The following is a 144,179-nucleotide window of genomic DNA, read 5'->3' as shown; positions in this document are numbered from 1 at the left end:
TTCAATGAAATTCATTTCATTTTAATGTACCCTGTTATTTGGGGTAAAAGGGTAGAGAATATATTTGGCATTGCCGCTATGTCTACCAGGAATGGTATTTTCACACTTAAAAGTTTTTAAGTATCATTTTTGAAATAAAAGCCATGACATTATGTTGTCTACCAAATAAATACTTACTGACAAGTCCGATCATTACATCCAAATTTCTAGAGGTCAGAAGTCTTCTGAATATTTTGGCCCTATATAACAAGTAAGAATCAGCCTAAATGATGACTTTAAATTGAAATTTTCCCCCAACACAGGGTCTATATAACATTACATGATTGTGGCTGAATTAATTGGCACTGGAAAAAATTAGTTAAATTATTCAACTCACAGACATACCTGAAGAGGAAATCAAAGAAAATATTCAAGACCCTAGCTTTAACTTATTTATCCATTTATTGATTCATTTGTCAACAAAAACTTGTTCATATTTCCTGGGTACCAGGCATTATAATAGGGAAATGAAAGTACTTGATGAATAAATCTGTTCTAGAACAAATGTTAATCTGTTGCAATTTTATATGTCTAAAATTTACAAATACATACATGGATGGTTAGATGTGAATGGATAGATATGTCCTGGTATGCTAAAAAAATTATAAATTAAAAAGCTAGGCTTTTAGTTTAGTTCTATCTCATGCAGGGGGCATTTTACTCATTAGTACTTCTTTATACCTGCTCTGGGTACAGTATCAGAAGGAGGATACTCAAGATTTGAGCAGAGCTTTGGAATTAGCAGAAATATACTAACTCATGGATATGCATAAATCTTTAATGATTATAGTACTTTTCAGAAATGAGTCTACAACTTCACACCTTTAAGTTTCAACTGGCTGACAACTATGAATAGAATAATGCTCTACTTAAAATAATGTATTTCATATGTTAAATGTTCTCTGATGATTCTTTTGCTTTTATATTGGCTTTTTTCCATTGTTATTTCTTGACTTCAATGAATAATTATATTTCAGAGAAACCACATCACTATCGATTCCTAATGACAGAACCTCCTCTAAATATGTATCACCAAGAAAGCCTTTACTTATAAGGATTTGCTTATAGATTCTATTATGTAGACTTCAGTGTTTCTCTTTTTGAAGATTTTATTTATTTATTTGAGAGAGAGAGAGCATGAGGGGGGAGGGTCAGAGGGAGAAGCAGACTCCCTGCCGAGCAGGGAGCCTGATGTGGGACTCGATCCCAGGACTCCAGGATCATGACCTGAGCCGAAGGCAGTCACTTAACCAACTGAGCCACCCAGGTGCCCCAGTGCTTCTCTTTTTGAATCCAAAAACATTGAATATAAAATCTTATCTTGTCGCACTGAAGATATGTATAAAATGGAGAAGTGAAATAATAAATAAAAAGTGAAACATATTCCTGAAGGAGATACATTTTTACTAGTCTGATTAAATTAGTTTAATCTTCTTAAAGTAGAATATTAATCTTTCCTAAACAATAAAATTCATGTTTTAATTTTAAGCTCTTTAAGAGAATGGCAGCTGGTATGAATTCTAAATAAATAGGAAGCCATTGGTGGAAGAATACAATCAGACTTAGTATTGTAAAATATTACTGTAGCTATTAGTTGGAGTATACACTTTAGAAGAAAATGGTGGCAAGGAGATCAGTTACGAAACTTTTGTAGTAGTCCAGATGATAGATGATGACATCTTCAGCCAGTCTTTAAACAAAGTGGACAAGTTTAGGATTTGCTTTGGAAGTTGATCATCAACAGCTTGTTAATATATTGGTTATTGGTGAGAGAAATGGAAGAATCACGGGTGATGCCTAAATATTTCACCTGCGTAATTCAGGGGCTGATGATACTTTGTACTAAGATACAGAAATAGGCTTTTAGAGGAAGAGCTTGAAGAGAAATCAAAATTTTGGCTATGTTAAATGTGAAATGCTGTCTAGGGAACATATAATCAGGTATTTGTTTGTTTGTTTACTTGTTTATTTATTGTTACGCAAAAAGCTTTACACAACTTGATGTGTTTGGAGATACATATATACATATATACCCATGAAACCATCACCATATACCTATCACCTCCAAATGTTTCCTCCTGACCTCTTATTGATGATGATGAATCTAGCCCCTTAGCACATTTTTAAGTATGCAATACTGTATTGTAAAGTATAGGCACTATGCTCTGTGGTAGATCCCCAGGGTTTATTCATGCTGTATATCAAAAACTTTGTATCCTTTGACTAATACCTCCCTGCTCATCCCTCCCCCCAGTCCCCAGCATCCACCATTACACTCTGCTTCTATGAGTTCAACTATTTAGATTCATCATAGAAGTGACAGCACGTAGTATTTCCCTTAAGTATCTGGCTTATTTCACTCATCAAAATTCCTCCAGGTTCATACACATTGCTGTAAATGGTAGGATTTCCTTCTTTTTAAAAGCTGAATAGCATTGTGTTGTATGCAGGTACCACATTTTCTTTCTTCTATTCACCCCATCAGTGGACATTTAGGTTGCTTCAACCTATGGTATAACAACACAATGATCTAAAATAAAGATAAATTAAACTTAAATGTATAAACTGTTCAATTCTACAAATAGAACATTGAGTGTAACATGCAAGTTGCAGGAGAATACGTAGGCTTAATAGCTTTATGTTTCTTTTTAATATCTAAAATATTCTTATAAAATAAGACACATATGTATCAAAATATATTAAAAATACAAATTTATACCATCTTAAGACGTAGTTTACCTCTAGGTTGGGAGAGAAAGGAATAGGATAGGGTTATGAGGGAGTTTGGTGATATTTTTAAATATTTCATAAAAATAAAGAAATGAATCAAATATGGCCAAATGTTAACATTTTAGAACTAATACCTAAGTTTAGGACCAGTTACAAGTAAAGATTAGAGCAGGACTTTCAGACAGGGCTTAAGTGACCCCATTGGTGAGAACAGGAGTGGTTACGAGACTAAGGAGTCTGGCAGGAAATGATAGACATTAATCCTGGGACACCTTTGGCAATTTTCAAAATTCTTGCAATCTCTGGCATGTATAACTATGGTCTTCAATATTTTTTGGAACACTTACTTCAATTATATGTTCTGACCAACAAAATAGCCATCACTTTCAATGATTCCCAAATATAGAATTTAACAATAGCAAATTAGTGTTGTGTTGTGAAGATAGAATTTTAAAGTAGGAATGATTTTTACTTGATTGCTTTAAAAGGATTTTAATTATAAAGAAGTATCATAGATTGTAAAATTAATCATTTTGAATGTTTCTACATTTAAGAAAACATTTTCATGAAGTTCAGTGAGGTATATGGGACATTACTTTTTAAATTCTCCTCACCAAATACTTACTCTGTAATACCTCAAGGGAAGTATGTATAGTATCGAAGGGTGCACTGATATAGACTTTTGGGTCTCTACAGAGGCTTTGATACTTCTTAGCTATATAACATTGGACAAGAACCTCTCTCTATATCCTCATCTGTTGTGAAAAAAAGAATAGTAGTTATTTCCAAGAGTAGTTTTTGTACATTAAAATAGATAATGTGCATATAGCATTTTGTAAGTTAATCAAGTTAGCTACCATTATTATAATTTGCAGTTCCTTTACTTTTAGGAATATTTTATAATTCTGAAATTAGATTATTAGTTCTATTATGTTGTTAATAGTTACATATTGCACATAAATATAATTTACATATGATCACAGAATTGGTAAAGAGTTCTCTGATTCTTTTTCTAATGTCTCTTTCTTGCACAAGTCAAAGAAAACAATAATACTAATAGTCTTTAGCTTTCTCAATTAACAGGGAGATTTCTGTAGATAGGTATGTAAGCAAATAGGGGAGAGAAGGGGAAAGACCTGAAAAATACAGGAAGAAAAGGAGTGAAGAGAGGACAAAAGGAGAGAGAGAGAGACCACCTTTCTATCAGTGTGTATCCTGAGTACTCATAACCTCACATAGCCCATCCATAAGATCAGCATTTCTGGTGGGCGTTTGAAGGAACTGTAGTTCATTACCATTTTGTAATTTGTTCTTGGTAGGTAAATGGTCCATGTGGCTTCACTTGGGCAAAATAATCACGTAGGGTTTTTTGTTATTGTTATTGTTTTTAATTTCTCTGTATTTCTCTTTTTGAGTAATTCTGTTGAATAACTTTAACAGGGGCAGGTTGTTGATCAGTAAATTGTATTTGTGCTCCTGAGAACTCTTGTACTAATTGGAAAAATAAAATAAATGATTTGGAAAAATGCACAGACATGTATATAGCTATTTTTTAAATACTTAAGTATTTGTTCCATCATGTTGAAAAACTCCAAGAATTTCCCTGTTTTGTAAAAATGAACAGGAATTCACGTTTTTGAGCCAGAAAATTATATGTAGTCAAATAAACACTCTAAATTTTGAAAAACAGGGGAAGGATTTAATCTTTACTTAGATATGTGGAATTCCAAAATTGTTCAAATATTCAGAATATTCTGAGCATGTGCCGCAACAAGAAATTATGCAATTTTCTAATTTTCCCAATGTAAATCTAAATCTTCTACTGAGAAAAAGCTACTTCAATAGCTGCGGAGCAGGTATTGACTAGTAACCTTCATCGTGTCAATGTAAATACATCTTGAATTTTTTTGCAGTCAATAACCTCTTTAGGAAAATTCCCAAGTCCCTTTCCATGTCTTGCTTGTGTCAAGTCATATCCATCAAGTAAAGAAGCTCCGTGAAAGGAAATGTTGTGATGAGCTGGAAGGGCAAAAATAGCATCCCACCTTGTCTCACATCCCTCAGGTTACTCTGGTGCTGCTGAGACACTAGCTGGTGGGCTCCAGGGCTGAGAGTGGAGACGGGGGAATGGTGTTGAGTCTACTGAACTTTAGAGCATATTGAGTCATGCAGTAGAAGCCAATGAAATAAGGTGCAGTAGGTATCAGTGGGGATACAGAGAATGGAAAACATTTGTAAGGAGTGATGACATGGAAGTAAAATTCTTTATGCTAGTCCTGTACTAGAAAATTAAAAATATATATATTCTAAGTAACATAATCCCAAATCTTGTGTTAATAAGTCCTAGCTCACATTTATTTTTTAATTTTTTAAAAAATATTTTATTTATTTTTTTTGTTTTTTGAGATATGAAATAAAAAATCTATTTTACATGTAAAATGTAAAATCTTGATTTTTTAGAAGATACTGATGTAGAGTGAGGTATATAATTCGATCAAGGTCCCTGGCTTGGTCATTTAAAACACAGATTTGGGATCATACATGTAATTATATATAGTTACATATAATAGTTTTATATCTTGTTTTAAATTTTTTTCCTTGACATATCATTTTATTATGTTGTTAAATATTTTTTTGGTATTTGATAATGTCTTTTCCAATGGTACTATAATATTTTATACATTAGATATATTTTAATTTGCTAAAACTTACTATTTTTTAAATTTTATTATGTTATGTTAATCGCCATACATTACATCATTAGTTTTTGATGTAAAAAATATCTTATTTTTAAGTAATCTCTACACCCAACGTGGGGCTCAAACTCACAACCCCGCGATCAAGAGCTGCAGACTGAGCCAGCCAGGCAACCTCCTAGCTAACATTTAACTTCTTCCAAAAAAAAAAAAAATCATGTGACATGCCGAGGCTTTATTCTAAACTATGACTAAGCTAGCACCATAAGATTGAGAGATGTTTTAGCATCAGAATCAAAGCTATAAACTTCTCTTCGTGTAAGCATGATTTGTGAAAGTTTTCCACCACTTAACTCAAATATATTTTCCTTGCTTTATTCAGCTTTGAAAATCTGTCTTCTTGGAATTTTATTTGTCTGATTTTATACTTTGTATTATTTATTATATTTCTAATGAGAGACCAGGGAGCTTGAATTTGACTGTGCTCCTTAGCAATGGTCTATGTATGCTTACAGCCCATTGTGCCGTCTATAAAATTAATAAAGGTGAGATTTTTTTTTTCTAGCATACTGAGGGGAGGGAAGAAACTCAGTGGGAAAGGTACTCTTTCCCAATAAAAATGAAACTTTTTTTTTTGCAATATACAAGTCAAAAGAAGTCAGCCTTAAGACATGAGCAGATGCTGTAAGTTGTGCTGAGGTTTTCTGTTAGCTATTTAGCCCAACCACTTTCTTTAAGACCATAATGCAGTTTTGTAAGGAGTGATGACATAGAAGTAGAATTCTTTATGCTAGTCCTGTATTAGAAAATTAAAAAAATATATATATTCTAAGTAACATAATCCCAAATCTTGTGTTAATAAATCCTAGCTCACATTTATTTTTTTTTATTTTTTTTTAAGATTTTTATTTATTTATTTGAGACAGGGAGAATGAGAGACAGAGAGCATGAGAGGGAGGAGGGTCAGAGGGAGAAGCAGACTCCCTGCCGAGCAGGGAGCCCGATGCGGGACTCGATCCCGGGACTCCAGGATCATGACCTGAGCCGAAGGCAGTCGCTTAACCAACTGAGCCACCCAGGCGCCCCACTCACATTTATTTTTTTAAAAATATTTTATTTATTTTTTTTGTTTTTTGAGATATGAAATAAAAAATCTTTATTTTACATGTAAAATGTAAAATCTTGATTTTTTAGAAGATACTGATGTAGAGTGAGGTATATAATTCTATCAAGGTCCCTGGCTTGGTCATTTAAAACATAGATTTGGGATTATACCAGATTTTTTATACCAGATTCCTATTACATTCATACTGTCATTTTCAAAATAATAATAATAATAATAATAATAATAATAATAATAATAATAATAAATAATAATATTATTATTATTTTTCTTTTATCTTTTAGTAGTTTACTAGAAGAGAGATTACTGGAATTATTGATAGTAATAGTATAATCATGGATCCTGCCTTAACCAAGGGGTTTACAAATCAATAGACCTATGTGAATTATCATATGCAGATATATGATACACATAGTAGTTACTGATTTTTTTTAAATAAATAACTAAACAAATTAATGAATAAAACCATAGATATTACTAGAAATTTAAAACACATATCTCTCCATTGGCATTTACATAAACTATTAAATCAATTTTTTATATAAGGCTATCTCCCTTATTAGGTTAAAATGATACATTTATATATGTTAAAATAAACTCATAGGTCTCTGTTTTTGCAAGTATTTTTGAAATGTCTTTTAAAGGATAAAAGTAGAATTATACCATGTTTTGTTCTGATGACTGATTTTGTTACAACCCTTCTTAATATATATATATTAATATTTTGTAGACTATCCTTATTTGGGTCATATGTCTTTATGCTTACATATATACCACTTAAAATCTATACTTTGTCCTCTGGAGATCAGGAAAAGAAAGTGTTTCCCACCTCCACCACCATCTCAGTTAATAACAGCCTAGATTGAAAACATTTTCATATCTTTTTTTCTTCTGTTTATGGTTAGTATATACTTTAAATTTCTTCACGATGAATATCTATATAACCAAATGTCAAATTCCTAAACTTTAATGTCAAGACCCAGTCTCAAATATATTACATAGATTTAAATTTTATTTACTGTGGTTGTCAATATAGTCTTATTACTCTATTTCATTTTTGATCTTTAATGAAGTACCTGTGAGTTATGATGTGGAAAAATGTCAGGATGGGAAAATGATGATCCCCATTTTTCTCCCAGCCATGACATTTCAGTATTATGAGCTATATCTCATAAGGTCAGGACGGTGTGACCTATTTTGCTGTACTCATTATCTACTAATCCCAAAACAGAGGCCAAGGGAAAGGAAGGAGTATATTTTATAAGGATTTCTGGCTATGGTTTTGTGTGCTGTGCTGCCTAGAAGGAGGGGGGGATAAATATTACACATTGGCCTTTCTGGGTGAAAAAAGTTGTGTCATAAAAAATTAACTCATAACCCATCATAAAGAATTGGCAATCAAATTATCTTCTCACCACCTTGTTACACCTTTGTCCTTGACAGAGAGGAAAAGTGAAACCATTTTTTTATGAAATGACTTTTTTGGCCTCATGAAAAACATTTGTGAAGACAGGAGTTGAAGAAGTATAATTCCAGAAGTATTGCAAAACATCTGTTGTTGTTTTTCTCTTTTTGCAACTAGCTTATAGTGTCAATGTGAAACAGTAAAGCTGTTAACAAATTCAAAGATGATAAATTAACTATATCCACAGGAGACTACTAGGCTAAGAATCAGAATTTTGAGGGGTGCCTGGGTGGTTCAGTCGGTTGAGTGACTGACTCTTGGTTTCAGCTCACGTTGTAATCTCAGGGTCATGGGATCAGCCCCAAATTAGGCTCCACACTCAGCACAGAGTCTGCTTGAGATTCTTTCTCTTCCCTTTCCCTTGCCTTCTGTTCCCATCTCCCAAACATGAACTCTTTCTCTCTCTAAAATAAATAATATCTTACCAAAAAAACACATGGAATTAATTTAAAAAAAGAATCAGAATTTTGACAATTTCAATCTGGGAACATAGTTTTTTTTCCTGTAATCTTAGAAAAAATTGAGAATTTTCTTCATTCCTGAGATTTATCATCTAAAAACAGGCATTATCTCCACTTCTAAAGAGTATCCATAACATCTGACTCCAAAAAGAAAACTCAGACCCTAGAACAAGCACAAGTAGAACAAAATTGAACCAAACCGAAAGTCCAGATATAAATCATCATGAGGCAGAGTTGCCTACCAAGCCCATCGTAGACTAGCTTAATTGTAGTAAAACTAGATACCCAGGAATATTAAAATAACCACTTTTTAAAAAAAATAAGTCACTGAGATTTGGGGTGATTTGTTAAAAAGCATCATTTTGGCCGCAGTTGGCTAACACAAATATTAAGTGCACTGAACTTGAGTTAAGTTCTGTTTACCATGAGAAACTTATTTAACCTTTTCATGACTCACTTTTATAATTTTAAAATAGAGATACTTGCTTAGATATTCTTGGTAAAATGAGAAGTAAGGTCATCAACTAAGAATATGAATGGGGGAAAGGTGTTGAAGTGAGGAAAATGACAGTATGAATGTAATAGGAAATGAAGAAAAAAATCTGGTCAGTATTGTCTTAGTTGTTTCAAAGGATTTTTGAAGTTCAGACACCAAAAGAAGTGAACTAGAAAGATACAAGATTGTGGTCACAGAGTGGGTGTGTGAATCTGAGATTATGGAGGGGTTATAGTTACTGGTAATGACAAAGTTTGAGAAATGACCATGGTGGTGAATGTCTAGGGTGAGGGACAATAGTGTAACAATATTAATGGGGCTGAGTCATTTAATGAACTGTGAGATCAGAACATTGCAAAGATCAACAATTTGTATATTGAAATAATCAAGAATATAGTGTTGGAGAGAGTAACAGTTAACCAGGAAGTAAAATCTCTAAGAAATGAAACAGAGTAACCTACAGATCTATGGGTCATGTTAATAGTAAGACATACTGATACTTCTATTTTCATAACCTAGATGTTCGTTTTGATGGAAGAGGTACTGAAAATGGTCTTGAATGGACAATAAAGGACACACAGGATACCTATCCCACCTGTAGAGTTGGAGAAAACTGTCAGCATCTGCAATGTAAATCTCATGCTAACTCGTAGCATAGATTTCACAGGTTAAGAACACAAGACTTCCACAAGGCTCCCCTGTTCTTCAGACACCAGCCACAAGTTTGGGGTTCTCCAGGTCACCAATACTTCTGAAAAATGATGCAAATTCAGGATTTTCTCTTACCCCTTCAGGTTCAATAACTTGCTAGAACAACTCACAGAACTCAGGAAAGCCCTGGACTTAAATTGCAGTTTTATTGTAAGAATACAAATCAGGAACTAGCCAAAAAAGAGAGACACATAGGGGGAGGTTTTGGAGGTCCCAACTGCGAAGCTTTTACGTCTTCTCCCATGGAATCAGGAGGCACATTGATGTGTTCACCAACCAGGAAGCTCAATTGAGGTCTGATATCCAATTTTATTGGGGTTTTATTACATAGACATGACTGGATTAATTATTGGCTATATAACTGAAATCAGTCTCCAGCTCCCTTCCTTTCTCCTTAGGTCAGGTTGATATTATCTGGCTCAAAACTTCAACCCTCTATCACATAGTCGGTCTTTCCTGCATGGTCAACCCCCATCTGAAACAATCTAGGGATCCATCATGAGTCACTTCTTTAGAATAAACTCAGATGTAATCCCAGGGGCCCACCATGAATAAAAAAGGCACTATGACTTAGAAAAATTCCCAGGGTTTAGAAGCTTAGTCCCAGGAATGTGGGATAAAGACTAGACAAATTTTGTATTATATGACACCATGTAAGAGGCTACAGAGTAATCAGTGTCCTTAGGGGAGAAACTGGTTTCCTTTAGAGCAAGAATGTATAAAGATTTAGGAAAGGCAGGATTTTGCTGGTGAATCACCATCACAGTACAGTGAAAGGATTCAGGAATTAGGAAAGAGTGGGAAAAAAAGTGGACTTTGAGAAGTCTTAGAATTTGCATGCGGGAGCTGAAGAATGAGCAGAAAGAACTGATCTTGTGGTTATGAATTCAAGTTGCTGTAAAGAGAATAAGTATATTAATGCAGATAGTATTAAAGTGAAAAGGGATGTCAAGCCTATAAATACTGGTGGGTACATGATGTCTTTCCAGAAGCATGCAGAATTCTGAAGCTCCCTTTAATCTCATGTCAGAGGAACAGTAGAGGCTGGGAGGGGGTTGAAGATCACAGACTGTTGATATTGGTAAACCATTCACCTTAAGCTATTGAGTAGCTTAGGAAAAACAAGAAGGTGCCTCAATAACCACTATTCTGACTTCTCACACAATCAATTACTGATCAGTTATTGAATTTCATATAAAGGAATCCTAAATTATGTACTCTTTTGTCTCTGCCCTCTTTTGTACAATGGTAAATTGTTAAAAGTTTTCACCAACTAATACTTGCTTTATATAGTTACTTATAGTTTATAAAATATTTTATTATACATTATTTCCTTTGCCTCACATAAAATTAGGATGCTGTGCCCACCTATGGTGAAAGAATAAGGGTCTGGTCCACAGAACATAGCTACTAAGTGACAAAACTGACTTAAAGACACATTTCCAAGTTTGAAATTCTACCCTCTTCCCATTAGTTCTCAGCTTCTCTTTATTTGGGGAGTGAGGGAGAGCTTATCTGATATAGACTTATATTCATAACCCATATATAGTATCTTTAGTATACTAAACCAACTCAGGCATGTCTGAAATGAATAGGGAAGTAAAGTCTTGTTTAGATGAATTGTATCTTCAGGACTTCCTGATTTTTACTTTTCTTTTGATTCACAAATATCTTTGATATGTTTCTGCATCATTATGCCACAGGGAACTCTAGAGAGAGCTGAGACATCTCACTGAATGCATCTATTCTGAAGTTAATAAAACTTGTCAGGAACAATAATTCTTGTTTTCCATTATGGGTTCAGGTCTTAAATCTACAGGGTGTTGCCTTTACAAATTCATTTTATGAACAGTTATGGCGCCCCCTCCCCACAAGGTTAGCTGCTAGGGATGAATTGAAATAATTCAATAAAATATAAGTAAAGTCTTCAGTGTACAAATTTATTCAAAAGGTGGATTTTTATCACTTCACTAGCATATTATGAATACTGGGGAGGGTTTAAACAAATAAAAGCAGGCTTTGATATTGGTGCATATTTTAGTTCGGAGTTCCCTTACTTTTGAACACCAGATTTATTTTAGATGTATCTATCATGTTTTCTGTGGCTGATATTTATTCACTCATTTTGTAACCAATGTATCTGAATCATTAATGTCACAATGGATCCATAGAATACTGTATTTCAGATCTGTAATGATCAGTACCATACTAGCTCTGACAGAGTGTCCTTTTTCATTATCAGGGAGTAGCTTCTCTGCTTCTCTTTCTAATGTTTTCATCCTTGACTTTGTTTTGCTGATGCTCCTCATCTCAAAGAGGAAAGAAGAAAGGAAGAAACCACAGCAATCATTACCAACTGAGCAAGTCATTATTATAATAGAAATGAAATTGAAATGGTAAGAACTTGGCATTATTCAAATTTTTGCTCTGTTAATGATCATATCATATTTGAAACCCTTATTGGCTTATTTTGAATGGTAGATATGTCATAATACCTAAAGCATTTTAGGATACAAAATCACACCATAATCCACTGATTAAGTCTTTTAGGCCATGTCTCTAGGTGTATCGCAGCTCTGATCCTCATGACCTCTCAAAAATGTCTTTCTGAGGAGTTAATGGAGAACAGATGTTACCTAAGGCAGCAGCTGTTACAATTAGACAAAAGGGAAAAATTGGCAAATGAAGAGGGCAGAAACTCTTTAAATAAACAATCCAAATCCTTAAAAATTGATGAGAAGTTTTGAAAAGGTCAAAAAAAAAGTGTACAAGCATGTGTGTTCGTACATGTATATTCATTAAAAATACCTTCTGAAAACAACTTTCACTGAAACAAAGTTCTCAAATGTTCATTGGAAATAGTGTAGTCATTATAATCTTTCTATATTGCAAAATGTGAAGTTCAGTTTCATTAAGTTTTCAAGTTTATATCTCTTCATTTTCATCAGAGTCAACAATATTTTCCTGATGGCTAATGTGTCCCTCACTTAATGAGGAAAAATTCAGTGAAAAAATACAATGCTCTTTCTCAGTCTAGAACTTCATCTTTTTTTAGTGGAAAGAAACACGTGAACATACAATTCAGTGACCGATACTAGAATTGATAGAGAAATCAATCTCCCTGACAGGGAAGGCACATCTTAGAAAGAAAGGATATTTGACCTGGGTCCTGAAGAATAAAAAAAAAAAAAATTGTCAAGCAGAGGAAGAGAACAATTTTATGACAGGAAACCCCAAATAAATCATAGAGCCTTGAAAGTACATTGGATGTTAGAACCCAAGCAAAATGTCAGATTTGGACAGAAGAACAGAGGTTCTCAAATTGTAGTGTGCATCAGAACTATCTGGAATTCTTGTTAAAAATGCAGACAATCTGGGTCCTATCCTGGATATTCTGAAGTAGTAAATCTGGTGTGGTATCTGGGAATCTTTATCTTAGTAAGCACCCCTTATTATTCTGATGAAGTCAGGGGATAGACTGCACCTTGAGACATGTTTCTTTAAATGAGTGGTGGTCTTCATACCAGCATCACCATCATCATGACCTGGAAACTTGTTAGAAATGTCAATTCTCAGCTCCTCCCTACACTAGTAGAAACCCTAGAGGTTGGGTCTAGCTATCTGTGTTTTAACAAGCTTTTTGGCTGATTCTGATGCATGATTAAATTTGAGAATCATTGCTTTAAATTGTGCAAACACATTTGGTCTCCATTGGCTAGGAAATCTCACCTATTGACCAGTATTCATAAGAGGATCACACTTAACATTCCATACCTGACAGTAACTTGACTTGTGAAATCTTTAGATTATATAGAAGCAGAAATAAGAGGCATCTGGGTGGCTCAGTCAGTTTAGCATCTGCCTTCAGCTCGGGTCATGATCCCAGGGTCTTGGGATCGAGCCCCACATTGGGCTCCCTGCTCAGCCGGGAGCCTGCTTCTCCCTCTTCTCCCTGCCTGTGCTCTCTCTCGCTATCTCTGTCTCTCTCTTTCAAATAAATAAATTTAATAAAAAATCTTAAAAAAAAAACTTAAAAAAAAAAAGAAGCAGAAATAAACCCCATGCTGTTCAAATCATTCTCTATGGCTGGCTTCACTCTAGTAATCTAATTACAGATTTATTCCTGACTTTATGGGATATAAATATGGACCAGGATCCAGTCTGAAGTGATAAAATTGCTCCAAAATATTTGCTAAACTATAATTTTCTTATACATTCTTGTATAAGCTTATATATTCTTGCTTCGTTTTAGCAAACAAAATAGTCATATTTGGGGATTGTAGTGTAATTTGTTACAATTGAACTTTACATGAAATTATTTGGCACAGATTAGTTGATGGGTGCTCAACTAAAGTTATATAATCTCATTTTGAACACAAATAAGCTATCTCTTTAATGTGAATTCGGCAGTTGAGGTTACTTTGAGGTTCATTTTTGAGATTATTCATATGTTTCCAATGAGTGTATAGGCTCATCTATTTGTAAAGAATCTATATTTGCTGTGGTGTGTGGTAAAATTTGTTCTTTGACCTTCCCTAACCATGCAGAATAGATGCTAGTCCCGTAAGAAATGATATTTTTGGTAACATTAGAGAGTAGTTCCTTTTCATATTTTTTTTGGTCAGCAAATATAACTCTTCATCTTGAACTTCAGATGCCAAAGTCAAATGTGTGAGAAGTATTATTTCATCTATCAAAAGGATGTAGAAGGACAAATATTTCTGATTTTTGTCCTCTTCTACAATAAAGAAATATGGAAATGATTTTGTTTTTCAATGGAAAGCATGACTGAAATCCTCAAATATGAGTGGAAATAATACTTTAACGAGGGTGGGCCTTGGTCTTTGTTCTTGTTCTCTTTCCTCCTATTTCCTCTCTCTGAATCCAACCCCTCATGGTCATGTACTAGTCCTTTGTGAGGAAGGAAAAGGTCATGTTTAGCCTGTAATTCTCGAAGAGTACTTCTAAGTTGTTTTTTGAGACAGCAAGGCCAATGATTTTAGAGCAGAAATAGAATATGTTACAAAACTATGGAAAACTAGGTTCTTCATTATTCATTTATTGATTAGCAGCTATATTCCAGATACTGTATTCAGAAATAGGTGGAGGTAAAATAATAAATTAAGCAAGTTTCCTGGAATCTGCAGCTCACAATCTTCTGGAAGACACGGCAGTGTGCTGGTCGCTAAAACAAATAATTGGGCCAGAGAAGAGTATAATTATTTAAATTATACCTCTGAAATGTTAAATTTCAAACTATTTATTTGACAACCAGTGGTGTCAGCACATATATTATCATCTCTTTATGTTTACAATATAAATGCATGGTATTTATTAACCTTAATCAAATGGAATAAGTGGCTTGCTTTGCCTTTGTATAGGGTTGAAATTACATTATTTCTCCCCAAAATAAACACAGGATTGGGTTATAATGTGACTTAGAAATTATTATTGAAACTTCAGGAATTAACTTTTGGAAGCAGGGTAATTTTCTTGGAGAGAGAAGAGATCTGGATCCAAGCAAATTTATGTTAAGATCTGAGTCTTGTGACTTCAGGCAGTTATTTTAACCTTTCTGAAACTCTGTTGCTTCATCTGTGCATCTGTGTGAAGTGGTGATAAATATTACAATATATTGCTATGCAATAATTAAGTGAGATGATGTTTGTAAAGAGCCTGGCATTTGGTTGGTGCTCAATAAATTTTAGTTTTATTCGACACAGACTCTTTTTAATGCCTTCCCCTTTCACGTGGAGCCATGTGTCAGCCATTAACTGCTTGCCGCCCCATTTCACATCATATCTCTTTGAAGTCTAAGGAGTCTACCTTAAAAAACAGAAATTATTACACTAGATACTCTTTCTTATTATTTAAACAGTACATGAACTTTGGCGTGCATCTCCCGGATACCTGAAGTCTCATTGGTCTCGAGGGACAGTTGGAGCAGGTGATAGGATGCAGGATTATAGACTAGAGAATGAAAGCGATAAACTGGATTGACTGACATTTAAGGCAAGAGAGGCTAGGACAGTTAACAGAAGAACAGGAGGGGAGTTAAAAAGGTGTAAGTCAAGCACCATTTATCTTTTAGTGTTGACATTAACCAGTTCTCTGAGGGTTTCTTGATATACACAGAACTCCCTGTTTGCTATTTATATCTTTATCCTATTTTGACTTTTTCCATCATTACTAGTAAAAAATAAAATTTTGTATGTTTTTCTTTTTAGACATGAGAGTTGTGCTGAGAGAAATTGAGAATCTGCTTTACGTTGTACAGAGAGTTTGGAAAACAACCTACCAGATGTAAGTGCTTGCAGTTAGTGTCTGTTTATTGAGCTGAGAACCAGAGTAAAACGGTGTCTTTCTACTGGTTTTTATAATATTAGTAGTTCTTACATATTTATTAAATAAGGAAACAGTTCATTGCACTGTGCTAAACGCTGCCCTAGACAATAGAGATGCAGACATGAATAAGACACAATAATATCGTGAGGAGCTCAGGGTCTCTTGATGGAGGACACCTGGTTCTCAGTCCCAGAGAGCCTGATCACAGTGTAGCAAAATTGCCACTTAAATGACAACACCCTATCACTTAAAGGAAAAGTGAGTAGAGATGCAATAGCAGGATAGGGTTCAGGAGGGATACAGTTTCTTTTTTCTTTTTGGATCTATTATATAACATCATAATAAGATTTTAGCAAATCATTTAACTTATTGGAAAGTAAGAATAGTAACAGAAGCAGAACAATGTTTGTCCCTCTTCCCTCTGTACATTGTACAGGTTTATAAAGGCATGTTAGCAATAGCATCTTAAAAAGACTTGTATGATGATGTTTTGTGCATCATGTGACAAAAGAGAAAACATCTGACAAGTGCTTTGTAAAATACTAAGATTAATACAACCATTTTAATATTTCTGATAAGAAAAAAACTAATACAACATAATGTTTTTATGTTTGTTCATGTTTTTTCCATTTTTTTTAAGATTTTATTGATTTATATGAGAGAGAGAGAGTGAGAGGGAGAGAGAATCTGAAGCAGACTCTGCACTGAGTGCAGAGCCCACGCAGCGCTCGATCCCACGACCATGAGATCATGACCTGAGGTGAAACCAAGAGTCGGACAGTTAAACACCTGAGCCAGCCAGGTGCCCCTGTTTTTTTGTTTTCTTTTTACCTAAAATATGCTTCTGGGGGATTTTTGAGAAGAGAGCGTATCATGCAAAAATGAGTCATTTATTACAGTTAAACTTTTTTTTTCCCCATTAGTAGTTGAGATTGCCAATTTTGGAAAGAAATAAATGCTTCTTATTAGCTTAAAATCCGAACCATATTTCAGCAATCATTCTGGTAAGTAGTATGATTTTTATCCCTCCCTGAGAGATGTCTACATCAAATATACATGTTTTAAGAGTTGAGGCAACCATAAAAATTCACTTTGGGATTCACTCTCAGGTTAAAATTATTTTACCTGACAAAGTCTACACACACTTCAGAGAATGAAGAAATTCTAGGGATGAAAAAAGAAGAGAAGTAATCCAGAAGCAGTGCTCTTCAAGCAGCTCAGAGCCTTTTAAAGATAATCTTACTACTCTTTGGAACAAACCTCTCAGGTAAACTGCTATTCATGCTATTATTTTTATCACCATATCACAAAGGAAGTTGGGTTTCAGGGAGACTGAGTGACAATTATTGACATACTACAAGTAGACTGTAAAGCCAAAAATGAGTTTCTAAATTTAAAGCCTAATTCTGTTCTCCTTTCACTCAACAAGAGATGGCCTTGTTTTCTGCCCAGAATTTTATGTAGTGTTCAGATATTTGGATTTAAATGAGAAAGTATTTGTTTTCATAATACCTCTATAAACAATGACAATCACAACAACAAAAAAATGCAGTTTTGTTTTTTTGTTTTACCTTTAACCTAGATACCCAGCAAGGTAACAAGCACTCAGTTTCCATCACCTGCACCCTGATTATCCAGAAAGTAAGGGGATAGTGATGGCCACTGCCTCTTTAGAGACCGTGATTTGTGAGAATCCATGGGGAGTGTGCAAACAATACTTGTTGGCTGACTCAACCACTGTGACCTCTTATCGTTTGCCAGATATTTAAATACTCACTTTTACAGTTTCACTGTTGGTCTGCTTTTGGAGGATGGGATATAAGATGTCTACTAAGGCATGTCTGGGGTAGAGAGTCACAGAGCTGCTGCAGCCTTCCATTGTCCATGAGGCAACAACTATGGAAAAATAATGCTGTGGCTGGAGTAAATTGCAGGTAAAGGTTAAGCCAAAATGTAGAAAGTGCTCAGGTTCTTCTGACATCATGAAGTCATCATGCTAATTATGTGAACTAACTGAATGGATTTTCTTGAATCATTTTGACAGGGCATTCTGTTATTGCAGCCAAAAGCATGCTTTAAACTTAATTTCCTACTTCCAACATCTGTAAGATCCGCAGACTGTAGAAGCCACACAGTAATTTTCCCTTCATAGGGATCTTTGGTTGCATATTTACTCTGCTTTATTCAGCCCAATCCAGCTGCTTTCCTAGATGGCTTACCCTTTTTATTTTTTAAGATTTTATTTAGTTATTTGAGAGAGAGAAGGAGAGAGTGCACGGGAGAGAGCATGAATGGAAGGAGTGACAGGCAGAGGGAAAAGCAGGTTCCCCACTGAGCAGGGAGCCTGATGCGGGGCTGGATCCAGGACCCTGAGATCATGACCTGAGCTGAAGGCAGGCACTTAATCAACTGAGCCACCCAGATGCCCCAGCTTGCCCTTTTTTATATTATTATTTTTTGAACTTTTTCCTTTACCTTTCCTTAAAATACTTATTATATTTCCAATAAATATTCTTAGCCTCTTTACTTTGTAAAAGGAATGTTTACCCCATTTCTTTGTCTTTTTTTAAAAAAGATTTTTATTTATTTCTTTGAGAGAGAGAGATAATGACAGAGATAGAGACAAAGATAGCGAGAGAGATAGTGACAGAGATAGGAGAGAGGAGAGCAGGAAGGAGAGGGAGAAGCTGGCTCCCCACCGAGCAGGGAGCCTGATGTAGGACTCGATTCCCAGGACCCTGGGATCATGACCTGAGCCAAAGGCAGACGCTTAACCGACTGAGCCACCCAGGCGCCATTTCTTTGTCTTAACTGAAAACTAACTTTCCCCAATTAAGGTAAGGCTTTATTTTTCACATCTGCTATGATGGACTGAATTTTTACCGCCTCCCCACCAATTCGTATGTTGAAACTCTAATCGTCAATGAAATGGTATTTGAAGGTGGGCCTTTTGGGAGGTAATTATATTTAGATGAGGTCATGAGGGTGGAACCCCCAAGATGAGATTAGCATCCCTATAAGCAGAGGAAGAGATCAGAAGGTGGCTGTCTGTAAACCAGGAAAAGGTTTCTCCCCTGACACCAAATCTAATTGGCACTCTTATCTTGGACTTGCCAGCCTCCAGAACCATTAAGAAATACATATCTATTGTTTAAGAACCTAGTCTGTGGGAATTGGTTACAGCAGCCTGCACTAACTGTATATAGACAGCACTACTATGGCTTTATCATTCTTCCAAATTCCAAGAGACAGGAAGGCATTCTTCTAGTTCCCCCTAATTTCCTTATATTATCTGTTAATTCTCTTAAAATCCTGTCTTCTCTTAACTTTTTTATTTTTATTTTTTTAAGGAGGCTCCATGGGGTGGAGCCCATCATGGAACTTGAAGTCATGACCCTGAGATCAAGACCTGAACTGAGATCAAGACTTGGACATTCATCCAACAGAACCACCCAGGCACCCCAAAAGCCTGTCTTCTTTCACTGAAACTCTCTCCCCATACTCATGATTGCCAAGTGCAACTCTCTTGGCTTTCCCCCACCACACAGGAAAAAAAAAAACAACACACATTTAACTCCATCCTACTTAGAAGTTCCACAGACATCTAAAATGTCTGTGTGGAGGAAAGGGTGCCAGGCATTTAAACACTCATATCCATTAGTCATTGGATGTGGTTGTCCCCCAAGGAAGCCTGGGCTTGGGCAGGTCTATTCTCTTCAGCCCAGGCAGTCATAGAAGAGGGCAGATAGCTGAGAGTGTTTTACCAGCAGTACTCCCAGCAGCCAAGGGAATAATCCTTTATTCCTGGGGGATATTGGAGAAATAAATGACAGCATCAATTATATTCTCCCAGTATGTTATTCAGGTACTTAGACTTCATATAAGTCCTGGGACCAGCAACCTCCAGGAATGAAGGGATAAATAATCCTGCACAGGAATAAATGTGAAAACTTACTATAATTAGTATATATGTTTATTTACTGAGAGATTGCCACAATTATAAAAGATTGAGGGGTGCCTGGGTGGCTCAGTCGTTAAGCATCTGCCTTTGGCTCAGGTCATAATCCCAGGGTTCTGGGATTGAGCCCCATGTCGGGCTCCCTGCTCAGCGGGAAGCCTGCTTCTCCCTCTCCCACTCCCCCTGCTTGTGTTCCTGCTCTCGTTATCTCTCTCTGTGAAATAAATAAATAAAATAAATAAATAAATAAAATCTTTAAAAAAAATAAAAGATTGAATGTGAGTTTTTCACATCCCAGTATTTTAGGATATTATTGTTCCTTTTGCCCTACGCTTAATGACATAATTTTTTAAATCTTTTCTTCAAGTACCTTCTTTAGGAGATGAGTTTTAATAATTTAATGAATAGAGTAATTTTAATGAAATGAAATAATGAAAATAAAATACATAATAATAATTGCTCACACTTTTGAAGAGCTTAACAGTGTGCCAAGGATGATTCTAACTACTCTGTTTCCATTCCCATATTACAAATGAGAAAAATGAAGCTGAAAGAAAGGGTTAAGTTATTGGCCAAAAGCCACTCAATTATGGATTTGACCTCAACACTCTGGCACCAGTGGCTGCACTTTTAAAACACCGAGTATGCTGACTTTTTAATTCCTTACTCCTAACTCCAAGAATGGTAAAACAATTTTTCTCAATATCCTGGTGGGTGACTATTTCTAGAAACTGAATGTGAAGTTATATAATTCCCCCCCTTAGACTTCTGTCTTATACATAGTGTTCCAATGAAACATTGAAGGGGGTATTGCAAATTTGCTCTCATACTTCTTATTTTGTTTTATTTCTTGGCTTCAAGATAAATTAATTTCAACTCATATGGAAAAATGAAAGTGAGCATATTCACCCTTAAAAGACTAAAATGGGTGTCTGGCTGGCTCAGTCCTTAGAGTATGCAACTCTTGATCTCAGGGTCTGAGTTCAAGCCCCACGTTGGGGATAGAGTTCACTTTAAAAGAAAAACAAACAAATACATGATTTCACATGATGAGTGGAATTTAAGAAACAAAACAGATGAACATGAGGGAAGGAAAAAAAAAGAGAGAGAGAGATGGAAACAAACCATAAAAAACTCTTAACTACAGAGAACAAACTGAGGGTTGATGGAGGGGAGTTGGGTGGGGGATGGGCTAAATGGGTGATGGGTATTAAGGAGGGCACTTGTTAAGATAAGCACTTGGTGTTATATGTAAGTGATGAATCACTAAATTCTTTTCCTGAAAACAATGTCACACTATATGATAACTAACTAGAATTTAAGTAAAAATTTGAAGAAAAAACTACAATAATTTGAATAGACAAAGACAAGAGCAGAACAAAAATTTCTTTCTTCTTTTTCTCCTCCCTCTTCTCCTCCTCCTCCTTTATCTTCTTTTAAAGTAATTCTTGAATCTCATCCTTCTTGGGGAGAAATACAGTTATTGTACATTGGCAATGAAAATGAAATCCATTAGATGTTGCAAACCAATTTTGTTTCCTACACACTCAAAACTCAACACTACACAATTCTCCAAGTAATTGTAAATATTTTTTTCCTTGTCAATTTTCTTCTAGTTTTTAGAATTAAGTTTTTTTAAAAAAATCATGAAAGTGTGAAGTAGGGACAAATACAGGAAAACAGAGGGTGTTCAGGGAAAATAGGATAAAATGAAGTTATATGCAGTGACCCAGTGCCATTATGAGAACTCAAAAAATTTTGTGGGGGGACCAATAGCTTTGGATTCTACTTACTTAATTATCAACTGTATTTCATTTGCTGTGAAGTTCTGTTGAATGTAAAATAGTCTATACCTTATAAATGAAAATATCTTGTCTATTGCAGATCAAAATCCTTTAGCCCAAAAGGACTGTCTCATAACTTCTACTTGTTGAATCCCAAGGGACTTCTGGGACTTTTTTAGCCTTCTTTACCTCTAAAAATCAGGAAAATCTAAAAATGAAGAAAGAGGAAAAGAGGAAAAGAAAATGAAAATTATTTTTAATACCACCATCTAAGGATAACTATGGTTAGCATTTAATGTGTATCCTTCCATTATTCATCTATACTTACTTTGTACAATCCATAGCTTTAGACAGGCTACCTAGTTTTGGGAGCTCAATGCAACATGAAAATGCAGGGCTCCATCTTAGGAATTTCAAGACAACAACAGCATTAAGCCAAGTGCAAGGCCTGCCAAAGCATGGAACGATGTACATCTCACGCTGGTCGCACACCCATGATGCTGGCCCTAGTTTGCTTACTGAATGAGTGAATGTTGAGTAATGGGAGTTATTGGAGAAACCAAAGATATCTTAAAGCTACTGAGGAAAACTCAGTGACCTGAGTTTGAAAATACTGCAGGTACTTCCCATTTCTGCATATCCAGAATATGGCATAGAATGAAATTCATTTGGAATTTAAGAATCCATACTTACATATGGTTAAGAGAGAGAAAAAAGAGGCTGAAACTAATAAGAAACTAATAGCTATTCCAGAAATAGGGAGGAAAAGATTGGAGAAATAAATAAAATGTTACTTAAAATGAAAAACCCAGAGAGTAGGTCAGAGGCAATCACTACAGGATATATCAGGAAATGTTTACTTCACACTACTAAAATTAGTTATTAAAGAAGAACTGAAGCATAGGAGTACCTAGGTAAATTGGTCACTGAATATTTGCTAACACTTTCCTAAAACACACCCTTTACGTTTATCATTTTATACTGACAGTTGTCTCATTAATGCAGGAGTATTGATAAATTTTGGACTCCTTTTGCAAATTGGAAAAAAATGGCTGATTGGAGATTACTGGTAATGCAGCTTTGATCCTGCCCTTGAGAGACTAGGGATTTATATCTCCTAAGATTGCTGTCATCTACCTTGTAAGTAATCAGCAAAGCTTGAACCATAAATATAGAAATATATTTGCAAGTCATAGAAACAAAATTGTAGGCATATTTATTCCTTGCATATTCTGACAACAGTATAAATCACAACCGGAGATTACCTTATGAATTTTGGGCTAATTGATAAATAGTCAACTTCTGATTATTTGCAATAATGAAGGAAGCAATAATGTGAAGATTTCAGAGAAGCCGGTGAAATAAGCAGTAATTTCTGCAGGATTTGCATCATGACTTGTTTGGTTAAATTTATTATTAAGTAACATGGTATGATATTATTAATATTATCATTAATATTATTGCTATAATATTGGTGTATATTAGTGTAAAACATGGTATAATATTATTAATATCAATAGTTGATATTAATCATTACATAGCTTATGTAAAATATTCATAATTATTAGAGAACATAATATAATATTCACAAAATATACTTTAGCATGCATACCACCCTATGATAAAGTCAATCTTTTTATCACATTTTGTCTGAGTTTTTCTCTAGACTGTGAGCTCATTAATCCATGAGGATTATCCCTTATCTTTTCCCAAAGTTTTCCAAATCATTTGAGCCTAGTTAGCTCTCAATAAGTATTTGTTGAATGAATGAATGATCAATGAATAAGTAACTTTTGAGGAGCATATGACAGTACCAAAAGAATACTTATGCAAACAAAAACCAGAGAAACACAGGTGATATATAATGGATGCTACAGTATATTAAGACGAAATGGGTTATGTTGTGTCATGAAAGGAAGTCAGAATTGTCTGGGTACGATTTTTGGAAGAGAAAGAGTATGAATGGAGACTTGACAGGCTAAAACTGAACAGTGTATTCATGGACAAAGGCAAAGATGAAGAAGCATATTTCAAACACGGGGAGGTCATTGAATAGATAGAGGTAAGAAGGGTGAGATTTATGCAAGATATAAGAAGTTTGAAGCAAAGGGTTCTAGTGTTTTGTTTTTTATTTATTTTAAAACATTTTATTTCTATTATTTTATTAACACAAAAGTAAAAAGTTGAATTAAACATGCTCCTCAGTTCAGGATGTACAGCATTTGTTCTTCCCTTTAAAAAAACACAAAACACATTTTATTTATTTATTTGACAGAGAGAGAGCGCACAAGCAGGGGGAGTGGCAGGCAGAGGGAGAGAAAGAAGCAGGCTCCTCCCTGAGCAGGGAGCCTGATGTGGGGCTCAATTCCAGGACCCTAGGATCATAACCTGAGCTGAAGGCAGACGTTTAACTGACTGAGCTACCTAGGCACCCTTATTTGTTCTTCCCCTAATTCTAATCTGTGCTCTATTCCCTCCACCTTCATTGGTACCCACACTAATATATTTGATACATTGTTAGGCATGTATGTATTTTTTTAAAACAGTTTTTTTTTTTTTAAGATTTTATTTATTTACTTGAGAGAGTGAGTGAGAGAGAGAGCACAAGCCAGGGGGTGGGGGGAGAGGCAGAGGGAGAGGGAGAAGCAGACTCCCCACTGAGCAGGGAGCCCGATGCGGGCTCTATCTTAGGACCTTGGGATCATGACCTGAGTGAAGGCAGATGCTTAACCGACTGAGCTACCCAGGTGCCCCAACAATGTTGTTTTTATATGCTTTAAATTTAAATAACTTGTTTCTTTTCAATAAATCTCATTCTGTTCTGTACTCTTCTCATCCAACCCCATTATACAGGATAGATTAATGGGGTAGCATAGACTTTTAGTTCATTGCTTCTAATGGATGGATGACTACTATGTCATTGACATATTCTTAACTCTAGTCAGACACACTTGAGACCCAATCAAGAAGCAACTTATGCTTTATAGTGCTCAATTCTGGTCTTCTGGCTCTGCCCTCAATACAGGGAAGGGAGTATAGGACCGAAGAGGATTTCCTCATCAAGAGCTGTTTCCTCATCAAGGCCATATTTCAGGCACCAGGACCCCAGAGTTTTCTATCCAAATGTCCCCAAGCCATTTGTTTTCCAGGGCCACACTGGCTTTGTCCTCCGATATCAGATTGTACTTCTGGTGTACACAGCTCTAGACTGGATGGGTGGCCACGGGGCAGCTGTAAGTAGGAATTGTGGATGGAGTTTGGATGTGTAAGCTGAAGTGCTCATGTATCTACAGGTGAAATCCCTTGCAATGTTAGAGCAGATGGGAATGCAGGAGGAGAAGGAAGAGGAGAGGGTGACATAGAATAGAAGATGGGTGGTAGGAGTGAGCTGAGGTAATTGCCTCATTGGAGAAAGATTTATATGGAAAAATATACATAAGCACGAGTTTAATAAGCTTGCATAATTGCTAAAAAAATTCAACCCCTGAGTGTGTACATGTGTGTGTATATTTTTAATTCAGCAAAATTACAAGCTGACATGTATGAAGACATTCATCTTGGCATTATTCATGGCACCACTGAGTTGGAGGCAACGTACTATCACTGGAGTGAAATTAGGTCAGGGTTTGAGTATTTACTCTTGTTAACTGATTATCTGTTTATCTATCACCTGACTATCATATATCATCTATCTTATAATAGATTATATAACTTTTGTTTGTTTTAAAAGCTTTTTTTCTTTTAACTATTGCCCTTGACGTATGTATTCATAATGTAGTTCTAAACGGTTTGTTACTGTTTTATGTGCTCTTCTTTAATCTTGCTTTTTTAAGTAATATATTTTATTTTTAGAGCAGTTTTAGGATTATAGAAGAAATAAGTTGCAAGTACAGAGACTGCCCATATGATTTCTCTCTCTCCCCCAGCCTTCAGTTTCCCCTATTATAAATATCAAGCATTGGTATGTTACATTTGATACAAATGATGAACTGATATGGAGACATTATCAACTGAAGTCATAGTTACCTAGGGATTATTCTTTGCATTGTAAAGTGTTATGGAGTTTACCAAATGCATGATGTCTTTTATCTACTATTACAGAATCATACAAGATAGTTTCACTGGCCCAAATCGCTCTCTGCTGCACTTACTCATTCCTACTCTCTTCCTGCCCCCAAAATTTGGCAACAATTGATCTTTTTACCATCTTCATTGTTTTATCTTTTCCACAATGTTATATAGTTAAAATTATATAGTCTGTAATCCTTTCTGACTGGCTTCTTTCACCTAGAAATATGCATTTAAGTTTCCTCCATGTCTTTTTGTGACCTGATAACTTATTTCTTTTTATCGCTGAATAATATTCTGTGGTATGGATGCAATACAATTTTTAATCCATTTGTCTATTGAGGGACATCTTGGCTGCTTCCGAGTTTTGGAAATTATGAATAAAGCTGTTATAAACAATTGTGTCCAGGTTTTTGTGTAGATAGAAGTTTTCAACTCATTTCGCTAAATCCAGTACAGTTGCTGGATTGTATAATACAACTATGTTTAGCTTTGTAAGAAGCCACTAACCTGCCTTCCAGAATGACTGTACTATTCTACATTCCTACTACCAATGCAAGAGAATTCTGGTTACTCCACATCCTTGTCAGCATTTGGTGTGGCCAATTTTTAGATTTTAGCCATTCTTTTAGTTGGTAGTGGTATCTCTGTTTTTTGGGTTTTTTTGTTTGTTTGTTTTTTGTTTTTTTGCAATTCCCTAATGACATATGCCGAGCATTTTTCATATGTTGATTTGCCATCTGTATGTCTTCTTTGGTGAGGTGTCCGCTCTGATCTTTTGCTCTCTTTTTAAGTATGTTTCTTTATTGTTGTATTTTGAAATTTCCGGGATAAATTTTTAATTCAAGTCCTTTTCAGAATCTGTTTTGCACATATTTTCTTCCAGTCTGTGGCTTGTCTTCTCATTCTCTTAACAGTGTCTTTCACAGAGCAGTTTTTTATTCTAATGAAGTCCAACTGATTCTTTTTTCTTATATAGACTGTACTTTTTGTGTTATGTCTAAAAAGTCATCACCAGAGTCACGCTAACCTGGGTTTTCTCCTGTTGTCTTCCAGAAGATTTAGTTTTGTGTTTTACATTTAGGTCTATGATTTTAGTTTTGCGGGCTTTTGCCTTTTGTTAATTTCTAAATATGAGAACACTTTAATTTTTTTTTTTTTTTTTTTTTAGAGAGAGAGAGAGAGAAAATGTGGAAGTGTGCACAAGCAGGGTTGGGTGGGGGGAAAAGGGGAAGGGAGAGAGAATTCCAAGCAGACACAGAGTCTGGAGTGGGGCTCAAGCTCATGACCCTGAGATCAAGACCTGAGCTGAAACCAAGTCAGTCGCTCAACAGATTGTGCCACGCAAGCACCCTTAATCTTTTTTTTAACCACTGATATCTAATTTTAATGAATTATGATAAAAGAACATAGTCTGATGATTCATCATGTTCCACTTGTTTTTTAAAATTAGTTTTTATTCTGTATTCATTTGTTTTACATATTTTTCTCCCTCTTTCTCCCTCCCTCTCTTTCTCTCTCTCTATACATACATGTACATATATATGCATATACATCAATGCTATAATAATACATATGTATCATATTACATGTACTATTATATATAATAGTATATGTGTATATGTTTATATACTAAAAGTATTATAATATCATATTGCTCTGTGCTTATTAATTAAATCATAGGAATCTTCTACACATATGTTTATTTCCTTCTGTTTGGACCTAATAGTTTCTGAGAATGATGTTGTAAATACGAACAAGGGGGAAAAGTCATGAATTTTATGTGGTGGAGGCAGGTGGAAGCAAGCAGCTGAGATTAGAAGAGGTATGGGTGTCTGCACACTCAGAGCCAGCCCTCCCTGTGAGACTACAATCTTGATTGAAACTAAGAGGAGTGAGACAATTCTAAATTTAAAGTCAGAACTGCTCCTTGAAAGCACACAACTGGGGCAAGTTTATAAATTGAGACCTAAGTACTATAGTCCTAAATATTGAAAGAAGATAAATCAAGATAATAAACAATTAAAACAATGTATTCTATTTATTCTCCTTGCAAAAATATTTCATAAAAACTTTGAAGGCCATATTTAATTGTCTGATTAAAGACGAATTTAAATGGTATCCAGAGTATTTTTAATACAATGTTTTCTTTCCTCTAGCTTTATATGCTTGTAGATTTATCTGTTCATTAGTGGATATTACATTATAATCTGTATTATAGTCGTGCTACTGTAACCTTTTCTTGTGAAAAGCTAAAGGTTTCCAAGACTGCTGTTTTAGAATACGAGTCATTGTTATTTGTACACTCACTGAAAAGCTGCAAATGCTTTCTTGTATCCTCCTGAGCCTTACACTTCATAAGCATTGCTCTTGGAGCTATGCTGAAAAGACATTTAATGGTAGTGTAGAATGACAATAATGATTCTGGCTGTGACAATTTAGCTTAATCAAACGTATCAATCTATGAGATAGCTGGATTTTGTGGGGAGAGATCTTATTCAAATATGCAAACTTTTCTTTGCTGTCAACAGTTTTATTAACAATGCAAATTCGTGGGAACGTCTCCCTTTTGACATTTTTCTTCTAGGTCACATAATCACCATAATCGGACCACATAGTGATAATGATAGTGCTTGGCCTTTGCATTAGCCTTTTAGCTAAAAACCCTTAGGAGATATCGATTAATTAATCCTTTTCCATCTTTCTTGTTTGACAGCCTTATCCATACCAAAAAGTGGCCTTGGCAGAAAGCGTAGATAGAAGGTATTTGAATATAAGACAAATATGCAAATATTTTTCTCTCTGTTCAGAATTTACCTTCCCACCTTTCTTTCTCACAGTGCAGAGTGTATGGTTATACAAAAAAAAGAAAAAAAAAAGAAGAGAACTCAATGCCACCAGAAATCTCTTAGATGTGAGAACATTGAGGAGATTTAATTATGATGGTTGAGGCACTTCTGACCACAATCAGTTCTAGAACATCTTAAATCACACCCATCTGCTTACCACCCTTATAGTTTCCTGAGAGGTATCATCAATAAAGTGTACTCCAGACAAGTGAGTGTTTCAGGCAAGTGCATACTGCCTAGAATTTTTACTGCAAATTCCTATGTAATTTTCTCTTCTGATGGATTGCACTGAACCAATTGAGGGCTGTTAGAATGTGTTTTGTCCCTCAGAATTATGTTCCTGGCTAAGGAGAGTCAAGATAAAACAGCCTCTCTGAATCATGCCTCTGAATCCTCTATTTGTTTACTGGTTGTTTGGTTGCTTGACTTGTTTTGTTTTGTTTTGTTTTGCTCTAAAGGGATTCTGACATGTGGATGTTGTTATCACTCAAGCATAAGAAGTCCTCAGTTCATCTTTTCATAATTGCTTGCATGGAATTCTGGTAGAAAAAAATACCTATCGAAAGTAAGTGGATTATGGAAAAGAAGCTCCCAAAAAGTGAAAAGGAAACCTAATGTGAAAAGTAATTTTTAATATATTTGTCTATTTCTGATTCAAAAGTATCTGTTTAAAAGTCCTCAAATATGGATTGTCACAATAAAAAACACAAAGAACTCAGAGTAATAACATAACAACAACAACAACAACAACAAAACCTGAGACCAAAAACAACCTAATGCCAGAAGCTAAGAAGAAATTTGCTAGAAATATAAAATAGATAAATTGAATTTAAGAATTCCTGGTGGTGTAGTCAGGTGAGCAGCCAACTCTTGGTTTCAGCTCAGGTCATGATCTCAGGGTTCTGAGATCAAGCCCAGTGACAGCCTATGTGCTGAATGCAGAGTCTGCTGAAGTTTCTCTCTCCCTCTCCCTTTGCCCCTCCCTGCCTTGCTCTCTCTCTCTCTCAAATAAATAAATCTTTTATATATATTATACATATATGTATATATATAATATATATATATTAGTATTGGACTCATTCTTTGTAAAATTCATTACTAAATTTCTAGGAGCATTAACACATGCAAAGGTAACAGTGATGAGCACTCTAAATCCTGTCACACAGAATAATTAGTAATAACACTTGACAACTATCAGTACAGATACCTTCTGTGCCTGCAATAAATATGTATATACATATATAAAGAGAGAAGGACAAATTGACCAAACAATCTACAGGAATACTTTTATATTAATGGGAACATACGGCAAGTACAATATAATATATGCTAATTGTGGTTTGGGTAAAAGTATTATTTTTTTTCCAGATAACACACAGTACCAGAATGTCTTAAAAGACTGTCAAAGAACTCCCCAAACATGCTTGTTTCTCATTTAGCTCATATAATTGTGGTAAGAAAACATTCAAATTTTACCTAAAAGACACTATTCCACTATGGGCCATTAGCATTACAATAATGATTCAAATTAGCTTATTAGAAATCATTTTTATAACTACTGTAGTTTAGTAATATGTTTTTATTTTTCATAATATTACATATACATGTGCCTTTTAGATGTCTTGTAGCAAAATCAGAAATTTAAAAACCTTATCCTTAGAGATATTCTGACTTGTAATTCTCAAAGAGACACTCTTCCATATGTCTTCTGTCTTCATCTGTGAAAATATGTCATATGGGCAGTTTTCTTTACTTCAGAATCAAGAATGGTATATTTCAATTTGTTAGTTTTAGAAGAAACATACTTAAAATAGCAAAAGAGACTCTTTTAAACAGAGATCTCAGGATTCCATGGTGATTAGTCTCTAAGTGAATTTAAAAGATTTTGTACTTAAATTTTTATTGTTTAGCTGGAAAAGCCATAACAGCTTGGCAGGTGACAATTGGAAATCAATCTCCAGATAATTTCTATACCTTTATATGAAAATCACCTTACATGATTTGAAATATGATACAAGGTTGCAGCTTTAGAAAAGCTACCAGTGAATTATATTATACTGGTACTACCTGAAAATCTGATGTTGATATTAGCAGTGCTAAGCTTTGCATTGATGATGTTAGTTTTGGACCTATTGCAGCAAAATTCCTTCTCAGAACACAAAGCACTTTAAAATGGTTCCCAAAGGGCAGATATCTTCTCTACTAAAAATTTTAGTTTAAAAAATTTTTATTCTAATTCTAAGGTTGCATTATGCTTATCAAGGTGTTTCATAAATATGGAATGATTAAGATTAATACTAATTATTGCATAGTAATTAATATTAAATTTACAACTATACAGTGAAGAGCAGAAGAGAAACATTTCTTCAAACATTTGTAAAGTGAAAATATTTAAAATGAAATAGATTGCAGAATTCTTTCTTCCAATGGATTATCTACTGGGTTCTGAATATTACAAAGAGAAATGGTTTTTCAATGTTATTATAATTAATTTACATATCAAATATTAAAGGAAAGGAAAATAATTCACTGTAAGAAAGAGATGTTCTTTTTTAAAAAATATTTTATTTATTTACTTGAGGGAGAGACAGAGAGAGAACACAAGTGGGGGCAGGGAGAGAGGGACAAGCAGACTCCTCCAGAGAGCCTGATGTGGGGCTCGATCCCAGGACCCTGAAATCATGACCTGAGCCGAAGGCAGACGCTAAACTGACTGAGCCACCCAGGCGCCCCAGAAAGATATCTTCTATGTGTTTAATAAATATGATTATGTGTTTAATCAAATAGAAGGGCATATTATTATTAGATGAATTTCCTTAGAATCCAAAATCATTATTTTACCTACACACATGCATGTGTGTGTGTGTGTGTGTGTGTAATATTCACATATAAAAATTTCTGGAAAACTGGCTCAGGTGGAAAACAAGGATGTAGAATGAAGTGTTTCTAACTCTATTTCAGATTCATGTTTCATATAATATAATAAATATACTATATAATTTATTATATATGTATACACATACACATATTATTGTCAAATATAATTGTAACCATTACCCTGAATTAAGGCCTGGGGATTGGCGCTTGTTGAGGACATAGCCAGTAGGATATAAACCCCTCTTCAACTTCAGCCGGATCAATATTATATTATCAGATATAGTGTGAATAGTGTGTGCTTTCAACTATGACTTTTAATAGCATTGGTTGGTGAGAACCATTTGAATATACATACATAGCTTCAAAATTCTGCTCATAGAAATTTTATTTTAGGAGTCAAAATCTCAACAACATGGTTTCTGTGCAGGAAATGAGCTCAGAAACATAACAAGAAAGCATATTGTATTCTAATGGAGCTCAGTGGGAAAAAGGAGATTAAAGAAGACAATGATTTTGAGTAAAATTTGAGAAAGGGGACTACTTTTTATAACTGGGCCCTTAAACCAAGAGGCATCTTTTTAGTTCATACTTTATCTTTTAAATTTGTTTTCTAAAGAAGGAAAGAGCAAAAAGAATTTTGATTTTCTTTTTTAATACTCTGACCAAAACCTAACCAGGAGCTTTCAAGCTGTTTGCTTTTCTCCTATGTCATTTATTTAAATCCCTAGGATTTATTTTTCTGCATTGCAAGTACATTCACCTCGACTCCTTGCATTCCATCCTTGTCAGGCTGATACATTTTTTCCTTTGTAGTCAAAATAAAACAAAACAAAAATCTTATAAATATTTGTCGATTCTAATGACTAATTTTTAACTCAACTAGCTTCAAAAACACATTTTTCAGGGATTAGTAGAAACCCTTTGCATTAGTAATATGGAACTTCAAACATAAACAGAATATTTCATTTGGTCTTCTAATTCTCCATTACAGGCATGCTGTGTATGAGGTACTGTATGATATGCAAAGTGATGTTAGTCCTAAAGAGCAGCCTTAAAGTCATATATCCTGGAGGATATGTACATTAACATAAGACGAAAACATCTTACGTTGACGACTATGGATTAACTCTTTATTGTACTACCTGGACTTTGACTTCTTATCTTTGATGGAAATTCTACAAATACAATTGATAGCAGTTTCAAAGCTGGAACTGAGCAGTGCAAGTGTTTGAAATATAGAGAAATGACTTCAGAGAGACTTGAAAGAATATATTTAATACTTATTTTCCAAACAACTTCAAAATGGAGGAAACATATTTTTCAAATTAACATAGCTACATATCTAAATTTATGGATGGACACACTTGTTAAAAGTGAAGCTGATAATATGGATAGGTCCAGAGCATCAAAATAGCTTGAAGACCAAGTGGCTGACTCAGAAATGTTAAGGAGTGCAAGAATTTTCCTACGAGAAGGTACTAACTTGTGCAAAAGTCTAGCTGTGTAGATAGTAGTTCAACATTTAAAGACATTGATACTTTTTATTCAACCTTTATGCTGGTTGGTGTAAGTTAATACAATACCCAAATATGTAGTCATTACATGAAGGTAGTTGTTTTTTGGTTGTTTAATATGGCTTTTAGTATTAATTGTACATTAACTGTGCCCAGAGTGTTTTTTAGGTGGTAATAGGAACAGAACTACTTGACAGAGCATTCACTTTGAGGGGAGCTTAATATCTAATGAATACACAACACGTGAATACCCAAAATAGCTTTGGGGCGTTCACCAAAAAAAAAAAAAAAAGTCTAAAAAGTATGTTTACTACAAATATACCAAACTTGTTAGGAAAGGAAGAAATGTCAGGGAGTGACCCAGAACCTTTATATAGCCTAATTATTGTGATAAATATGTACATTTGATTGGGAAGGCATAAAATAAACTGTTATATTTTATTTTACTATTTAACTGATTAAGCATCAGTTTGCACTGTATTAAGAAAGTCTAAAAAAACTACATTGATGTGAATGAATTAATGCGATCATCATACAGAATAATGCTTTCAAGTTGAAGTTCTGGAATATGACTTTTATCTGAAATAAAGCCTCGAAGCAAAAAATCACTTAATTATGGGAGTATGAGGGATGATGCCTTAATATTGAAAAAATATTTAAAGAACACACAGGACTCTTGAGCTTACTTTCTCTTTTTCCCTAGTAAGTAACCAACCACTGCGCTAGTTACAGCATTAGACCAATTTCCCCAGTGGACCCTGAATGCAGCACTTTCAGTCTTGCCAGTGCCACTTAATTCATACCTCAATAATGTATAAAAATCAGTTAGCCTATGATAGATTTGGAATTAGGTTTAGAGTTAGTTACGTTTCCTCAATAATCTGTCACCTTCTTCCCCTTTGTCTCTTTAAATTATCTTTCTCCAATAAGTGCTTAACTGTTGGAGGACTTTCATGGTTAGTTCAGCCTTCACTGAACCCTGACTGTAAACTTCTATAGGTATACTATTTAGCTTTAAATCATAATACGTGTCGTTATTCACTACTGTTTCATGATGTATTTAATTCAACAGTGAATTGCTGTGTGTCTTATAGAGATAAAATGGTATCTTTGGTATTAAATACATTAGTTCTTTTTCAAACTAGATTATCTTTTCCTCTCTTCTTTGAAGAGTCATGTCTTTCCAATTTTTTGGCATTCTTAAGATGGACTAAACAGATCGATGCCAAATGGATGTTTGTTTGTTTTTTGATTAGTGCCCTTTGCAATTGACCCCCAACTGCATTAGCTGTGCTAAGTAGAAGTCATAACCTGGGTGAGAAATTCACTTATTTTTATAATTATTTTTGCAGCATATGCATTGGTTGTTTATGAATTTCAGAGCAAACAGGTAATGTGTCTGGTTTAGGTCTGCCTCACATAGAAATGGGGAGCTTCCTGGAATCCCTACTGAGTCCCTGGTGCCACCCAGCAGAAATCACCTCTTTCACTCTTGCTGCCTGAACTTTCTATGTCTCTGCTTTTGCTCTGTCTCATACGATCTCTTGAAATAGGAAAGATAATTAAGGGCTTAGGTGTCAAATATCTTTCATGAAAATGGAAACTAAAAAACGAATCTCTGAATTACTTTTCTTTTTCAGATCCGCTTGACTACTATCTGTAGAAGGAGATTGTTTTTGCTCATGAGATAAAGTGTCATTTTCCAAGCCCCCTCTAAAAAGGAATGAGGATGAGGAGCCAGAGCAAACTGGTATTCATCAGAAATGTTAATTAGAGTGCAGACTAAAATATTCATAGCAATACTATCCATGTTATCCACAACCAGAAACTACTCAAATATCCATCAACAATAAATTGGATACATTGTAGAAATTCACCCAATGCAATATAATAGGGTACAACACACATAATGTGCATGAATTGAACAGTGTTCCAACAAAAGAAGCCAGCCACAAAGCATTACATATTGCATGATGCACTTACAGAAAAACAATACTGGTTACCCCTCGGTTGTAAGGACTGGAAGAGAGCATGGAGGATATCTGGAGTACCCCTTATGTTGTTTCTTGAACTGGATCTATTACATGGATGTATAAAGTCTCAGCTTGCGGAGGTCTATTGAGTCAATTAGGATGTGTATTCTTTTCTGTGTGCATATTGTTACTCAAAAAAAAAGTTAAGAAATAAAGAGAGGAAATAAATATATCAACCTAGAAGATGAAAGTTCAACCAGATGCCCTTTCTCCCATTGCAAATGGATAGTTTTCTGTGGAAAAAAAAAATGTAAATGAAATCTACTATATGTTTCCTTTTAAAGATTTATTTATTTTTTATTTTTTTAAAGTTTATTTATTTATTTTAAAGAGAGAAAGAGAGCATGAGTGGGAGGGGCACAGGGAGAGGAAGAGAGAATTTCAAGCAGACTCCCCACTGAGTGAGGGCGGAGCCCAATACAGAGCTACATTTCAGGACCCTGAGATTACAGCCAGCGCTGAAACAGAGTTGACTTAACTGACTGGACTACCCGGGTGGCCTGCCCCTCCTTTTACAGATTTAATTTACTAATCAATTGATATCAGTTTATCAACTGTTTATTCCACATCAAAGAAAACAATAGCACAGGGTTCTTATCTTTATGAGAACAACATTAACATACAGACTTTATGTTATATGCTGTTCCTAACCTTGATAATTATCCAGAGATGATGTTGAATAATGAACAAAATGTATGCAGATGTACAGTGTTCAGATGGACCTTGAAGGATAGGTAGGAATTTTTTTTAATTAAAATTTTTAATTAAATTGAAATTTGTAATTCCTATTTTTAAATTGGAATTTTGAAAATTATCTCAATAGCTTATTGAGATAGTTGTAGATTCACATGCAGTTTTAAGAAATAATACAGAGAGACCCTGACAGTTTGACCAGTTTCCATCACGGTAAGTTTTGCAAAATCATAGAATAATATTATAGGATATTGACATTGATACAATCCACTGATTTTATTCAGATTTTCCAGTTTAACTTGCTTGCGAGGGTGTGTGTGTGTGTGTGTGAGTAAAGTTCAATGTAATTGTATCACCTACATAGGCTCGTGTATCCACTATTACAGTCCAGATACTGAATAGCTCCAATGTCACAAGTGCCCTATTTTACCATTTTTATAGCCACACCCAACTCCTCTCCTTCCCTCCTTTCCCCACCCTCCACCTTGTCTCTAATCCCTGGCAATCACTAATCTGTCTTCTATTTCTAAAATTCTGTCACATCAAAAATGTTATGTAAATGGAATTGTATATTATGTAACTTTTTGACTTTTTTTCACTCAGTTTATCTTCCTGGTGATTCATCTAAGTTGTTGCATGTATCTATTGTTGGTTCCTTTTCATTACCGAGTAATATTTCCTGGTATGTATGTGCCAGTTCATTTATCCAGTCATCTGTTGAAGGATATCTGGGCAGATTGCAGTTTTTGGCTACTACAAGTCAAGCTACTATGCACGTTTGTGTGCAAAGATCTGGCTCAAAGAGAGCAAATGTGGTATGTATTGATGGAAATAAGATTAGGTGGTTAAGGATGTTGTTTAAAAAAGACAGATTTAGGGGTGCCTGGCTGGCTCAGTCAGTAGAGCATGTGACTTTTTTTTTTTTTTAAGATTTTATTTATTTATTTGACAGAGAGAGACACAGCGAGAGAGGGAACACAAGCAGGGGGAGTGGGAGAGGGAGAAGCAGTCTTCCTGCAGAGCAGGGAGCCCGATGTGGGGCTCGATCCCGGGATCCTGGGATCATGACCTGAGCCGAAGGCAGACACTGAACGACTGAGCCACTCAGGTGCCCCAGAGCATGTGACTTTTGATCTCGGGGTAGTGAGTTCAAGCCCCACGTTGGGTGTAGAGCTTACTTTAAAAAAAAAAAGACCGATTTAAAATGCAGGTGGAAGTATTTAAACCTTGCATTTACCATAGCAGATAAAGGGCCACTGTTAGTTCCTTAGCAGGTGGAAGTATTTAAACCTTGTATTTACCATAGCAAATAAAGGGCCACTGTTAGTTCCTTAGCAGATGAGAGTCCTGTTGTGATAATTCTGTTGGCAACATTGAAGCAACTAGATGCAGTAGTTCTCAGCCATGGCTGAACATTACACTCAGGTGGGGAGGTTTTATAAACCCTAATGCCTGGGCTGTACAACAGACCAATTAAATCTCTCAGTGGATCTCAAGTATCCATAGTTTTCAAAAATTTCCCAGGCTAAACCAAGGTGTGGCACAGCTGGACTAAAGGTGGGTAATCTGATTATGAAGTGGCTCCTGTAATCCAAGGTTGAAATGAAAAAGAATTTAGTCATAGGGAATGAGACAAATTGGATGGTTTGAAGGGAGAAGTGTCAGTGTTCAATGGTGAAGAAGATATGGGGAAGAAAGCAAAGAATGGATTAAGAGGTTCCCAAAGTTCTAGACTGAACTGTGGATTTGTGGGCTATTTATGGGGAGATGTTTGGGAGGGCTTCAGTGGTCATAATTTATTTGCTTCGATGGTAATGCGTTCAGGTAGATTTTTTGTGTTTTTTTAGAGGCAGCTGGAAATTTTCACACTCAGAATTATCCATTTCCCCCATAGAAATCAAAGTTCCATTTTTACATTAAAAGCAAACTTTGATTCATCTTAGCAGACACCGATGTTTCATTAAATGCTTCTGTTTGCAGTATCCTGAGGTGACAATATTGCTTGTCTTCTGTGATGAACAAGTTTCAAACCTGGATACTCACTGCCATAAACTGAAATGAAAACACATCTTCATAATATATGAAATTAGTTATAGCTGTGCTGTGGGTCTGGCAATCAGGTATTCAAAACTTGGCAATAGCAAGGAAGAGCCTAGTGGCTTTCATAATGTATTTTTAAATGAAAGTCGTAAAGAAAACTCCATTTCATTAAGTGCTTGAAGAGAGCTTCTTGAAAATGTATTCAGTTAGAGAAGCCCAGTTCCCAAGTGAGTCCTGTCACTCCACAGTAGGTGAGTTTATTTTCCACAGTGGCTGAGTTTGGTGCTATTGAGTTGTTTTCCTTGTCACCTTAGGCAAGCTTAATGGCTAATGGGATCGCTAATAGGATATACAGTCAGTTATGGAGTTCTAAACTAGCTTGGATTAGCTATGACTAAAATCAATTATCACAGTCCACTGGTCCACAAAAATCAGGGGTTCCTCTCATTTCTGTTCCTAGTGAACAGCTGTACTCAGTCCCCACGAGGAGAAAAATATTACCAGCAAAATTGATGCTAATTAGCACCCACGTTGGCAGTCAGAATAGAGACACTAAGAAGAAAATTTGCAAAATGAGGCTGGTTAAGGGCAGTAAAAATTTGTGTCACTAAAATTAGCCAAGTATAATAAATGACTTCACAGTGATTTTCTGAAAACCCATATTCCTCACTTAATCAGCACAATAAAGGGCTATTTTGTGAGTGATATGATATAGGTTGTACATTCTGCTATTTATTCAATTATTTTTACTTCAAAATATCCAATATCGGCAAACTTTTATTCAACCACCAAATGTTACTGGCTTACTGTATATGTTTGCTATGACAAACACTCTTTCTAGTAGATTAGTGTTGGCAAGCATCAGCCAGTCAACAGAAATTGGTCTTTTGCTCAGGAAAGTAGATGATAATCCGTTGGTTGTCCCTTAAAATTCTACCTTTAGATATTCATTTCTTTAGCTTAGCACTTTGAGATTAAAAGAATTCAGTAGAAACAACATACCTTTTCAATTATTTACAACTTAGTGTGAGTGAATTTTAGATCATTACTTGAGTGTACATTGAGGGTAAAAGGTTGGAAGAATATAAGAATCATAAAAGAGCCTCAAAAAGTACAAAATATTTACAAAAGGACATTTCCATGTTTACTGCATAATTTGGATATCAGTTGAGTTTAATTAGTACTTTTACCTTGTTTCTTATGGCATCATTTCCAAGACAAAATATTACTTGTAGTAAAAAGATTGTGTTTTATTCCAACTAAATTGATACTGAGGTGGACAGCTTCATTGAAAACTGATTTTATTTTGGAAAAGCATACAATTTAGCTTCTGCAATTTATAACTGACATGCTAGGAAGGACTGATGTCTAAATTCAATCAAATATTTGTGTTATCATTTTTCTTTGAAGATGGAATTGTCAATGGAATAATACTGGATTAGGCAGCTGGTGTGACAGCAAACATTTCATGGGAATCATTGATTGTGGTGATGTCCTTTATTGACATGCCTGTGCTTTCCTATAAAACAGTGGTGTAAAGGGTAAGATGCTGGCAGGGATTAAGAAATGGTTTAAACTGGCTGATTAAACTTCCTGATAACTCTACTAGCACACATTCAAACACAATTTTTATACACAATATTTTTACTCCTGCTCTGGCCAGCAGGCTCTTAAGCAATTCTCTTCCCTCTCCATGAATGAGTTCTGTGCCCTTCATAAACATTCTTCAAACCTCTGCAGAAAGGCAAAAGCAAACACAAAATAAGAACAACAACAACAAAAATCTGCTTCTGATAATATTATATCCATTATAGAAGAACATGATAATACTTTTATGATTGTAGAGGACTTCAGAGTTTATAAGCTATTTTCATAAACATCTTGTGAAGTAACCAAAATAGATATCATTATCTGGAAACTAAATTTGCATATCTAGCCAAGTATGGGACTGAAATCAGAACACTGTATTTTCTGACTATTAATGGTGATGAAAGGCCAGTGCCTATTTCATATTTGAGTTTCATAAGTGCCTGTAGCTATACGATTGCATTTAACATAGGCACATTTATTCTAAAGACACCATGAAAAGAACTACAGACCAACATCCCTGATTAACATAGATGCAAAAATTCTCAATAAAATACTAGCAAATCAAATTTGCTAGTATTTATAAATAAATAATATTTATAAATTTATAAATAAATAATATTTATAAATTTATAAATAAATAAAAAATCACCACGGTCAAGCGGGATTGATTCCTGGGCTGCAAGGTGTGGTTCAATATTCACAAATCAATCAATGTGATACATCACATCAATAAGAGAAAGGATAAGAACCATATGAAAAAGCATTTGACAAAGTACAATATCCATTCATGATAGAAAACCTCAACAAAGTAGGTTTAGAGGGAACACACCTCAACATAATAAAGGCCATCTATGAAAAACCCACAGCTAATCTCATCCCTGATGGGAAAAAAACAGAGCTTTTCCCCTAAGGTCAGGAAGAAGACAAGAATGTCCACTCTTAGCACTTTTATTCAACATACTGCTGGAAGTCCTAGCTACATGAATCCAACAACAAAAAGAAATAAAAGGCATTCAAATCAGAAAGGAAGAAGTGAAAATCACTATTTGCCAGTGACATGATACTATGTAGAAAACCTGAAAGACTCCACCAACAAACTGCTAGAACTGATAAATAAATTCAGTAAGGTCACAGGATACAAAATCAATGTACAGAAATCTGCTGCATTTCTATACACCAATAATGTAACAGCAGAAAGAGAAGTTAAGAAAAAAATCCCATTTATAACTGCACCCAAAATAATAAAATACCTAAGAATAAACCAAAGAGGAGAAATACCTCTACTTTGAAAACTACAAAACACTGATGAAAGAAATTGAAGGTGACACAAACAAATGGAAGACATTCAATGCTCATGGATTGGAAATACAAACATTGTTAAAACGTCTATCCTACCAAAACATTCTACACATTTAATGCAATCCCTATCAAAATACCAAAAGCATTTTTTTTTTCACAGAACTAGAACAAACAATCCTAAAATTTGTATGGAACCAGAAAAGCCAAAGCAGCTTTGAAAAACAAAAGCAGAGCTGGAGGCATCACAATTCCAGACTTCAAGTTATATTACAAAGCTCTGGTAATCAAAACAATATGGTATTGGCACAAGAATAGACACATAGATCAATAGAACAGAATAGAAAATCCAGATAAACCCATGATTATATGGTCAATTAATCTTTGATAAAACAGGAAAGAATATCCAATGGGAAAAGGACAGTCTCCAACAAATGGTGTTGGGAAAACTGGACAGCAACATGCAAAACAATGAAAATGGACCACTTTCTTATACCATACACAAAAATAAATTCAAAATGGATTAAGGACATAAATGTGAGATCTGAAACCATAAAAATCCTAGAAGAGAATGCAGACAGTAACTTCTTTGACATTAATCATAGCAACTTCTTTCTAGATATGTCTCCTGAGGCAAGGGAAACAAAAGCAAAAATAAACTATTGGGATTACATCAAAACAAAAGTTTCTGCACAGCAAAGTAAACAATCAACAAAACTAGAAGTCAACCTACTGAATGGGAGAAAATATTTGCAAATGGCATATCCAATAAAGGGTTAGTATCCAAAATACCTCCAAACCAAATAATTCAGTTAAAAAATGGGCAGGAGATATGACAGACATTTCTCCATGAAACACAGATGGCCAACAGACACATGAAAAGATGCTTATCATCACTCATCATCAGGGAAATGCAAATCAAAACTTCAATGAGATATCACCTCACACCTGTCATAACGGCTAAAGTAAAAAACATAAGAAACAACAGGTGGTGGCAAGGATGTGGAAAAAAAGGCACCGTCGTGCACTGTTGGTGGGAATGCAAACTGGTGAGGCCACTGTGGAAAAGAGTATGGAGGGTCCTCAAAAAGTTAAAAATAGAACTACCTTATGATCCAGTAATCACACTACTAGGTATTTACCCAAAGAATATAAGAACAATAATTCAAAGTGATACGTACACCCTTATGTTTATAGCAGCATTATTTGCAATAGCCAAATTATGGTAATAGCCTGTGTCGATCAATAGGTGAATGGATAAAGATGAAATGATCTATTTATCTACCTACCTACCTACCTACCTACTGATCTACCACTTCATACATACATACAATGGAATATTATTCAGCCATAAAAAAGAATGAAATCTTGCCATTTGCAACAACAAAGATGGAGCTAGAGAATATAATGCTAAGGGAAATAAGTCAGAGAAAGACAAATAACATATGATTTCACTCATATGTGGAATTTAAGAAACAATACAAACTAACAAAGGGAAAATAAGAGAGAGAGAGTGAGAGATAAAAAAACAGACTCTTAATTATAGAGAACAAACTGGGATGGTTACCAGAGGGTGGGGGATTAGGGGATGCATTAGAGAGGTGATGGGGATTGAGGAGTGCACTTATTATGATGAGCACTGGGTGATGTATGGAAGTGTTGAATTACTGTGTTCCACACCTGAAACTAATATAACATGTTAACTAACTGGAATTAAAATAAAAACTTAAAGCATAGGCACATTTAATTTGGCTCTTGGTATAAACGAACAAATGAATAAATAAGAAAAAGAAAGAGCTATAACAGGTTTTACAATTTATGATATTCTGCCTGTCGTTTTATTTAATGAGCTTCTGGCCAAGTAAATCTAAGAGCATAGACATGGATCTACCCTTCCCTTGGTCAATCTCAATTTCCATGTGCTTCTCATCATATAAGAACCTCAGTGTACTGAATAAGAAAGATACCTATTTTTTATACTGTTTGACCCTCAGATTTAAGCCATTCTGGTGTTCAACTGAAGAGACAGTAACAAAGAAAAAATGCTCTGTGTGGACTTATTAGAGAATTTGTATCTATCTCTAAATGATATGGACTATAAATTTCTTGTTTATTTGGTTTTGACGCCAGTTGCTGAATTTAGATCATAAAACTCTAATGTTAGCCCAATTCCAGGGTGACTTTCTTATCTCTTGGTTTTTATTAGTTAAAATATTTCTGGTTTAGTAACCTTGAAGCATGCGATTTTATCCAGGTGGGATCACTACCTGGCATAGGACAGATGCTAAATAAATCATTGCTTAGGATAAATGTTAAATGTATACGTGTAAGTCAGGTAGTGTGTTTGCTAACACTGGAATTTAGGGTATTAGCTGGATCATTGTGATGATAACAAAGGAAGAAAAAGGGGCAGTATCAGCAGATAAAGGAATTTGAGCCATTATTTCTGAAAGTCGTAGCAGGAAATCTGCAAAGTGACATATGGGGAGACTGATCTTCATGGAAAGACCTATAACAGTGGAGGATGGAAAGGGTAAACTGAAGTTTAAGAGGTCAGCAAAAATGGATTAGGAAATGTCAGTTTATAACTGGGTCCTTAGAAAGAATAGAAGTGGAGAGAAGAAATGAGAGAGAGAGAGAGACAGGATTTTCAGTTTGGGCAGATATTTACCAAGAGGGGATATGAATAAAGTTCTCAAGATGTTTATGGAAATATGGACCTATTGTTTATTTTATTTTTTATTGAAATAAAAAATAAATATGAATATATTCTCCAAATAATTCAGTAATAATACTTGAAATTATAAATGATTAATTACAATTGAATTACATCTCCATAAAACAGGCAGGATATTTACAGGATTCAAAAGACCAAATGGTTATTTTAGAGTAAGTGTTGGGTGGCTTTAGTCTGATTAAATGAAGGAAATCAGATACTGATAGAAGCTATTGGTAAAATGAAAATATATTCTTCAAGAAGTAGTTGAGAAGGGAAAGTCTGTGTAACTGCATGTATTTGAATCTATCCAATGTCTTACAAGCTTGAGCTTTAGGTGAGTTACTGAACTCCTCTAAATGTCACTTTGCTAGTCTAAAATAGATATATTTATTTTTGCTTTGTAATTTTGTAGTGAAGGATAGATGACACAATAAATCTAAAGCCCAGCTTAACACCTGACCCACATTCAGTGCTCTAAATATGACACAGTGGCTACAATAATGATGTCACCATGGCCCCAAAATAGTTCCTGAGCATGAACTAAATTCTAATTAATTTCCATTCCTGTGCCAAGGTCTCTTCCAGTTAGGGGATTTCTGCCATATGAGACCAATACTCCCTTCCCCCCAATGTCTTTTTTGAGAACTTCTGCATACATGTGGACCATGTATGTGATACCTCTCCCTTTAATTTTACTAGCATTAATCTTGACTATGTTCTTAATTTTGCTTGGCTGTAATAATTTTTTTTTAAGATTTTTATTTATTTATTTGAGAGAGAGAGAATGAGAGAGAGCACATGAGAGGGGGGAGGGGCAGAGGGAGAAGCAGACTCCCTGCTGAGCAGGGAGCCCGATGCGGGACTCGATCCCGGGACTCCAGGATCATGACCTGAGCCGAAGGCAGTCGCTTAACCGACTGAGCCACCCAGGCGCCCACCTGGTTGTAAAATTTAACTTCTCTCATCCACCCACCCTCTGCTTTTAGCCTCCCTCTCTTCTAGAGGAATATGACTCATCTTCCCTTCTCAAACTTTAGCATTTCTCTCTCATCCTCACTCTCAGCTCTTGAACTTGCTTCTTACTTGGCTAAAGAATTTAAGGCAAATAATAATAATAATGGCAAAATACCCAAAGATTACCACATTCATATTTATTTGCCCACTCTCATCTGTTTCCATGAACTTGGCATTTTCGTCTGGTGGTAGTGAATGAGCTCTCCTTGTTCCAATCTCAAACTAATCCTTCAATCTGAGCATGACCTTCTGCCCACTTCAGTCAGCTCAAGGTCAACTTTCTAGCACTTCTCTCCTCTAGCATCATTATTTCTTTCCTCTCTTCTGGATCAATTCTATTAGCAGACAAATGTGCTATTGTTTTTCCCATATTAAAAAAGTTATCATGATTCTCTTCTGGCTATTTCTTCATGTTTAAGCTGATGCTTGTAGCAAAATTCTTTACAAGAGTTGCCTATATTTACTGTCCAAATTTTTCTTTTCCTTTCCTCTTTTAAGCGTATCAAAGTTAGTTATCTGTCATCTTTTAAAACCAGTCTTGTCAATTTGATCAGTGACCTACATGTTGATAGATATATTGGTCCTTGTCTTAACAGAAGATGCCAACCAATGACATATTGGTTGGTTACTCTCCTTTCTTTTCCTCCTCTGGATTTTAGGTTGTAAACTTGCTCATAGATTGCTCCTTCTTAGCTTCCTTTTCTGGTTTTCCTTCCCTGATCCTGTAATGTCACATTGGTCCAGGTGCATGTTAATAAATGTGTAATGTTTCCATTTGTCTTCTGATTTATATTCACTTCTTTGTTAATTTCTATTTGTCTTCTGATTTATATTCACTTCTTCGTTAATTTCATCCACTCTAATGGCTGTACCTATTGTGCACTTGTTCTCACTTATTTCCATGGTGTACCACTCTGCTGACTTGCAGACAAATATCCATCTGCCTACTTTACCATCTCCTTTTGGATGTCTAGTAGACATCTCCAACTCAACATGTCCAATACTAAACCAAATCCTTCCTCGACCACTCAAAACTCTGCTTCCCTCACAAACTTTTTAATCACTGTCAGTGAGTATTCCATCTTTCCAGAAGATCAGACCAGTAATTCTATGGCCTCTTCTTTCACACTTGGTAATAGCCCAAGTTCATAGGATTTTTAGAAAGGCTCTATTTGATCTGGCCTCTCCTATCCTACATCCTCTTCAACTGCTCTTGCTTACTGACTCTGTGCCTATCAAACTGACTTCACTGTAAACCTCTCATAGAGTCTCCACACTTCCCCCTTCCTGGAATTGCTTTTACCTTTCCACCCTTTTCACCTCCTTAAAAGTCTTGGCTCACATGTCATTTTCTCAGTGAGTCCTGCTTTGACCATATTATTTGTAACTGTGCCACCCCATCTCCAACATTCCCCATCCCTCTTATTCTGCACCATTTAATTTTATATTCTGGAACCTATCACTTTGGAATATATCCATGGAAATTTATTTATTACACTTTTTTTTTTTTAATTTCTGGATCCTTCAATTAGCACATAAGTTCTTTAGGACCTGGATATTTTTCTCTTTTGTTTTCAGACAGCTAGAAGTGTGCTTGAAACACATAGTAGTTGTTCAATAAAAAATTGTTGAGCAAACAAACTAGTGGTTCAGAAAACATTTCTTAATGTTATTAAAAAGTAAATAATGCTGGAGCAGAGAGCAGTTGTATACCGACTATGCATCTGTATGCATTGAAGACTTGAAGGTGTTTTGAGATTGTGTAGAAAGAAATCTGTACAAACTTCCATTTCTCATAGCATCTAATATTTATAAAATGTAACTTCTGGAAACATTACACATTTCTTAACATGCATTCTGCCTCAAGGTATTTTTATTTCATGATGTAAAATATACCAACACTTATTCTTTTTTTTTTTTTTAAGATTTTATTTATTTATTTGAGAGAGAGAATGAGAGAGAAAGAGCACATGAGAGTGGGGAGGGTCAGAGGGAGAAGCAGGCTCCCTGCTGAGCAGGGAGCCCGATGCGGGACTCGATCCCGGGACTCCAGGATCATGACCTGAGCCGAAGGCAGTCGCTTAACCAACTGAGCCACCCAGGCGCCCCCAACACTTATTCTTGAAGCCCTTTTTATGGAACTTAAAGAATTCCATTTGGATTAAGTTTTTAATTCCAAAGCTACTATGATTTCAACACATATTCTAATCTAATTCTACATATATACATACATACGTACATACATACATACTATCTAAGACTGAATATCAGAACATTGGAAACTCATCCTAGAAAAACTTTAAATACCATAAGCCGTAAAATGCATATCTATACCATACCTATCCATTTAAAAATTTTAAAATATTATACTATATATAATAATTTTTTAAAGTGTATGCCAGGCAGTTACTTGTTAGTCTGTTTTTAAGATGAGAGATCACTAAAGTAGAGAAATTGAGATTTAAAATCCCAGAACACTCGGACGCCTGGGTGGCTCAGTTGGTTAAGTGACTGCCTTCGGCTCAGGTCATGATCCTGGAGTCCCCAGATCAAGTCCCTCATTGGGCTCCCTGCTCAGCAGGGAGTCTGCTTCTCCCTCTGACCCTCCCCCCTCTCATGCTCTCTCTATCTCATTCTCTCTCTCAAATAAATAAATAAAATCTTAAAAAAAAATCCCACAACACTCTTTTGAGATAAAAAACTAGGAATAGTGTAACTAAAAGTGAAAGAGTACGTTCTCACATACCAGAAATAAAACACGGGCATTGTCATAGGCCGGGGCAAATGCTGGGATTCAGCTAGCAGTGTTAATTCAGTTATTAAAAAGAAAATAAGATAATTTATAGATTTTAGATTCTGAGATTCTATTTACTTATCAATCTTTTTTTTGCAACAAGAGTCATTAAATTATTTTTACTAATGATTTTAAACATACCTAGGTATTTTGATCCTTTCATTCACCATTGACCATTTCATCAAATATGCCAGATTCCAACATTTTTTATTCCTCTTCAAAATGAACAAATGGACCAAACCCTCTTCCTGTGTTTGTGAATAGTCACTTTTCAGGCTATGCATTTTCAGGCTATCTCATCTCTTCCCATCTTTGTTTATTATAACTTATCTGTTTCTTCTTCAAGGATCCTTTTTTCCCCACTTTTGATGTTTTCTGCCATGCTTAGGGATACGGATTACTGTAATACTCCTGCCCACTCTCCTTTTATTTATTTTGTCCCACAGGAGCTGGAACAATTTATATGGTTGGTATATTGGGAAAGAAAGGCCAGGGCAGGCCCAGCTCAATTTCTTTCTTCTTTCTCTTGGGAAGCAAGCGTTCTCTTCTATTCCTTCAGAGGCGGGCTTTTTCTGCCCTCATACATAATTACCTTTGACTAGGTCAATAAGTTTGCCTATTAGCAATGTGTACCAAGGTGAGGGAGGTGGGGGTAAAAGAAGGTAGGAATTCTATATTACTGACATGGTTTAAGATTGCTGATGATTGGTGATGAACAAAAAGCAGACCACAGTTTAGTCCATTGTATATTTGTTTCTAAAGTCTCTATAGACATTCCACCCCCTTATTCTGTCCACATGGGATGGGCCGTTCCCTCTGCCTTGGCAGGCTCCAATCTGCTAGTCACTGAACTATATTCCTCAGTTAGTCTTTATCAATAGTAACAATAATAACAATTTAGCTTTCACCTTAAATGCCTTACTCCTTTTCCTATATCTCATTTTGTTCAGAATCAGGCAAGAAAGACAGATGCTCTTCATTAGGCCCCTCCAAAGACTAACCCTGCTCTCATCCTACAATGAGCTTTGCTTCATATGTGAGTGTCATTCATATTTAGCAAAACCATTGCTTAAACATATATACTTCCTGCCTCAGGTGGGTGTCACACAGAAAACTTTTATCTGGACTAAAGAAGCAACACTAGGGGTGTGGAACTGAGTTTTCTTTGGAGAACATTAATCATCTCATGTTGATAACATGTCATTAACAAAGCTATTACTCATATTCTATGTACCAAGGATACAAGTCAAATGGCAAAAGGAGATTTCAATAAAAAAAAGAAAATGTTAAATAATTAAGAGTTCATCAGAATCATAATGCTTGAACATATCAGAACAATGGGTGTTTTTCTGCATGAGAGAAATCTTGGCTAGCATTTTATAGGCTGCATATAGGCTTTCATGAATTCATGGAGGCAAAAATTAATCTTCAGTCTTCTCTAAAATAAGAAGTCCTTTAAAGAATAAATGGTCCCTCTATTATTGGGTCCTTTTATATTTTTCCAGGATAAACTATTAGAATTATTGATACTGTGAAAAATTATACAGTATATAGATTTACAAATTAGTAGAATGACATAAAGATCAAAATAAATAGTTTGTTACTTTCTTTCTCAGTACAGCTTTTTTTTGATATATATGACAGCCAAAAGAGACTGTTTTATCTAGGAAATAATTTCTGAAATCTTTAACAGATGAAAATAATGTTGTTAAGAGCAACTGATTAATCTGTGCTATCCAAGTATCCCATAAGCACAAACTATTCATATAATGATATACTGAAAAACAATATTATTTTTAACCTTTATTGAACATATACCGTGTGCTAGGCACTTTGCTGAGAGCTTATACTAGAGCTTTTTAGTTTGAAAAGTCACTATCTTTACTCTTTTCTAACATTTTGTTCAGGACTCTCAAACTGCATTTTTATGTGGCCTTATACTTATGTGCTTATATGTCTTTTTCTCACCATACTCTACTGTCCTCATGTATTGGTATAATTTTTGAATCACTATTGTATCCATGTAGCTTGACACATAATAAACGATCAACCAGTACATTATATACTTCAACCAACCTATTGATTTCAAACATTCTTGATTAGAAATGAGAGGGAAGAAGTTGGATGATCTGTGTCATTTTCTAAAAAAAGACCTAGGAATCTACTTGGGGAGATGTCTAGGTATGAGAGCAATGTAGACAGCCAGCCAGATATGAATTAATGACCCTATAATTATTGCAGTTACTTCTTCTACCACATTTTTACTCTCCCTGAAACTATGAGGTAGATTTATTGTGAAATCTTGTTGTTTGGGAGCTACTACAACTTGACAGCTAGATACATTATGTGGACCAGAGTATCACCTAATATAAGGTGAATCAATAAAGTTCAAATAAAGTCATCGACAATGCTGATCCATCTAACAATTATATGGCATTGCACTACACTTTCCTGACAGGCTTATGCTTTTACACCCCATTAAAGCATGTGAAGTAACTCTAAAAGTACTTCCAAATAAACTACAAAATAGACTCTACCAGCTATATTGGGCGCAGACATCAGTTTAATAGTCCGTTTTCCACTCTTGACTGTGAGAATATGATAATATTTTATGGATGACCCCTCAAATCTGTAAAAATGTTGTTGTAGGTTTTTGAATGTCATATATTTCCTGTGGCATAACTCTTGTCTTCTTTTAGTTCTTAATTTCCCTGCCTTAAAAATCTAGGAAAAACCCCTTCAAACTTTGTATATCAAACAACTCCAAATAAAAATGCAGCTTCCAATTATGTGCTTTGGTTTTATTTGGGAACACAAAGGAGAAGATATTTTTGCTTAGCCAAGAGTATGTCCTGACACATTCCAAAAAGAGGTGAAGTGAGTAAATAAAAAAAAAAAAATGACTTCACATGTATAAAAAAGAAACATTTACTATTCATATATAATCTGGTTAATATGGTTTTTAAAATTTTTTTTGATGATTCTAGTACTTTACAAATATCTCTGAGTTATGCTAAAATAAAGAGTAGGCCAAACATTTTGATTATACCTTGCCATCAAGGTACTTGGAGAAACATCCAACCTTTCCTTTGAAGTCCTTAGTCCAATCCCTGGTGGGTTGTCAGATGTCTCAAAGCAATGGGCGGCACCACCCTGTAGCTCAAATGTGTTGTGACACCAAATCCTAAGCTTATCTAATTCTCTGTTGGTGTTATTTTTAGATGCACTGCATATCTTTTCCAGTAACACAAATCACACTCCTACAGGTGCCGGGTTTTGAGAATCTACAAACTGACAAACTAGACCTGTCATAACAATTCCTTAAATAGAGAAGCGACCTCATATTGCACTCCCCAGATATACCAGAATATCATAGTCCTGGGGTCCCAGCTGGCTGCTCGTGCATGTCTGGCTTGGTTGGCTCAGAGGTTTGGAGGAGGTGCTTGCTAGGTTGCTGCACTCCAGGTATGAAAAGAAAAAAAAAATCACCTGGTTTTTATCAAAGAGACTTTGAATATTGTTCCTCCTGAGAAGGCTGCTAGCTACTGTCCTTTCATGCTGACCCTTTATCCTGAAACACTTTCTAAAGCCTTTAAAACTCATTGATGATTTGATGAGCTGCTCAGTCACAGTATTTTCTGTAACAGGCATCCCAGCTTGAAACTAAGGTTTATTCACCCTAAGATTTATATGAAGGAACAAGGTGCCTCCTGAGAGAGAACTCGTACTAAGGATATTGTGATACAGAGTTTTGTTTCAAGGATGGTGGGTCTGCATCAGAGAAAAAGGGTCATAGCTCTGCCTTGGTTAATCCCTCAACCCAGCTGCCAGAGACATATACCTCAGTCCTTAGGCAAGTCTGTGAGAAATGAAAGATGAGTTTCAAAAAAAAAAAAAAGTCCTTTGTTCTTTCCAGTATTATCTACTCAAGAAATTGAGCACATATCTGTTGGGTATGTCATTGCCAGCAGCTTCTAAACATTGGGAAGAGAAAACATTGATTTCTGCAATAACACAAGGCAAACGTTGGTGTCCTTAATATTGGGTGTTGGTGCCCTTAATATTGGGCATTGGCACCTCTGCTATGAAAATCAGTGGAAACAACCCTTTTGCAGAAGCCTTGGTATCAGTGCTTTGGCTACTACCATAGGCAGCAAAAGTGTATTCTTTGAGAGAGTTCAATAAGGGCTTATTACCTTTGGTAGGTTCCCTCCACCTTTGGTAAATTCATGTCATCATTGGTGAACATCCACACACAGATCCTATTTTTGTCATTGAGAGTAACAAGAGACGTGGAATTATAGGGAGATGGGCTAAGAGGATTGTCCCATGAAATACATTTGCAACACAGGCTTGGAGATTTAGAACAATTACCTGGCAGGAAGCTGAAGATATCTCACATTTTGTAATATGTAGGGGAGAAATACGGTGAGTGGTTTTAATTATTGTGATGCTGTTATTCTTCTTCCAGAAAGGCTGGGGTATGTGTACAATATAAATGTGGTTATTTAAAATACTTTAAGGCAAGAGTTATGTTGGATATAGAGCTGTTGACTCAGTAGGAGTATGACCTGGGCTTAGAATACAGAATTGGGATGTACCCTCAAATAGAAAAAATAAAATGTGACATTCTCAGAGACCCTTAATGCTCATTCCTTAGATAAGAATAGATGTATTGAGTGGATGCTATGGGCCAAGCATGAGGACCACAGAAAACAAAACAAAGTCCCCACTCTCAGAAAGTTTGTACTCTATTGGAGGAGACAGGCAACAAACAATTTAATATGAAACAATTTAATATGAAAACAAAAAATTATATATTGAAAAGTATGAAGAATAACAAGAATAAGTTACCAGAAAACAAAAAAATATGAAATTTAATATGAAACAATTTAATATGGAAACCAAAAATTATATATTGAAAAGTATTATGAAGAATAACAAGAATAAGTTACCAGAAAAGGACAGGTAATGCTATTTTATTTTTTTTTTAAGATTTTATTTATTTATTTTTGAGAGAGAGAGAGAGAGCACGAGCACACACACAAGCAGGGGGAGGGGCAGAGGGAGAAGCAGACTCCCCATTGAGCAGGGAGCCCAATGCGGTACTCAATCCCAGAACCATGGGATCATGACCTGAGCTGACGGCAGACACTTAACCTACTGAGACACCCAGGGACCCAGGTAATGCTATTTTAGATATGGTGGTCAGGGAAGACCTCTTTGAGCAGGTGACCATGGTAAAAATCAGTGTGTGAGATTTAATAGTTTTTGTTCTTCATAAAGACTATGATTTTGCTGTAACTACTTTATATGTCTCTTTCTAATTCCCAAGACATTTGCATACTTTGAAAATTGAGTGCTGTTTCACAGTGGAACACATAAAACTATTGATTCATTTTCCTCTTGAATGCATGTAGTTTTTCCTCTCAGGTCTTTAGATAGGTAAGGTTTTATTCTACTTACACACAGGTCTCCATTTTTCCTAACTATGCTTAGGCATTCTGTCTCCTGTCCCATTTTATAATCTTATTTATTTAGAACTATCTATCCATGCCTATGTAGATATATATATTTCTATTCATATACTTGCAGTCTATATAAATCAGTATGGAAATAAAACCATGCTATTCTAGATTCAGATAAAGAGACAGACATGGACATACCTAGAGGTCAACAGCTAGAGTTTTCTATTAAGGTCTCTGGCTTCAGATGTGGTCTGACATCATGAAATTATGTCTTATGGTTGGAGAAGTCCCAAAATTATGATTTCACCTCTACAGAGTTTAACGAAGACTAACTCTGAGGAGGTGTGCCGATCATGCTGTCATTTCAGAAGTCCAGAGCAAATGCAGCTGGTGTTTGTTCTGAAGCCAGAGTCAAAGAAGAGCAAGTCTACCTTAGTGAGACTATTCCCTTTTAATTGGGTGTCTATAGACACAGATTTTATAATTTCTCAAAGACAGCATAATCCTTTATTTTAATATTTATTTTCATTGTGATAGAACCAGAATATGGTTTTTAACTTAGGTATTCATACTTTAAACAAACAAATGTTAAGTGGACAGGGCTCAGATCTATTTGTACACATCTTAAAGAAGAAAACAAATGGGTGACATTGTTCCAGTTCTCTAGAGGCTTGATATCCATTTGTTGATTCAAGACATACAGAATAAAAACAGCCAAACATGAAAATAGAAGAAATAAATGGAAATGCATGAACCATGGTGACAAGATAGAACAAGCTAGAATAAGTGCTAAGGGAGTATTACAGGTATAGACTGTGCCTACAGTGATCACAAGGTGTAGTTAAGAAAGCTTTGGCAAATAAATGAGAACTAGAACTAAAATCTCAAGAGTTTATTTTGGGAGATGGAAAGCCGTTGATGGGTGTTGATTGGAGGAAGTGGGACAAGAATATTTTAGAAAGTAATACCATGCAGTGAAATGGAGAGTAGTTTAGAAGGGAGAGAGATGATCAGATAATATTATATTTTAAACATTATCTTGACATTGAAATTAGTTCATTTGGTGGGAAGTTCTATGTTTAGGCTTTACCAGGCAGAAATTGGTTTTTATAATAATGCACTCATTTTCTACAAACACCAATATTACTGCAATTCTTTTTGATTATTTTATTTCCTAAGAGGATTGTTAAGTTGCATAAATTAAATGCATAAACCAATTCCTTTCAAAAATGAAGAGAGTGCTTTGAAAATTAGATATATGGTGCCAATGGGGAATAAAAGCAAATGTACTAAGTCCACAGGGAAGGAAAATAGTCAGATAATAGAGTGAAGACAAGGTTGGCAATCTTAGCAAAAATGAAACAACAGATGGGGTATAATTTTTGTGAATCCTCACACAGATGGTTCACCAGATGGATTCTGCCGGGTTCATACAGCTTATGTGTATTTTTCAGCTGCTTATCATGATAGGCAAGGCCACTTCTGTGCAGGCAAAATCTTTGCTTGGTTCGGATTATTGAAATATAACACTGGAATAAATTGGTAGTTGGCAACGTAATATAAAGTGTTTTTATTAACTGCCATTTCTAATTAGACAGATACATGTAGATAATGTTATTTTAAAGACATTGGAATTCAGAAAGAACTCATAGGTCATGGCTTATAAAATGCTGTTCTGGGACTTTATGTAGATTTAGAAGATTTGGGGTGTTTAATTCAAACTTTGGCTATCATTTCAGACTATTATCTTTCGGAACTTTATTTTTAAAAATAATTTCCTCTGAAATAACAGTAACAAAATATATTTAATTTAACAGGGTTATAACTGAAGAATGATTTAAGTAAAGCAAGAAAATACCTCTTTGTAAATTAAATTCGATCTGTAATTGGCACTCAGTGTAACATCCTGCACTTTGGTTGATATTTATACTAGTAAATGTCTAGTAAAAATACTATTAAATATCTTAGTAAATGATGAAAGTCATTATCTTTAGCAAACTGCTATGGTGTGTGTGTGTGTATTAATTTTGAAATAAAGATTCGTTACAATTCAGAAACATTTTCACTGACTAATAGGACTTCTTAGAAGGAACGTCCCTTAAATAAAATGGAAAATCAAGAATGAACTATTTAAACACTTAGGCTTTCAAATAATTGCTCTTTAATAAGATGTATTTCTTTAGATTTTTGGTACAAACAGGGCTCTATTTTATTTGGGGCTTGCTCTTTCCACTGTTACAAGAGGAGATCTTAATTCAATGTGATTTTAAATTCTAGCAGGAGGGATTTTTTTTTATTGTAGCTATTGTAAGGCATCGATTTGTTAACATGAAAGGAATCTGATCTGTCTGGAGACACTACATAAGGCCGGACAGCAGGAACTCCAGGATGTTTCAGATATAGTTCTCTTTAAAGACAAATATATCAATGGTAGAGCATTTTAAATAGAACATATACAGAGTTGTATTATTTTCCAAATATTGTTATGTTAATTGTTTCATTGGAATCATATAGCTGTCATTTGAGGTTGACATGGCAAATATCATCATCTCCATTTTAACAAATGATAAAACTGGAACTTGTGTAAAATGAAAGACTAATAAAAACTTGTACACTTAGTCAATGGAAGAGCCTGGACCCTGGTTCACTGCTCCCCAGCAAATACTTACTAAGAGCCTACGGTGTGCCAAATAGATGTAGTTTGTGCTACTCTGCTGAGTCCTGACATGAAGTATTCAAAGTCAAGAACCCTAGACATTGTGTCTATACATAAATGAACCAAACCTCATTGAAGATTTTATTTATTCTTTCAATGATTAGATTTTCTGTTTAATAATAAGTACCACTTTTTTTTTTAGTTGAAATTTGAGGGTTCATAGGAAAGAGAGAAGGCACTTACTATCAAGGCACTTACAGTATATATTACTGCATAATATACTCACACTTATGTGCACTAAGTCCACTGGAGGGAGTTAAAGAAAGCATGAAGGCCAAAGGGACATTTCTGGTGATTCTTGAAGAAGTTGAAATAGCAGTCAGAAGCAGGGTAAAGTCCTGGAGAGAAAGAGTAGCACATACAAAGTCAATACCTGTAAGGATACACAAAGGTTTCAATATTGCTCGTGCCTCAGGTCTAAGCTGTGGATTGGCAGAAGATGAGAATGGACAGGGAGGTAGCCCACAAATCATGACCATGTGACTGAGTCTGTGAGGAGATTAAGGTTTCAGTTCCTTAAGCAATGTAAAACTATCGGAAGTTTTGAATAGAGGTAAAGCTGGCAAAGTATGGTTATTAAAAATGATCATCCTGGACTACTGAAGGGATATTTCAACAAAAACATAATGAGAGGAAATAATAGCATCTGAACTAGGCTAAAACAAGTGGGAATGAAAAATAATAGAAATATTGAAGTGTTTGAATTGCAAGGACTTCAGTGAGTGATTGCATGTGGAAGGGGAAAAAATGAAGGGTTGAGGGAAGATGAAAGAGTATAAGATGACTCTCAGATTTTGAACTTGAACCTTTTAATGGATAATGACGACATTTATCATGGTAAGCATTAAAGGAGAACCAGACTTGGTTGTTGCTGATGAGTTGAGGAGAAGTAGAGATGGATTTCAATATAGATTTAATTTCATTTTAACAGGCAAAGTTTGAATTCCCCAAGGGATAGACAGATAGTTATATTCAGTAGGCAGTTAGTTACAATAGTATGGTGGTTTGGATACAGATTTAGCAGAAAGCCTCATACATTTAGGTGTTGAAGCCTTTCCTGAATGACATTCCCCAGGAAGGAGGGTACAAAGTAAAAATAAAGACAGACAGGGAACACCAAAATGTAAGGTACAGGAAAAGCATAATAGTACAATAGTTACATTAACTATTCTTATGCTTCTTTGCCATAATTAGTTTTCTTCTCATCTGTCACAAGAAACAGAGACTGTGAATTCCATATTTAATTTTATTATTTTATATTTTATTTATCATCGTATGTTTAGCACCTATAATAATGTTTGGAACATAGTAGGAACTAAATCACATTTTACTGCATGCATGAATGAATGATATAGTCAAGCGACATTTAGGAAAGCATACAGAAGGAAAAAAAGAAGATCAGAGAGATTGGAAAATCTGGCAGAGAATAAAATAAAATATGTTCTAAATCTCCATAACAAAGTGTAACTTTAAAAAAAATCTGAACTCTTGAATTGACACATTCTGGATAATATCTCTAATTTGTCTTCCTGGAATTAAAATGTCATGCTTTTGTAAGAACAAAGTAGAGAAATATTATATGAATATGACTTTACCTAGGAAAATACAGTATTTGAAATTCATTCATCATTTAGGTAATCTTAATTTTCCATATGGACACAGATAAATAATATCAAATTTAACCACAGCTCAAGCTCAGATTTTGTGGCTTGTTCAAAATTATGGCTCTGTAACAAATCCGTTTATGACACAAAAATTGATTCATTAGATAAATAGAAATCTATGAAAGCCAGCGGATCTACAGTTTTTCCTTTTATTTACATGTAGATTCTGTTTCTTTATTTTCTTATGCTGTAAATGAGCAATCACTATATAATCAATCTGTTTGACTTTAAAGTATTTGTGTTTCTGAGAGACACCATATTGATCATCTTAACCAGAGTTTTCATTACATTTATACGACCTAAATCATAAATCCATCTGCTATTTCACCAAATTGGTGGTTTAAGTTCTCATTCTCGAATAAATGTACAAGAATTTTTATTAACTAAAAATTTATCATTATGGGTATTATTACAAGGTTTTCTATTTTATTTTTTGGAAATACTATGCTTTAATGGAAAAAATTGTGTGTGTGTGCATGTTTGTGAAATACTAATTATCTGGAATATACATCATACTTCCCATAATCTCTTGCATTTGTTTACTTATACAGTTCTCATTCTAGATTGTAATCTCTTTCAAGAAAAAAAATGAATATTTTGTTCTGTATTTTTCTGTGATTTTTTACCCAATCCTATCTATATACTGCTTCCTGCCAAAGAGATTTTTTATAAATATAATTCTTATTTTTTTGAATTCCCTACTTGAAACTTCACTGGTTCTGTAAACAACTGAGGATAAACCTAAAACCCCTTAGTGTAACCTACAAGTTTCTCCATAATCTGGCTCTTGTCTAAGCTCTGGATTTATCTCTTGCTTCCTCCAGGCTGTTTCTTGCCTCAGTGCCTTTGATCATGTTGATCAATGGCTTGCAGTGTTCTTAGATCAGCCCATGTTCTTCTTTCTCCCCTCCTGTTACCTCCTGGCTGTCTGCTTAAAAAATTCAGTTCATGTCTTTTCTATATAAAGCATTTTCTGTCTCCATTCACCCAGGCGGAAATGACAACAATGTTGTCAGCATTTTTGCTTTCATCATATCAGAGTCAAACCTCTGTCACCTCCCTATCCTTCACATCTGGTTGTGCAGTAGTATTATCTCTATGTCTATGTCTATCTCCATCTCCACCTCTACCTTTATCCTAACCTATCTATACACCTGTAATCATATCTATTTAAAGGTATCTATATCTATCTATATCTACATCTATCTATATCATCTATATGTAATTTATAATGAGTATATTAGGATGTCATTTAAAACCAAGGACCAGGTTTTACTGTCTCAGAAAGTAAGAATATGTTTGGCTTATAACAAGTATTTAATGGACATTTCTAGTTGAATGAGTGAATTAATGAATGAGAGCACTATTGTTTCAATGTGAGAACTAATAGAAGAAGCAGATAGACAGGAAGATACCAATTCAGGAGTATGTAGTGAATAAGAACATGGATACTGGGATCAGGACATCTTGTCAGTTCTAACTTCAAAATATATCCAGAATCTGACCACTTTTCAGCATTTACCTCCACAGCTGTGGCCTTGTCTTAGGTATCATCCTCTCTTGCCTCAATTCTTGCAAGAACCTCCAAACTGGTTCTACATGCTTCTACCCTTGACCCCTATGTATTTTAATACAATATTTTAATTTTAATTACATTTTATATGGTAACAAGAAAAAATAATTTAAAATGTAAATCAAATCATTGTACTCATTTGTTCTAACCTCCTGAACCCTTCTTCTGGAATAGAAACCTGAAATCCTTCCTATGGTCCAGAAGGTCCTTTATGGTCTGCCATCATATCTTCCACCACTCTCTTTTCTTACTAACTTTGGTCCAGCCACACTGGCATCCTTATTGCTTATGGATCTTGCTGGGCACATTTTGTACTCAGGGATGTTAATCTAAGGATTTCTTTGTCATAGAATGCTCTTCCCTAAGATAGCTGCTTCACAAACCCTGTACCTCCTTCAAATCTTTGCTCAGATGTTAACATTTTCAATGAATTCTATTGTGACCAACCTCTTTAATACTGTGATCAACTTATTCATCCTTATCCCATATGATCACCTTAGTGCCCTGTAGTGATGGCCATGAAAATGCCCTGCTCAGATACCCTGCAGACCAGCACTAATTGACTAATGTTTCAGTTGCTACCTTTCTTGATTAACCTCAAATGATACCCCTGTTCTCCTGTCTCTCCATGTTTCTCATTGGGTCCCAATTAGTAAATGAACACCATTGGAGGTTTAATGGAGGTCCGTTCTAGCAAAGCATGGGGCTCCTTTAATGGCAGATTTTACCTCAAGGACTCCCCATCAGACTTGCCAAACTTTTCCTAGAACTGTGTTATATTCAGGACTCTTCCTCTTTAAGACTTCCTCCTTTCCCGTCTCCTTTACAAGAGTCACACCTGCATTACAGTTTGAAGGTTCTTCTTGCCTTCTCTGGATTCCTCTTCTTTCTCCTTCACAGAAGTTTTCCCAATAAATTTCTTGCATATCTATTCCTGACTTAGCATCTACTTCTTGGAAGATTTAAACAAATATGTTTGCTATACTTTTTCTTTTCTCCATCGCATTGATTTGGGCCTGGTTTTTGAATTAATGGTGACTGAGTGTTCAGACAAAGATGTCAATATCATTGAAAGAAGATTTTTATTACTTGTAGTTCCTGAGAGGAGAGGGCATACTCTACTAGGCAGAGCCTCAGGGGAAGCACCAAGTTTAGTTAGGAGGCAGAAAGAAGAGTGAAAGGAAAGCATGGCTCAGAGCCTTCCTGCATTTTCTGTAGGAAAGTCAAGGTGGGGCAGGGAAGCAGCTTACAACTGGCTAGTTTGAATAATGTCAGCAGGCTCTGGGCTATAAGGATGGTCTCTAATTGTCTGGCCCTGGGTGTTTATGGCAGGGGAAATATTGGCTTGGTGTATAAATTACATAAAGGAGGTGGTTGGGGGTATGCACTCAGGATTGGTGGGAGGGTTTATAATATGATTTCATGTGCCCATGAAAGCTGGATTGCAGGGGATTTGTAAACAACTTGGGTTGTTAATTTGGCCCTGTGATTAATAGATTAATAGACAAATATAAAAATTAAAAAAACCACACAGAACAAACATGTATTATCTTCTAACACAAGGGTTGGCAAATGACAGCCCATGGGCCAAATCCAAATTATCACCTGTTTTGCAAATTAAGTTTTGTTGGAACACAGCCATGCTCATCTGTTTACATATTGTCTGTAGCTACTTTCACATTACAATGGCAGAGTTCAATAGTTACATCAGAATCCTTATTGCCAGCAAAGCCTGAAATCTTTACTGCCCAGCCTTTAGAAAACGTTTGCCGACATCTGTTCTAACGTACTGCCTTATCTACTTATTTAATGTTTATTGTTTGTTGTCTGATTTTCCCCAACAGAGAGTCAGTTGTGCAATACAGAGATAATTCTTTGTTGTATTCACTAATATGTGCCAGGAAACAGCACTGGTGCTTAACATGTAATAGGGATGGAATCAATATTTATTGAATGAATAAATGAGCTCAAATTTGTATTCCTAATCCAGACCTTTTATTGAGTAATTTTGTGATATTAACAAGTTCCCTAAAATTTCTAAGTCTCAGTTTGATCATATAATAATAGAGCCCACCACAAAGAGTTAGTTTGGGCATTAAATGATATAATGCATGGAAAATGATTAATGCACACTTGAATACAGTAAGCATTCAATTAATGTTAGATATTTCATAGATAATGCAAGACTTTTCACTTAACTGTCTAGTGTTAGAAAAATTTAACTTACTAATTGTTAATCCATCTATGTACACTAAATATTTGTTTGGAAAAAAGTTTATAGATTCTGTCTAAACCAGGATTAATGATATTTCCTAACTGCCCCATAGGATATTGGAAAGAACAATTGAGATTTTATTTATAACAGTATAGAAAACAGAATAATGAAAGATACAATATGGATTTGGATGCTTTTCATTCTTCTAACTTCAAGTAAAAGCAATCACTAAATAAAATAATAGAACAATCTCTTTGCATTTTACTCTTCATATATAAGGTGTTGTAAATATAGGAGCAATTGAATTTGACGTATTTGTTGACGCATTTAAGCCATTTATCAACTTTACCATATTTGAATAATAAGAAAAACCCCTTCAGTTGTAAATGTTAGGTGATTGATATTTCAATCTCTATTTGGAGATGTATCATAGATCTGTGTATGAAAAACCTTAGCTTGAGCGGCATTGGAAAAAGTGCCATTTCCCCCACAAAAGCAAAAGTTTTGATAAGCTGTAATTGTTACGTGGTATTTGTGTTCTGATTAGTACACCTGCTTTCTCTTGTTCATTTCCCACTCCTCATCATTGTATTCTCAACCACTTGCACTCCACCATTCTTCTGATGCTGTGTTTGTCAAGGTCACTCATGGTATTTGGATCCCATAGTGGATGATATTTCTCAATCTGTACCATACTTCATTTTCCAGAAGTATGTAAACTAGATAACCATCCTTCTCTCTGTCTGTTTCTTTGCAATCACACCTTCTTTGTTTTAGTCTTATTTCTTTGCCACTGGCTCTTGGTCTCCTTAAGTGCTCTCTTCCCTCAGCTCACATCGCAGGGTTCTGGTTTGCATCTTATTCTTTCTTGTTTTAAAATATCTACTTTTTATTTGAGCCTGTGGCTGTAGTCATCATCAGTGCTGATGATTCCCAACATCTATTGTTCCCTTTGAGACTTGTTTCCTGGGCTCCAAGCAGTTATGTAAATATTTATGTAGAAATAGATGAGCATTTCCACTTGAAATTCGACATTTCCAAGCTGAGATTATTTTCCCATCAAGGCTGTCCCACCTCCTATAATTTTATCTCCATAAATGATACCATTTACTTATGGTCTCCCAAGCAAGCAATATGGAAGACATTGTAGACAACTCTTTCTCATTCTATAAATAGTTGGAATAAATCACAAAGTACTGTTGAGTCATTTTATGTGGATACTTCTTAAAGCTGTCTACTTCTCTCCCTCTCCATTGCTACTATTCTAGCTCATACAATCATCATCTCTTTCTTGCATTATTAAAATTATTTTTTTGTTATTGAACATCCAGGCTTGGTTTCTTCCATATTCAGATATGTAGGATAATTTTAGACAGATAATAGGTGAATATTCTAATCATTCACTCTTGTAATTTCTCTTTTCTGTTTGTCTAACAAATCCTCTTATCTTACTAATTTATATAAATTAACTTAGGTTTTCATTTATATGTAGTTTAAATTTAATTTGGCTTTAGATTTAGATTATATTTCAAGTTAGTTATAGACTTTGATTGAGATTAGATTTAGATTTAATATAGATTTCCCTAAACTACTTCTAAGAAGCTTGAAAATCTTTTCAAATATTTTTTTGCCACTGAGTTGCCCACCTTTGTTCATATTCTTTCTTCAAATATCTAGTGCAGAGGTTCTTAGACTTCTCACCCTTAAAGCTTCTCAAAAACTTTTTACACCTTTAAGAAATTTGAGAGCTCCAAAGCACTTTTGTTTATGTGAGTTCTATATACCAATCAGATATTAAAAATGAGAAAATATTTAAAATATTTATTAGTACATTACAAAAATAAACAAATGAAAAATAACTATTCAAAACAAAAATGTGAGAAAAGTGGCATTGATTTATATTTTTGCAAATTTCTTTAAAGTCTGGTTAAATAGAATATAGCTTGTGATATTGTGCTTTATAGTAAGAAATATATATTTGGTCTTTATCCCTTTTTCTGACAGAAAAGTTCCCCAAATCCTAGAAATTTCTCAAGTGTTGAGAGTGATAAAAGTGTCTTTTGTTATGTTAATGAGGTGATTTTTGGCTAGAACCCAAGGATGGGGTCTGTTTTCCAGTGGAGGAAACCATGTGATTAGAGGATTAGAACTTTCAGTCCCACCCTCTGCCCCTGGAGAGGAGATGGAGTGGTGGCAGCTAGAAATTGGGTCCAGTCACCAATGGTCAATGTGTTAATCAATCATGCCTAAATAATGAAGCCTCCATAAAAACCCCAAAGGATAAGGTTTGGAGAGCTTCCAGGTTGGTAAACATATGGAGGCACTGGTGTTATCAAAAACTGACCTCTGTGGTTTGGAGCCAAAACATAAGGCAAAGAGAGTTGGAGATAAAGAGGAATGATAGGTGTATTGCTTTGCTGGGGCAAAGAGGGCTGCAGCAGGCTAAGGCCTTCAAAGACTGTAAACCCACCCAGAGGAAAAAGGGGCTGGGGGATTTTATAGGGAAATACAGGATCTAGCCGGTTTCAACAGCAATTGTGTTTGTGCTGCCAGCCTTCTTACTCCTCTACAGGGTGGTACCAGGTTCCTGAAACAAGAGGCCAAGAAGGGAGGAGGAGATGTTTGCAGAGAGAGGAAAGATGTTTCTTAGTTTAAAATTGAGACTCGCTGAAGCATTAATGTAGCCATTTTGATTTTTGTTCAACTTTATGCTTTTAAGTGGTTTCACTGGGAAAGTGGTGCACTTGGAAGGAGCATGGAAGTTTTGCACCCTTTCCCCGTACCCTGCCCTACGCAGCTCTCCCATGTGGTTGTTCCTGAATTATATCCTTTTATAATAAACCAGTGATCTAATAAGTAAAATGTTTCTCTGAGTTACATTAGCAAATTAATTGAACCCGAAGAGGAGGTCCTGGGAACTTCTCAATTATAGCCAGGGGTCAGAAGCACAGGTAACAAGCTGAACTTGCAATTGGTTGTCCGAGTCCAAGGAAGGGGTTGTTAGAGCCAACAGTCTATAGCCCGTGGGTCAGAAGCACAAGTGATACCCTGTGCCTGTGACAGGTGTCTGAAGTGTGTGTGAGAGGTGGGGGGCAGGCTTGTAAGACTGACCCTTTAACCTGGGGGATCTGAAACCGTCTTTGGGGTGAAAGTATCAGAATTGAGTAGAATCCTTGGACACTCTGCTGGTGTCCAAGAAGTGCTTGGTTGATGTGTGAGGAGCCCCGCCCCACACCACACATGCATTCACATTGCAATTGGTCTCAGAACACCAAATTGCAGCTAGATTCTTCTATTTACTCTGAATGCAATCTGTTGCCATATACTGTTTTGGTGGAAGTATATGAACAAAATCAGGCCTCATACAGATTTATACTTATAAAATAAATGCAGGATATTTTAATTTCCTTTCAGATAATTGTGAAGGGAGACTTTTATATTACACCAAAACCTGACTGTTGGCAATTTCTTAAAGGTAACTTGTAATATGGAATTCAAAACCATATCAGTGAGGTTTTAGTACTTAGTTTCAATAGACCCCATTGGTCCATTTTGTATTTGGAATCAATTTTTAACCCATACAAGATTTTTTTTTTTTAATCAGATCAGCCATTTACCATTTGGAAAATATTGGCTCCCTGAATTATCCATATCTTCTAAATATGGACACATTTTATTATGCAATATCAAATAATCATATCTGTGAATCTGATAACCAATCTCATCAAGAACCTTTTCAAATATTGGAAAGGTATCAAGCCTATAACGGCAGATATAGGTTTTAGAGTATTTGGATTTTTGCTTAAAAACTCAAATTTTTAATTGGCAATAATACTGTTGGCCGTGTTCCTTGTGGGGCAGGCTTCCTTTGTTCATTCTCAAGAAAATGTCTGCCAGCTACCAAACTGCAAAATATCATTGTTTATGCGTCAAGTCCTTGTATCCATTTAACATGTTGTTTCATAAAAAAATCCAGTTCGTGGGGCGCCTGGGTGGCTCAGTTGGTTAAGCGACTGCCTTCGGCTCAGGTCATGATCCTGGAGTCCCGGGATCGAGTCCCGCATCGGGCTCCCTGCTCGGCAGGGAATCTGCTTCTCCCTCTGACCCTCCTCCCTCTCATGCTCTCTGTCTCTCATTCTCTCTGTCTCAAATAAATAAATAAAATCTTAAAAAAAAAAATCCAGTTCGGCTCATAACTCAAACATTTACTCAAATGCTTCGCTGGAAGGTAACAATTGTGCTTTGGTAGTCAGCAGAAAATCTTTCCTTATTATAATTTTGTCACAGAGATTATTTTCCACAGTCACATAGTCAGGAATTAAGATTTGATCATTTTTTTTTTCTTTCAGGAACATTCTTAAGTAAAAAAGTTATTTCATTTACTGTGAGTGTGTGACTATGAGTGACAATGACAATATGACCATGGACACTTGTGTAAAAACACTGCGTTAAGGCACCAGCAGTTTTACCCACTAAAGCTTCATCATTGCCAATGCAAATGTTGCACAGGGGAAAGTAAAATGAGTTTTAGTATATTATTATGAAAATGGTTTAGACCTGTGGACAACCTTTTCAGAGGTCCTGCTATCTTTTCTTATAAGTAACTCTACCAATGTAATGGAATATTACATTTTTAGGAATTTACAAAAACATGTATTACCTCAGAAAACTTAAATAACAACAAAAAAGGATGAACATGGATAAAGAGATAAATGATTTTTTAATTTATTTAGGAAGAAAATTTCCCTAAATTATGTACACTATCTCCAATATATGTATTTATACTGACTTCTATTTTTCTTTATTTAAGAAGTCTAATAATTTCTTTTCTTTTTTTGTTACTCCTATAGAACTTCAATCTTTTGACTTGTTATAATCGTTATTAAGAAGAGAAGATACTTAGATAAATGCTGAATGTTGCAAAAGTTGCCAAGAAACCTACAGTTAGTTCTGGTCAAGGACTGAACAAACAGATTTAATATATTCATTACACATTCCAGCCCTTTCCTGGGGATGGGAGAGGGCAGAAGGGGCAGCAGGGGTGGATGTAAGTAAAACGTTAACACATTGTTGAGAAACTTAAAGAAAAGAAGACTAAATAGAATGAGAGATTACCTGTTAAGAATAATAATTAGGGCGCCTGGGTGGCTCAGTTGGTTAAGCGACTGCGTTCGGCTCAGGTCATGATCCTGGAGTCCCTGGATCGAGTCCCTGGATCGAGTCCCACATCGGGCTCCCTGCTCGGCGGGGAGCCTGCTTCTCCCTCTGACCCTCCCCCCTCTCATGTGCTTGCTCTCTCTCATTCTCTCTCTCTCAAATAAATAAATAAAATCTTTAAAAAAAAAAGAATAATAATTAAATCAGCTCTTTTATCCAGATAAAATCTAAATCAAAATAATGCAGACAAAATGGATTTAGCAAAATAATTAAAAACACAAAAATAAAACTGTATGGTAATTATGGTAACTTTCACTTCAAGAGAATCTCTATACACAATAGTGTTTCTAGTATTGATTTTATTACCTTGATTATTTATTTCTTTAAAATCATTCTTGATGTTGAAACTGGTAGGATGGAAATGAACTTTTATAAACAACAGAAAAGACCTAAAACAAATTTTTTCCTGAAGCCCAAAGAGACCTGATAATGAGAAGTATTCTCATATTTCTCAGGTTACTAACAAAAAATTGAGGCATATGATCCTTGTATTATGGATTATATTTATGATATGGTGTTATTTTAAAAAGGTCAGAAAACCCTTGATTTTTAGCCATTTAATGTGTTCTGTCCCTTTGTCTCCCAAAATAGGAAATCCAAAAATGTATGGCAAAAATAGCAGAGTGAAAAACATATTCTGTGGATCTAATCTGAGAGAAAAAAAAAATATTGGGTAAAACTCAATCCATGTAACAACCTTGTGGAGATAGTCGCATTTGGAAAAACATCAAAATACTGCATGTCAGAATTATTTTGCCCTTTAACAATTGATTGCACAAAACCTAGTTTCCAGATTTACTTAACTCATAAGGTTTTAAGATCTATTGTTACATAAACATAATGTTGCTATTTCTGGACAGAATATGCCTTCTCCAGTGGAAATGATTTGGTGGCCTACAATTATAAACCTGCCTTAATTGACTCTAACTTTATAGCAGAGTTATTATAGAACCTTATTCTTATTCTTCTGATGGTTTCAGAAAAAGAGTGACTGTAAAAGATTTAGAATTCTAATTTTCAAATTATGCTTGTCTCAAGATTTGCCACCTTCATTTGCTTTATTTCAAACTTGGTGGAAATGTTTTTATCCAGATGACCAATGAATGTCCTGTTTTGCTTGGGACTATGGGGGTTCTCTGGATGCAGTTCTTTTCAGAGCTAAAACTACAAAAGGCCAAGTAAACCAGGATGACTGACCACTGTATCCTTGTCTCTTATCTACATATAGCTTGCAAGTCCATGTCCATCACTTTTTATCTCTGATCTCAGGTACTTGAATCAGCTTCTTTGATACTTAGTTTTTATCTGTAAAATGAAAATTAATAATCTCACTCTGATAGAATTGTTGCAAGAAATACTAATAATATCTGTAAAAAACTCTAGCACAGCTCTTGGTTCATAACAAGAAGCAATAAATGATAATTCTTTGAATTGTCTTTGTTTTGCTTGGGAAATGGAAATAATTGCTTGATACACATAATATATAAACATCTTCCAAAATAAAAAAAATACTGGAAAAATATGTGATGAAAATGAGAGTCTGTTCTCAGAAGGAGTATACATCATAGCATAAACATATAAAGGAGTAGTACAACTTCAGCAATAATAGTAATACACACGTTAGAGAAAACAGATTTCATTCTTAATTGATCCAAACATATATCAATAAAAATAATATTCATATCTAGTATTAGTAAGAGTATCAGGAATCAATATTTTTATGTTCTTTTGTGGAAGTATAAGTTATATAGCATTTATAAAGGCTAACAGATACTGTGTAACAGAATGTCAAATAAACATACCACTTGACCAATAATTTTATTTGTAGTATTCTATCCTAGGGAAGCCTTTGCACTTGTAGCCAAAGATGTATGATTAGCAATGGCCATTGCAACATACCTTTCATAAGGAAAAGTTGTAAACAAACCAAGAGTTAAATATATTATGATGAGTGTAATGACCATTCTATGAAACATTATAAGACCATTAAAAACAGTGACAGAAATCACAGTTGTTAAATCACTGTTGTTAAATCACTGTTGATAAATAAACATGGAAGGAAAATGCTATACATAAAAAAGTATTCAATAAGACATACAGACAGAAAAATATTTTTTTCTGAAAAATTATCTGTGTGTGTGAGAGAGAGCAAGAGAGACAGAGAAACGTCCAGAAATATACACGAAAGCATTTAAAGTTAGTTCTTTAACTAACTTTAGTTGAGTGAGTGAGTGGAGAGTGGGTGGAGGGTGAGTGGAAGAGATTTATCATTATCCTTAATGCTTGTATATTTGATTTATTACCATGTACAAATATTACTATTGCATTTAGAAGCAATAAATAAGTAAATAATGTCTTTTTTCAAGAAGAGCTTTAAATGTGATTTGTCAGAAATTTGTCTTGCTAGAATATAAAGTCTATAGGTTCAGGACATATGTCTATCTTGCTCCTCTCTGAATCCTGAGCATCTGTCACAGTGCCAGGCACCAGTTGGTCCCTAAAAAATGGTGAGAAAATATCTATTTAGTGTTATATAACTGCCTGGATAGACTGTCAAAGCATTTTTTTTTTAAGACTTTATTTATTTGAGAGAGAGAGAGAGTGAGCAAGAGGAGAGAAGGAGCCAAGGGAGAGAGGCAGTTGGAGAGGGAGAAGCAGACTCCAGCAGGGAACCTGATGTGGGGCTGGATCCCAGGCCCCTGGGATCATGACCTGAGCAGAAGGCAGACACTTAACCGACTGAGCCACCCAGGTGGCCCTGTCACAGCATTTCTTTTCTTTCTTTCTTTCTTTTTTTTTGTCAAAGCATTTCTTTTTCTTTTTGTCAAGCATTTCTTTTCTTTTTTTTTTTTCTTTAAGATTTTACTTATTTATTTGACAGAGAGAGAGACAGCTAGAGAAGGAACCCAAGCAGGGGGAGTGGGAGAGGGAGAAGCAGGCTTTCCACTGAGCAGGGAGCCCAATGCGGGGCTGTCAAAGAATTTCTTAAAGATTTTACACACTAGTCTGTCAGGAAGTTTTACCATGAGATTTTTCTAGTAAAGAAAGTTAAAACTAGAGCAGAGCTCAAAGGACAATTAAGTTTGAAAACACTATACTAGGCTTGGGAGGCTGAGTATAATTACAGGACTAACTGAAAACTGAAGAGTGTTGGGGGGCAAAGTCAAGAGAGGATCATCAAAGATGGACAAGACCTGCAGCTATGTGGGCCTAAGGATGGTGACATTGAGAGGGGGTGAAAATCAACATACCTTTTGTGCTATTTTTCTGAGAGAAAAGCCAGTTGTAATCATCCTATTTCATCAATTCATTTTTAAATTTTCATTTTAATTTCTCTGAAAACAGGATGCATCTTTCAGTTAATGGTGTTTTCAATTGCTGTCAGTCAGCCAGGTAGCAGTTATGTGAAAACCTATTTTTGACTCCTGCTAAGATCAAGAAAACTCCAGCATCAAAGAATCTTAGAATTAATTTATAAATTAAATGCTTTCAATGTTACCAAAACTGTTACTCTAACAAAAATCTTTGAGGAGTTCTCTCATTTTAAACTTGTAAATGAGAAATAGTGCTTTTTATGTTCAAGCTGTACAAAATATTAATAATAAAATAACTCTTTCGGTAATAGCAGCAAGTAAACTCTTGAATTTTTCAGCCAACGGTAACTCAAGTATCTGCTCTGAGGTGGGTGTGGTGCAAGGCTGTGGACCTACAAGAGAGAAGAAGAAAAAAGGCTTGACCTGAAAGTACTAACTGGGTAATTTCTACTCACACAAAATAGGCTTATGTGTAGCCTGCACGAAAAAATGAACTAGCACTTATCCTAGTTAATCATAAGTTTCTATGATTAAGTTAATCTCTAAGAGTGCTTCAGAGGGATTACAATACACAAATGCATTACACATTTTCTGATGTATACTTCCTAACATGCTGAAGAGGAGTTCAGATAGGAATGAATATATTATCTTCTAAATTGCAACTAGCTCCCATCTAGGAAAAACATTTATCAGGATTTCATAAACTTCTCTACCTAAGTGCCTGCAAGTGAGTTAACTTGATAACTTCTTCCCAACCCTCCTTCCTATGTTTTTGTCCTAAGGACAGATTTGCATATAAGAAGGAATCTTACAGTGACCGTCTGGTGATAACCTTCTATTAGAAAGGCACTTTATGTTGCATACGTTGTCTGAATTTTTTTTTTTTTTTAAGATTTATTTATTTATTTGAGAGAGCGAGAATGAGAGAGAGTACATGAGAGGGGGGAGGGTCAGAGGGAGAAGCAGGCTCCTCGCCGAGCAGGGAGCCCGATGCGGGACTCGATCCCGGGACTCCAGGATCATGACCTGAGCCGAAGGCAGTCGCTTAACCAACTGAGCCACCCAGGCGCCCTGAAATTTTTTTTTTTTTAAGATTTTATTTATTTGACAGAGAGAGAGGGAGAGCACAAGTAGGCAGAGAGGCAGGCAGAGGGTGAGGGAGAAGCAGACTCCCCGCTGAGCGGGGAACCCAATGCGGGGCTCAATCCCTGGATCATGAGATGAGCCGAAGGCAGATGCTTAACGACTGAGCCACCCAGGAGCCCCCTGTCTGAAATTTTATATGCTTTTTATTATTATCAGTCTAAAATAAATAATATTTGCAACCTTGAGCTATAAAACTAGCACTGTACTTATGGAGTGGTTTTAGCAAATGCCTGAGTCGACATGGACAGGGGAATATTTAGTAAAATGCTTTTACTCTGGAAATGGAATACTCCGGTGGATACTGCAGTTATTTGTTATTATCTGAGCAATGTTAAACTGTCCCTTTAGATTTATATGCATATTGAACTAAAGCTGTTGATTCTGTTGCAAAGTGTCATAGTAGTATACTATGTCATAGCTATTTTGGGGGGTTAGACATACTAGGAGAGAATAAAATCCAAATTGGTCTTAAAATTTATATTTTGTATTCAATATATGTATCAAACCCCTCTGTTTGTTACCAATCTAACAGAGCCATCCAGTTATATTTATTATGTCATTTCCAGAATCATTTAGCCAAACATGCTCTAGTCTTTTCTGAAAATAGAAAGTTTTTTTTTTTTTTTTTTTAAGATTTTATTTATCTGACAAAGAGAGACACAGCGAGAGAGGGAACACAAGCAGGGGGAGTGGGAGAGGGAGAAGCAGGCTTCCCGCGGAGCAAGGAGCCCGATGCGGGGCTCGATCCCAGGACCCTGGGATCATGACCTGAGCCGAAGACAGATGCTTAAAAACTGAGCCACCCAGGAGCCTGAAAATAGAAAGGTTTTGATAACCTTTAGAGCCCTGGAGTTTTTGAGAAATCAAATATTCTCAGATGTCCAAGATTCAGAAAAAATTGAATATGGCTATACACTAAAGAAAGCATCCAAATGTACAAATGCCTACCTCTGAGTTGGGTATATTATAAAATTATTAATGTTGTAACTAATAAGCTTATCATGAAGATAAATGTATTGAGGTAACTGCTGAAGAAAAAAATGTAAGGATCAGAAGGCTTTCCTTCCCCACCCCCCAATTCCAAATTATTCATTGACACTGTCATAATATTGAACGTGAAGAGACAGTTTGTCCTCGTTATTGTTGTTAACATTTTGATTTAACTATTACATATTATTTAAATAAGTTTATACAGTGAATTACTTGTATGCCTGCGTAGCTTACTTAAGTGGTATTGAACAGTTTGAAATTCTTAATTGGATAGATTCCCTTTAATTTTCTATTAAATTCTACTTAATTCTATAGTATAAACATCAAGTAAATTATATGACAACATATAATTATTCTCTTTCAACTTTTCTTTGAAGTATAATGTACATACAGAAAAGCTTATATACCATAAATAAACACCTCGATGAGTTATCATAAACTAACACAACCATGCAACCAAAACTCAGATCAAGAAACAGAGTATTACCAGGACCACGGACGTCCAGGTTTCTAGACTCAGGTCCTGCCATGGTAATCATTATATTGACTTCGAATAGCATAAATTATTACTTATATCTGCTTTTTTGTGCTCTATAAAAATTGAATCATGCTGTATATACTCTCTTGTGTACACTCATAATTATGTTTGCAATATCTGTCTATATTGTTGCATAAGATTATAGATTTTTATTCTCATTTTTATGTCATGTTCTAGTGTTCACATATATAAAATTTATTCATCCATTTTATCATTGTGCCTTTTAAATTCTTTTTAGCATATACATGCACACAAATACACAAAACATCTATCTCTGTAGAAAGAGAGACATGGCAACTTTTTAGAATTCTGCCTTTCAGTTTTCAAAAAAGAAAATAGCGTATCAGTAAGCAAAGCATGAAAAGATGTTTCTTCAAAGCATGTTACATGCAAGGAACAACCACTAAGACCTAATATTACTCATCTCTTTCTTGTACTAAATTTTGCTGTAAAGTAACCAATACAAAATAAGAAGTTGAAAACTATTGCTCAATTTATGACAAAGCAATATGTGTTCATTAGAATTTTTTTCTTACAATTTTATTGAGATACATTCACAAAGCATAAAATTCTTCCTTGTAAAGTGGATAATTTAGTGTTTTTTTAGTATATTCACAGAGATGTGCAGTCATCATAATCTAATTCCAGATCTCATTGACCAGGACAAAAAGAAACCCCTATCCATCTTCAGTCAGTTCTCATTCCCTTCTCCCCCTAATTCCTGGCAACCACCAATGTACTTTTTCTATATGTTGGCCTATTCTGGAAGTTTCATATAAATGGAATCATACTATATCTGTTCTTTAGTTACTGGTTTCTTTAAATTTGCATAATGTTTTCAAACTTCATCATGTTGTAGCATGTTTTACTACTCCATTTTTTTTTGTCAAATAATATTCCATTGTGTGAATATACATTCATACAGTTTATGAACCACCTTGTTTAACCATCCATCAGTTGGTGGACGTTTGGGTTATATCTTCTTTTGGACTATTAAAAATAATGCTGTTATGAACATTCATGCAAAAGGTCTTCTGTGTGTGTACTATAATTTCTCTTGGATTTATACCTTAGAGTAGAATTCCTGGGTCATATAGTAATGCTATATTTAATATGTGAAGAGCTCCCAAATTTTTCCAGTGTAGCTGTGTCATTTTATAATCTACTCAACAATTTTGAAGGTTCTGATTTCTCTACTTCCTCAACAATGCTTCTTCATTTTTTGTCTTTCTGTTCCTCAGACTGGATAATCTCAATTGATCTATCTCCAAACTTGCCAGTGTTTTCTTCTGGTATTTCAAATCATTTCAAATATTATAGTTTTGAACTCCAGATTTTTTTTTTAATAATTTTTATCTCTTCCTGATATTTGTGAACCATCATTCTCATACTTTCCATTAATTCTTTAGATATAGTTTTCTTAATTCTTTGAAGATATTTATAATAACTACTTTTAAGTCTTTATCTAATTAGTCTAAAACATGGGCTTCTTCTGGAATAGTTTCTGGGACTTATTTTTTTCCTTTGAATTGGCCATATCTTCTTGCTTCTTTGCATGCTTCATAGCTTCATATTTTCAAAAAGCTGGATATTTTAAATAAAATAATATGGAAGTGCTGGAAATAATATCCTCTTTCTTCCCTCCAAGGTCTCTTGTTATTTGTTTAGTGACTTTCCTGTACTAATTCTGCATAGTTTCTATTATTTGTCTCTTGAGACCCCTGAAGTCATTTTTTGTGAGTTTAGTGGTCAGCTTAAGACTAGACACATTTGTAAGATACTTTTTACTAATTAGTCTCCTACCCATTTCTGAGAGACTTATTGTGTTGGAAAAGACTTCAAAACTCACACATTTTACAATTCTGCATTAGCCTTCGTTTCTTGCTAACATGGAGACTCAAGGTCAGAGAGATGTGAGAGATGAAGTCTTCTCAGCCCTGTACATGACAGCCCTGTACCTGATATTATCTCTAGATTTCCAGGAATATGTTAGAGCTTTTCAAAGTCCCTTACAGCTATTATATTCCCAAGATTTCCCTTTTAAGTATTTGGTCAGAATTTTTATTTTTTTCCCACAACTGGTGTCACCACCCTGACAAAATACAAGAGAAAAGAACTTTCCCACTGAGCAAAATCTTGAGCAGATCAATTAAAGACAAAGACAAATCTTGTGAATGAGTCTTGTTCACGCAGTTCCCAAATAATCAAATCCTTTCATTCTATGGAGATGAGGCTTGTTACCGAGCTCCAAACCTCCCAACTCCAGAGTCTGCTGGGCTACTCATTTCAAGGCTAGCATAAAACTAGGGAGAGATTATGAAAATAGGGCAAATGAAAATTCTTAAAAAAAAAAAAACCCAAAACCAAGAAACAAAAACCAAAAAACAAAAAACCACTGTTCTTACCAAGATTCAGTAATTCTTTATAAATGTCCTTCAGATTGTTCCAAACCTTTGGTTGACTTCCAGAGTTTGGAAAATATTGATCTTAATCATTTTTGCCATTGTCCTCTCTGCTTTTGTGGAAGAACACATTTTGGAGGTCTTTATCATGTCATTCCAGGTATTTTCCCTATTCACTGGGATTTTCCTATTTTCCTGTACTCACTTATTACTCTGGATTTCTGAGCACTTGAAAACTTGGCCTCAACTTGTCTTTCCAGCCTTATTTCTGTCTTCTTTCTGATAAGGACTTTATAATACAATAACATTGAACCACCCATTTCTCTACTCTACATTTCACCTTTACTATATCCTAGCTATACTTTGGTTATCTCTCTGCCTAGCTCAGGTTTGTTCACTTTGGTTTTGAATAACTCCAATCAGTACATTTAAACAAATAATAATTATACCAAAAATTATAGTGATAGCAACTAACATTTTTTTTTAAAGATTTTATTTATTTATTCATGAGAGACAGAGAGAGAGACAGAGGCAGAGGGAGAAGCAGGCTCCCCGTGGAGCAGGGAGCCCGATGCGGGACTCGATCCCAGGACTCTGGGATCATGACCTGAGCCGAAGGCAGACGCTTAACCGACTGAGCCACCCAGGCATCCCGCAACGAACATTTCTTGACACTATGTCATCAACTAGCCTGCATTTTAAGCACTTTGCATTAGTTATCTCAGTTAATCCTCACAAAAATCCATGATGCAGAAAGAATATAAAAAATCAATTTTTAAGTCTATTACTCAGGTGAAATACGACTTGTTTAGAGATTTAAGGCAGACTTAGAGATAAGGAGGGGCATAGGTCATCAGCATTATTTTAAACTTGGGTTACCAAGTTGAAGTGACCTGACTGAGAAGAAAGAAAAAAGATGAACTTTAAGGGCAACTATGATGAGCTAATTTTTGGACATGCTGTTTGTGGGATACCCACATGAAGAGATTCAGCTAGCAATGGGATATGTGAACCTGCAAGACATAAGAGGTCAGTTTGGAGACGCAGATTAGGAATTATGAACATGTAGGTAGTATTTCACATTTAGGAGTGAGTAAGCTTGCTAAAATAACCAATACAATGCAGCAGAAGTCTGATGATGGAAATTTGAAAGTAACCCAAAATTCTAGGAAAAGCAAGTTGGGAAGAGAAAGAGATTAGAGAGAGCATGTCATGTGTGAGGAATAGACATAACCTGGATTATCATTAGAGCTTCAAGGTATAATCTTAACAGAATCTTTCATATACTGGACAGGAGAAAGAAGTGATGAGTACAGGGGTGCAGAGGCTTATGAGTAGAAAAGAAGGAAGTTCCAGTGAATAGAGAGGAAGGAATTCAAAGGAGATTTGTAAACATTACCTAGAGGGAAATGGGAAAGTCTATTGAAAAAGGGGTTGCCATGCTGTATGTGGTCCATCCAAAGTGATTGCTCATTATTGTAGAATGGTGCTAGGCTGTATGGTTACCTGATTGGCTGGGCCAGGGTTCAGAGCTCTGAAGACAGAACAAAGAAGAGGTTGTAGTTATGATTTCAAGATCAAAGTGTGTTCATTTCTCCACATAGTCTTTTCAGTTTCATTTTGCATTGCAATAAGCTTTAAGAAAAGGAAATATGCGTGTAATAAAACAATTAGTTAATTAATTAAGTTTTAGAGAGAGAGAGAACAAGCAGGCCAGGAAGGGGCAGTGGGAGAGGGAAAGAGAATCTTAGGCAGGCTCCACGCCCAGCACAGAGCCCAACATGGGGCCTGATCTCACAACCCTGAGATCATGAGATCATAAACCTAGCTGAAATCAAGAGTTAGACACTTGACCAACTGAGTATCCCAGGCAACCTAAGACTATTTAGTATAAAAATATCTCTTGGAACATCATATTTTTATACTAGTCTAAATATTATGGAAGATAGGAATGAAATCTAACCAGAAAGACATTTGTTAAAATTATCATTCTTTTCTACGTAATTGGAATTCAATTTTTTAATGAGGCCTAAAGCATGTCTATATGATGTTTTACATGAATAAAAGTCAAGATGGTTGCACATTTTCTAAGTTTGCTTTCAATCTGTAAATCAAAGAAAAAATATTAAGACAATCTTGAATTTATATTTTCAGTCACTTAACAAATACAAAAATCTAAAATAGTAATGTGCTTTTTTCTTATATTTTTCTATTAAAATGATTTTAAACATTTGAATCCAAAATTTTATTTATTGAAGATATACATTTATACTAAGGTACAAATGTCATAGAGTTCTAAAGACTACATAAAATAACATTTTCAAAATCTTATTTTTATGGAAGCCATCAATATTATGATAATCTGAAAACTGAATATGGAGTTAGTTAACAAGGTGGCAATTATTTCTAGTGTAAATAGGTAACTAAATTTTTACAGATATTAATATTCTGCTTCTAGATTAAATATTACCTCAGTTAACTTGACACACAGTGGCCAGCAGAATCTGTTGATTAATGTTTCACAATCTTTGTTAATACTAAGTTAGTTCTTTTTTTTTAAGATTTTATTTATTTATTTATTTGAGAGAGAGAATGAGAGACAGCATGAGAGGGAAGAGGGTCAGAGAGAGAAGCAGACCCCCCGCTGAGCAGGGAGCCCGATGCGGGACTCGATCCCGGGACTCCAGGATCATGACCTGAGCCGAAGGCAGTCGCTTAACCAACTGAGCCACCCAGGTGCCCCCACTAAGTTAGTTCTTAATGCTGTGAATTTCATACACTAAAATTTGCATGTACATGTATAAATGTCTTTTCAGATTTTGAATTTTACCACATTTTAACAAAATGCTTATCCTTGGGAAATCGAATTTATATTAATACTCATAATACATGTAAGATACTAAATGTCTTTGGCAAAGTTTAAGTAGCTATTAATACTTTAACTAAAGACAAATATTTTTAAAAATTTAAAATAAATCTAAAAATAGAGATGTTCGGATCCATCTAGATCAAATACTAGAGAGGAAATGTATTCATTTCCTAGAACTGCTGTAACAATACCATCCTGATGGCTTAAGGCAACAGAAATTTAATTTTTCATAGTTTTGGAGGCCAGCATTCTAAAAATCAGGGTGTTGTGAGGACCACGCTTGCTGTGGAAGTTTTATTTTTTTATTTTTATTTATTTATTTTTTTAAAGATTTTATTTATTTATTTGAGACAGAGAGAATGAGAGACAGAGAGCATGAGAGGGAGGAGGGTCAGAGGGAGAAGCAGACTCCCTGCCGTGCAGGGAGCCCGATGCGGGACTCGATCCCGGGACTCCAGGATCATGACCTGAGCCGAAGGCAGTCGCTTAACCAACTGAGCCACCCAGGCGCCCCACTGTGGAAGTTTTAAAAGAGTATCTTTTCTTGCTTTCTCCTGATGATGGTGGCTGTTGAAATTCCTTTTCCTTGGCTTGTGGCCATTTTAGTCCAATCTCTACCATTATCTTCACATTCCCTCTCCTCTTCTGTTTTTTTTTTTTTTAATAAAAATACTTGTCATTGGATTTAGGACCCACCTGGTTAATCTCCTCCTCTCAAGATTTTTAACTTAATCACATTTTTTTTTCCAAAGAAAGGTGATAGTCACTCTTTTGCCATAGACCACAATATTCACTTGTTCCAGGGATTAGGAAATTTATATATTTTAGGGAGGCCTTTTTCTGCCCACCACAGGAAAGGACATAAAATTGATTCCTGTTTGACTCATTTTCCTTCTGAATGTTTTGCTCAGATAAGCTATCATCCTTTGCCACACAAAATGTTATTGCAAACAGTAACAGCTATATTTACATTCCACTTATTTACATTCTACTAATTCCATTAATTGAATAATTAAAAAATTACAAATCACTGATTTCCATCTTTAAATTGCTTAAAGCTATGTATCAACTGGTGCTATATTTAGCCTCCTATCTTCAAATCTCCTAAAATAAAGTTCATTTAAATTTGTTCTTGATCCAATTTATTCTCCATTCAAATCATTTATGTAGCTTACTGAGAAATGTAAAAACAAACAAACAAAAAAAACATGAGGTTATAACTTAGTAAGGGTATATTGTATGTGTATTTGTGTATGTTTCCATGTCCAGAATATAAATTTTATATTAACACTTAATATCTAGATCTGTCAATATACTATCAACATTAAAACTAAAGAATAATAAAGAATAAGATTAGTAAAAGAAGGGCATGACTCGTAGTCTGCAAACTTCTAAATATTTATGGAAAAAATGGAAAGAAATCTGTGCTCATGGATCAGGAGACAATATTATTAAGATGGCATACTCCCAAGTTGATCTACAGATTCAAAACAATCCCTATTAAATTTCCAGATTTTTTTTTGCCTTAATTGACAAGTTGATTATTAAATTTATATGGAAATGCAAAAGATACAGAATAACCAAAAAACCATGAAAGAGAAGAACAAAGTTAGAGGACTCATACTTTCTGAAATCAAAATATTGCAAAGCTATAGTCCTCACGTGAGTGAACCATTAGCATATGAGTAGACATAGAGATCAATGGAATAAAACGGAAAAGTCCAAAAGTAAGCCCTGTTTTTACTGTCAATTGATTTTCAAAGTGATGTCAAGACAATTCAGTGGGGCAAAGAATTTTTTTTTAATACATGGTGCAAGGACACTAGTTATCTATATATACCCCCCCCCCCCAGTTTTGACCCTTTCTTTACGTACCAAAAAATAACTCCAAATGAACCTCAGACCGCACAACGGAGCAGGGAGCTTGGCGAGCGCGGCCGGCGTCGGAGAGCAGAGTCTGGGTGTGCGCCCCGGTGCGCGCCGTGTGCTCCTGCCCCTGGCCAAGTGCTCTGTGCGCAGAGAGGTGACATCTCGTGCTTTCATTGGTTTACCGCCTTTGTGGACTGTGCCTGGGTCTTTGGCCGGACTGCTCAGCGCGTGGCGGGGCATCGCCTTGCCGGTTCCGCGGGAAGCCTGCGTCCAGCGCCGACGTTGTGGGCGTATGGGGAGCGGGGCGAGCGCGTTCGCCTTCTCAAAGGGGTGACAGCAGAAGGAGACACGACTGCACTGACGTTTTTCTGTGGTTGTGTTAGACGACACCTGTCTTTGCCTTTAGGTTTAGGAGAAGGTGCTCAGATACTGGATGTTGACTTGGAGGAACAAAGCGGGGAGCAGACAGACTTAGGCTTTTTCCCCTAAAGTGTGATAGTGCCAGTGTTTCTATCAATTTTACATGTAATATCTGACTGTGAACCCATGTATCTCAAGTAACTAGAAATCATTGTCTATTATTTAAAGCCAACAAAACAGTGTAACAGTTTTAAGTTCAATAATGTTAACTATTGTATAAAAAAAATTATATTGGAGGCAAAGTTCAGTTGATGACAATTGTGTATTTGTTATTGATGCTGTAAAACATAAGAGCTAAAACTGTATTACTCTTAGAAGAAAACATAGAAGTAAGTCTTCATGATTATCCCTTAGTCAATGATTTCTTAGATATGACACTAAAACTACAGTGACAAAATGTGAAAGATTGATAAAATGGATTTCATCAAAATTAAAAGCCTTTGTGCTTCAAGATGTACTGTCAAGAAAGTAAAATGGAAACCCACAGAAAGGAGGAAATATTTACAATTCATAGATCTGATAAGGAAGTTTTATTCAGAATATATAAAAAACACTGATACCTCAATATTAAAAAGATAAATAGCTCAATTAAAAATGGGCAAAAATAGGAAGAGATATTTATTCAGAGAAGGTATACAAATACCCAATAAGCCATGAAAAGATGCTCAAAATCATTAGCTATTACAGAAATGCAAATCAGATCTATGGGATACACTTTCACACACACTAGGACAACTATAATAAAAAAGACATAATCATAAGCATTGAGGAGGATGTAGAGGAATTGGAACCATCATTCATTTTTAATTATGTGTACAGTAATATAATATGGTACAACTGCTTTGGAAGACAGCCTGGCAGTTCTTCAAACAACATAGAGATGCTATGATCCAGCAATTCCATTCTTAATTCCATTCAACAGAAATGAGAATGTATGTCCACATAAGTATCTGTACACAAATGTTCATGGCAGCATTATTCATAATAGCCAGAAAGTGAAAACAACCTAGTAACCACCAAATGTTGACTGAGTCTCCAAAATGTGGTCTTTTCATATAATGGAATGTTATTCAGCAATAAAAAGGACTGACACCTCCTATGGCATAAATGAACTTTGGAAACACTATGCTAAGTAAAATATGCCAGTTACAAAATAATATATATTGCATGATTCTATTTATATGAGGTATCCAGAAGAGGCAAGTCTATAGAGACAGTAAGATGATTAGTGTTTGATTAGACCGGGGAGTGTGTGGTAGGGAGATGGGCAGTGACTGCAAATGTCTATAGGGAACTTGGGGGAAGATGATAAAAATGTTTGAAAATTGCATGGTGCTGATGATTTTACAACTCTGTTAATATATTAAAAGCATTGAATTGGACTTTAAATAGAATAATTTTATGGTATGTGAGCTATATCTTAAATAAGCCACTCTAGTAAAACAAGCCAATCTAAAAATCACCCCGATGTTTATAGCAGCAATGTCCACAATAGCCAAACTATGGAAAGAGCCAAGATGTCCATTGACAGATGAATGGATAAAGAAGCTGTGGTATATATATGTGTGTGTGTGTGTGTGTGTAATGGAATATTATGCAGCCATCAAAAGGAATGAAATCTTGCCATTTGCAACGACGTGGATGGAACTGGAGGGTATTATGCCGAGCGAAATAAGTCAGTCAGAGAAAGACATGTATCATATTATCTCACTGATATGAGGAATTCTTAATCTTAGGAAACAAACTGAGGGTTGCTGGAGTGGTGGGGGGTGGGAAGGATAGGGTGGCTGGATGATAGACATTGGGGAGGGCATGTGCTATGGTGAGCGCTGTGAATTGTGTAAGACTGTTGAATCACAGACCTGTATCTCTGAAACAAATAATACATTATATGTTAAAAAAAAAAAAAAAGAAGATAGTAGGAAGGGAGAAATGAAGAGGGGGGGAATTGGTGGGGGAGATGAACCATGAGAGACTATGGACTCTGAGAAACAAACTGAGAGTTCTAGAGGGGAGAGGGGTGGGGGGATGGGTTAGCCGGGTGATGGGTATTAAAGAGGGCACGTACTGAATGGAGCACTGGGTGTTACACGCAAACAATGAATCACGGAACACTACATCAAAAACTAATGATGTAATGTATGGTGATTAACATAACATAATAAAATAAAGAAATAAAAAAATAAAAACTAAAAGAAAATTTCTGAGGGGAAAACTTTGAATACAAAATCATTTACAAAGGATGATCTAAAATACAAACTGAAGATGGACTTTGTTTCTTCTTGAGTCTTGATTTTTTTTTTTTTTCCTGTATCATCGACCAGAATGAGAAATAAGGGGCAGGATGGGAACTCATCTTATAAGAGAAGATCTCATAAGGTAGACAATTTGAAATTCCCTCTAGGGGCAGAGTGTCCAAACTTGGGTTATAAAACATTGTCAGGATGTACAAGAGGATAGTTGGTGTGAGAAAGAATACCACAAATTCTTCTGACAATTTGTTTAAATCTGGAAACAACAAGCCTTGGTATCTGTCTGCGTGAGAGATGGCCACATATCACAGGCAAGCTACTTCAAGTCCTAAGGGAGACCAGGAGTGTGGCATAGTGACAACTGAATTCTTTACTCACTTGTAGCCTGTTGCAATGTATTCCAGCTTAGGTGGATTAACATATCGTATCACACAACTTTAAGAAACTTGCCTCTCACGGTGCAAGACTGTCTTAAACGAATTCTTTTTTTTTTTTTTTTAAAGATTTTATTTATTTATTTGAGACAGAATGAGAGAGAGAGAGAGAGAGCACATGAGAGGGGGGAGGGTCAGAGGGAGAAGCAGGCTCCCTGCCGAGCAGGGAGCCCGATGCAGGACTCGATCCAGGGACTCCAGGATCATGACCTGAGCCGAAGGCAGTCGCTTAACCAACTGAGCTACCCAGGCGCCCCTTAAACGCATTCTTAAAAGGAAATATTTCATGCAAACACAAGTGTATAAAAAGAAAATAATAGCACAGACAAGAAACCTAACTAAAAGTTCTCCACTGAAAATATTATAAGGTTAAAATAAGAACCATATAATCAGGTTTGATAAAAACTTTACCAAGAAGTTTCTGTAAGTCTGAGGTATCCATAGTATATTAGTACAGAAGTACTAATGTTTATCATTAAATAGTTATACTTTATACATACAAAAATATAAAATTGAGTACGGTAGACTACATTTATTATCCCTAAATACTTGTTATCCCTCCCGGAGGGAATTATATATTTATGCCTATTGATTGATATCAACTTTTGACATGCCATTTTGGACAATGGGATATGAAAATATGAGTGGAGTTACAAGTTAAGAAATTAAAAAAAAATATTTAGACAAGTGTATTAGTTTTCTAGGGGTGCTATGACAAATTTCCACAAACTAGTAACTTAAAGCAAGAGACATTTATTCTCTCACCATTCTAGAAGGCAAAAGTTTGAAATCAAGATGTCAGCAGGGTTGGTTTCTGGAGGCTCTGGAGAGGAAACTGTCCCACACCTCTTTCTGAGATGCTGGTAGATGATGGTTACCCTTCCCATCACTCCAATTCCTGGCTCCACCTCCACCCCATCTACTGTCCTGTTTGTGTCTCTGTCCTCTCCTTTCACCATGAAGATACCAGTCATTGGATTTAGGGCTACATCTAAATTTGAGATAATTTCACTTTGAGATTCTTAACTAATTACATCTGTAAAGCCTCTATTTCCAAATAAAGTAACATTTTCTTAGGTTTTGGGTGAGTATCGCTTTTAGAGGGGACCCTATTCAACAAAATACTACAAACTGGCTGGCTTAAACAACAAAACTTAATTTTCTCACAGTTTTAGAAGCTAGAAATCTAAGATCATCAAGGTGTCTGCAGGTTTGGTTTCCTCTTGGTCTCTTTCCTTGGCTTACAGAGCCTTCTCACTGTGCCCTCATGTGGTCATCCTTATCTCTGTGTTGTGTCCTAATTTCTTCTTATAAGGATATCAGTCATATTGGGTTAGAACTGACCCTCATGACCTCACTTAACTTCAATTAGTGTTTTTAAAGACCTGATCACCACATACAGTCAAATTCTGAGGTACTGGATGTTAGGACTTCAACATATGAATTCTGGGAAGACAAAATTCACAGTCCATACCATAACCCAAGAAAATGAGCAAAGAAATTGAACAGATACTTGAAGGAATAAACATATACTTAGTAGATAATAAACATCAAAAATGTTTAATGTCAGTAGTCATTAGGTTAATGTACATTAAATCCTAATAAAGGGGAATTACTGTTTTAGTTCTAGCATATAAAGAGCTTGAAGAATGTCACTCTCATACTTAAAACAAGAGAAAGCAGAACAAATGGAAAATCAACAACTTTTCTTGGACACATAGGGAATTTGAGGTTGTAGGGCAAATCGCCATGGGGAAATACTGAGAGACAGGTGAATCCAAATAGTCAAGGCTGAGATTTGCTGATGTGAGGCAGATGTTGCTGGAGTCATGAACTCCTAGAAACACACAAATGGAAATTTTGATGGGTTTTTGAAACTAAATGTGGGCTAGCATAAGAGTGAGGGAGTCCTAGAGGAAGTCCTAGAGTCCTAGAGTCCTAGAGTCTTAAGGAGGGCTGAAATTTGTGGGTTGTGCCACCAGAAACCCCATTAGGTTTTCACACTGAGGACCTGAAAAAAGATCCTCTCACTTATTGCTCTAGCTGGGAGAGGGGAAGAGGAACCATTATGAAAGTCTGTCACCTTCTCCATCAACAGGGTTTACTCTCTCCAGGGGAAAAGACTTTTAATAAGGTCTTAGGTCACTGGGGGAAAAGGAATCTCTTCCTACGCATGCCCCCTTTAGCCTGTCTGTCTCACCTAAAGATGAAAAAAGGACAAAGAGCACTGAAAATATATGAGAGAATGTCAGAACACAGAGAAACAAAGACTGAGATCTCATTATAAAATGACAGAAAGTTTCCACTTCTCCTCATCTTACCACCTCTTATGTAATAGGTGATTGCAATAGACAGGACTGCAAGATGCAGACTATCTGAGGGGTTCTCACGGAAGCCCAACAACAACCAGGGACTCATAAGCAAAGACACTAGAGGGATTTGAAGTCTCTGGTACTATCAATATTATAGTAAACATTGAACACACCCAATTCCTACTCAAATTAACATATATTCTCCTACTAAAGTCTTATCTACCTCAATTTTTATTATCTGATGCAATAGTATATCATTTCCGAATATACATTTAAGGACTAAGGCAATTATGTCAAAAGACTGCAGACTTCAATGCTATAAACATTATCCTCTGAGTATCCAAAGAATCACAGTTTTAGAAGCATGAAAGAAGCCATTCATAGTATTTGAACCATATTGAACTAAAATCCTGATTCCACTGCAATTTTATGACCTTATGCATTGAGATGATTAATGGTCACTGACTTCCCCTATGAAGGGGAGCAAAATTTGCCACTTCAAAATATGCCTTTTTAGCATGATGATTATCTTCAGTTGGTTATTTTTTTTTTAAGATTTTATTTATTTATTTGACAGAGAGAGACACAGTGAGAGAGGGAACGCAAGTGGGGGGAGTGGGAGAGGGAGAAGCAGGCTTCCCGCTGAGCAGGGAGCCCGATGTGGGGCTCGATCCCAGGACCCTGAGACCATGACCCAAGCCGAAGGCAGACGCCTAACGACTGAGCCACCTAGGCGCCCCTTCAGTTGGTTATTTTTAAGAAACTGCAGACACAGGGAAAGTTCTGAAAACCAAGTAGTAGTTACCCTTTTTAAAGGACATTTGCATTTGTAAGGGAAATCTCCATGTGTAAGCATGCATCTCTCTCTGTACCTAGAAGAGAAGGATGACTAAATCTCTAAAAACTCCTATCAATGGAGAATCAATCAGTGGACTTAAATCTGTATAACAACCATACCCTTGTTTCTTGTTACTGTGCTTTTCCTGGTGGCCTCCCATTAACAAGTCCCCATAACACCTATCTTTTGTCTTTAGTTGAAGATGGTATTTAAGGTGGTGGCTTAGGCCTTTCCAGGGAGTTACTCAGTTTTCCTAGAGGAAATACATGTTATTAAACTTCTGTTTACTTTTCTCCTGTTAATCTGCCTTTTTCTTATGGGGATGGGTGGGTCTCATCCAAGAATCTTGAAAGGTAGAGAAAAATTGTTTCCTTCCCCATACTTATATATATCAAACTTCAACAAGCTGTGTTAGCATTCCAACATTCATGTTGTTTTCAGCTCAGTGATGAAAGCCTATCTTCCTAATTGCTAGAATATCTTCCTTATTTATTGCTTTTTTGTTTGGTGATAGAAATTATAATAAAGGATAAATGTTTCCTAGAATTGCTATTGTTGGCCTTCCCCCCATAGTTATTTTCCTCTTGTAGCTACAGTATGTAGCTATAGTATATCATTCTCCTCCCATAGTTACAAAGTCTACCACTTCAAAGATGTATTAAGCTGTGTTCATTTTCTCAACCAATAAATGCCTCCTCAAAGGGACATCTCTGCACAACTCAGAAAATGATGTGAGCCCATTACAAATAAACCACTTGCAAAACTGAAGACTCCAACCGGATGTCAAACAATATACAGTCTACAGTTGTGTGCAGTCCCAAGCTGTTAGCCTCAGCAAGAGAAACCAACAGGAAGTTCTTTTCCCAGAAAGCTACAGAGCATTCCCCTGAACAGACTACTTCTCATTGCATGTGGTTATGACCGGCCTACACATCACCAAATCTTTCCAGACTTAGCACTCCTTAGCTGGGAGAATCATTCAAATCCAGAAACTTTATTCTCACCAGTGCAGGATGGCACCTTCCCACCAACCGGCAGCAGAGAAGTGGAGATACTTTATGCTGTCAAAACTCAAGTATGTTTTAAACTTGAAGGGTTTTAAATGTTACACCTTTTGCACAAGTTTTTCAGTATTTCCAATCTTTTGTTTCAAGACTACAAATTCTTGGATCTTACACTAAGAATCCAGACCTAGAAATGGAATCGGCATCTCAAAGGGAAAGATCTTATATTTTTAAGCCACACAGGGGATACTGGTGTAGCTTATTAAGGGACTGGTGTTCAGAATCTCTGCTCTATATCCATCCCTATAGTACTACATTATCAGAAGGCACTTAACCAACCATGGGACTGGAAATCTATGATATACTGACTTTTCTCTCAGGAGAGAGTCAATTCCCTCACTTTCCTCTCTGATCTTTCTCTAAATTATGTATCAGTGAAATAGTCTATCATGTATGAGTTTCTGATTGTTACTTATACAGTTATGACAACTTTGCCCTGAATAAATGTGTATAGCACTCATAATATTTCTTTTTACTAGATAATTGGGCGGAATACAAATGTAACTAAATTTTAGAAAATCCCTATGGGGAAAAGTAGTTATATGCAATCTTTTTTTATTTCTAGAGCAGTGTCAAAATATCACAATATAAAATAAAAGGGGGAATCTAGAAGAAATAAAAAAAAACATTTAAAGTTAACTAGATGCTTTGCTTATGGCCTAGGGCAAAAAATATAATGTGTTTGAAATTAAATGGACTTTTAATCCAGTATTTTTTTTCACTTTTACCCACTAGAGAGAATTTATTAGAGATAATAATCCCTTAAACTTATATAGCATATTTCACTTTTCAAAGTGATTTCCCATGAATTATTTAATTTCCCAGAAGTCAGTATTCGTGACATCTAGGTTGAACTTTGTTATCTGAATGCTCTTCAGAGGCTTAGAGGCTTGGGTGTTTCTGTTATTCCCAATGTTTGGAATGCTTTTTGCTTCTCCTTATCTTATGTCTGGCTAGTTCTTACTCTTTCTTCCTAATCTAGAAAGTGTGTGTTCAAGGAAGTCTTTTCCTATTCTTGCATCTTCTGGGGAACCTTTTGTCTTTGGTCCTACAGAATGGCAAATGAGACTTTCTAGCACCCTGTTTTTATAGATTGTCATTTTCCAGTCCCTCATCCATCTTTACCAATGGACTACACATTCTTTATAAACTGAGACTAAGATCAGTTCACTATTTATTTTAGCATTATGTCAGGCATTTAAAAGGCATTCTATAAAAATCTGTTGAATAAATGAATGAATAAATATAATGAATATACATTAATATCCCCTTTGAAGCTAAGTATAAACCAAGTCTAAGTGAAGTAAAGATGTTGGTTTAAGATAATATAGCATACATACAGCTCAAACAGAAATTCCCTGAGGAAGTTTTTCAAAGGAAAGGGAGGCTGCCTTATTTTGTTTTTTTTTTTTTTTGAAGATTTTATTTATTTATTTGCCAGAGAGAGAGAGAGAGAGGGAGAGAAAGCACACAAGCAGGGGGAACAACAGAGGGAGAGGGAGAAGCAGGCTCCCTGCTGAGCAGGGAGCCCAATGCAGGACTCAATCCCAGGACCTTGGGATCATGACTTAAGCTGAAGGCAGATTCTTAACTGACTGAGCCACCCAGGAATCCCTAAGTTGTATTTTGAGTACATTGTGAGAGAGAAAAAAACGCATATTATCAGCTCAATTTTGCAAAAAGGGAAACTATGACAAGACACATCAAGTGACTGGTTGAAGTGTTCCCATACAGATTTCCCAAAAGCCCAATCTGAGATGAAGATATGATTTTTAAGTGTTAAATCTGACTGTTAGATACAAAGAAATAGCAATTATTGGAATCTGGTTATTTGGATACGTAATTCAGAGTATGATAAAAGCTGTTCATTACTCACAAGATATGAGATGCAGAGCATTCAGAAAAAGCTTTTCATTACTCAGGGAATACCTCCTTGGCCTTGTGGTTTGACTTTTCTACCTTTTAACCCAAATTGCACTGGGGGCTTGCATTCATCCAGAATAGTCAATTCCTAATGTCATTCTACAGTGATAGCAGGCCAACTGTGATAGAATTTCATGGGTCCCCATGGTACTTCAATAATGCATGTGCAAATAACCTTTTGTATTTCTGTGGCACTATTCCCCCAAGGAGCTCCTAAATCCTCTCAGTATTACCTTTGAGGTGGGAATAGAGATCCCTGGTAGCGTAATTCACATGCAGTTAAATACACTGCACTTTAAGTTGTGTCTCTTAAAAAAGTAACTAGATATAATAAAAGCTTCTTAAAATAGTATTGACCATTAATACAACTCTTGGTAGATTTTCTCAATTCATTCAATAGCAATCTATTGAAAAGCTATTGTTAGATACTGTTTGACATATTTAATCACTATGCTCTGACGCTATAACCATAACCATAGCTGCCACTTACTGAGTGTCAATCCTGAGTGAGTCACTGAGCTTAGTTCTTTTTTATACACAATAAACATCTAAGATAAATTTATATATGGGAGACCTCAGGTTTTCTTATAGTAGGCTGCCCAAATTCATATTGCTAAGAAGCGTTGTTGGGGCTGGCAACCAAATTCAATTATATCTGACTCTAGAATTGTTCTTTTATCATTATGTCAAGGAGTTTTCTATTGATGGAAAAAAATCACATACCCCCCCAATTAAGATTATCATTCCAGCTGACAAAACTGATTTTCTCAAAGTCTTCTAGTGGATAATAGTAAGAAAATCATAGAACTTTAGAGCCGAAAAATATATTCTTTCAGAAATGAGATGGAAAAGACTCCAACAAAATAAATCAAGGGTACTACTACTCCTGCAAAACTGATATTTTAGTTATGGACAGACTGATCAATAGGTCGGTAGATCAATCTTGCTTATGTTACTTGACAGTTGAAATAAAAATAAAACGTAAGTTATGTTTTTCATGCATCTATATTAATATACTCTATATCTATCTATCATCTATCTATCTATCTATCATCTATCTATCTATCTATCTATCTATCTATCTATCTATCTATCTATCATCTATCATCTATCTATCTATCTAATCTATCTAGATTTATCAGAGGTTATTATTTGTGCAGGAACTTTGAACATAGACTTAATCATTTTAAAGTGTGTAATAGCAATCATAGCAGTTTGGGACCCTTTCATGACATTAGTATCAGGGAATAGGAGTTTATGGTTGTGACTTTAGTATACCCAATTCAGTACATAAGGACAATAGAAGTTACTAGTCTCTGTTTAAGTCACTGAGTATAAATAAAAATCATTAAAATCCTTGACTATTCCTTCTCAAGTTAGTTCACTTTCATACTATCTTAATGTAGGTAGAGTGAAGTCTGGATTTATTAACACGAAATAAATTTAAATACCTCAGCCAAATAAGCATTTTTGAATCAATACTGGATACTTGGGTTTTGTAGACACTTCTTTACAATTATCACATACATACTACATGTATATAACATGTACATAAAAATATCACTACAAAAATTGTTTTTAAATCACTTGGTTATACTTAGCGACTTAAGAAACTTCCAGAATCCAAGTGCTATCCATAACAGAGTTTATGATGATAATTCAACATGAGACCCATCTCTGAAATATATGAAGACTCTCAGTAGGCTTATTGACTCTAAATATTGTTACCCTAACTTAAACAATAGGATAAAATACAAAACTAGTGTTTTAACCACCAGTGTGAAATGCAGATAACCATACCATATAGTAACTATACAAATTTTAGTAAGAATATGCTATCTTGCTTCCTAAATTACTTGACAATTTAAATAAAAGTCATTTACCTGTTTTTTTTGGTCTATCTATATGATTATCTATTTTCTCTCTGTTTTAAAATGCTGCTAAATGTGAAAATTCTTTTCTTTATTGTGAGTTTAACATTTATCCTGTAGGACAGTTTTTTCTTAGTGTTCATTGTCTTTGCTATAATTGGCATGGAGATTATAATATTCATATTGAGATGTGAAATATAAAGGACTCTTAATGTTCTATAAAGTAACTTAATCTCTATTTTAAATGCTTAGTCAACTTGATGGCAAAAAATATAATATTTGTCAATTTCACATATTCTCTCCAAATTCAGGATTTCCCTCTTTCTTTTTTTTTTTTTTGCTGGGATGACACCCACATTTCAGAGGTTAGGGCATTAATGTGAGGAGTTACCTGACATTGGTTGATGTCAGTCTATGCAGGTATTTTTTAAAAATTACATTACCCATGTAGTTCATGGCTATCCTCAAACTTTCCCATTGACTTCCATTAGGATATACATGTTCCCAACTGAATCATCCATGCTGCTTTCTACAGTAGCAAATTTTCATAATCATTTGATGTTTTTGGTTTTCTTTTTAATACATTTGTAACTATGTATCAGAGAAATTTAAACATTTAGTTACCTTCTAGTACTAGGGGTTCTAGAAAAATACTTGATGGCATGCCTCCAGTGCAATTTATAGCCATGCCTAATCTTCTAATACATCCTGCTGGGTGGTACTGGGTATGCTGTTCAATTTTATGTGTCAACTTGACTGGCCTAAGATGTGCCCAGATAGCTGGTAAAATATTATTTCTGGGTGTGTCTGTGAGGGTCTTTCTGTAAGAGATTAGCATTTGATTAGCTTTTTTTTTTTTAAGCTTTTCTCTCACCAATGTGGGCAGGTATCACCAAGTTCATTGGATGCCTGAATAGAACAAAAAGGCTAAGGAAGGATGGATTCTTTTTCTCTTTTTGAGCTAGGATATCTATCTTCTCCTGCCTTGGACATCAGACCTCCTGGTTTCCTGGTCTTGGAAGTACAGGACTTACACCAGTAGCCCTCTGATTTTCAGGTCTTTGACCTCAGACTGGAAATTACACTATCAGCTCCCCTGGTTCTCAGGCCTTTGGACTTGGATACAATTCTACCACCAGGTTTCCTGTTTCTCCAGTGTGCAAATGGCAGACTGTGGGACTTTTCAGACTCCCTAACTGTGTGAGCTAATTCCTAAATTAAATCTCTTATCTATATCTAATATACTATATATATTAGATATATATATATATATATATACTGTTGGTGCTGTTTCTCTGATGCACCCTGACTAATACAGTAGGGATCTGAAATTCCATTGCTTGCCAAGTCCAAGATGAGAAATAGGAACAAGTTTGTTTAGTTTCTTGACACCCAAAACTATCTATGGTTTTATTACTACCACCTTCAAAGTTTGGTCTGAGAGGGGTAGAGCATTAGGATTGTTCTGAGTCCCATCTTAGAAATAAAAATCTTCAAATTTTTTTCTGATTATATCCCTTTCCCAGCCCATAGGAGAGAACAAGAAAGTCAATAAGACAAAGGTTAGGCAAGTGGTCTGCCCAAACTGCTATTTTTGAGAGGCCTTTGACTTTGGAAGCTGGAATGACACAGCATGATTTGTTTGTTTGCCTTTCCATTTGAGCTGTCTAACTTCTCTGGAGAATGGAGGCCAAGTTATAGTTTGCTTGGTTGAAGGTTGACAGGATAAATGAAGGGAAATTAAAAGATAACATAGCCAAAAAATTCATAGATCCGCATTGGTTAATGCTGCAAAATTGTATTTTGCCACATAATTCTTGAATTAAATATATACATATATATATATTACATTCATAGCTACTTATAAGACAGCCCCCCCACCTCACAATAATTCTGTGATGAATAAGTCAGGATCAATTTGACCTTTTTTATTTATAAGGAAAATTTTGCCCTTAAATTTTGTGTGATATGTGTATGTGTTTTTCCTTTGAAAACAATACCATTGCTACTTCTACAATCTAAGCTTAAAGAGAAATAATAATATTAATAATAATGGATAGTTGATAATCAACTAAGGAGTGTAAAATGTCCATGATCATAACGAATTACTTGTATTAATGCCACTAATGCCAATTATATGTTCATTTCACATTATATCTAGAAAAATTTATAAAGATTTATGCAAAATAGAAACTATGAAATTAGCCATTTTGGCTTTTTGATACATATAGTTTTCTGATCCAGCTGAAAAAAAATTAAGTCTAATTTTTCTACTCAATACAGTTTTAATTGCTATAAAACAATAGCATTTAATTGCATTCAAGTTTATTGCTTTATTATTACTTTATCAGAGTGATACTTTTTATGGCTCAAATTCGTTTTTTGACTTTCATTTATGGTTGTTGTATATATATATATAATATATTTCAAGAAATTATATATTTACCTACTTAAATTTTAAGTCTTGCCACAGGTATCTAAACTAGCAACCTCTTTTACCAAAATTCAAATACAATTCTTTCACATTATCTTCAATCAGTTTAGAGTTAGTGGTTTATCATTTAATAATCATGGTATTGGACTGACACTGTGGGAAGCCATCCAAATTGTCTTTGAAAAAACTTATGTCACAGAGTTACATTAGGCCATTATTTCAATAAGCTCTCTAAATTTATTCTACCCAAATTCATAAATTGATTGAATATGTAAGTCAATCATTAATAGTCTCAAAGTATATTAACAACTACAGAGAAAAAAATTAACATATTTTGAGCATATATATGTGGTTCTTTTTTGAGAACACTATAAATTATTTGTACCATGCTCTTATTATATTCAGAATTGTTTTACTCCTGTCTTCTGGTAGCAAGATATTTATTTCTCCATTTTTTAAAGTTTTTATTTTAATTCCAGTTAGTTAACATTCTATGTTTCCATTTTTGAATAAATAATTCATATACATTCCATTAACTTGCAAATAAAATTAATATAATTGGACAGGTTCTTCTTTTTCCATCCCTAGAAAGTCTATTATGATGAAATAAAAAAAAAATAGGACTTGTACAAGCAAGATTAAAGATTCTATTACTATTTGGTAAGTGAAAAGATATATTCTTCCTAGATGATATATTCCTATCCCATAGCCTTAAAAATGATGTGAGTTTATAGAGGTCAAAGGACACAAAGTCAATTGACCTCTTCATCATTTGTATTGTTATACACTAGCAATGAACAAAAAAAAATTGAAATAAAAAATATATAACAGCATTAAACAAATTAAATACTGAAATAGAAATCTAACAAAATAAGTACATAATTTGTGTGCTGATGAAAAAAATAAAAGGTGATCTAAATAAATTGAGAGATATACCTCATTCAAGCATTTAAAAACTCAACATTATTAAAATTTCAATACTCCCCACTTTTATTTAAAGATTTAATGCAAACCCAACAAAAATCTCACCATTGTATTTTTGAACAAGTTGATCCTAAAGTTTATATGGAAAGACCAAATCAATTCTGAAAAAAAAAACAAAGAAGACTCACATTGCCTTTTTTGAGAATTACCATGAAGATGCAGTAATCAAGACAGTGTGGTATTGGTGACAGGATAGATAGAGATGAATGGAATAGAATTGAGAGCCCAGAAATAGAGTCACATAAATACCGTCAGTTAATTTTTGGCAAAGGTGCAAAATCATTTCAATGGAGAAGTAATTGTCTTTTCAACAAATTCAACAAATGATGCTGAAACAATTGTGTATATCCATATGAAAAAACAAACAAAAAAATCTTCTAAGAATATGAACCTATAATTCCTTTTGCTAAGAGAAAGATGACAGATACAAAGGGCTACTTGTTATAGGAATTCATTCACATGACATTTATGAAAATACAAAATTATATTGATGGAAACAAGTGATTACCATGGGTCAGGGAACTGGGGAGTAATTGACTAAAGGAGAATACACAGGCTAATTTTTAGAGTAATGAATCTATTATCTATGGTTCTGAGGTGGCAGACATATGACTCTATACATTTGGCAAAACCTGTAGAACTGTATGTCACAGAGAGTTAACTTTAATGTGTACAAATGAAAAAAAAAATCAACCAGGAGTTCAGGGATTTCAGGATAGAATGCAGACAGTAACAAAAAATCAGATTGTTTTACAAGTATAGATCATAACTTCACTGAAGGAGGTGGATAAAAAATGGAACTGACTTAAATAACTTTGCAAAATGATGTTTCCACTGGAAACTGTAACAATAAACAAAAAAGGGACCTTCCAAAAATACTGTATTCTAGTTGCTAAAGCTGTTTCTCACAGGGGTATGGGTTAACAATTCTGAAAGTCCTTTCCAGGTGTACGGGGGTTGAACAAACAAGTAAATGGATGGAAGATGGTGAATGGTTGGAGTCAGGTTTCTTACTATTGGACAGAGACATTGCAGATAAGCAAGGGAGAAGATTGGAATGAGTCATGTTCTACTGAAATAGAATTGGAGACATCAGTGTGGACTCTTTTTAGCTCAACATATCATGAAATAATTATAGATATTTAACCTGGGTTAAAATACATATATTTCCTAATTTTGTCCACTTAGAGGGCCTAGAAATAGTAACAACTCAAAAGCTACAAGCCCACTTAGCACTTTGTTTCTAATACCATTCTCCAATAAAAAACAGAAGAACAACTGATTTAGGACTGGAAAAGAGAAACTAAAAGATGAGGTTAGGGACTGTTTTAGATTTCATAAGAATCAGTCTTTAAACTTAAATGAAGCTTTGAGTTTATACCTTAAAATACTTCAGTGCAGTTAATTGAACATCTGAAGTGCATTCATTTTTCTCTAGATAATGGTACAGTTGACAACCCTGGATTGATTCCTGGTATGGTTGTTTTTATTCTGATAACAAAGAGTTTTAGTATCAGCACCATATTGTTGCTCTCAGGAACATTATACAGATAATAGTTCATCTAGCTATTTTTTTCTTATCTATTAGATAACACCTTAGATTGTGTCTCAGGTAATAAAACCTTGTAAATTTAGCAAAAAATGTCTTTATTTGCTTTTATAACACTTTGTACTTCAGCTATGTAACTGATCACTCGGTACTATAACTGATATGTCTCCTTTAACAGAATGCAAATTTTGCTACATGGAAAGGGTCCATGTCTGTCAATTAATTCCTAGTGACTGACTCAGTGCTAGACATGTAACTTACAACTCAAAAAAATTGTTTTTAAATGAATTAATGTCCAGTAGTTCAAAATAGACATGTGTTTATATTGAGAAGAATGGGACACTATATATTTTGATTACCCTTAGATATCAAACCGATCAATTTCTCCCATGAGGTGAACAAAATTAAAACTATATTAATGGGAAACATTTTAATGTCACAAAATTTGTACCTTTAGATGTCCTTCAGAGCATTTCCATCAAAAGGGTCCCATATGGTTGGTATTCAATTAGAAGGTCTCCTCTGAGAGCCTAAGCCATATTCCAGCAACAAGATTCCCTTCTGTGCTATTAAGTCAGCGACATGAACACACTTCTTGTGAAGTATCCAGCTGGTTTAGTCTCCCCATATGGTAGTAATCTGGAGTTAAATTTTTTTTTTTTTTGGAAAAAAATATTTTCCAGGTACACTGGAAAAATGCAATGTATTCCTCCAACTGAATACTTGTGAGTTTATTACAGAGTATTTAAGTAATCAAAAGAAAGAATGTAATGATGGAAAACTATACAAGTAGTAGGACTCTCAAACTGATAAACATATAACTGATAGCCTCTTATGCATAACTGCTTTTATTAAGTTTGTCTTACAAACGAGTCTTTCAGGTATAAGCGGTAAAAACGGAAAATGAGTATTTGAGTTTTAGAAAGACCATGGAGCTTTGGAAGTAATCACAATAATGATTTACTATTAAAAACATCCACAGCAATCATAGCTATGAATATCTATTATGAATGCACGATGTTTGCCAGAAACTGCAATAAACATTGCCTACAGGATTTCCTTTAATAGATGTACCTTTTCTGAATTACAGATAATTGCATTTATTTTATGGTTGAGACTGTCGAGGGAGAGAAATCCTGGAAAGAAAACTTGAGGTTAGGGACAGAACTTCGGGAATCTCAAAAATTATAGCACAGAAACACAATCATGCATTAGGGAATGATAATAAGAAAAGAAAATCTAAAATGCTATAGAACATTCAGCCTCTCAGAAGTTATGAGAACAGATTCATGAAGGTTTGCCTAAATATCAAATGGTACCAAGAAGTAAAGGAGGGTGTGAGGAGGTGGTGATTAAGGGCCAGGATCAAACAGAAAAATGGCAACAACACCGTATGGCCAGTTGGATAGCTAAAGGTGAGAATAATAGGGATGGGATGCCCTTAGAAGTTTCCAAACAGGAAGAGGGAGGGAAATTTATGTACTTTGGGAGGTAAAAGTAAGGAGGGAAAGTATTTTACACTGTGACAGAAATTTGAGTCTGATTTTTTAAAGGGTCATAGACAAGAAAAAGTTAAATTTGTGAAAGGAATTTCCTTGTCTTTGGATTGAACTCATAGTATATTTTCAGTAATTATTTGTCACAAATAAAAACCTACATTAAAGATTGATTTAACAAGATCCCTGGAAAGAGACAAAGTTTATAAGATCAAGAAAATAAGTGAGGAGGCTAACCTTGGAAAAATGTAGAAGCACTTTTTTCTTTTTCTTTTTTTTTTCTTATTTAGTTTTTTTTTTTCTTATTTAGTTTTTATTTATTTAAGTAATCTCTACACTCCATGTGGGGTTTGAACTCACGACCCTGAGATCAAGAGTCATATGCCCTTCTGACTGAGTCAGCTAGGTGCCCCAGAAGCACTTTTTTCTATAACTCATGTTTAAAAATCTGCTAAGAGCTAGTGAAATAGTCTATTGGAAGGGGTAAGGAAATTTGAAGAAGTTTATTATTGATAGGCCTTACATTTTGGGAGAATAGAAAGCTAAGATACCTAAAGAAGGTGAGGTCGTGGCCATGGGATAAGGGCTTGAAAAGAGTGAAAAATTGGCCATGGGTATAGTGGCACTCTGGAAAATTGAATAGGCAAGCAAGAAGAGGAAAAAATATTCATGAATATTACACAGCAGAAAGAAATATCTTAAGCAAATTAAACACCAAGAACTAGCATGCACACTAGAGGAGATCAGAGAAATAGCAGATGAAAGGGGAGCAATTACCTGGGGAGTGGAGACAAAGCTGTGTGCACTGCTCTAGTAGAGGGCAGGCCTTCCTACAATAGCAGCAGCTAACTGGACTAAAATCACCTAAGGGGTTTGTTAAAAATGCAAATTTGGGGGGCGCCTGGGTGGCTCAGTCGGTTAAGCATCTGCCTTCAGCTCAGGTCATGATCTCAGAGTCCTGGGATCCAGCCCCAGGTCAGGCTCCCTGCTCAGCGGGGAGTCTGCTTCTCTCCTCCCTCTGCTCCTCTCCCAGCTCATGCTCTCTCTCTCTCTCTCTCAAATAAATAAATAAATAAATACTTAAAAAAAATGCAAATTCTTGGGCCACAAAGCAGCCATTCTAAATCAGAATCTGTGCAGGTGGACCCTGGAATCTGTAATTTAACAATTCCTAGGGGAAATTTTAATTTATGCACATTGAAGTGATACACTGCTCTAGGAGAGAAGATAGGGAGGGACAGACTGTGAGAGCGTAGGGAGCACAGGAACCTGGGGGACATCCTAAAGCCACAGGTGGCTGCAGTTAGCAAGGAAGGCCACCATCACGTGGCATGTAGAAGATATTCTACCTTTCTTAACCGCTATGGTAAAGGAGAGGTATACTTCTCATGTATCTGAAGAACTGAAACCTTTAAAAACTTTAGGCTTAGTTAGATACACAAGTCTAATTTTGTTATATGCAGGGGAATCCACAATTGTATAGTAGGGGAGTTTTAGGAAATTCTCCCTCTCTAGAGACTGGAAACTTTTGGTCCCTCTATGTAAAGATTTTATTTCTTATGGAAATAAAATTATTAATGAATGTGTAATTATTATTCATAAACAAGGCATCACAGGTATCCCTTTTCCCTTGATGTAAGCTGCCCCCATGTCTTCATTTTTGCAATGAGGAAGTTTGCATGTACATATTTCTATTTTCCTTCCTTTTGTTCTTTTGTTCAGATCCTGTAATTTCATCCCATTACATATCTGCTCCCTAATCTATTTAGGAAAAGGTTAGGATTTTTGTCACACCTGGGACTTTGTCTATTGTTAGTGCTAATGGGATTAATTCATGAGGCTAAAGAGAATTCATCATCAGGAAATCATCTTCCCCTTCAGCCTCAGGAAAGTTTACAGATAGAGATGAGAACATTACCTATAATTCTTAAAGAATATGACCTATAGACCTACAGAAGATTATCCCTAGGCTATTTCATACTCCTTTATCCTCATCATTTAACTGTCTCCAATATTAGCACAAAGGATACTCTCCATTTGAAAACAGAAGGCTGAAAACAACACGGATGATTGTTAATGTTGCTGGATATTGGTTTGAATATAGAAAAAAATGGCATGGAGAATCCTTTAACAGATCTTTATCTCTTGATTTTTCTAAAATTCCCCAGTCACTGAAATTTGAAAAAATTAGTTGTGGGCTGGCCTGAATATGGGAATCGCCTGGAATTAATGGAGAGCACAAGACAGAGTGACATTAGATACTCAGTTGTAACAATGGTAATTCCCTGTAGTTTAAATCAATATATATTATGTGTAAAAATTGTGGGACTAATAGAAATAATCATTAATCAAACAGGAAAATCATGCCAACAATATTTTTTTTAATGTGGTATCTTTAATCCTAAAATTCAGCCTAAGAAGGGTTTTAAGATTCTTTGTACCCAGAATCAGAGGGAACAGAGTGATGGTAAAGGTTTCCTTTTCCAGCAGATGTATTTAATGTGTCTAGTACTGAACCAGGAGGGGCTGAGAGAGAGAAGGAATGTAGTCAGACCTATGATGTTGAATTCAAAGTTGAAGAACTCTTTATTTCCTGATTTAAAATTTTATATGCCTAATAATCTCAGAGAAGCTTTATTTACACCAATATATGCTATTATATAGATAGGAACAATTAGTATATAATTTTTGCTTTATCAAATATTACTCAACATTAAAATAGAAATTAGTTAGATCATTGAAATTCAGTTATCTAAGAGATTTCTTATAATGCTTTATCATTTTCAGTAATATTAAGAAATGTTAGGAGTGAAAAGGATGCATCAATGTGTTTCAAGTTTGTAATACTTGGTAGTTTTAATATCTATCACCCAATTATTTCCACTGAACAGGAGGCAGAGAAAGAATTTGATAGAAAGAAAAAATATGACTCAAAGCAAACTCCACAGCATAAATTCTTTTCTAAAAGTATTTTTTTCTGTTATTCTGATGAGAATAATTGTCTATAAGCAGATATTTGTATCTCCTCCTGTCATTTTCCAATCATCTGATTCATAATACCTGCAGAGATTCTCATTGATAGAGTTTCATCCGGGGTAGTAAACGATTAGAGATTTTAGCTCCCAAACCATTTCATTTCATTTCATTTCCATACGTCAAATTAATAATATGTCTGCCTTTTTTTGTAAACAGATCTCAGTGTGAACTAATGGAATGTCAATCTAAGTTGTCCAGTATTACATGTTATAAGGAAATAGTTTTGGAATATTAATTAGAAGCCGGATAACGAGCTAGACCCTGCACATACATTTAACCCCCACGACAGCTGCGTAAGGTGATCTCCCTTTTATATGTGGGCCATCAGAGGCACACGAGTATCAGTAATGAGAACCAGTAGAGTTGGTTTAGAACCACACATTCGTGTGGCTTTAGAGAAGAAGGTTCTTAATCCACATGCTATAATACATCATAACTCAGAAAATGTGCCAGAAATAGTGAATTGCAGCTTGGTGAAGTAAGCCTGAAAAGGATAAGGGGTTGTAAACAGCTCACTCCTCAAGTTACTTAGACTTGAAAATGCATGGAAATTCACCATGGAAAACGTTCTTGATAATCACTGGCACTGAGACTCCAAGAAGAAGCAAAACAATTAGATATTCATATTGATAATGAGGAAACACTGTTGGTTTTATGTATTGAATTAAGTAAATCAATCACTGGAACTTTACTAGAGTTTATGTAATTATGTTATTTTTAAAATGCAGATTAATAATTTACTATTTAGTGATTATAACTCACTGATTATTATGCTCTACACAAAAAAAGAAGTAAGGTAAAAACTAACCAATACATTCCAAAAAATGTGATAAATAAAAATATACAATGTTAGAACATGTGATGGATTTTAAATTGATCATTTAAAAAAATTGTCTCAAAATTATATTTAAATAACTGCTAGTTGAATTTTAACATTTTTTGGTATTTTCTATTGCATGATTATATTATATAAAATTAACTGAATATTTGTTCTCAATTTAAGGTATAAATCCTCCTAAAGACCAAAATATTTACTCTTCAAATCCAGACTCAAAAATTAATACTATCACAATTACTCCATTCCTCAAATAAAGACTAATCTTATAGGATTGTTTTATGACGAAGGAAACAAGTGAAACAAAATGCCTCAATTGACTTCAGAACTTGGAATTTTGAAGACAATCAGTAGGTCGTGGTAAAAGTAAAGGAGACCACTTATACATTTAAAAAGCATTCTTTAGTCTAGAAAAAAATCTTATCCTCAGTATTGCTTTAGGTTTGACGGCAGCAAGATTTCCTGCCTTTAAAATTTAAGTATGTGTTAGTCCATTTTGGCTTGTATCTGTTGCTTAGCTATAATGAGTTTTTATATACTTTGATAAATATTAGATATATATTTTGAACATGGCACTTACAGTCCCTACTGGTTCAACTGTTGCTGGAATAATTTCTATATCAACTTATATTTCCCTTTTTTTTTCATTTTACATTCACTTGAAAAATACTTTCATTATGTGCCTAAGTCACAAGAAAATACTGAACATATTAAAAAACAATGGTATTACACAATAAAGCCTTCTATATACTATGAAATAAGAAGTGCTAACAAACTTCTTTAAGAAATTATCAAATAATGTAATTTTAAAATATTGATCAAAAAGACCATACAACATGATATTATTAAGATAAAACATTTATATATTAAGAAATGAAAACCAGAGTAAAGAAAGCCCAAGGACAAATATGAGATGATGTCACTCCAGGCTCAAAATTATAAACAAGATTTATTTGTGCCACCTACATGGCAAAATACAGACAGTGAACTGATACCTCAGGAAATATTTGCAAAATGATAGACTTTGCCAACTGGCAACTCATTTTCTGTCAAAACTGGCTGGTTACCAGAGGGGAGATGGGTAGAGGGATGGGTGAAGTAGGTGATGGGGATTAAGGAGTGCACTTGTGATGAGCACCAGGTGATGTATGGAAGTGTTGAATCACTATATTGTACACCTGAAACTAATATCACACGGTATGTTAACTATACAGGAATTAAAATAAACAACAATAAAAACTGGCATGTCTGTAACCGTTAAATAATAATAACACAATATCCTTGCGTACTCAGTGTTACTTAGTCATTGACACAATTGTTATATTTACCTACCCCACTTTTTCCTGACTACAGAAAGAAATGCAATATTTGATAGTGGTTCCTTCAAAGGTGGGGTGTGGGAGTGAGGACAACACTGACTCCATCTTTGGACCTCCATCTTGTTCTCCCCTCTGGTGCACAGTTGGAGTGCTTTACATTAACTAGTAGAGATCCTCTGGCGCACAGATGGCACCACTTTAGATAACTACCCTGTGACCTCACCACCATACCTCTCGCTCCATAAAAGCTGGGGATTATGGTCTGGGGGTGGGAGTGGGGAAGAGCTGTGTAGTATAGCTACGTAGGACCCCGTGGATCGCCCACCTGATTGCCCTATCAGTAAGTTAACCTGAGTTAAAACTCTGTAAATGGTATGGAGTGATTGGCTTCATTTTTCAGTATTAAAGTACCTTCTCAGTCTGGAGAATACATTATTGACCCTCCACCTTCTAACAGTGCGGGGAGGGAGAACAGATGTTAAATTCAGTGATCACTGGTTCCATTATAAAGAGAAGCCATCTGACATATAATGAGTACAGTTGTTTTGTTTGTTTTTTAATGATTACTTCTCGACATCATTTATCTAAAGTTTTTGAGTGCCTCCTCTCACTAGGAAACCGCCAATATGGTTAAGCTCCTTGAAGGAAAATATTTTAAAAGTGCAGTACACTTATTACACTGTAGCTCTCATAATTCAACATACAATATGAAGTTTAAAAAGACATGAAACAGGGGCTCAGATGGTTAAGCATCTGCCTTCGGCTCAGGTCGTGATCCCAGGGTCCTGGGATCGAGCCCCATGTCCAGCTCCTGGCTCAGCGGGGAGCCTGCTTCTCCCTCTGCCTCTCCCCCTGCTCGTGCTCTCTCTCTCTCTCTCTGTGTCTTGAATGAATAAATAAAATCTTTAAAAATTAAAAAAAAAGACATGAAACATTCCTGCAACCATAAATCACATAAATATTTCAAAAACATGGTTTCTAAAAAATATGTTTAGGTTGTTGAATATGTATATTTGTACATCCTTATAGATAGGAGATTGAATTCTTGCATTAGATATTGCAATTTTCATGTGTACTTACTATATATGCTTGATGCATTCTGATTTTTATGTAAGCTGATACTTGAAATTCATTCTAATGTGACTTTCTGCTCCTAGAAAAGCTCAGCATTTGGTGAAATCCTATCTATTTGTTTTCCAGGCATTTCTTTTTTGTACCCTTGTTAAATAGATCATGATAATTTGAGGGTAAGGACAACACTTAAGTTATTCACTTTTGTATTCCTAGTGTCTAGCAGTTTTCTTGACTAGATATTAAATAAATATTTACGAATTCAATTGATTAATCCCTTGAAGGAAAATATACCTAAACTCTTGGAGTATTGTATTATATCAAGGATATGTATTGATTAATTAGTTTTGAAATTGATTTTTTAAAGATAAATGCAGAAATTTCAAGGTTGTTGCATGAGAATAATGATTTGCCATTTGGAATAACATAGCCAAATTTGATGTTTAAATAATTCCTCCAGGGACTCAGAGGTATGTGTTAGGGTCAGAATTTATTCCTTTTGAGATGCTATATGGCACATAAGTTAACTTTTAGCCTTGAAGGGGATAAAAGCTCCTCTTAAATATCCCTCCCCCTTTCGTACTTCTAGAAGGATAAATGAGAAGCAAGAAGGTACTTTGCTTTTAAGAAAGGAATATAATGCATTGATCTAGGACTCTAATTACACCACAAGGCAAGATTAATTGTCTGTATCTTATTAAGATAACTAGCTTCCTCTCAGAAGCCTGAAGAGGTAAGAAGTGGCCCTTAGCTACTCTCAAGCAAGTGCTTGACCATCTCTCATATTGACACTCTTCTTTCCTTCCCCCATCTCTAGTATTCACTCTATTTAAATAACTCTCTTCTCTCACATTGGTAAGACGGGCTAGAGAGAACACTCCTAGGTATTTCTCCTATGAGACCTTAAGATGTCTTCTTTTACACTGATATGGTATATAGAGGCAATCTCCATACCCTACAAATATGTTTTATTACTTGGTTATTTAGCACATAAACCAAATATATATGTATGTTTGGAATGGAGTTAGGGAGAGAGAGAAAGAGACAGCATGCATGAGAGAGAGCGAGCACAACCAGGGTGAAAGAGCAAAGGGATAGGAAGAAGCAGGCGCTGAGCAGGGAGCCCAATGATGCAGGGTTTGGGGTTTGATCCCAGGACCCTGAGATCATGACCTGAGCCTAAGGCAGACGCTTAACCAACTGAGCCACCCAGGTGTCCCTGTGCTTCATTTTTCTTTGTTTATTTGAGACATCTTTAACTGTACAAATTCAATTATAAATTATAAAGCTCTTCATCACCTCAAAAACTTCTCATTTTTCCAGTATTATCCTTGATAAACTGACAGCTTTTTTGTGATAGAACAAAATAATAGTTTTGCTTATTTTTTAAAGTGACCAGTAATGAGTATTCAGTGACTATGCTTTCTACATATTGTACACACTCTCAGAGAGAGGTACTTAGAAAGTGTTCTTATTTAGTGGCTTGCCTCTGATGCTTGCTGAAGGGAAAAAGCTGAATTTTTGCTTTTTGATCTACTTGAGATCAGTGAGGGGAAACAGATACTTAGGATTCATCTATGAAGGTGCTCAGGGTAACAACATAAATAAAAAAAAATCCATGTAGAAGCTAATAATGAGACTCCCTAGCAACAATAAGATTGTCTAGTTTACTTAAAATGTTCAGTTTTCTTAGGTTCAAATGCAGAATGCTTTTTTGTTAGGACCCATGATAGAATGTGTATTATAATACTCTACAATACTCATGTCTTAAATTAATGAAAGCATAGGATTTTCATTTATCCCAGGTGTATGCTGTCCTAAAGTTTCCAAATTAATGTAAATTATAATATGTAAAAAGACAAATTTTAGTATAGCCATATATCATAGCCTATAGATTTGGTTAGTAAATAGGAAAACTCAAAGGAGTGTACTCACATAAAACTAAAAAAAATGATATTAATTCAGATAATCTTTTCTTCATATAAAAATGATACAATCACTCCACCCAGCTCTCCCAATGAAGGATAATACAGTAGTTCCAATTGAATTAGAAATGAAGTGAACTTGGAGCTAAATGAATCATAAATCAATAAATACCTCAGCCTGCTGCCTCATGGTTTATTGATTCACAAGCTGTTTATCCCACACTCATTGTGCTTCAGTGCAATTATCATTTAATTACATTTTCTGTATGTACCAAATTGTATTTTAGATGTCTTCCTAGACCAAACAATTTCAAGTTCTATATCTACTCACTAACCATGGGGTTTGTTTATCTTTTCTTCTTTAGTATGCTAGCCTTGATTTCTGCTTGTACATCAGACACATCTCACAATAGGACCTTTTAAGCACATTTAACAAACTCCCCCTAATTATAATCATGTTTATTGTTCTCATTTTTTACATCAAAACTGATTTGAAATGTAACAGATGATGTGTGTTAGAGAAAATATAGCATCGTATGAACCACATAAAGCTATCGAAATGATGAATCTAAACCATGAAACCTGTACTTTTATTCAACATAAGTATGAAATGGCCCAGGACAGAAGATAATTAACAATTGACTTGATGTTGACCATTTAAGGTATTGTTTTTAAAAAATAATTGAATGTGGAATATTCTTCCTAATTTCAAATTATCTCATGTTAAAAATTTTATCTTCGGTGAGAAATCCAGAGATAGCAGGTAATTTCTACCTTTATTATCTAAGGCATAAAGTACATTAAATTTTTTTTCAACAAGTCTCTAAACTAAGAACCCATATAATATGTCCCAGATGAAGCTCTTTAAAACGTCTTTCAGAAACAATAACAAATAGCATGTGATAGCTTAAAAATAGATTGCTTTCCAAGAAGATATGGACTACACTTAATCTTGCCAAATGGGAGCAGATTTCAAAGTTAAATTGAGGATGTAACATCATTTATATCATTCTTCAAAATGTTACAATCCATCTGTTATTTTTTTATCCCTATAGGGAGACAGAGGTCATTGAGATCTTCCATCAGAGGTTAGATCTGATTTATATGTTATGAGACACATAGCACCAAGTTTACCATAAGCTCAGTAAAACAGTTTTACTGACAAAGAAGTCTGTTTGGAAGAATTTGTTCTTCCATGGTCATGAACCCTAAAATAAGAGAGTATTTTTAGATTTCAAAACTTTATTGATTTCAGAAACTGTTAGGAAATGTTTAGTTGCCAATATCTTACTTGGTTCCGGTGCTACCACCCAGATCATGAAATAAGCAAGAAATGTCCTGTTCACATTTCTTAGTAAACAAAGTAAGAATTTGGCATGGATATTTTTGCCACATTCAGTCCATGCTTTTTTATAAATTAACAAATGTATGATTGTATCAAGATTTAGGGATCTGTACATGTAAATCAAAGTAGTTTTATATAGTATTTCATTGATTCTAATGTAATTATAAGGCAAGTAATTGTAAGAATTGAGTAAAAAGCTGATTCATTCATTTCTAATGATTATCCCTTAGATTCAAATATTATATTTGTGTGCATATGTGCTTGTATAGTTGTGTGTGTATGGTTTTTTTTTGTGTGTGTGTGTGTATGTTAAGCTACTGTAGAGAGAGGTGTAATTTTCACTATTGGGACAGCATTATTGGATCACTTTCTTCCTTCTGTAACTTTGTACATTACAATATAGTCTATTAAATGAAAAAATATAAAATTCTTCCAATTCAAAATTAATTTCTCCAGATGAAGTTCTTTTCAAGTTTGGAAGTCAACTGGATTAATGCTTTGGGAACCATGTATCTAGGAGAGCACAAACCACATGAAACATATTTGGATATATATGTAACTACAAAGCTATGGCACATCCTAATGGTTTCCAACCTATAGATAATATTGCCGCAGTTAACTTTAAACACATACATTGTGAGCAAATCTAAGTATAAACTTGTCTAAAAAATAAATTTTCACCTCTAACTAAAAGGTCAACGTTGCGAACTTGTCTCCATTTCAGATATATCCAAAATAGAGACCAGAATATTATATATCAACTTCTCCACCATTTCAAAGTGATGTACTGTACTTCTAAGCAAGACTTGCAAAGAAAATTGTCAAATCTGTTGTAGTTTTCAGTAGTGGTAACCTCTTGTAGTTTAATATATTCTCTATGCTGCCATATGGGTGGTGGTCTATATTCTAAAAATATTGCTTTGGTTATGTCATCCTATTTATAAACATTTTTATTCCTATAGTATTTCATTGAATAGTTGGGTGGCAGTGGGAATTAGAGAAGGGGAAGAAAGTTTTTCTACAAAATAAACTTAAAGATGTTGCCCATTATAATGTTTTCTTGAAATTTCCCAAATATATAAGCTTATAAATGAATTTTACACATTCCAAAATCAGGGAATTAGTATTAATTATTGTAACTATTTCCCAAGTGTATTTGATGAATAATTTTTTAATGAAAATCTATTTTTATGAAAATGAACTCTAGTTACATACAAGCTCTGTAAAATAGATAAATATGTTTCTATCATTTAATATTTTACAGGGAATTATTTGAGGGATTTTATTTCTAGTATACAAAATACTACAAAGTTTAAAAAGCAAATTTTAACAGATTTTAAATTCTCAATGAAATAATTGATATCTTAATTAAATATTAAAATCAATATAAAAATTCATCAAATTATTTTCTCATAAAATATAATATTATTAAGCACTCTGAGTAAAAAAATATATATATTAAGGAAAAGTAATGACAAATGATATTTTTAAATTTAACTGTTCTGCGTTTATGATTCTCTTATCCTTTATTTTGAACTCAAAATGTCCTATAGCCAAATATTACATTTTGCAATCTATGTAGTAGTAATATAGAATATTTAAATATGCCCTGCATATTTTTAACAGTTCTTTCATCACTGCATTGCTATTTTGTAATAAGATAAAAGAGTTTTTATTTTTCAACAATAGGCTTTGTTTTTTTATGAACATTCTTCATTTATTCTCATTTATCTTTCTGTTGTATTCTAGAAATATTGTTCTAGAGCAATCAAAGCTGAAATCAAAATACTTTATGGAAAATAGCTTCACTTGGTCAATGTTAGGGTATCTTTTTCTTCTCTAAGCCTTAGGAATCACTAGTCTGAGTTTTTTTGTTTGTTTGTTTGTTTTTGCAAGCTAAGAACATTGCCCCTAAAACCATTATGCTAACTTAATTTTTATTAAACTCAATTAATGCAGTGTTTGCTAATTATCTCCTTTTTATCATTCAAATGGTGAGTGCAAGATTGACCAGTTTTCTATGCAGAAAGTTTCAAGAGTGGTATTTTAAAAGAAGTAGAAGAAAAAGAAACTTACCTAACTCAAATTTGATTTACACACACACCTGTGTATTTCTGCTGAAATTATTTTTTTTAAACCACCTTATTTGGTATATAGGTCAGTTTCATTTTTATTGCTAAAAGTACATGGGGTTGTAAAGATCCCAAGAGAAATAATTAAGAAGGAAATCTTCTTTATGTGGACAATGATAAATACCTCACAGTAACAATTAATATAAGTAGGATTAATCCATCTATTATATCAGAATTCAAAAACCTGAAAAATAAATATGTGAGAACTTATGGTAAAATTGAAATAAAAATATGGTTATATTTTAAGACAGTTGGCTATTTGCAAAAATAGAGAAATGGTATAAAATGACTTTAGTGAGGTTTAAAGTATTAGTTACAATGGTAGTGTGTTGAGACTTTAATGTGCATATTTACCCCATGTGGCCTATTGGCCTATGTCTGTACCATTTGATGATATAATGAAACTGAATTTCACAAATGAGGTAGCAAGGGTCAGCACAAGAGGAGAAAGCTTTTAACAAACTTGCCTGCTGCGTTTTTATTAGTATAGGTTGCTAATTTCTTTAGCACTCATTTCCCCTCTGCCACTACTAAAGTGGTGTTTGCCCAGGATATTTGTGGCATGCACCCATTGATGTATAGATGATCACCCATTTAACAAGATAGAGTTATTAAAATAGACAGAATAATTGATGAAAATTATAGCTGATAAACTCAATGCCTTATTGGACTTGTTCTGTTATATTCACAAAATATCTAGATTTTCCCTGAAAGACTCAGCATTTCTGAATAGCAAACACTAATGTAAGAGTATTGGAAAATGATAGTATATTTGGGATCTGATACCAGGACACCTGTATGGCAATAAGAAAGTGAGACAGGAAAGGGAAGGCAGCAAATATGTTGGGTTATTAGACAAGTGATCATTGTGTACATTTATTTTTTTTTAAGTTTTTACTTTAATTCCAGTTAGTAAACACACAGTGACATATTAGTTACAGGTGTACAATATAGTGATTTAACATTTCCATACATCACCCTGTGCTCATCATGGCAAGTGCACTCCTTAATCCTCATCACCTATTTAATTCATCCACCTACCTACCTCCCCTCTGGAACTATCAGTTTGTTCTCTAGAGTTAAGAATCTGTTTCTTGGTTTGCCCCTCTCTCTTTATTCCCCCTTTGCTCATTTGTTTTGTTTCTTAAATTCCACATATGTGTGAAATCATATGACATTTGTCTTTCTCTGACTGATTTATTTCCCTTAGCATGATCCTACTGGGGAACTCGGAGAGCTGATGTAAAGAATGTCTCTCAGAATTATCCCACCAAAGGGAGAAAATAGCTGAAACATTTATACTCCAACTTCCAACAGTCATTAGTTGAGAGCTACTTTGGAGGTTGCATTAATTCTTTAACACTTGCATGTGGGCAGAATAAGTTCAAGCTGTCAGAAAATGCAAAGAGATTCACATGTAGCAATTGTAGGTTTTCTTATGTGCACTAAAATAGTAAAACGCAAAGAGGTAGGGGTAGGACGCAAAACACAAGCAAACACACTCATCTGAGAGTTGTGATTAAACATCACGTTAGCCAAAAATTCATTCACAGATTTCTCAGGCTGTTGCTGCTTTTTAACTCCCCAAATGACCACCTTTTAGAAAGTTTTGGACGTTATAACATGAGATGGTATTCATCATTCAGCATTGAGCTTTCTCAGCATTGAGGAGGTCATTTATATTTTGTTCTGTTTTTAATAAAAAGGAAGACATGTTAAAATCAAAATTCTCTAGTGGGGAGATCCCTTTCATATTTTATCATTTGGGCCAAAAAATTTGATAAGCTGATTTCTTACCATTCTTCAGCATAAATCACCTATTCCAGGTAGGTAGTTACAGTAACTCTATCAGACATGGCTGGCATATTGCTGCCTTTCTTACCGTTTTCCTCATATGTATCCTATCCTCATTTGAGGTCCAAATGTAGTACCATTTTATCTATATAGACATCCTTGTAATCCACAGTGTCCTTTGATCTGAATTACTAAACTGCTATTGTCGATACAATAATTTGATACTTAATATCCATTCATTTAATTATGATATATGATAGATTAAGTCCTACCTTGAGTTAGGCATTGTTTTAGGTTCTAGGAACACAGTAGATAAAAACAAATAGCCCTGCCTTGAAGGAGTTTATGTTGAAACAGTGGGATATAAACAACTAAAATAAAATATACAGTGTGTTAATGGTGTAAGTGCTTTGGACAAAAAGACAAAACAAACTAGAGTGTGTTGGGAAGTCGGATAGCTAGTAAAAGGAGTCCTTTCTTGGAGAGTAACATTTGAGCAAAGACGTGAAGGTAATGTTAACTGAGCAAAGTTATGTTGATGACTGGGGGAATAGTATTTCAGGTAGTTGAACCTAAGATGGTACACGTGTCTGGCAAACAACCTAAGATGGTACACGTGTCTGGCAAGTTCAAGGAAAAGCAGAGAAAACAGTGTGGCTGGAGTGGAGTGAGTGGGGAGGAGAAGAGGCCAAAGTGCCTATAAGGAACTTCCACTCATGCAGTATATTTTCTCTGTGGCAGATATATATATTTCCATTTGTGAAGATACTCTGGGCATCAGTTCCATCCCATCAGAGACTTTAAACAATGTGGATGGCCATCTTCTTAATTTGATCCTTGCAACAAAACAGTTTCAATCAGCCTTTGTTTCTCATAGTAATTATTTATACTTTTATTGAGCTATCATTGACAATCGCCTATATTTATTTATTTATATATAAATATATAAATATATTTATTTATTATACTTTTATTCAGCTATAATTGACAATCGCCTATAAGGGATTCGGTTGGGTCTTATAGATAATTGTACATAGTTTGACTTTTATTCTGAGTGAGATAGGAAGGCACTGGGGGTTCCTGTGAAAAGGAGTGACATGATGTGATGAGTCTTCAACAGAAACACTTTGCTGCCTTGACAACAGACTGCATAAACAGGTGAAGGAGACTCTTACAGTGATCTGGATAAATGATAATTGTGGCTTAAACAGGGCGGTAATGGTGGAATTGCTGAAAAATGCTTAGATACCAGAAATATTTTGAATATGGAAATAACAGGACATGCTAACAAGTTGAATGAATGGCATGAGCAATTGAGAAGAGTCCAAGTTATTTGGTCTGAACAAATGGAAGATAGAATTGTCAATATCTCAGTTGGAGACATATAAGCATAGCAAGTTTGAAGGGGGAAGATTAGAAGCTCTTTTTTTTTTTTTTTAAGATTTTATTTATTTATTTGAGACAGAGAGAATGAGAGACAGAGAGCATGAGAGGGAGGAGGGTCAGAGGGAGAAGCAGACTCCCTGCCGAGCAGGGAGCCCGACGCGGGACTCGATCCAGGGACTCCAGGATCATGACCTGAGCCGAAGGCAGTCGCTCAACCAACTGAGCCACCCAGGCGCCCCAGAAGCTCTCTTTTGGACATGTTAAGTTAGAGGTTTCTATTAAACATCCAAGTTGAGGTGTCAAATAGTGGGGTATATGTATACTTCTGAATTTCCGAAGAGTAGTTTGGGTTAGCAATATGTAAATTTGGGAGACACAGATTGCATGAGATCCTTAAGAGAGTAAGTAGACTAAAAAACTAAAGACATCCAAAGGATGAATGCCCCAGCATCTCAACATTAATGAAGTAAGGTCAAGGTTATGAGGAAGAACCAGAAAGACAACTGATAAGGAGTGACCAGTGAGGAAAAAGTAAAATCAGTAGTGTATAATACTATGGAAAGGCAGTAAAGAAATTATTTTTTTAATCAATTTTGTTGAATGCTGTTGATAAATAAATGTCAACTGAAATTTAGCTATGAGATGGAGCAAAGTAGAGGTCATTGCTTACTTTGACAAAAAAACCTCTTTGAGGTGGAAAGGTGAGGGTAAAAGCCTGAGAGGAGTAGGTTGAAGAAATAGCGGGAAGAGAGAAATTGGAAATGAGTCAAGATAATTCTTTGTCTATGCAAGAGAGAAAGAAAACCTACATCTTTTTATCAGCATTTTGTTTCAGAATATGGGTCTGTTTTTACTAGCATAAACCCACCACCTTAATCTTAAATAATTACTCTTTTTAAAAGAAATTTATTTATTTGAGAGAGAGCGAGAGAATGAGAGAGAGAGCACAAATGGGGGGGGTATGCAGAGGGAGAGGGAGAAGCAGGCTCCCCGCTGAGCAGGCAGCTGATGCTGATGTGGGGCTTGCTTGATCGGATCCCAGGACCCTGAGATCATGACCTGAGCCAAAGGTAGATGCTTAACTGGCTGAGCCACTCAGGCATCCCAGATAATTACTCTTTGTCTCTGACTTTTCTATATCCTCCTAAGGAAAGGCCTCACTTCTTATCTTGCCCTTCTTAATTTATACACAACTTCTATTTACTACCTCAAAATTTCCATTTACAGGGAATGATTTCTGGCACCTTTGAATATTTATTTTATAGATTGCTTTCTTCCAACTCATGCAGAGTTGAGAGGCAACATTTTATAACAGAGCATATTCCTGGAGTTCAGGACTTGAATTTCTGAAAGATATATGGAATAAATGAGTCAAGATAATGGAGAAAACTTCAAATGAAGATTCACAAAATCTGCTGCTGAGGTTCCAAGAGTTTCCTCTAATTCAGATCTGGCCAACAGCTCAGCTTTATCATGGACTTTCTTGAATTTCTGTGGGATTCACCTTATTTCTCTTTATAAAACAATAATAATAACAAATAATAACTTTTAAAAAGGCAACAAAACACAGGGGGAAAAAAAATCCCTTCCAACTATCCTAAACTCTATTCCTTGAATCAATCCCAACCAAAGCTAACAATGTTGTTTCACTTGACTTGTTCTCTTCACCCCTTTATCTGCATGCACTGCTATTATTAGATTGTTTCTACCACTTACTAAGTTTCTGGCAAAACAATTATATTGATATACATCTTTTGTTTTTAATTGTTAGTTAAATTATATTATAGAATTATAAGTTGATAGTTTTTCACTCTTCAAAACTTACAAACATTTACACTTGAAGAAAACATAAAAGATATAAGTGGTTGCAGGTTCAAGTGAGTTAAAATTATTTATGGCACCTCACACTGTTGTAGCCTGACCTGTTGACCCTCAATGTTCATTAGAAATTCATCAGTACTGGCTTACCTTCTCTTCTTTGCATCGTCCTTCCTTCTGATCTTTTGGCTTTAGGCCAAGGAGAGATTTTCTACAAAAAACCAAAACAAAACAAACAAAAAAACCTTTTTAATTAGCTCTTCACCCTCCTGATAGTCTCAGAATAATTCATAAAAAAAGAAAACTTCAGATCATAGTTCATTTTCTGAAGAAACCATGAAAAACTGGAGCTATCCAATTGTGCTATTCTCCCAAGAAGTTTTAGGCCCTTTGTGCATGTATGTGTGTGTAAGCTATAGGCAAAGATAATTTTTATTTTATTATAACTGAGACTTTTTAAAAAATTGTGACAACTTCAAAACTTGATTTCTTCATGTAATAAAAATAATATCTTTCAGAGTGCTCATTATGGGCCAGACATTAAGCTGGTCCCATAAAATTGCTTTTTTTTTTTTATTTAATCCTCTCAATAACTACATTAGGTTGATAATATTCTTGTGCTCATTTTATAGATAAAAACTGAAGCCATACATGGATAAGTGATGTATCCAAAGCCACACAGCCAGTAAATATTACAGTCTGAACGTCCAAAAATTCAGTCTTATTTCAGAGCATAAATTTTAAGTGTTGATGATATTGTATAATATCCTGTGATGAATATTCTATGTGTATTCATCTAAATAGAAGTCCTAAAAGTATCCTTAAATCTATCATTTTACAATTGATGAAAAGGTTTAATGTCAATGAACATGTGTTGATATTTCATAAGTGAAGGAATGAAACAAATACCATCCTTGTTTTTCATTGGCTTGTGTGTGGGAGCATGTATCCAGTTAGGGAAAGGAGGGAGTGTTGTCAGGTCAAAGGGCTATGCTAAGAGGACTAAATGTGAATCCTAGAAGAGGATTCACCTCAATTGAAATTGCATCCTTTTTTTACTATATTGAAAGGCAGGGCAAAGAGGATTAGCCCATCCACAAGCTGGTTTACCGAGAAAAGCTAGTTTGCTTTCTCTATCTCTTCCATTTCTCAGGGTACTGTAAGTTGATAGTTTTTCACTCTTCAAAACTTACAAACATTTACATTTGAAGAAAACATAAAAGATATAAGTGGCTGCAGGTTCGAGTAAAAATTATTTTTTAGGGTGTCCCTTCCTTAAGATGCTGCCCCTCACCAATCCACCCTTGACAATCCTGTGGAGATCAAAATCAACAGGCTCTTTGTCATGTCATACCATTGTCCCATTACATGTTTGTTTTTCCTGTTCTGTGTGTGTGTGTGTCTGTGTGTGTGTTTATAAAAAGATAACATTGTTGGCTACTGTAAAAGATAAACTTTTTTTTAGTAGTAAAATTTTTAAGAGTCTATTTGAGCAAAATCAATTCCAATTAGGGCAGCGGCAAACTGGAAGTAGTCAGGAGCACTCCAATGACAGGAGCTCAGTGAGAGACATTTATAGAGAAAAGCAGAAGCAAAGCAAGGAAATTATTGATGAGCTATAGCTTAAAGTCTAGTTGTCTGTGATTGGTTGTCCTTAGTTTTGAGGCATTTACAGGCTTAGATTTTGGTTTGCTTAAATGGGTCATCAAGACATCAGAGCCACCTCAGTCTAATGCCCTCCATGTTTAATTAATGTAACACTACAGAGAAAGTTGATGTTGAGAGGCATGCTTTCCTGGTTGTGTGTGAGTGGGGTTGGGGGGTGGGGGTTACAAGAAGGTAAGAAGGTTTCTCAGCAGGCAGGCTGCTTATAGAAAGTTGAAACCCAAGGGTTTTTTTGTTGTTGTTGTTGTCATTGTGAAGTTTTTTTTTTTTTTTAATTAAAATTTCTTTTCTTTCTATGGGTTTGGAATCAAGGATTGTTTCACACCTCAGACATAGACCCATTTTTACTCTAGGGTCTATGCAATGTTTCTTTGGTGTTACTCTGCTAAAACCTTAGTGGACCTATCATCTAGTTGATTCCAACTCTTTTCTAGAATATTTCTCATTTTTGCTTTTTTTAAAGATTTGTGTCTACATTGAATACAATTCTCTCTCTTTTGCTCTCCCTCACTTTTTCTCACTCTCACATATGACTTATTTTTAGATACCCTCATCCTCTCAGGCTTCATAGGGAAATCCACTCATGCAGTATATTTTCTCTGTGGCAGATATATATATTTCCATTTGTGAAGATACTCTGGGCATCAATTCCATCCCATCAGAGACTTTAAACAATGTGGATGGCCATCTTCTTAATTTGATCCTTGCAACAAAACAGTTTCAGTCAGCCTTTGTTTCTCATAGTAATTATTTATACTTTTATTGAGCTATAATTGACAATAAATTACACATATTTAAAGTGTATAGTCTTTTAGGTTTTTGCATGTGTATACACCTGCAAAAGCATCACCACAGTCAAGATAATGGCCATATTCATCACCTGCAAATATTTCCTCCTTCCTTTTTGTTTATATCCTCCCTTCTGTTCCTTATCCCCAAGCAACAACTGATCTAGTTTTTGTGACCATAGTAAATATTGTCTATAATTTTACATAATTAGAATTTTGTTTGTTGCACTTAGCATAATTATTTTTTCTATTGCTGCATAGTATTTGATTTTATGGATGTATAAAAATGTTTTTATTTATCTATTGATAGACACTTGAATTGTTTCTAGTTTTTGTCTATTGCTAATAAAACTGCTTTTGTGTGTGTGTGTGTGTGTGTGTCTTTTAGATTTTATTTATTTATTTGACAGAGAGAGACACAGAGAGAGAGGGAACACAAGCAGGGGGAGTGGCAGAGAGGGGAAGCAGTCTCCCGGTGGAACAGGGAGCCCCATGCTGGGCTTCATCCCAGGACCCTGGGATCATGACCTGAGCCGAAGGCAGACACTTAATGACTGAGCCACCCAGGTGCCCCAATAAAACTGCTTTGAATATTCATTCACAAATATCTTTCTTTTTTTTTTTTTTTAAATGGTACATTTTATTATCTGTGGTTGAATAGCAGTTTCTTCTTCCAAATCTATAGGGCTCTGAATTGAAGGGTTTTGTCTGTTTTCATTCATTACTGTCAGTCATTTTCTGGGTTCATCTTTCTCAATACCTTTCCAAATGCAGCCAATAATAACAAACATACATTATCAACATTCTGTATTTCAACCTGTAGCCCCATTGTTATTAGTTTATTAGATATTACCTGAATCCCAAATGGTCAAAAAAAAGTCTTGCTAAAAGTTTTTCTACCATAAAATGTGAATCGGTATGATGGTGTGTGTTGAAGTTTTCAGGGAAGAAGCTGAGAAGACCTCTTTTAAAAAAGAACACCAAAGGACACCTGAGTGGCTCAGTTAGTTAAGTGTCTGCCTTCAGCTCAGGTCATGATCCCGGGGTCCTGGGATCAAGCCCTGCATCAGGCTCCCTCTTCAGTGGGGAGCCGGCTTCTCCCTCTCCCTTGGCCCCTCCCCCTGCTTGTGTTCTCTTTCTCGCAAATAAATAAATAAAATCTTTAAAAATAAATAAATAAATAAATAAGAACACCAAATTATAAACACAAAATTAGGTATTTACAATGAGAAGATAAACAACAAAATAATTACAAATAAAAAAATATGATCACAAATTTTTAAAATCACAGATTTTTAAAATCTTACTTATGATATACCTATACATTTTTCTGCCTTTTTAATTATATTATCTTTTATTGCATCTTAATATTACAGTGAATTTTAATAATATTTTCCTTCAAGAACAGAAAAGTACATCTGTTTTTCCTTTAACATGGTAGATCTTTTTAAAAATTATTGACAGTTTGGACACATAGAACATGACTTCATTTATAGAAATACACACTGTTAGTAGCAAGTGCATCTTTTTGCCCCTCAAAATAAGGGAATGCTGATGAATTCTATAATTCCACTTAAACATGTATTGTGTGTTTATAGTTATATGCATCACATTATTTTCTATGTAACATAAAGGAGAGAGCTTCAGTTTTGACTCGGCTTCTATAAAAAACAAATCTTTTGCTTACAGTTTTATAACTAGAAAACTAGAAAAAATATTCCATATTCTCATTTCTAACTCCATACATACCAATCTTGTTACTCCTCCACAACTCACATTCTTCTGGTGCCAGATGATAGAGGACACATTTCTGTTGAATAATACCAGGTGAATTGGCACAGAGAGCTGTAGGAATGTTCTGGAAAGCATTTCTCCCCTGTTATGGCTAACAAAACTTAGTTATAAATTGTGTTAATTCTTATATTCTATTATCCTCAAACTAAATGTATCTCCAACTCAATTTCCCCTTAGACAAATACCAGAAATGATTGTGGTAACACTAATTCCACTTAACATGAAGAAGGTGATGGAGAGGTAGAGTAAAAAGAGACAGTCATCCTAATAAAGTGAGATTATAGTACTGATGTCAGATCATTTTGCAAATATGTCTGCTTGTAAAGTCCCTGTGAACACATTACTAGATTCCCTCCTAGGGCTTTGGGATGGGCCTGTGTAAGTGGGGGGACCTGAAGTCTGTTTCATTAACTTCATAGTTAAACTGTTCCTGATCCCCACCTTTCAAGTCTTTGATAACATTTACCTCGTTACCTGCCTCTGAATACCTAATCTCATGCCACGTGTTTTAGGCTTTTCTATATGTCAGCATTTCAAATATGTGAACCAAATTCTCTACCAATAAGGATAAACTAGGTTATGCTGTGGAATTAAACACCTTCAAAATTTTGGTGGCTTAAGACAAACAAAGTTTATTTTTTGTGGGTTGGTAGCCTTGAGAAGATGTTTATTTATTTTCTCATCTCGTTCACTTAGGGACGGGGATGACGAAGTGCCATCTGAACATGCGTTCCCACAATCATCCTAGCAGGGGAGAGAGAACTCAGGAGCTCATCACACTGGGAATTAAAGTTGCCGTTTGGAAATAACCTGACATTTCCCTCTCTTACCTCAAGAGCTAGTATTGCAAGCACCCAAACTTAAGGGATTCTCAGGTTCAGTCTTCCGTATGTCTAGAAAGGATGGAAAACTGCTTATCAGTAAGCAGTCTTTTACCAGATCAAAAGCTGATCTCAAGGCTACTCTTGACACCTCCTGCTAACTGAACTGCTGTTTCAACATAATGTCTTGTCGACCGTATTTTATTATTGAAGTAAAACACGTGAAAATAATAAAGAGCGAAGTGCTTCAAATTTTCTATTTACCAACCACATTATTGCTTATAAAACTTCTTGCTACTTATGATATAGCAATGGTACCCTTAACTGAAATGGGATGTAAACTCAAATGTAATGAAGAAGGGCTTATAGGAGATTTTTTTTCATGATGGTACAGATGATGTATTACTTCCCTCACCAGATAATTAGTAAATAGCAGATATGGGACTTCCCCAGTATTTCAAATCCCAACTCAGTGTTTTTTCTCTTTATATGCAATAGTTTTAATCTTTCCTCCTAGAATTTCACCATAGAAGCAATAGTAATTCAACAAAAAAATCCCTCTTTCAGCTTGTAATACATTATTTCTTAAGTTTAATACTGTTATGTATCTATTGGAATAATTTTTATCTCACTGATATCTTTTATTTTTCTTATTCAATAATTTTAATAGGACACTTGTATTTTATTTTTTATTTTTTTAAATTTATTAGAGAGAAAGAAAGCACATGTGAGAGAGAGAGCAGGAGGAGGGGCAGAAGAAGAGGGAGAAGCAGGCTCCCCCCTGAGCAGAGAGCCTGACATGGGACTCAATCCCAGGACCCTGGGATCATGACCTGAGCCGAAGGCAGATTCAACCGACTGAGTCACCCAGGTGTCCTAGGACACTTGTATTTTAGTTAGGTAACTTGTTTAGACTTTAAAATGTGGCCTGATCTGGGGATACAAAAAGGAGTGAAGCATGGCTCCTGCTATCCAGAATCTTGTAAGTAGAACTGAGACCAGGAAATAACAAAGAGAGAAGAAAGAAAAAAAGATTTCAGGTACAGAAAATTAAAGTATAATAGCATGATAGTCTGAGACTACATTGGAGGAGAAATATTGTCAGTAAACTGCATTTCAGTAAAATTGGAATGTGGGGTGTGTTTGCTTTGTCATGGAGATGGGTCACAGAGTAAGATGAGGGGACTGGTGAGAGAAAGAACAGAAAAAAGTGAGCAGTGGCCAGACCGTGAACAATTTTTCGGCCACAAGGAGGTAGCTAACTTTGTTGTATATGATGGGAGCCATCAAAAGGAATACCACATTGGATTATCTCCCTCTTGTTCTAGCGTGTCTTAATTTTATTTTCTATCTAGCATTCAGGCTCATTTTAGATGCTATAATAACTGTGAACAATTGCCAAGGTTAATAGTGTTTCTGTTCACCTTGTCCGTGTGCATAGGAAAAAAATTAACTTTTGTATGACCATCTGTTATCCCCTTTCTTAATACAAGTGAGATCAGGATTTTTGTTTTGTTTTGCTTTGTTTTTAATTTCTGGAAGGCACCTAATTTGGGAAGGGATAACCACCTTATATACCAGCAAGGATGTTCTTTTAAGGACTCATTCAAATGTATCCTTGAGAGATGCTTGATTTCTTCCTTCTTCATGTTGTTATTTCTCCACATTAATCTGATACTTTTTTCAAGTATACATTTCATAATTCAGTTTCATAGTATATAGATTATTCCAAATTGATCACTGTCTTCATAAGCTACTCTGTGAACTGAACATCCTATTAAACTTTAAAGTTTTGACCTGAGATCACTTCCACACCAAGCATAATTTCAGCCTATGCGGGTATCATAAAGTGAATGAAGTTTCTTAAGAAACTTGTTCTCTAGTAATTGTAACACCATAGCTTCATTTTGCTAATACTAAGACATTGGCTTTTCCTGCACTGACCAAATCTTCCTCTAAAATTTCTTAATTATTATTTCACAATGACTACTTCACTAATCAGTGGTAGATGAACAGGTAACCATCACATGCTTGACACGGAGGAGTTCATCAAACACTGGTGTTTTAACTGATGTAATATTTACAAGTAAACAGTCAAGGAATCATAATTTATCATGAGATGTGTAAGAGAAAAAAGAAGCCTCCAGAATCTTTGAGGCAAAACTTGTAAAATACCCAAATATTTTATAAAAAAATAAAACGATTTATCAATTACGGCTGAGTGGATAGAATTAAAGAATAAAATTGTTTGCTAAATCTTCTATCCTGACCTTATATTCTTTTCATTAGAATTTTGTATAAGACATAAACATAAATTCACACCATTTTAAGCAGGACACAAAGACAGCATTTGCAGATCACGACTTTTCACATAACTATTTCAATTATTGAATAAACACTTATATAACACCGTATATATATCAGGCAGCATTCTAAATGCTTTACAAATCTAAACTCGTTAATCCTTATTAAACTATGGCTGAATTACTATGTACTTTATAGCTTTCATGTGAAGTGGCTACATGTTTAGAAAGTACTTGTTAGTAGTGACAGAGGGATTGCAGAGATAACGGGACTCCTCATGATCAGTGGGTGATTCTTAGTGGTCCAATGGGAAAAGGCAGAAACAGAGTATTTTAATGCTCATTTTGTCTCCCAGGGGTAGCAACTCATTATTCCTGCAGAAATATTGTGGGATAAAATGTCTTCCTTATGGGGCAGTAAATGAAAGAATACATGCTTTAAAAATTATTATTTTATAAGAGAGTTTCCTGGATCACAATGTATTTTCATATATATTATTTCATTTGATGTGAGGATACTGTGAGATGACGATTTCTAACATTTACTGATGTATGAGCCAGACACTGTGTTGATTCACTTTATTGAATCCTTACAGCTTTTGATCATACCCAAGTAATAGAAGAGAAATCTGAGACTCACATATTAAGCACTAGCAAGTGACTGTACTTGATAAGCCTAGGTAAGCATGGTTTAATTCAATAAATAAAGATGCTCAGGGAAACAAAGCCAGTAAAGGGCCAAAATTAACTTTTGCCAAAATCTATGTTTTTAATCACATTGCTGTTGTTACTGTTTTCATCATGATGTTCATAGTCCCAAGATGAAAAAACAAATAAGAGTCATGCCTTCGCCACAATTGCATAGATAGTGGCTGCAATTCACGCTAATAGTAGAGGCAGTGTGATATAGCAAAATGATGTGCCATAAAGAAATACCTTCCCCAAAAGTCCTGTTAGAAGTAATAAGCAAATTTAGCAAATTTGCAGAACACCAAATCAACACAGAAATCAGTTGGATTTTTGCATGCTAGCAATGAACAATCTGAATAAAAATTAAGAAACCAGTTCTGTTTACATCACAAAGAATAAAATACTTGGGAATAAACTTAACCAGGGAGGCAAAAGACTTGCACGCTGGAAAATACCACATGTTGCTGAAATACGTTAAAGACAAAAATAAATGGAAAGTTGATTCCTGTGTTCATTGACTGGGAGATTTAATATTGTTAAGATGTCAATATACCCAAAGCAATGTACAGATTCAATGCAATCCATATATACTATCTTCTTTTTTTTTTTTTTAACATATGATGTATTATTTGAACCATGAGAGACTATGGACTCTGAGAAACAAACTGAGGGTTCTAGAGGGGAGAGGGGTGGGGGGATGGGTTAGCCTGGTGATGGGTATTAAAGAGGGCACGTACTGCATGGAGCGCTGGGTGTTATACGCAAACAATGAATCATGGAACACTACATCAAAAACTAATGATGTAATGTATGGGGATTAACATAAGAATAAAAAAATAAAAGAGATTTTAACCTTAAAACAAAACAAAACAAAACAAAAACAAATGATGTAATGTATGGTGATTAACAACATAATAAAATTTAAAAAAAGGTTAAAATGGAAGTTTTTACTATGTATATTTGATCACAATTAAAGTTTTTTTATAGGAACATTGGAGAAAAGCAAACCTCAGATACCAATTGAATTTTTAATTTAAAAGCTGTCGCCTTTGAGCTGTTGGTCAAAATCTTCTCATTTTCAGTCTCTCTGAAAAAGAAAATGTAGATAATCTATACTCTCCAAGGTTGTTGGGAAGCTTTATCATGAAAATGTATGTAAAATTCTTGACTCAAAGTAGGTACGCAATGATAGCTTCAATGTTCATCATGCATCTGTGTGCTAAATATCAGTGTTTGGATGGGAGGTTATTTGCAAGGAAAGCTCCATTTAAGGATTTAAATAATAAGTAGATATTAATCACACAAGCATCTTGTAATGATTAAACTATTAAACAAGCATTTGTAATACAACGATGTCTTGAGAGATAAAATAAGCCCTGATTTTAATGGCATATTTATCTAGTTCTTTTCTTAAACTTCTTAAGATTGCTTCTAACAAGTGTTATTCATGGTGGGTCATATAATGCAAATATTCAAAAGTTGGAGTTTTAGGAGCAATTATATCTCTTGCTCAGTTATGGCTGTTGATCTGTGAAAGACAGTAAGTAAAAGCAAGAAAAGGGCAAATTTATAGGCTACCAATCTTGGAAATCTTGGCATCTCCTGAATAAAAGAAGTCTCTTAGCGTCCTGGGGTCATGGCTAAGGGGCATCTAATGATTAACACTGGACTAAGACTTTTTTTCAAGGGACAAGAATTCTTTAGTTTGAAAGAATTTATTTTTCTTTTGGAAGAATTTAGAAAGGTATCACAGTATAGCAGTTAAAAGTTAAGATTCTGCAGTCAAGTGTCCTGGGGACAAACTACTAGTCTACATCTTCCCAGTTGTATGTCCTTGAGTGTGTTACTTCACTATTTGAGGTCTGTGTGATGATAAACAGAGCAAGTTCATAGATATGATACACAACAGTAAAGCATTTAGCAAGGTTCATGGCACTTAGTAAGTCCTCTATAACTTTTTTATTATGATGATGATAATTACCATGATTCGTAAGATCTTATTATCTCAGAACATGGCTAGACACAGCCCACTTAATTACAGTGGAAAAAAGCAGACCGATCATTGTTGGGCTTGAATTTGTGCTGTTGAAACTAAGATATTCTAACATAGAGAAGCATTTGGATCCAATGGAGAGGCTTGATAGATGTTTAATCCAGCTGGTGTATCATAATTTTCAGTAGGTTATGGAACTAGACAACAGGTCAAATAATCAAGCAGCTTGAAGGGAATAGTACTGTTCAAGTTGATGTTGCAAAACCATTAACTGACTAATGGAAAATCATAATAAGGAATGTAAAAACTAGTTGTAAGAAAGCTAGGCAAGCAGTCAGACAGCATTAGAAAATTATAAGTAACAGATGCCCTGGCACCTATGTGGGATTCAGTCAAAGAATTCCAGTTCTTAGGGAAGACTAGAAAACTTGTAAGTCTTTGTTTTAGTTTGAGTTCCCCCAGGATTAGACCGAGAGAGAAGAAAGCACAAGTAGCTTATTTGGAAGAGGTAGTAAACACCAGTAGAGAAGTACAGAAGTAAAAAAAGAGAGTGAAGGCAGCCAATAGATTATGCTATCAAGCCAGCTATGCTGTGGACAACTGAGATTTAACCCCATGGGAAAATTATTAAAGCCCACTTGCTTTAAATGGTAAAGGAATCAGAGGATTTTTTTTTTTTTATAATTTTTTTTATTTTTTTTTTTTAAGATTTTATTTATTTATTTGAGAGAGAGAGAATGAGAGACAGAGAGCATGAGAGGGAGGAGGGTCAGAGGGAGAGGCAGACTCCCTGCTGAGCAGGGAGCCTGATGTGGGACTCGATCCCTGGACTCCAGGATCATGACCTGAGCCGAAGGCAGTCACTTAACCAACTGAGCCACCCAGGCGCCCCTCAGAGGATTTATATAGTAAATACTACCAGTCATTTGTGGAAGACTGCTGGCTTAAGGAGAGGAACAACCTAGCTTGGCTTCAGAGGCAAACCTAAGGCAAAACAATGTAAGCATTACCAGTTGGAAGGTGCTCAGCCTTGCAGAATGCGCAGTAAAGGATCACAGCTTTAAAGAAATCATCTCTAAGGTTCATCCCACACAGACTTGTGTCTCATATCTAACCTACTTTTAACCACAGACACACTGTTCACAGAAACAGTTTCTTACTTTTTCTATTTTGCCCTCACAAACCTTACTATGTTATCTCAAGTTCCCTGGCAAAACTTTGCATTTCCTGCATGCTTATAATCTTTATCTGAAACCCTGGGGCCAGATAATTTTTGAAATTAAGAATTTTTTCAATTTTAGAAAGACAATACAGTTAATATTCTGTATATTTAATAACACTCAGTGAGGTTTGGGGTAGCACTCTGTAAGTAAATATGTTTTTGTTTTTTTTCTGGTGTCTCAGGAATGACTATTTACATTAAGTGGTATACACATAGGCAGGAAATAACCTCACATCACTTCAAGCCAGGGTTGTGTTTAGTCTGGATAAACTGAGCGGGACGCAGTATAGAATTAAATCTGGAAGAAGACCCCAGCTCTCAAACTGTTCATCACTTATACAACGGAAAGTGCAGGTGGCAGGGAATATCTAGGTGACTGTGAGGTAATGAAAGTTTCAGAGGTCAAGGAAGTGGCTTCACTGGAAAGAAGGAGAGGGCTCTGGAACTAGAAGCAAATGTTACTAGTTTGTTCTTCTGCTGAGTTAACTCAGGTCTGCTGAAATAGCACTTCGCTAATCTACCAAAAGGAAGGTAGGAGATGAGATCTCAGGGATATCTTGATTTGTGTTTCTTTAGATACCAACTTAGGAGAATTTTTTAAAATTTAAAGCAGAGTTTTGGGATTTTGGAATGGTGGATAAGTGGTAACTATACAGTGGACCTGTATATTAAATCTGTCTTTTCCATTCCATAAAATTCAACAATTTAATCTCTCCCCGCCAACCGCAGCCACCACCACCTCTGTTTTTACAAAAGAGAATGCTGAGATCCACTGAGACATAATCTTTAGAATGTATATCTCAACTTTTTTCATTATTGTCCCCTTCCCCTACTAGCCTTTTAGACCATTTTTTTTCCTAATTGCCTACTTCTGTAACATTTAATACCAAAGATGTATATGTATATATCTGTTGATGTACTGTGGCTCTTTGGAGGACTTCTTTATAATAGCTAACATTTTTTATACTGCAAGAACCAACTTTTGTCCCCTTGGAAGCTATATCACTCACATTGAAAGTGCATGTTTAAATTAGAGAATACAAATGTTTACTAATGTGATAATGTGAACACAAAGTTATTTGGTGTCATTTAAGCCATTTTGTAATATCTTTATTCAGTTTAATTTTTTTAGACCTCTCTTTAAGTATCTTTAAGCAATCAAATGGGTTGTTTTTTTGTTTAACACTCGATACAAATTGGAGGATGTGAGTATGATGAATGGTCATAAACATACATTTTTAAACTAATGAATGCAAAGTTCTGTTGAAAGAAAACTCTACATAAAATTAATGCAAAGCCTTTTTGGAGGGTGTCAAGTACTTTAGAACTTTTATTTATTTTAGCTTTTATGTATTGAAAATTTCTACCCCAACTAATATTTTGAAGAGTTTAATGGTAAAATGAGAAAGACTTGATAGATATCTCTGCAGAAAATTTATAGATTATAAGGTAAAAATAAATCAGAACCAATATTTTGCTAGTAGCTGAAATGTTTTAGAAAAATTGCTGACCTTGACATTAGAAGACATTGCTCAAAGTGTGACTTAGCCAGCTTGCAGTTTTTTATCTTCTCCAATCTCTGTTCCTCTTCTTTCTAAAATTGGAATTATTATCACTGCAAAGTGTATTTATGGAACTGAAATGAGGAAACCTCTTAAATTGTTTTATAAATTCTAATATGTAAAAATATATTCATTGAATTATGTCAACTATTCATTATTAGACCTATGTCCAGTGTAACTTAAAGAATAAACTCTGAGAGGCTAAAGTGACACGTAGGAGCCTTCTCCAGCTTGACTATTCCAAATCCTCCTGTTCTAATTGTTTATGCTTCTAAAATTTTGTATTTGATTATAGTTAACATTGTGGCTATCCTTTCGTAGAAGTTACCTGAAATATGTGTAAACTTCTATGTTTTGATTAATAGAATTTTGCTGACCAAAGAAATTTTAAAGAGAATTGAGGCTATCCTAAAAGATGAAAGTCTTTGAGAATATTTCTGCCTGAGTTTGCACTTCTCAATAGCATTAAGTTTTAGCAAAAGAACTTGTCAACATATATACCTTTTTATGGATTCAGCCGAATATCTAATGCAACTTTTCTCATTAAGGTTCTTTAGAAGTTTTTTCTATTATTCTAAAATCATAAAAAAATAAAAATAAAAACCTGCATTATAACAGAGTAGTGTGTGGGATGTGACTCTCTCTTTTTTTTTTTTTTGAACTATTATAACATTCCTCTATCATAGCACTTTTCTCAATGTATCATAATAGTTTGTTTACTTTCCTATCTCTCTCATTAGACAGAGAGCTGCTAAGAAAACATCATTTTCCATCCAGCCTGCAGCACAGTGCTTGTTAATACACTCAGTATTCCTTGAATTAAATTGAATAACACTTTGTACCTTGTTGACCCACATTTTAAATGACATTCTGTTATAGTAATATGTACATGTTTTTATTCCACTATTGTATTCCAAATTCCTTGAATTATGGAGCTATAAACTTTATTCCTTTATTGGCATGGAGTGAACAAAATATTGGGGGGATTGAATGCTGAATGGCACTAGAGACAATTGTCATTGTTTCTGCATGGTACCATTGCAACATTCTTGTTTTCTTATGGTCAGGTTCCTGATAACCCAGATCTAACAGCCAAATTCTAAGAAAGTCTAAGCCAAATGAAGGAAAAGGAAAAGGAAACAAGAAAAGAAACAGGTGGGCTAAAGATTTTGGAGAGCAATAGATTATAAGCTATGGGGTGGTGGGGCAGAGAGACATTTACCTTGGCCACATTTTCAAATAATACAGTCAGTAAGACAGAAGTCATTAATTGCAACATCTAAACCATCAAATATCAGCAAGAAAGTAGAACAAAAAATGTGTGTCACAACACATAGAAATCAATCCAAATGTTAACATGAATAAAAATGGTCTGAGGATGGACACAACTCTAATCAGATTATAGAGACAGATTATAGAGAACATTATTAGTTATGTTATAAAAATAAATCAGTTCTGGGTTTTGGTTCAGCATGTAAAGAGCTTGGACGTCACCCCACCATCCTAACAACAAGTAACAATCTGAACAGACTGAAAAACCAACAACTCCTCTTGGACCCATTAGAGAGGAGAGAGCCAAAGATGAGAGATTCGGACAGACCAATATAATAAGGCATAGCTTAACAGAACAGAGATTCAAGAGTGGAAGCTGCCAAGGGAACTGCCAGGTAGGTAAAACTGAACTGAAATTGGTGAATTGTTGCAGGCTCAATGTGGACAACTCTGAGAATTAAAAACTTAAAGGGAACCCTGTCACAAGGGGTCCCCACAATTTTTGTGAGATTTACCTCCAGGAGCTCAACCAGGTCCCCTCAGTAAACATTTGAGAAAAATCCCTGCCTGCTTCTTGCAGGGGAGAAAGGGAAAAGGAAACATTTTGAAATATACCAGAGAATTCTGTTCTCCCTAAAATCCCACCTTCAGGGGAAACTAGTTAACCAGAGCCTAGCCTAACCTACTTTGTTAATCAGGACCTTACTGACTGGGGGAGTAGAACTATCCAACTCCAGTCAGCTCTATCTTGCCAAGTGGGAGAAAGGAAATACCCAACTCCAGCCCTCTCTAGCCATCCTGGCCTACCTTAGGGAGGAGAAAAACCTGAGACAGGATTGTGAAGTTTATAGTCCAGAGGCACAGACTCACTAAAAGACTGAAACCTAATCACAGAACTATAGAACACTTCCCCTCCCTCTATATCTTACCACCAATTACTAAAGGCCTATTTAAAGATATTCCTTTTTCCCAGTACTTCATGTATGGCTATGAGGGAGAAATTACAGAGCTTAATAAAAGGCAAAAAACACAACTTGAAAGGACAGAGCAAGCATCAGAACTAGACATGGCAGGGATACTAGAATTATCAGACCAGGAATTTAAAATAATTATGATTAATATGCTAAGAGTTCTAATGCATAAAGTAGATAACATGTAAGAACAGGTGGGCAACATAAACAGAGATGGAAATCCTAAAAAGAACTGACTAGACATGCTAGAGGTCAAACACACTATAAAAGAAATGAAGAATGCTTTTGGTTGGTGTATTAGTCAGAGAAGCAGAACCAGCAAAAGATATAGAGATATGTATAAGAGGAGATTTATTATAGAAATTTGCTCACATGATTGTGAAGGATGAGAAATCACACAATCTTCCTTACACAAGCTGGAGAACTAGGGGAGTGGTGATATAATTCAGCTCATGTCTAAAATCCTGACAACCAAGGGAGTTGATGGTGTAACTCCTTGTCCAAGGCTGAAAGTCTGAGAACCGGGAGGTCCACTGGTGTAAGTCTGAAGGCCCAAGAACGAGGAGTTCCAATGTCCAAGAGCAGGAAAGGATGAACTTCCCATCTCAAAGAGGAGAGGGCAAGAACTAGCTCTTCCTTTGCCTTTTCTTCTTTTTTTATCTTTTCTTTTCTTTTTTCTTTTCTTCTTTTCTCTTTTCTTCTCTCTTCTCTTTTCTTCTTCTTGCTTCTATTCAAGTCCTCAACCATTTGGATGGTGCCAGCCCACACTGGTTAGGGTGAATCTTAATTACTAAGTCTACTGGTGCAAATGCTTATTTCTTACAGAGGCACTCTCACAGACACATCCAGGAAAAAAAAAAAGAAGTGTGTCAGCCATTTGTGCATTCCTTAGCCCAGTCGAGTTAACCCACAAAATTACTCATCAAAATGGGTTACTAGTAGACTGGATACTGCTGAGGAAAGAGTCTCTGAGCTTGAGGGTATACCAGTGGAAACTTAAAACTGAAAAGCAAAGACAAAAAAAAATTACAACAGAATATCTAAACTGTGGGACAATTACAAAAGGCATCCCATACAGGTAATGGGAATACCAGATGGAAAATAAAGAGAAGGGAACAGAAAAAATGTTTGAAAAAATGATAGAATTTTCCCAAACTAATGCCAAACACCAAACCATAGATCTAGGAAGTTCAGAGAACACTAAGCAGAATGAATACCAAAAAACCCTACTCCTAGGCATATAATTTTCAAACTACAGAAAATCAAAGATAAAGTAAAAAAAAAAAAAATCTTGAAAAAAGCCACAGGAAAAAAAGTATCTTACCCATAGAGAAGCAAAGAGAAGAATCACATCCAATATTTTCTCAACAACCATGCAAGCAAGAAGAGTGGAGTGAAATATTTAAAGGGTTGAGAGGTTAAAAAAAAAATCCACCTAGAATTCTGTATTCTGTGAAACTATTTCTCTTGTGAAGGTGAAATAAAGACTTATTTAGACAAACAGAAATTGAAGGAATTTATTGCCAGAGGAAATTTCTATGAGGCCGGCATTACCCAAATACCAAAACTAGACAAAGACATTACAAAAAACAAAAAAGTACAGAACAATATCTCTCATGAACAAAGATGCAAAAATCCTCAACAAAATATTAGCAAGTCAAATCAATTATACATAAAAAGAATTATGCACTATGACCAACTGGGATTTATCTCAGGTATGCAAGGGTTGTTCAATGTTTAAAAATCAATTAATATAGAAGAGATTGGGAGATGATGGCAGAGTAGGAGGACTTAGGCTCAACTGGTCCCAGGATATTACTAAATAACTGTCAAATCATCCTAATTACCCAGAAACTGACTTGAAGACTGGCAGAACAAACTCCACAACTAAAGGTAGAGAAGAGGTCACATTGAAGAAGGTAGGAAGTGTGGAGATGTGGTTTGGGAGAGAAATGGATCCTACCACTGCAGTGGGGAGGGAGCCCCAGCCTTGAAGAAGGGCAAGAGACAGACTAACACAGAGACTAAACTAATCCCCATAGCAGCTGGCTTGAAAAGCAAGAGGGGCTGAATTTTGTGAGTTCTTGAAACCAGCAGGGTTCTAAAGCCTGCAGTTTCGAAGGTTAGCAGATTTGGGTGGAATAGAGACCACAGGGATTGTGCTGATCTTCAGGAGAAGTCTGGCAAACAATGCATGGACATACAGCGTGGAAACAGTGATCTGAAGATCTCCTGAGGCTCACAGTTAGGAGGTTGTTTGCTCATCTTGAGGTGTGTCCCAGAGAAACAGCGTCCATGGCGAGATCCCTCCAGGAGCAAAGGAACTGGCTGGAGCCATTTCCCTCCCCCACCTCTTAGCATAAGCACAGGGCCACCTGTGGGAACCAGCACCATGAGAACATTCACTACCTAACTTGGTTACACCAAGTGCTGCTCCCTTGTGCTCCAGGGGAACCGCTCCTCCCAGTCAAGCTGGTCTCAATCCCAATGCAGCTGGCCCCCTCCACTGGAACACCAGCCCAAACCCCTGCTCACATTGTGTCTTCCAACTGGGGAGTTGTATGGAGCCTCAGTTCTGGCAGCAGTGGTGACATGTCTCATTTCACAAACAGACGAGGGCACACCAAGTTAAAATGTGCCACATTCAGGCCAGGCCCCAAACACTGCCTGCAATAGGCAAAAAGCCTCTGCAGACGACTGGCCTGAAGGATAAAGTGGCCAGGACACAACAGCAGAGCATAAACAGCACACACTGGAGACCTTCATGGAAGCACCTAGCCCCCTAGGGAACAGGAGACACTACCCAGCAAGGCACTACAGGACTGCTTCTTCATAAAGCCATTGCCCTCAAGAACAGGAGATGTAGCTGACTTTCCTAACACACAGAAACAGGCAGAGACTTAGACAAAATGAGAAGACAGAGAAATTTATCCCAAATGGAAGAGCAGGACAAGGCCATGGCAAGGGTGATAGGGATTAAGAAATGCACTTGTGATGAGCACTGGGTGATATAGGGAATTGTTGAATCACTATGATGTACACTTGAAACTAATATAACACTGTATATTAACTAACTGGAATTAAAATTTTTAAAAAGCTCCCCAAAATCAATTCATGTAATGCATCACATCAATAGACTAAAAGAGGAGTATTATTCACCATCAAAAAGAAATGAATTACCAAGGCATGAAAAGAAAGGGAGGAATATAACATATTATATATTCTATTGGTAAATATACAGTATTTTAGATGATTAGTTTGGGGTTTCATTTAGCAATCTTTTGCCATTTGCTAAATTGTGAGTTGAGTGCCCTATATGCTCAGGCTCACTCAACGTTCAAGAATAGGCCTGTGCATTCATTTATGAATTACATAATTAACCTTGCATTGTTTAATAATATATTTTCTTCTCCTTTTAGCGTGATTTTAAAGTAGTCACCCTGCTATTACTTGATATAAGCTGAAGAAGGGTTAGGTATTACAAGCACCTAAGAAAAAAATCAGGCCTGGGGCACCTGAGCGGCTCAGTTGGTTCAGCATCTGACTCTTGATTTCAGCTCAGGTCACAATCTCAGGATGGTGAGACTGAGCCCCACATCTGGCTCCACACTCAGTGGGGAGTCTGCGTGAGATTCTCTCTCTCCTTCTGCCCCACCCCTAAAATAAATAAATAAATCTTAAAAAAAAAAAAAAATCAGACCTCAATTGTTAAAGTAGCTATCTGGTTTTCAGTGCTATTCTGTATACAATAATGGCACAGTAGTGCCTAGGATGTGAGTGCTCTTTCTTTTGAATTGTTAAGGTGACAGGGTGAGAATTAATCTTTTAACCAACATGTCTTATCTGTAAGTGAGTAGCCCTCAGTGTGTCTGGGGGTTCTCCTAGCTCAAACATTATACGACCTATGATAGAAATGGAAGGGATGGGACAGCTTCTAATAAGAACTAAAGAGAATGATAGTTAAGAATCCATAGGACATAAGGTTTAAGTTTATATTTGTAAAGGCACTGTGTAAAGAACTTAAAAATTAAATGATTTCCATTTTACAACAAAAAAGAAATTAAGAGAACAGGAACTTAATAGCTCACAATGTAGATAAGTAATTATTCAGTGAAAGAGCAATACACACTTGTTTTCTGCAGGGCCGCAAAAAAAAAGGTAGTTAACAGTTAAGAGTGGCTAGTAGGCTTGAAGAAAATAAGGGCTAATGATTTAAGTCAATTCATATAATTTTTATTTTATCATAAACTTTTCTTTAACAAACCATTGAGTCAAGGGATTACTGAATCACATATCTGAACAGAATTGTAAAATTGTGAAAGGCATCTACTGTCAGATGGATATTAATATTGTAGAGCCTTTGCTCTCCCCATCCCCCTGCTCCATTCTGCAATACTAGTGTTTTATACGTATGGAGATACTTTGACATTTTGTATTGGCTATCACTTTTTTTAAAAGATTTTATTTATTTGAGAGAGCGGAGAGAGAGAGAGCACGAGTGGTGGGGGAGGGGTAGAGGGAGAGGGAGAAGCAGGTTGGGCAGGGAGCCTGATGGGGCTTGATCCCAGGACCCTGGGATCATGACCTGAGCAAAGGCAGACGCTTAACCAACTGAGCCACCCAAGCGCCTCTTGGCTATCAGTTTTAAACTCAAAATGATAACTTAGGGCTTCCTTTTTCTTTCTCTTTGTCTTGCTTAAGAAAGCATCTTTTTTTTTTATTAATGTCTGACCTCAAACATGCTATTTGCTTCTGAAGATGAATTTTGTTGTTTGTAAGCATGGCTAAAAGCACTGCCTTTCCTCATTGTTTTAACTGTGACTATCATAATAAATTCTGTATGTTAATGTGCTTTGTAAAGCATAGAAAATATGTATTTATTTGTATTATTATCACAGAATTTAGATGCAGCAGTTTTTCACACTTTATGCTCATTTCTTTCCACATGGCCAATTCAGAGTTTAGGATTAGACTGGCTGCCCTCCAGGACATCATTAGTAGTGACCTTGTCACTTAATGTTAACTATATACCTCATTCATACCATGGTTGAGAATGGCTGGAAGTCAGTGCAAGTGAAGCATTGAAAACCAGGTCCTAGATAGGCAGGTACAACCCTTATTTCCCACATCTGTCAAAATAATGTTCAGATCTCCAGCTTACTGGATCTATTTCATTATTTTTGACCAAATCTGAAAGTATCTTCCAAATTCTTTCTTTCTCAAAAAAATTTCTGGCCCACAAATACGAAATTAAAAATAATTAAATGTGCAGCATTTTAAAGATCAATTAATCTTTGCATAATTAGAAAATTCTGTATTAGTAACATAAATTTACAATCTTTCACCATGTAAAGAAAAAAAGAAAAGGAATAAAGAAATGAAATGAGTGTTAGTGAATAAGCTGGAATATCTAAGTTATTTAATAAACATTCACCAAGTTGGTGCATTTAATTCTATAATCTAAGTATTATTGAGTCAAATCTCTTTATGATCATTATTTTATTTTATTCATTTACTTTAATTACATGGACACTGTTGCGTTTTCTTTTGTGCTTATACCTATTTCCATTTTATACTTAACACTGTCAAAATGTAAAAGTCTTTATTGTATCTCATTTGATATCACATTCAAAAGATAAATGCCAGGTGGCTCCTGGGTGGCTCGGTCAGTTAAATGTCTGCCTTCGGTTCAGGTCATGATCCCAGAGTCCTGGGATGGAGCCCTGAGTCGGTCTCTCTGCTCAGCCCAGAGTCTGCTCCTCCCTCTCCCCCCTGCCCTCTCCCCTGTTGGTATGTGCTCTCTCTCCCAAATATATAAGTAAAATCTTTAAAAAAAGGACAAATGCTATATCAAACAAAATCACTGACATTCTATTTCTCCCAGTAGTTATTGTTAAAGCCAAAGATAAATGGAAATATTTTTATCTATGTACCACAAATCAATGATTAAGTCATTCACAGACCACGAGAAAAAAAATAATCATTAAGGGCTTTTCCAGAAAAAATACAAGGAACTCTAACCCTTCTAACAAGTTTATTACCAATGCTAATTAGCAGAAGACCTGAAGTTTATAGCAAGTTTTTCAAATGCCTGGGAAGGAGAGAAAATCTCTTTTGAGACATGTCAGCTGAGTTCCAATTTAAGCTGCACTTAACTGAGAAGTTGTATAACTAAACTACACAAATGTTTTAGCATCTAGAGATACCACATTTCTTCATGTACTTTCAAACTGATATTTCATAAATAGGTTCTGAATAGCTTCCACGAAGAATAACATTAAAAAACCAATATATAAATGTAAGAAAAATGACTTACATTAAATGAAGTGTTTCCAAAGAAACTCAAGTATTGAGGGAACAATATCCTAGGAAGAAATAGAGAGATACTAACACGTAATATTAATTATTTCCAATTTGTTTCTTCCCTCATTCTAGTTGGGAAGGAAGATATTAAGCAAATAGAAAAATGTAGATCATACAAAAATTCTTCTGTTGGGTACAAGCTAGACTTACATCCAAATTTTTTATTACACCTAAGGTTTTGGTCTGTTTTGTTATTGCCAATTTCAAAATTCTAGCATATACAGAATACTAAGACAAAAAATATCTATATGTCTAACTTGGACTAATAATAAAAATATTTTATATATATGCATATACATACATATATATGTTCCTGTGTAGTATGGACACATGCCCATGTGTGTGCATGTCTGTATATTTAAAGCAAAGAGGAATTTATTTTATGAAATTAATAAGGATTGATAGTCTTCACTAAACATATAGAATTTTCACTCTCTAAAGGTTGAGAACTGTTGTGGTCATTCTCAGTCAGTAGATAGGTTTTGTTTCACCACAATTAATTATACAAAATGAATTTGCCTTTAGTTGGACTTACCATCGTTTACATGGCCACCATTGGTACTACACCTCATTATGTCACTTTTTTTTAGACATTAAAACTATCTTTCTGTCCCTGAAGACTTTCATTTATGACTTCTACCTTAAGCCTTAGAAGAACAGAAGGAAAATCATTTATAAAAGTTTGCAGAAAATAACTTTTTCAGAAATACAACAAAATATTCAAATAATCTACTTGAAGGAGCTAAAATTTTCCTATAAAATTATGAGTTGAGAATTCAGAGCTGAATTATAACTTAGGACATTACAATCATATAAGAGCTACCCTGTGATGACAATGTATATCAATAACAGGCCATATTTCATGGCATAATTAACAGTCAAAAGTTCATAGAATGATGGCCATTGTACCAAGAAAATCAGATATTAACCAATGAATTTGTACAGAATTATGCATATTGAATTCTTAACACAGGTGAAAATATGAATGTGTGTTTATAAATCTAGAGAAATATATGTATATATACACATATATGTATGTCTATATATATGCAAATATACACTCAGCTGGTTAAACTGAATGTATAAAGCTAGAAAAGGAAAAATACAGAAAAATATAGATAAAAATATAGAAATATATAAAAGACATCATAAAAATCAAATATAATTATAATCATATGCAACAAAAGTTTTTTCTTACTATTTATCAAAGAAATACACATTTTATTTTTTTATTTTTTATTAACATATAATGTATTATTTATTTCAGGGGTACAGGTCTGTGATTCATCAGTCTTACACAATTCACAGTGCTCACCATAGCACATACTCTTCCCAATGTCCATCACCCAGCCACCCCGTCCCTCCCACAAACCTCAGTTTGTTTCCTGAGATTAAGATTCTCTTATGGTTTGTCTCCCTCTCTGGTTTTGTCTTATTTCATTTTTTCCTCTCTTCCCCTATGATCCTCTGCCTTGTTTCTCAAATTCCACATATCAGTGAGATCATATGATAATTGTCTTTCTCCGACTGACTTATTTCACTTAGCACAATACTCTCTAGTTCTATCCCCATCGTTGCAAATGGCAAGATTTCATTTTTTTTTATGGCTGCATAATAGTGCATTGTACATATATACACCACATCTTCTTTATCCATTAATCTGTCGATGGACATCTAGGCTTTTTTCATAGTTTTGCTATTGTGGACATTGCTGCTATAAACATTGGGGTGCATGTACCCCTTTGGGTCCCTACAATTTTATCTTTGGGATAAATACCCAGTAGTACAATTTCTGGGTCGTAGGGTAGCTCTATTTTCAACTTTTTGAGGAACCTCCATACTGTTGTCCAGAGTGGCTGCACCAGCTTGCATTCCCACCAACAATGTAGGTGGGTTCCCCTTTCTCCACATCCCTACCAACATCTATCATTTCCTGACTTGTTAATTTTAGCCATTCTGACTGGTGTGAGGTGGTATCTCATTGAGGTTTTGATTTGTATTTCCCTGATGCTCAGTGATGTTGAACACTTTTTCATGTGTTTGTTGGCCATTTGGCTGTCTTTGCAGAAATGTCTGTTCATGTAGAAATACATATTTTAAAAGCTTACTTTATTTTGGCTTATAGCATTAACAACTTTTAAAGTCTGTCATTACAAAATATATATGAGAGTGTGACTCAGTAGAGAATTTTATATATTGCTGACAGGGATGCAATGTGGTATAATCTTTCTAATGGCAGTTTTGTTACATGCTTAAAAATGTGATATATGTATGTCTTTAGATCCAGAACTCCACTTTTTTTTTTTTTAAGATTTTATTTATTCATTTGAGAGAGAGAGAGCTCACAAGCAGAGGGAGAGGCAGAGGGAGAGGGAGAAGCAGACTCCCCACTGAGCAGGGATCCTGGCATGGGGCTGGATCCCAGGACCTGGAGATCATGACCTGAGCCGAAGGCAGACACTTAACCATCTGAGCCACCCAGATGCCTCCAGGACCCCACTTTTAATGTAAGGAAAGAATTAGGTAAATGCACCAAGAAAGATCAGCAAGAATGTTCACTACAATATTATATAAAGGCCCCCAGTTGTTTTTAAAAAGGCATAAATTGTATCAAATTACATAGTGAAATATTAAAAGAACATTGAAATATAATAACTTCCAGTCACTCAAATTACACATAGTAATGAACACTTAGTATATTCTAGGTTTCTATCTCAAGAACTAGGGTTTTAGTGGTTGGACAAAAGGTATTTATGTAGCTGACCTGCTCATTTTCTGTCCTTATTAAGAGAAGGATGCACTGGGGAAAGAAAGTGACCCAATCTAATCTCCTTGTAAATATGTTAATAAACAGACTCCCTAACACACAGACTAATAATGAAGAGAATATTTACATGGAATAATTTTAACAGGAAGTCCCTGAATAGGATTGCTTATGGTAAACAAATCTGCAAGTTTTTCAGGCCTGGATCCTTAGAAAATGCCATGTCATTTATGCAATGCTTTGGTGTATAAAGTGGTGTCATAAACAAGATGCTCCCTGTGAGAAGTAACCATGTACTTCATTCAGAAAACTCATCTATTACTCTGGGTTAGAGAAAGAGTATCTCACGTGGGAATGGAGGACCAGGAGCCACCATCAAAGTCTCACAAATGTGATTTGCCCATGACAGTTGATTTCTTGTACCTTTGATGCTAGGTGTTATCTTTGTTTCATAAAATCTGATTTGAAAATCGATACCACATTCAGCTAACACAAAGAAAACAGATTTTTATAAATAACAGAGCTTCTCTTTCACTCTTTCAGTGGAGGGGCTGCTCAGAAGAGTTGACATCTGAGCAGGGATCTGAATGTTGAAAAAGAGGCCATGGAAACAGCTTGGTAAAAGAACCATGTGAAAGTTTTGGGAAAGAATTTTTTAAACAGAAGTGAACTCAAAGATCTGGTGTTGTAGTGTCAAACTTTTTGGCCTAAAATCACTTTTCCACTCTTTTTTTTTTTATTAAAGATTTTATTTATTTATTTGCGAGAGAGAGAATGAGAGAGAGAGAGCATGAGGGGGGGAGGGTCAGAGGGAGAAGCAGACTCCTCGCCGAGCAGGGAGCCCGATGTGGGACTCGATCCAGGGACTCCAGGATCATGACCTGAGCCGAAGGCAGTTGCTCAACCAACTGAGCCACCCAGGTGCCCCCACTTTTCCACTCTTAAAAATCATTAAGGACCTCAAAGAACTTTTGCTTTGGGGCCTATATCTATCACTATTTGCCGTATTAGAAATTAAAACTGACAATGAAAAAGATATTATTTTAATGGTTTATTTAAAAACAATAATAAACTCCTTACATGTTAAAATATAATATTTTTAATTTAAAAATGTTATCTTTCAAAACAAAATAAATATGCAGAAGAATATCAGTATAGTACATTTTTCAAAATTCTTTAATCTCTGCCTTGACAGAAGGTATCTGTGGGCTACATAGTTTATGTAGACTCTTGAAAATTCCACCATGAAAAATTCTTGCAAGTGGTGAAAGAATGAATCTTAACAGGCATATAAAGTCTTGCTATTATAATAAAAATAGGTTTGACCCTTGTGAGCTTCTTGAAAGTGTCTTGGTGTGTCCAGGAGTACACAGACCATGATTTAAGAATCTGTAATCCTGAAAAGAGTTAATGTATATGAGAAAAGGATAGGAGATGATTTCACTGGAGGAACATGAGTGAGGGTGAGTGGCGGTGTGAAGGATATGAGACCAGAGATGTAGGCAGGAGCAGATCACTTATGACCATGTCATTTAATAGTAAGAAATTCAGATTTATTCTTGCTTCAAAGGAAAACCATTGGGAGATTTTAAGAGAAATGATTTAACCTGATATATATTTAAGATTTATTTATTTATTTTAGAGAGAGAAAGAGAGAGTGTGTGTAAAGAGAAAGTGTGTGTGTGAATGGGGGCAGGGGCACAGGGAGAGGATCTTCAAGCAGACTCCCCACTGAGCATGGAGCCTGATGCAGGGCTCCTTCTCATGACCCATGAGACCATGACATCATGACCTGAGCCCAAATCAAGAGTTGGACGCTTCCAACTGATCCTTGCAGGCACCCCTAATCTGATTTATATTTTAAAAAGGCAACTCTGGTAGCTTGTGATGAATTTAGGCTGGTGGGGGCAGAATAGAAAGGGGCACTACTAGGTATTTATCCCAAAGATATAGATGTAGTGAAAAGAAGGGGCACATGCACCCCAATGTTCATAGCAGCAATTTCCACAATAGCCAAACTGTGGAAGGAGCTGAGATGCCCTTTAACAGATGAATGGATGAAGAAGATGTGATTCATATATACAATGGAATACTACTCAGCCATCAGAAAGGATGAATAGCCACCATTTGTATTGGCATGGATGTAACTGGAGGGGATCGTGCTAAGTGAAATAAGTCAAGCAGAGAAAGACAATTATTGTATGATTTCACTCATACGTGGAACATAAGGAATAACATAGAGGACCACAGGGGAAGGTAGGGAAAACTGAATGGGAAGAAATTAGAGAGGGAGACAAACCATGAGAGACTCTGGACTCTGGGAAACAAACTGAGGGTTACAGAAGGGAGGGGATTGGGGGAATGGGGTAACCAGGTGATGGGTGTTAAGGAGGGCATGTGATGTGATGAGCACTGGATGTTATATGCAACTAATGAATCACTGAACACTACATAAGAAACTAATGTTGTACTATATGTTGGCTAATTGAACATAATAAAAAAAAGGAAAAAAAAGAAAAGCGTTATTAGCAAGACTTTCCAGTTGTAGGCTAAGGTAATAGTGGCTACAGATAAAAGGTAACAATGGTTAGACTGGTCACACCACCATCATATGGACACAGCACAACTTTCTGGTGGGAAACTTACCTCTTTTGTTTAAATCAGACTTACTTGATGGAAGATGCCAGTCATAGTAGGGCTGTGAAATTTCTATACCTCTTCGTAGGTAAATTCCAGTAAAAAGTAAAAGTCAGAATCACAGAGAAGACTTGAATAGGAAATCCTGGAAAGAAGTTACACACCAGCTTGTAGTTACCCTTGAGAATAAGCTACCCACACTGACTTTTTTTGAGGATTTGGTTGAAGTAATAAGTTCTTCTTTCCGTTAGCATCTGTCAGGTGAGTGGTTGTATCGTACTCAAACAAAATCTTGATTAATATATGGAATTATTTTGTAATTATCAATATGAAGAGAGGTACACGATATTATGTCAGGTTAATAACCTGGAATGCAGAGTTGGGTATATTATTATGTTTATTATCAAAGAAAAAGAAGCACACAAAGTCTGTCAGTGTTTTATAGATTACATCAATGATTACCTTTGAATGGTAAGATAGTTCTTGTTTATTTTTCTCTTATAATTTTCTGAAACTTTAAAACAGTACAGTAGTACTTTTAAAATAAAAAAGTACTGAAAAATTTCAAACGTTATTAATTTTAATTATAATTTGATCTTAAATATAAATAAAAAACTTCTTATAAAATGAGATTTCTCTGCCCTGAAGTTCAAGTCTTCTACATTAATAACACCTAATTTGAAATAAATGCCCAAATAAATTGTCCACATTTCAGAAACACCAGATATATTCTTTAAGATAACCTTATCATCTTTGAAAAAAAATTAAAAATACATTTTTATAGTCTGTATTGTTTTTACTATTTTAATAATACAAGGAGTCTAAATATATTTAACAACCATAACAAAAGATATTAGGCTTTTTTTTAAAACACAAATTCCAATTCTATGGAGTATTATGCAGAAAGGTTAAGAAATTCAAATTGAGTTATGAATAAACTGAAATATACTTGATTGTTCATAACTATTAGCTTCACAATCAGTACACAGTCCAGTAGGATTTTTGAGGCATTGTGCATACATTTTAATCTGAGTTAGGTATGTTAATGGCTTCAGCCAAATTATGAATGCTCCATTTCAGAATATCACAAAGACTAGACTGTAGATAAGTAAACTTTATTAAACAGAAATGACTTGTTACATGAAGTGTCCTTGAAGTTCTATATTCTGCATATAACTTCTTGTATTTGCAATGTTTCTGAGCATTTTTATTTTGGTCTAAACCGAGTGAAACATACACTTCTCCTTTTTATAATCAAAATATTACATTTTCTTCCAATGCTTTTTCTTGTTACTTAAGTTTCTTTTGGAAATACACATTTTAATTTTAATAAGATGCAATTTGGGCAATATGATATGTAACACAATCAAGTACAACTTAACTCTTAAATATCTATGGTTGTGTTTGTATTATAGTTAGTAGTACATTTTTGGTTACTGTTTCCATATACAATAGACCATATTATGTACATTCCAAACATAAAGATAGGTTTTTGGAAGCTTCCTAGGACAAATTGAAAACGTCCCACACAAAATACATCATTTATAAGCTCACTGTGGCAAGCCAGTAGGTAGAGACATGTCAGTTTCTTATATGTCTATAGTCACCAGTTTGAATTACTTTTCTTGCTTAGCTGCTTTTGAATGGGCTTAGGCATTCCGGTTGTATTTTTCAATCAGACAAAGTTACCACCTGGCTTTGAATCTAGAATCTCTAGCTGTGGCTCATATTTTTTTGTTACCATTGTGATTTTATTTAACTCTGCTAAAGAAACATTTCAGTGTGAAACAAACTAGGTGTTTTCACAAAGAACCATCTACAAAAGGCCTCTGCCAGAAACCTGTTAAATATTCTCTTCTGTAATTAAATTCCAAGCTTATTTTTACAGAAACAATGCTGCATTATGAGGTCAAGTTTATTTTCAAATAATATTTGTTTTGATTTAGCACTTTTGTCTGAATACTTCTATGCAAATTTATATAATCTCCCAAAATTATAAAACATGATAATCAATGGTTTTAGACTATACCTGCCCCTGCAATGTTAAGGCTCCAGAGAGAAGTTAGAAAGGCATATGATAGGAATCACCTTGTATGTTAGGGGATATTGAGAAATTATATATGTATTATTGTCAAAACAATATCATTAAGAAAGGCCTGTTAATAGCATTATAAAATGTGCCTACCTTCTTACCTAGTAAATCTACTTATAAAAGGTAATTATATTTTTACCATAGTATTTGGGAAACCATTGTTTGTGATAAAAACTGTTGAAATAACACAATTATATATAAGTAAAAGTAGTATATACAATCAAATGTACATCAATAAAAGGCTGTGTGTGTATATATATATGTATATATATCCTTATCTATCATCTATATATAATAGTATAAAACAAAGCCTTAAAAGAGGAAGTTGTCTAGTGTGTGGCAAGCACCATACTATATAGTTATTAATACTGTATGCATTGATCAAAGAGTCAAATGAATTAATTCAAGTAATCACCCATCCACCTATGTAATTATACACTGTGAAATGTTTGTCAAGGGGAAGTGCAAGGATCTATACACATAGAAACTAAGTTGCAAAGAAGTATGTATAGCATTACCTTAATTAAATACAACACTCACAAGTGATAATTATCAATATGCACACAAAATCTAAAACAACAATTATAATGGGAAAGGAGGTATAAGAAGATGGTTATTTTTTTAAAGATTTATTTATTTGACAGAGAGAGACACAGCGAGAGAGGGAACACAAGCAGGGGGAGTGGGAGAGGGAGAAGCACGCTTCCCGCCGAGCAGGGAGCCCGATGTGGGGCTCGATCCCAGGACCCTGGGATCATGACCTGAGCCGAAGGCAGCCTCTTAACCGACTGAGCCACCCAGGCGCCCCAAGAAGATGGTTATTTTTGAATGGTCTGGACTTTTTTCTCTTTGTCAATATAATTCAATTGTAGAAAAAATTTCAATTGTAGAATTCAATTATATTAGTAGAAATGAATTTATAAAACTGTTTAAAAATTTTAACATTAACTGGTAATTAAAATAGTTTAGGGGGTGCCTGGGTGGCTCAGTCATGAAGTGTCTGCCTTCGGTTCAGGTCATGATTCCAGGGTCCTGGGATCGAGTCCCACGTCGGGCTCCCTGCTCGGCGGGAAGCCTGCTTCTCCCTCTCCCACTCCCCCTGCTTGTGTTCCCTCTCTCGCTGTGTCTCTCTCTGTCAAATAAATAAATAAAATCTTAAAAAAAAAAAGAAAATAGTTTACATCATTTAAAAATCAATATTTACAAACTCATTGTTTTCTATTTTAAAGCAATTCTTTGCAAGTTCAGTAACACTTGAGCATTGATTTGCAGCTGCAGTGGCTCAGCAGAAATTAGAGTGATCTGCTTGTTTTCCCCAACACGATAAACTTCCATAAATAGAGAAAACAGACGAGTTAGTGACTTGCCCAAGGACTAGAGTTTATTTCCAGAAAATTAGGAATGTTTTATCTCCAGACTAGGAGTCAGCAGAATAGACCAGGCTGCATCCAGCCCTCAGTCTGTTTTTATAGGGACTTCCAACTAAGAATGCATGTTATGTTGTAAAAGTTTGAAAAAAGATCAGAAGAAAAATATTTTTTCACGTTAAACTTTTATGAAATTTAAATTTCAGTATCCATAAGTAAGAGTTTTGATGAGGAAGCATTTAGTATCTTCACAATTTTGTGTATCACCAGCTTCCTGGTTTCAAAACTTTTTAATCACTCCAAAGACTACTCCATCCCCATCTTTCCTTCCCCGTATCCTCTGGGAACCACTAATCTACTT

The sequence above is a fragment of the Mirounga leonina genome, unplaced genomic scaffold, assembly GCF_011800145.1.
Source record: "Mirounga leonina isolate KUSES-001 unplaced genomic scaffold, KU_Mleo_1.0 Mir_129, whole genome shotgun sequence".
NCBI lineage: Eukaryota > Metazoa > Chordata > Mammalia > Carnivora > Phocidae > Mirounga > Mirounga leonina.
Note: the sequence above shows the minus strand (reverse complement) of the source record.